The 121,896-nt window shown below is 40.4% G+C and overlaps 2 protein-coding genes and 1 long non-coding RNA gene across 10 annotated transcripts; 1 reads left to right on the top strand and 2 right to left on the bottom strand.

Annotated features, from left to right (window-relative positions):
* Nucleotides 1-22,784: 22,784 nt before the first annotated feature.
* On the bottom strand, nt 22,785-38,512 carry LOC311433060. The gene is made up of 2 exons (XR_014690534.1): nt 38,463-38,512; nt 22,785-23,633 (listed from the first exon to the last, which is right to left on the bottom strand). It is a non-coding gene; the product is annotated as an uncharacterized lncRNA (long non-coding RNA).
* Nucleotides 38,513-43,068: 4,556 nt separating this feature from the next.
* LOC311430684 (uncharacterized protein) lies at nt 43,069-79,172 on the top strand. 7 transcript variants are annotated; one of them, XM_084507502.1, is made up of 8 exons: nt 43,093-43,196; nt 43,912-44,011; nt 44,354-44,407; nt 58,260-59,399; nt 63,421-63,557; nt 66,312-66,469; nt 70,768-70,880; nt 75,592-79,172. In XM_084507502.1, exons 4-8 carry the CDS (start codon nt 58,350-58,352, stop codon nt 76,162-76,164), a joined length of 2,031 nt encoding a protein of 676 aa, XP_084363628.1. In that variant the 5' UTR covers nt 43,093-43,196; nt 43,912-44,011; nt 44,354-44,407; nt 58,260-58,349; the 3' UTR covers nt 76,165-79,172. The 7 variants fall into 7 exon arrangements, with proteins under 7 accessions (XP_084363627.1, XP_084363632.1, XP_084363628.1 ...); XM_084507501.1 differs by lacking the exon at nt 43,912-44,011 and having other exon boundaries at nt 43,069-43,196; XM_084507505.1 differs by lacking the exon at nt 44,354-44,407.
* A 10,956-nt stretch (nt 79,173-90,128) lies between these two features.
* Nucleotides 90,129-95,004, bottom strand: TMEM200C (transmembrane protein 200C). Of its 2 annotated transcripts, none has more exons than XM_084507507.1 (2): nt 94,615-95,004; nt 90,129-92,506 (listed from the first exon to the last, which is right to left on the bottom strand). In XM_084507507.1, the coding sequence occupies exon 2, from the start codon at nt 92,461-92,463 to the stop codon at nt 90,814-90,816; it is 1,650 nt and encodes a 549-aa protein (XP_084363633.1). In that variant the 5' UTR covers nt 92,464-92,506; nt 94,615-95,004; the 3' UTR covers nt 90,129-90,813. The 2 variants fall into 2 exon arrangements, with proteins under 2 accessions (XP_084363633.1, XP_084363634.1); XM_084507508.1 differs by lacking the exon at nt 94,615-95,004 and adding an exon at nt 93,169-93,232.
* Nucleotides 95,005-121,896: the final 26,892 nt, after the last annotated feature.

Here is a 121,896-nt window from a genome sequence, read left to right as displayed (position 1 = left end):
GCAGCAGCCACGCAACGCCGCCACTTAACACTGAGCAAATCTCCCTGCCCACCTGGCCCCGCTGCCTGAAGCTTGCCCACAGTGCAAGCTATTGCTGCAATCCACGTGTAGCCGTGGAGTTCAAAGGATACCCGTGGCGGAGATGTCCTCACAAAGAGGACATGGGGTGCCAGCTGCTGGTGGCAAAGGTTGAAGTTCCCACGAGGAAATTTTGCTTCGACGTACAAGATAATTTTTCAAGATAAGCTGTGCTTAGGTCGGCTGAGTGAGATGAGCCTGCTATCGAATGGAGTTGTGTGGCAAGCAAATTTCCTGGTTGTCTGCATTATTATTATTATTTATTTATTTTTTAATGGGGAGCTAGGTACATCTATTGACTTTTGCAGCTTTGCCAGCTGATACGCAAGGTGCAACGGGCTCAAAGAGCCAGAGGTGGGATCTGGCTACGTAGCCTGATTGAGTTTTTCTGCTACTTTGGCAATTTGTAGAGGGCAGATGAAGTCAGGAGCTCTAAGCAGGCCTACAATGGCCTTCGCAGGAGCCTTATGGGTACAGTCAGTGCCATAACAGGTTTCTAACCTCTGCTCAGGCTGAGGGGGCTCTGATAAAATACAGAATGTGTAAAAAATATGCTATAAAATGAATGCTAAGAGAAGGAAGGGGCAAACCACTGCTCTGCCACACATGGTGGCAGGTGCTGGGGGCTTTGGGGGATTCGGAAGCAATCGCCCAGCCCTGTTTCATCGGACGAAATGGCTGAAGCATGTTGTGTTTCTCTTCGGTCCCTGTTGGGGAGGCTTTAATTAAACAAAGGAACTAATGGCGAGTTCCTAAAATATCCATCAGAATGATCAGGATGTCTGCCGGGAGAAATCTGACTTTTGGGGCTTCAAGTTGTGCCAAGTCATTGTGTTCGCCAGGAAACGAGGGTGTTCTAGGGCAGGTGAAAGATAAATAAATCACACTCACCCTCTTCCAGTACTTCATGCTTTTATTTCCAAAGCAATGTTCCAGTGTCTTGCATACGTTCGTTAGGTATTTACTTAATAGAGTGTAACAGCTTTGAGGCTTTTTTTTTCCTTTCTTCCATTGTGGTTAATGCTTTTAGTACATTGTACAGGAGTCTCTCCTTACTAAAATTACCATCCTAAGCACCCCTCTCTGAAATTACTGTGCTAAGGATCCCTAGCAGAGGCTGCATTAGACGGATGTTAATCTGATTTATGCTAACCTGGTGCGACAACTCACGGTAATAGGTGATATAAAGTTGAAACCTTGTGACGGGGAGGACATTCGTTCCTGCCCACGACGTGAACACGGGAGCCTCACGGGGCCAGCTCCTGCGAGTGCAGAGCGTGCGAGTGCGGGGTGATGAACGAGGGGAAGTATTTACTACATAACTCTGCAGAGTCATTTACACCGGAGAGCATCATTATTTCCACACGTATCAGTACTTCCTAGCACGGGCTGGCCTCATATATCCCAACTTTTATGGGCTCTCCGTATTATTTGTGGGACAGTGGATTTTTTTTTTATTTTTTTTTTTGCTTTAAACGAAGCTAATTAATAATGCTTCATCTGCCACTGCTTATTAATGTACTGCTGGGGAGACCAAGTCATGGGAGAGGAGTGCCTGGCAGTAGAAGCATCCCCATCCCTCCTTGGGCTGCATACTCTGAGGACAAGCCCAGAGGCTCAGATTTACAGTTGAATGTGGGTTCCCAACAAAAGGAGTAATAAATATGCCATGCAGACATTTTCTCTGCCCAAAGATGTTTCCGAGTTGTCTCAGCACAATGGCTGGCAGCGCCGGCTCCTGGCACCGTCCGCCCCGCCGTGTGTCCCGCAGACCTTCCGCTGCGGCACCACCCCTCACTCCCCTGCTACCCTGTTCCTGAAAAGTTTTCCAATCTGATAGCCCACACGCTTACAGCTAAATCAAACAGAGCTTGTTTAAATGCTCTGTTTCCAGTAAATGAAACTATACACCACCAAAACGGCTTTGCTCATAGCTCATCATTTTGAATCGATGTTTTTTATTTTTTTTTTTTACAAGGACCAAAGCATTGTTATATATTGTTATAATTTCTCAGTCACTGGGGATGGCTTTGGAATCAGAACCCATTATTATCTGAGATTAGAGCTATGCACAGCCTTATTTTTGTACTGTCATCAGCACACGTGATGTTTAAGAAAAGACAAAAAGATGGAAAAAAGACAGTGTCCCTTCCCCAGAAAATACATGGTTTCTGGACTGAAACTGATTTATTGAAATCAATGAGCACTTTATCATTGATTCCTTTGTGTGGTGAGGCCTCATGCAATGTTTTAAAGCTTGACAGCTTTTTCTTGTAAAGCTGAAATGAGACTAACCTAAAGTATTATAACACTGGGTAGTTTGATATGATACTTCTCTACACAGATTTCTGAAACACTGCAGAACTACTGTTATTTAAGAGCAGGCTTATCACATTAACTGAACATGCACAGGCTGCTTAAAACAATACAAAATGCATGCAAATTCAATTTAGCATTGACAATGGATTTGGCCAGGTGATCCAACTGGTCATTTATAACTAGCTGTGACTGCAATTATATGTTCATGTCATTCCATCTAATATTTTAAATTCATCCTACACCACTTTTTTGTTCAGTGGCAGGAATTTACTTTAGCATCATTCTTTCACCATGTCACAGGAACAATTTTTCACCTTTGATAAGAAAATGTCATTTTTTGTTAAAAAATGCTATGCCGCCTAAGATTTCCTTATTTCTTGACTCTCCTTGGTGAATAATTTCAATGAATTTCAGAATAATTGCAGTCTGTAGTGTGTATCTATCAAATAGTACAGGAAAGACTTTAAATAAATATCTGAGAACTAGGATTTCATATTAAGAAATGCTGATTTTGTAACCACCATAGCTTGGCCCCCAAAGGAGAATTGCAAGAAATATATTTTCTGATGTTTTGTGTAGCAAGAAATATATTATTAGATGTTTTGAGTGGACTGATGGCCTTCTACAATGAGGTGACTATCTTGATGGATGAGGGGAGAGTGGTGTATGTTATTTACTTTGACTTTAGTAAGGCTTTTTTATGCTGTTTCCCATAACATCCTCATAGATAAAGGGATGAAATATGTGTTAGATAAGTGGACAGTGGGGTGGGCTGAAAAGTGGCTGAACAACCAGGCTCAGAAAGCTAAGATCAATGTCACAGGGTCCAGATGGAGGCAAGTTGGTAGTGAGGTACCCCTAGGCTCAGTGCTGGGATCAGTAATGCTCATGATCTTCATTAATGACCTGGATGATGAAGCAGAGTGCTCCCACAACACATTTGCAGATGACTCCCTCCTGACTGGAGGGAGTGACTGATTCATTAGAGGGTTGTGTTACCATCCCCAGGGGACTTAGTAGGCTGGAGAAATGGACAGAGAAGGCTTTATCTCCTCATGAAGTTCAATGTGGAGAAATGCAAAGCCCTGCAGCTGAGGAGGAACAACACCATGCACCAGTACAGGGTGGTGGCTCATCAATTGGAAATCTGCTCTGCACAGAACGACACGGAGATCCTGGTGGACAACAAGCTGACCTTCAGCCAGCAATGTGCCCCCTTGGCAAAGAAGGCCAGCAATATCCTAAGTTGCATTTAGAGGATTACAGCAGGATGAGGGAGGTGACCCTTCCCTCTACTCAGCTCTGGTGAGGCCTCTGAAGTGCTTGGTCCATTTCTGGTCTCCCCAGCACAAAAGAGGCCTGGATACACTGGAATGAGTCCCTGGAAGAGCCCTGAAGATCATTAATGTGAGCTTCTGAGGTATAAAGAGGGGCTGCGAGAGATTGGACTGTTCCGCCTGGAAAAGAGGAGTGTCAAGTGGATCTTATCAGTGTGTATAAACACCTGAAGGGAGAGCATGAAGATGAAAGACTCAGGCTCCTTTCAGGAGTGGCCAGTGCCAGGACAAGAGGCAGTGGACACAAATTAAAACATGAAATTCATGAGAACACACACACACACACACCAAAAAACAAAACAAAACAAAACAAAAAAAACCAACAACAACAAAAAAATCACTGTCGCCCAGAGAGGCTGTGGAGTTTCCTCCTTGGATATCTTCAAAAGCCACCTGGATGTGGTCCTGGGCACCCTGCTCTGGGTGGCCCTGCTGGAGCAGGGAGTTAGAACAATTGACCTCCAGAGGTCCTTCCCCACCTCATTCTGGGATTCTGTGCCTAATTCAGATGCCCCAGGGAGCAGCAGTCTTCTCCCCTTCTCAAGGAGAAACAAGCAAAATACTCCACTGAAATGCTGTTTTCTGACTTTGATGAAAGAAAATATGTTACAAATCGTTAACAACATACCAGCATATTAAAACCATATTATGCTTGTAAAATAAAGAACGTTTTGTCATCCGTTGCCATCAAATTTATATCTGTTAATCTTAAAAATTAAATAAACCCACATGGATCTCCCAATTAGTGACGTAAAGTACGTATATTGTTTAGTATAAAATAAAGTATTTCTGTTCAAATTTGTGGATGGAACACATACTCTACCATTAAAACAAATCAGACAATTTCAAATCAGAAAGCTATGTCAAGGTGAAGAAGATGGCAGTAGTACAGATTGGCTATTCAGCCCCATAATGGCTCATCAGTCCCAACAAAAAGTGCAGTAAAACCAGAGAAACATCTGTCCTTGGTCTAGTTGACCTGAATATGCAAGAGGCGTGTGCTGTAGCTTGTCCTGTTGGACAATACTGGTTGCTGTTAGCACGTGTGAAGTCTGGACAATCACAGACCACACTGAAGTGGAAGGGTATGCTGATCATCTTTCTTTCAAACTAAATGAAAGAGAAATTAAAGATGCATTTGTTTAGTGGTAATTGAAACAATACGAGTCACCGCCCAAGGTACAAAACAAAATATGAAGGCTGGATTGGAAGCTCAGCTATGTGGCTAGAGGGGTTTCACTGGAAATTGGTTGCAAAAACAGGAAATAGAGCACTGATTGGGTTGAAGCTCTGCATTAGATTTTGGGTGGAAAGAAGCACCAACTGAGCAGGCAGTCAGACAGTATAAGTGTGTGTGTGGCCCCAGAAAGGTAGCCAAGAATAAATGTCCCTTTTCCTTCCAACCCTGAAAAGCCAGGGAAAGATCTCACAAACAAAAAGGGAGCTTCTAAATGTATGGTCCTCCTGTGTTTTGAGGGGAACAATATTTATATTTTAACAAACAGATTTTATCTGACTCATAAGAACAATTTCTACTTGAAGCAGTCCTAAAACTCTGTGAACTTTGGCTTCCTGCAAGGAGCAGCCTCATCCAACTGCAGCATCATACTACCTACAGCTCTTTTGTCTGTAAAGCAGTGTGGAGTCTCATCCCACAATCAGTTACTCTCCTATTAAAACTCTTCTAGCAAAACAGTATAAACAAGATGTGTATTACAGCCTTGGAGCTATACAGCTTCTCCCACAAAGTTATGAAACCTTTTTTCCTTAAGGGATAAACATTAAAGTAACATTGAATTTATATGAATAAGTCTTTCAGCTGCTTAAACACTTCCAGCCTGATGAATTCTTTAAGCTGCTCTGATTTCTTTGAATGTATTAATCTTCCACACCTGTTATTTCAGTGAAAACAGTATATCATGCCACATTACTATTGTTTCTAATTTCCTGCTATGTTTTTTGAAGATTCCTGATGTGATAGCTCTTTCATGTAAGAGCACAGTAAAATGCTCTTTTAAAATGGTACGTCCTTTACACTGTCCTCCAGGTGAGGTTTTATGTCTGGACACTTTGTAATGTGAGAAAAAAATAAATTATGACAAGAAAACCTTCTTACCTGACTTAACTGTTCAATCTACTCATGATTCTTGTTGAACTGAGAATTTGTAGCAGTGAGTAATCTTGCACGGACTGCTGCTCTTTTCTTGCCAACTCTTCATCTTTAAACGCGATGCCATTTGTGTAAAGAGCTATCCAGATGTGTGTCACAGTTTGATTTCCTGGGGCCGTCTGAAGAAATGCTTTAAGAGAAGCTTCAGTGCGTTCTACGTCCATGACATGATAAATCCCTTCTGGATGCTAAGTTGTACTCTAACAGCAAAGCTAGCTATTAAATGTCCCTTTTCAGTCTGATGAAAAGCTAATGTCTCTTATGAACATGTTCATGAAGCCCACAGAAAATGCTATTTGTCATGTTTAATTGAACATTTTTTAATTTGATCATGTAAATTGTGATTCTGTCATCTGAGCCATTTGTTGGTAATCTGTGTTTTTCCACGGATACAACAAAAATAGCTCCAACTTGAAGGTGAAAATACTAGTGCGCATTTCTGTGCCAATACTCGTAAAAGAAGTCTAGCAGTGCAGGGGAACTGCAATGTACTCTGTAATCTCTGAATGAACAGGTGCCTCACAGTTAAACACAGATGAATATTTATTGAGAATATTTATTGGGCGTACTCCCTATCGCTACCCCATTGCAATGGTACGGACTCAGATATCCAAAGTGGGGCATTGAAATTCTCCCATTTCTGTCTTCTCAAGCACCCAATGTGAGGAAGCAATGGGGAAGCCTGCAGCAAGAGTCAAGGTAGGAGGCATGCCTAGGCCTCAGAGGTGGGAGGTAAGCCTTGATAGGTAGGGAGAGGGGAGGAGAGAAGGATTCACATAGGACTAAATTTGGGATGAGACTCCAGATTGCAATATTATAAATATTTGCAAGTTGCAAACTCCTTTTCTTTTGACTTTCTCTCTCTCTCTTTAATCAATATGCAGTAGTGGAGGCTTACAACTGCACCTTCCTATAGCAACTGTGTTTTAGCCCTTATGCAGCAGGAGCAGCAGCTCAAACCACTGTGGAGAACTCACATCTCCCCTTGAATCGGGGTGGACCTCCCACAGACAAGCTGGGCTTGGGGGTTGTGATCAGGGTTAGTGCAGTGTCATGAGGGCTTGTGTTCTCCTCTGCTCTGGGAAACATCCACTGCCAGGGCTGTTTTGGGACTTCCTTATTCCAGTTAGGGTAAATTGGAATCAGAGCGGGTGCCATGATAGGCCCTGTAGTTTATGGGCTTGCTATGCTTTGCCCAGCCTCTTCTCTTGCTTCTGTGGAGGTTTTACTCAGGTGGGCAGCTGAGTTCCACCACAGCCACTCTCTCACTCCCCCTCCTCAAAGGGAAAGGGGAGAGAAAATGTGATGGGAAGGGCTCAAGGGTTGAGATAAGGATGCGGAGATCACTCAGCAATTACCGTGAGGGTCAAAACAGACTAGGGAGACAGTAAGATTTACTATTACTAACAAGCTACAGAAGTGAGAAACAAAGGAAAGAAATAAAAAATGCCTTCCTTCCAGCCACCCTCATCCACTACCTCCCCCTGAGAGGTGAAGGGCAACAGGGAGTGGGGGCTGTGGTCAGTCCCTGATGCTTTGCCTCCACCGCTTCTTCACGGTCACTCTCTGCCCCTGCTACCAATGGGGTCCCTCTCATGGGATGCCGTCCTTGCCCAGCTGAGCCTGCAGGCACTGCCCACAGGCAGCAGCTTTTCAAGAACTGCTCCCACATGGCTCCGTACCACGGGGTCCATCCCTCAGGAGCAAACTGCTCCAGCACAGGTCCCCCACGGGTGGGCGGCAGCTCCCCACAGACCCCCTGCTCCTGCATGGGCTCCTCTCCACGGGCTGCAGCTCTGGCCCGGGGCCTGCTCCTGTGGGGGCTCTCCATGGGCTGCAACCTCCTCCAGGCCACATCCACCTGCTCCATGGGGACTCCTCTAAGGGGGGGCTGCAGCATGGAGATCTGCTCCATGTGGGACCCATGGGCTGCAGGGGGACAGCCTGCTCCACCAGGGGCCTCTTCACAGGCTGCAGGGGAACTGCTGCTGCATGCCTGGAGCACCTCCTGCCCTCCTGCTGCAGGGCTGCTTCTCACTCCTCTCTCCCAGCTGCTGTTGCATAGCATTCTTCGCCCCCCCTCCCCCCCCCCCATCTTAAATACGCTCTCACAGAGGCGCAAACAACATTGCTTATTGGCTCAGCTCTGGCCAGCAGCGAGGCCCTTATCTAACATGGGGAAGCTTCTAGATTCTTTTTACAGAAGCCACCCCCATGCCACACTTCTACCTTGCCACGTAAACCCACTACAGCTTTTCCAGCCAGCTGGTCTTGAGAGAATAGCCCTGTCCTGCCTCTGTCCTGTGACACCAACACACAGGGCAGGCACCATCTCTGCTGACATCAGCTGGGCTGTGGGATTGACATGCAAATACCCAGAGAGCCACCTCTAGCTGCAGGTGAGGCTGATTTTATTTCGGAGTGAGCTGCCATGAGCCTGAGGTGTTTAGGAAAGCAGGCTCATGTAGCTGCCTATTTTCTTTTAAAGCTTAGGCTTTTATAGTGTAGAAAATAAAGATGACAAGTGAGCTGAAAACATTCTGAGGATCAGAAATTTTGTAAAGGAGCTTCCTGACAGCCATTATATTGTGACTATGTCATTCTGCTATGGCACTTACTGTTACAGCTACTGTAACAACTCTTCAGGCTGACGTATGTATTTTTATAGCATGGATCATGGATCAGTTACAAAAGGACCATGACATATAATGAAGATTGATCGTCTGCAGAACATGCTATAATACAAAAATAAAAAGCTTGAAGCACAGGTGTTATCTCCTGTCTAATGGACTTACACATGCTTTTAGATCATACCATTCGTGATTGCCCCACAGCTTTCAGATTCTGGACAGGAAGGGTTAAACCTCCTGACAGCTGCAAGCATTTTTACAAAAGCAAGTGGTTTGTGTATCATTGAAAAAAAAATACAGAAAATGAGTCCAGCCCCTTCACATTAATGACTGAAAGATAGAAGGTAATAATTCCTTAGTGAGGTAATGTTTGCCTTGGGTGAGCATCACTGTGGAATACATATATTTTTAATTAATTTTCAATTTTAACTAAAGGGATCAAAACTAATGATTAAAACAGGTCCATGAATAGGCTTCTTACTTTATGAAAAGAAAGAGACATTCACGAGGATTCAGCTTAAAAAACAAAAGACTTTAAATGAACTGAAGGATGAAGTAGATTCTGTAAACAGTAGGCAACTCACTGGGAAATAAAGAATAGTATCAGTTAGGCTCAATGACTGCAAATATGTTGACATATTTAACTACTTTTATATGTTTTACTAGCTCCACATAGTAAAATCAAATGTATGCAATGACAGAAGCAGTGAACTAGATAGATCTTAGTTCTGTTCTTTTTTTTTCTTTTTTTTTTTTTTTTTTTTTTTGACACCTGTAGTATCTTTATTAGTCATCTGAGTGGTTGAAAAAAAACTTTTCCATAACTGAAGCCTTAAATCAAATGTTTCTGTAAAGATGGTGAATCCATAAGCAGAGAACACAACTTGTTCACTTTTGAAATTTGGCCCCACAGGAGACTAGCATTTGCTTTATTAATGATTTCTAACCTGAGTATTAATATAGAGACTAGGTGTAAATAAAAACCAAGCACACAGCAAAACCCTACCTGTAACCAATGTACTTTTTATGGCTAAGACTGAAAGACCTTCACTTATGGCCATCCATGTAACAACTAGTAGGATTATTTCCTAGGATATAGGAATACAGGAAGTATCATATGTCTTCTGAGTTTAGAGTGGTACTTGTATAAGGACTACAGAATATATGAAATCCTTAAAATAAAAATTAACATACATTTTTACATGTTTTATTTTAGTAAAAATTGTAACCTTGATATTTATGGTATTTTTTCCTACCACACCTTGGCCCATGGTACATGTAATCTAGCAAACTGTCATTTGCGGTGGTTAAGACCTGTTTTGTCAGTCTTTTTGTCAGTTTTTCACAGAAAAATTTATGTGCCGAAGATCATTCGGAGCTGCTTTCCACCACACCTGACTGTGCCGTACCATACACACCATAAGCCAGCGTCTTGGATAGGGTAAAGCAATTCACTGTAAGAGTTGCCCTTGCAGAGAACAGAACCTAAGATCCGTGTGGGAAAATAGATTAAAAGTCTTAAAAGTGTGATCAGCATTTTTAGAAGAAGGTCAACCGTGTTTTATGTGTTACCATTTCTTTGATAAGTCTGTGGCTGTGCCAGTTCAGAGGACATGCTGTGCCTTCAAAATTGATATTGCTGTTGGATTTGTCAGTTAGCATTTATGCTTTGTCCTTTTAGCTTGATAAGAGAATATTTCAAGTTTTTGTTATATGCAAAACTGTTTATTACGTTTTACATTATTTTGACAAAATCATGCAGTTTTAGTCCTTGAGCACCTTGCCCAGTAAAGCACTTAAAAGAACAAAATCCCTTTTACACATAATCATTAAGTTCTTCCCTGAATTAGAACTGTATTGACTAAATAGCATGCCTATAACAAAGCTCATGAAGGAGGTTACTGAGTAGGATTTGTGATTTTCATTCAGATTTAGACAGAAGGAAAATAGCTAATGGATATTGACTACCAAAGGTTACCATGCTGAAAGACAATGGCTGAGAGATATTTCAATCAGTGTGATGGTGCTGAGGAACTCTTTCTGACACTGAATATGAATTTGCAATAATATGGTTTGCTCTATCTTAGAAAGGATAACTTTGCCCAAGTCTTGTGTAGAAACTTTCAATTTATACTATATTAAAACATTCTTCATCTATTCCAGAAGCTTGTAGGAATTGCATCCTTTTTAGTCATTATCCTTTATAAATTAAATCACTATACAGAGAATAAATCTTATGGAACAACTTTACCATGAATCAACAGGGACTTTATAGTAGAAGCAACAGTAAAAGTTCAGCTTACAAGCAAGTTTTGTTGTTGCAGAAATGCTTTGTCTGACAAATGAAAATACTTTTGCCTGAACTCCATAATGGAAAGAAAAAATCAATAACATTCATTGGCAAAACCATTTCATCTATTAACAGGGAAGAAACGACTCAGAATTAAAGATTTGACAGTATAAACTCAATATTCCTAACTTCAGAATTCTATAATTAAAATCCTAAATTTATAACCTCAGTCCTACAAACATTTCTATATCAAATGTTATCAAAGGACAGTAAGATAAACCTAGATAGTTTACAATCCATTTTTGTCTACTTTTTGGTTTAAAACTGTGTTCTGACCTAGAAAGTATTACCATTCGAGAATGAAAAAAGTGCCCTGGGACTGTAGATATAATCTATTTCATCTTGCTTACAGGCAGGAAGCCATCAGCTATCACTTCTAAAACATATTTCAAATTTTGTTCCAGTTGTGACTGGCTGATGTAGCTGATACAGATGCTAACGGCCCAGCTCAGACTTGAAAGAGGTGGACATAACCCTGTCAAACTCAAATGCAATTTCACCCCCTGTACCCTTAGCCCATGCATGGTCCTACTGAATATTAACCCTGCTGAGAACTCTAAAACCTCCAGGCTGTCACACATGGGCATTCATTTTTGGACAAGGATATGATTTGGTTTGCACAACATATTATGACCTTTTAGGATTGCTCTAAGAGATGCAGGAACTGCTTGGCAGAACCAAATGTATCCTTCAGACCATCTTCCATATGTGCATAACAGGAGAGAAAGTTTCTAGGTTCCCGCATAAACATTTTGGACATCCAGAGATAAGCAATGTTTTCAAACACTGTGCACTTCCAGCAAAATTGAAAACTCTATCTTCCCTAGTTAATAAGCAAACAGTGTATCTGGGTAACTCTTACCAGAATGGCTATGACTCCAATGTTTGGTTCTTATCTAAATATAGTTTCTGAATAGAAATAGAATTGGGATCATTCTCAGTAGCCTAGATTAATTCCACCTTGCAAAAATAATAATAAAATAGCATTTGATATGAAATAAAACTGAATGAGTAATATGAAGAAAATACATCTGAATTCTTATTGCTAGCTGTTTAGGCAAATACCATGATAGATTTCTGTTAGGTACATGATAGGTTTCTCTTCCTTAGCTGCTACAAATGTACTGTTTATTTTTTATTTTTTCAAATGGCTTTCTATGAATATTGGGCAATAGTTATTAAAGAATGATGTTTCCATAAAAATTTCCACCAGTGAAATTTTTTATTGTCTGGAAACAAACGCAAGGTTTTTGAAAATCAAATTTATTTAAAAGTTTAACAAATAGCCATTGAAATTCTTCATCTTTCCATCTAAAGATAGACTTCAGCCTTTCATTTTGCTAAAGTCTATCTCAATCAATTGAAGTCTTGTAAATGGACCTTTTGCACTGCACTGCAAAGCCCTTTTGGCCTCAGGGTAACTTCAGAGCCTGCAATTATCTCCAAGTGGCTTCAGTTATCAGGTTGGCACCTAAGAGAGGTAAACATGACTCAGCTACTATCTGGCCAGCATTTTTGGCTCCTTGCAAAATAAATGATGCAGTTGCCACCCTAATTTCTCTAATTTCTACTACTAAGCAATAAAAACAAAACAAACAAACAAACAAACAAACAAACAAACCATTTTAAACAGTTCTGCAAATTTTTTTTTTTATAATTTGTATCTATTTTGTATGTTTATTCTCTTGGAAAGAAAGGAAATTTGGCAACTGAAGAAATCCCTTCTTAAGTTGCTGAACAAAGTCAATTTAAAATAATGTATATAGATAGGAGAAGAAGAAAACACTCATTAACCGTATGTTTTAATTAATTAACCATTTGCAAGAAGAAATACTTTATTAGAACAAAAGCTACACCAGATAACATACTTTCTTGGTTTAAAAACTTCTCATACTTTCAATGAAAATAGTTTTCAAAGTGTAAAAATCCTCGTATTGCTTATGCAAACTCTTTGAGCTTAGTGAAGGACTTCTCAAAGTTTTCAAACCCTTTTTACTTTAGCAAAGACCTCTACCATTGATTTCATACTCTTTTTATGGAGGAAAGCATTATTCAAGAATGAGAAATGTTTCCATGGACATCACTTATCAAATTCTAAGCCATTAGCTTGTTTTCTTTGTGGGGGGAGAACGATGGCAAATAAATTACCTTTAATTTAGGTCAAATATACCAGTAACGAGAAACTTGGATGTAGTTTTTAATTGCTCTGATAGATCTACAGCACTGCACTTTCCACTGCTGAGGACTTCTGAGGTCCAAGCTCATTAAAATGCAGTTATTCAACTCAGCTCACTGAGTTGAACACAGCTCCAGTTCATGCCTCTTCTTCACAGGAGGACAACTTCACTGAAGAGTCAGAGGATGCAGGAACAAAGAGAGGGAGGTTATTTGTTTGTTTATAATTCTCCTTTGTGAGATCCCCCAGGAGTAAAAAAAAAAAAAAAAAAAAAAAAAAAATAGTTTACAGTCTGGTAAGATCAGAACAACAAAACTATTTGCAGCATGGCACACAATAAAGTATTACTGACTTGGAAAACTAGGAATACTGTACTCCCAGACAGCACCATCCTGTGAGAGCCACAGATCAGCTCCAGACCCCACTGCAGACTGGCTCCGGGAGCTAACATTCCCCTCACCTCTGGAGACTTTTCTTCCCTGGAGAGCTCTAGTAGGCTGATGCAAAACAGATCCGGCCCTCTGCAGGATATCTGGTTATTTTTTCTAATTTCTCCCTCTATGGCTTGGTAGACTTTTAAATACTAGTTTAAAATTCAAGATTCGTTTTCCATCCCATTGACAATATTCACATCCCAGTCAATTTGTATTTATTTTACAAGCATGTTTTCTTTAATCATGCCAAGGAACAGGCCACTTATTCTCCCTTTCTGGATGTCTGTGGTGAGACCACACATGCTGTCAGCTCTGAGCACTGGCAGACTGGAGAGAGATCAGAAGAAAAAGCAAGAACAAAGTATCATTAGAAACCTAAAGCAGTTCTGATTTGAATTGTTCTTACATGGTTACTCACCAAGCCTGTGAACTTTGCGATCTTCAGGCCCTGTGGCCTGTCTATTAATCCTTATTTTCACTAGTTTGTTGTTCCAAAAGTCACGGCAAAGCTGCATCCAAAGAGCTCTCAATTAGCCCTTGGAGGTAGTCCAAAGTAACCAGTAGCCCACGCTATACTTCTTGCTTAGGAGTCACTAACATCAGAAAAAGACATCTTGAGCTGATAAGCCTAAGTGAATAAAGGGCCTCTATGGAGGATGTAACAAGAGAAGTTTTGAAATGCAGTATGCCATTTTTATAGAGGGATGACACTGATGGGAAATACAGTCTCTCTATTAAAGTGCTTATTGATTACTTATTTCCAAAAGCACAAATAGCATCTATTTTGAGCACAGTGTGGGTACTCGTCCAAACTATGCTTTCCCCATCTCAAGCAAATTGGCAAGCTGGTAAACTCTGGCACGACTACACAGACTGTGTTGGCCTCCATTTTAAAGGGTATCCCGATTTGAATTGTAATCTCACCTAGAGACGATTCTGAGAAGAAACTTGTGTTTTCTGAATTGAAACTACAAAGCATTCAATTTGATTTTGACCGCAGTGATATTGTTTAAAGGAGAAAGAGATTGTGGCATGTACTCCTGCCTGGACACAAAAAGCTCTTTTATTTCCCTGTCCAAGATGATGTCATCTTTAAGGCATACATTTCACTAACATGGGCCTGAACATATGGAAGTAAACCAGGTTGGATGTTGGATGTTCACTTTTCATCACCCATGTGGTTCCTGGGGCAGGTGTTTATACCTCTACTAATGCAAGAAACACCGGAGTATCAGTCTGGAAATGTCACTGACTACCCACTTCTCTGCAGACTGCCTAGTGAAATTTACATGAAATTTATTTTGCAGTCAGGAATTCAGATACAGCCTTTCTGTTCAGGATTGTAACTCCCGCTCCTCGTTTTAAGCTCAAATTGTAACTATTAAAGATAAATCTCATAAAATACTTTATTGTTTCATGGTCCTTCCAAATGCTCCGAGAAGTGATGGCTCACCAAGTGTGCTCCCCACAGTGGCTGCTGGTGGCCTTGTGGGAATGGACACCCGGTTATGGATTCTTTGGGTTGCAGTTCATAACATGGGCACCTTCCTCTGCCAGCACCTGAAGTTAGGTGTCCATGCCCTTCCTTGATTAGCCTTGATTAGCCTTGTCTGCTCCCTCCCAGGGCCATGCACTACAGACCTCAGTGTTTGCAGGGGAATCCAGCTATTCAGCATCTGGAAGCTATGTTATGGCCCTTTTACATAAACCTGTCTCTTGTACTTAATGTCTCCAAACTTCTGTCATGTATACAGTGGGCACATTTTGATCAGTAGTTTTGTCCATGCATCAGGCACCAACTCCAGGAGTTCTATTTATGCCATGTGTCTTTACTGTATATGGGCATTTCTTGCTTTTCCTATCCCCCTTCCCACAATACTTCTGGTGGCATTTCTAGTCATATTTTAACTTCTGCTAGCCTTTTGATGGACCTCAGGCCTCCTGCTTGTAAAGCCTATTCTCCAGCTGCCCATCTGTCATGCTCTCAAGCTTTCCTTTACTTCGGTTGCATAATCATAGTAATACAAGTTCTTATTCTTTAGGGCTCTGTAACTTCGCTTTAGCCTATGGATAACAACTGTCATCAAGGATAAAAATAGATACTAAGTCTTTTCTTACTAGCCCTCCATGTAGTATTGCCTTCAAGGAGATTGTTTAATGCAATTTTCAGCTTGTGTATCTGTAGCTGAAAGTACGTAAGTTTTTTGTTCCTGTTGATCAAAAGTCTGAAAGTTCAATCTTTATTTTAAAGAACCAATTGATTCAGATGTTTCAATGAGAGCTTCTTAGCCTCAACTTAAAAAAAGCTTTGAGTGGATGGTGAAATAAATCACAAGGTTATTTGCTGTTTTTTAACAGGCCATTTGCTCCAGGTGGAATATGGCCTCTGACACGGCATACGTTACAGTCAGGGAAAAGTGCTTACACTGAGGAACTGACAGCTACTGCCTACTATTTTTCTGGCAAATATTTACCTTTATGTCTTGCATTATATTTGTAGCCAACATCTTTGTTAACAGCCCCTCCATAAACTGGAATGAAACTGTCTGAAATGCCATGGCAGATCCGGATAAATTCTATCAGCAACATCTTATTTTATTAAACTGAATATAAAAAAGAATATTAAGATCGGTATTATATTGAATGAAACTAATGTTAGTGTCTGCAACGTATTCCTTGTGCTACTTATTTCAGCACTAAATTTAATCTACCTTTTCCTGAACTGTTCCTTTTCAAGATATGTCCCAGGTTGTTGGACTGAGACTTATCAGAGTAACCTTATAACTTAGGAATTTTGGGGAGGAATCTGTAGGTTTTGGTGTCTGAGCAGAGACACCAGGTGGTACATCTGGCACACAGAGAAAATTGTGGGAGGTGGTTTGGAAATATAGTAAGAGCATATTAGCTGGATGTTTCTGCCGGAGTATTCAGTAACAAAATATTTAATGATGCTGACATTTAAATTGTGATAATTAGATTTCCTAGTTAGTGCCACATTGAGAAGAATGGGAACAATTTATATATTGCTCAGAGCTATTATTTCAGACTGTCTGCAAACTCTGATTGGCAACAATGACCTGGTTCATATTCTATTTATATATGCGTTTTATTTTGTTTTTAATAACAGCTTAGCTTCTGGATTGCAGTTCTGTAGCATTATGTGGCTCTGTGAGGATGGGAATCACAAAAGGCCTGCTTTCAGCCAAGTTCAAAGCTCCGCTACCGAGATAGCATCAGAACTTACTATCTCTGCAAATACTGGTCTGCAAATACGGCTGTGAAACCTACCATAGGTTTAGAAGGAAGGGTCATCCAAACATCGCAGAAGATACGCTGGAGATTTGAGCAGAAGACATTTTATTTGCTAAAAGGTTGCAGGAAGAGCCAAGAAAACTCGTGCCTTTACTCTACCTCTCCAGGACTTTTGTCCTCTACTCATACGAGGTTCACTACAGCAGGCAGAGCAGACAGCAGCACCCACGATGGCGCAGACTGACTGTCTCCAGCCAGTTTTGCTGACTGTTTAAGTAAGGGCAGGGAAGTTATCCATGTGAGTGTCTTCTGTCAGCTGAGTTCCCCCCTGTTGTTCTTGTAACAGAACAGCTATTTGTGGAGGGGATTAGGAAAGAATCTTTTGCCCCATTCATTCTCAGAAATATTGTCATCATTCTCTCCTTTTCTCCTTTTGGCAGGGAAACTGACTGTGACATTAGTGGTTCCTTTGGCCCACAATATAAATGGATGATTTCAGTATGGCCATCTTCAGCAGGACTTTGGGGAAGGCAGCTCATCCTCTGAAATGCTGCCTGTGGCTGGCCTACCCATTGCTGCACTTGGCAAGTGCAGGCTGTAGGAGGAGGGATCCCATTGCCCTGGAACGTATGGGAGAAAGGGTGGGATGCAGGGATCGGTAAAGGAGGAGGGTAGAGGTAAAAGACCGAATAATAAAGACCTATAATAAAATTTATTAATAAAGACCTACAATAAAATTTCCTTTAAAGCAAAGGGAAGTTGAAAGAGAGCACAGAGACAACTGTTCTGTAATCACTGCTGCCCTCCAGAAGCTCAGCTGATCTCAGGAGCATCTCTACCCTTCTGCTGTTAGTCAATATCTAAGAAATCCAATACCAATGTGTGAATCTCACCTTCCCTCATTGCCAAACAGCTGGCTTACAGTCTAGCACTACCCCCAACTGCTCCAGTAGCAAAAGACATCAGAAAGCAAAGATGCATGTTGTACTTGCGGGGATAAACAATAATGTTGTCTTAATATTGAAGTTCATCTTTTAAAGAAATAATTAAGTCCTCCAAAACAACCCCAAATAAGAAGGGAAGGGAAGGAAAGGGGAGGGGAGGGGAGGCTGCAGAACAAAGCACTAAAAATTTAAGGAATACATCCAGAATTGACAGGGACTCAGCACACTCCCTCTGTTTGTGCTCACTGTGAGACAATCTTTAATTAAATGACCATGTGATATTTTATCCACAAGACCTTTGCCTGATTCCACACATAAGGTGGGTATAGCTCAGGCAATGTCGCTTAATGATTTCTGCAGTTTTTGTAAAGCAAATTTCTCTAGCAGACATTTTTTTTTTTCTGCTTTACAGCAATTAAATGTATTTATTGAGCTGTAGTAGGTTAACTGAAGAACTATGTGTGGAGGAGCAGAAGGGAGGAATGAATTGACTAGTAACCAATCATTCATAAAATTCTTGTAGTGACAGTTCCTACAGAGATTTCTGAATTTCTGAACAACTTCATCTCTGCTTTATTTTTGCTGTGTATTTCAGACATTATTTATTCTATGTGGATTATCTGGCCTGTAAGGGGTGAGCAGTACACAAGCCAAGAGAAAGACTCATCCAGCTCACACACTCACACTCACACTTGGTCAGTCACCTGTGTGTGAGCGCCCAAGCCCTGTTTCCACCACCCAAACAGATTCACTTCACATGTGGGTGCTTGACAAGATCCCGGACAGAGGTTTTTTTCCAGCATCTACAGCACTGGACTGTACAGAAAGGTTTATCTCCTACATTTACGAAGCTTTTTCCTCAGTACTTGGTCAGGCAGCACCTCCCCAGATGGAAAGCACCCAGCCAGGTCTGTAAGGGAGGGAGGCACCAGAAGGCAGCCTGGGAATCTGTGATGTATGAGCTTCATCAGCTAGCCAGTCCTTAAAACCAATGCAGTCTTTCACCAAAAAAAGGATACCTCTGACCATGCACATACCCTCGAACATAAAGTATCTGCAAACAGTCAATTTGTTCACAGTATGGAAGCTTATCATCAGGCAACTAATTCAGCTTTCCTCCACTGGGAGAATAAATTCTATTTACTTACCTGTTATCAGCAACAATAGTTGCTTAAAAGAATGAAACAGAGCATGATTGATTAGTTCTTTCTACAGCTCTTAGAGGATCCAAGGTTATTTTTGTCATTCATCATGCCACATTCACACAAGCATGATTTCTTTCAAGGTACCAGCAGCTATCATGGCAACGGAGTGGATTATTCAGTGACGTGTTAGGCATTAGTAGCTGTTTTTCTCCCATCTTCACTGTAACATGCGTATAAGATTTCTAAGGCTACCGTATGCCTTGCAGTTTTTCTCCCATTCTTTATTTAGACAGAAAAACCTGTTGGTTTCTGTGTAAATTTCAATGCCTAGAAATAAACTGCAGTCCTCTGGACTGAAAGCGGAGTTCAGTTATGTTTCTTTGCTAGCCAGAAAGATGGAAAGTATTTATTTATTTAGCTATGTATTTCTTTATTGTTTACCTGTATTGGTAAGCAGTGAATTTTCTCTTCACTTTTGCTGAAGAGTCTCTTGCCACATTTTAGGTACTTTCTCCTCCCATGGGCATTATTTATATATATATTTTTTTGGAGCCACAGTTGGTCAAAACAGAGCCGACAGAACTGCAACCATTCCCTTGCTTATTTGTTTGCTATTAAAATCTGTCTGTGGTTCTGCAACAGGCAATATAATTTCACATTTGCAACAGGTGGCAGAGCAAATGCAATCCAGACAGGCTCGCACCCGACACAGCAGCTGTGGCTCTACCTCCCGTGGGACACTCCATGAAAACATCAATACACTCCCAAGCTGGTTTTTTTTTTTTTTTTTTTTTTTTTTTTTTTTTTTTTCCTAATAACCGTCTGTGTACTTGAACAGGGACAGCATACATCTCTCTTGCCCTGACCCCAACCTTTCTTCTCCACTTGGCATTTTCACACTCTCCCATGAGATTTGAAGCCAAGTCTCCACCCTCAGGATTTGGGAGTGTGCATGTCAATGCTGAAGATAACAGTAACCTTTGCTTTGGCAAGGTGGAAAGACTGAGGTTGTTTTTTTGATTGTTTGTTTGTTTGTTTTGTTTGTTTGTTTTTTTGTTTTGTTTGTTTGTTTGTTTGTTTGTTTTCCTAGGCAAGGCTTAAAAGGGGTGGGAGGGGGTGGGGGGCAGATGGTGCCCATGCCTGCACAGCTGGGAGCTGGGCTCCCCAGCACTGCCCTCAGCATTGCAAGTGACATCAAACCTGCATCCTTAGTTGGTCTTCCCTATTGAAATCATTAGCTCCTTGCAGCACCAACAGTCTCTGTGCCCAGGAAAACCTCTGTTTTGAAGGGACTCTAGGGTATTTCTCTGACATAATAAAATAATTGTTTGTAGCAGGAAATGTTGAAGGAGACCATGCCTAAAGGACTGTCAAGAGCACAGAACAAATCCTTTGATGGAAAATATAAAATACTCCTTTAATGACTTTTCATAGTCAGAATTGCAGGCATTTCTGTTTAAAGTTGTAAATATACATTTTCTAAAAGAAGCTTTTGTTATGTTATTTTTATTTATTTATTTATTAAAATATAAAAAAGAACATTATTTTAAACCTATAAAAACAAAGAAAAATGTGTTAGGTTGTGTAAATAAAATAAAAATAATTTGACCTGCTAGTTCTTGACTGGAAAGAAAATGCAAGAAGAAATCTCAATGTGGAAATGCTGTCTCAGCCCCATACTTCCTGAGCAGCTCATACTGGAGAAATAGCATGCTGTTGTTTTGAGCAACAGAAGACCAGGGGCACTGTCATGCCAGCGAACCTTTTCTGAGGAAAAATTAGCCCTTAGGATTTAGTAACAATCTACATTTTGTGTTTTGTTGCTGTTTGTTTATTTGTTTGTTAGCAATGTCTCTAGTTTTGAGTCACACATGCTGAGAAACATGAATGAAATTGTCAGTGCTTTTTGGTTTTATATTTTTGGTTCTTTAATGTAAACAGAAGTGACCTGGGACCTCTTGTACAAATGGTGCTGCACATGTTTCTGAGTCTGTGTCTTTTGTATCATGGTGATTAAGGAAGTTACAAAAACAAGGCTATATCTACAAAGTAAAGAGCTGTCCCAACTAATTTTCAAAGATTTTAGACATTCATTTTCAAAAGGCGGGATTTTTGTTGCGATGGAATGAGAGCATATACCAGAATAAATCGAGCAACAAACAGGACTTAGATTATACCACTTTCATGGTGGTAAGTAACAGAGACCCCCTACCTATATTTACATTTCACCCTAGCTGCCAAAGTATTTGGGTATATTGGGAGATTTCACCTTTTGGCAGTTGTAAACATTTTCTGCCAATTTATGCTGTACTGCTCCGTTTTTAATGAGGTCATTTACTGGAGGGTTTTGGACCAAAATCCAGAGCATTCCCAGATTAGTGTGGATTGCCAAGAACAATTGGAGATAAAAATAGACTGGGTGACCCTTTCATGCAGGAAAAACTGAAATCTGTAAACTCATTTTTAATCATGAGGTTCTTGATATCGGAGATGAGTGATATATTCCAAATCTAATTAATGCTTAGCTTTTTTGTTTGCTTTATTCACTCTTGAACAAATTTCTAATATTCACCTGTGCTGTTAAATATAATGCACGTGGTTCTCATGAGTAGCTGTCCCCTTCTGACAGTTCAAGAAGCCCTGACTGTGAGCAAAATTGGCAAGAGAAGGTTACTCTCCATTTTCATACTCCTTCTAAACTTTTGGATCAAGGCCTGAGTCCATTACATATGGACTCCATTACATAAGAATAAGAGTAGCTTTGCTTTTTAAAAGGGAACAGACATATTCCTTGTACAGAAGCACCTATATGTCCAATAGCACAGCTTTGGCTCTTGCACCAGTTTAGCTACAGTGAGCTAGACAGATAAATAGTGTCTATGAAGAGGACCATGGGAAGACTATGTTTATCTTTCCGGCTTAGTTAACATCTGCCAGCAGTCAGTGCATCCTAAAACATTTCCAAGTCTCCCAAGAGAAGATCTGTATCCTTGTTCTATTATTTTATTTCTGTGCTAGTAGCAATGGTCTGAAATATGAAGGTCACTGACTCTCCAAATATTCTCACTTCAGTGTGACTGTTCACATTAGGCTGGTTTGAGTGTATATCCACAACCTCATAGATGAGGGTCACGTTTGAGACAAAATTAGACCATCTTGACTACTTCTTAAATGACCCTCTAGATTCTCAATTAATTTACATGGAGTAAAGGAAGCTTATGCTTGGGCTTTGAGGTTAATGATGTATTCCCTAGATTAAGTTCAGGCCAGTCACTATCAGTGTCATCAGCTATAGCAACAGACTTTGAGGCTTTGTCTTATTGAGTCATATATTCTCAGATTTTCTTGCAGGGGAGCTTGAATTCAGGTAGCAGATTTAAGCTGGCATCTAATTTGGTGCCAAGATGTGTCTCTGCATATCATTGAGACAGGGAGCTGGATACCACTGAACCAATTCTTCAGAGACATGCACAAGCTCAGATGTTAATCAGTTAATTCGATGCCTAATAAACTTTCTCAACTTGATTGAATTAGCATGTTTCCAAACTTAAATAACTGTTTTGTTTTCTGCCTTGCTTATTAACCAGCTCCACTCCATTGTTGTCTGCTAATAATCATCAGTAAGGGAAATAATTTTGGAGGATGAAGAAAACTATGAAGAAAAATAATGAAGAAAGCTGTATGCTGTTCTCTGTCAGCAAAGTTCATTGATGGGCCATCAAAGCTGTTCAAATAGACAGTGTCAATAGAAGGATTGTCTCTGCTGCCTGTGAATCTCTTACTGGTAGAGTATACTTCCTTACTGTTGCTTACAGAGCAACACATAAGACAAAATGTTGTATCATAACAAGGGATGGGAGCCAAACCATGAAAAGGTTTGTTGCCTGAAGGATAACAGTATTTAAAAAACTGATAAATACTACCTGAACAGAGGAAAAAAATTGCAATGTTGGAGAAGGAAAAGCATGTTTTTTCTTCAGCTGTGGTATATATATCTCACATATACAATACAGTGGCTGTCATAATCATATTCAGTACAGCATGTGATTGTTTTATGTGTTTGATTTACTGTTATCTTTAATTAGCAGCAATTCTTTCTTTTTGTACATTAAATGAGTTTGGTTTAAGAATTCTAATTCTGAAAGTCTCTCTAAAATTAACAGAAAGGAAAAAATACATTCATAATTAACTAATTTTTGAGATTACAATAAGCTATTATGCTGAACAGAACAAATGTGTGAAGGCAAGCAATTAAACTGCACGGCATTCCCCACACTGTACCACATTACTCTGCCTCTTCCGTTTCAGACAGACACATTTCTAGGCTCTTTCATGTGAGTGGCTTTGCTTTCCTACAGCCACAGTCATTTTGTTTCAGATGAAGATGCTTCCTGAGCTTCAGCCACCCAATCAAAGAAAGAACCGGAGCACAATCACTCAGCCTTCAGATCATCATTTGCAAAGGCTACAATGACTGGAAGATTTTCTGCCACTTAATATAGCAATGGGTGTAATCTTCCAGAAGAAATTTCACTCTCCCACAGCCTCGCCTGGAATCCTTCGTGAAAGAAAACGGGCTTATATATTGCTAAAATATCTCGAGCAGCTTATGACACTTCAAAGCATTGGTCTACTCAGTGCAGCGTGGATGAGCTAACACTTCGAAAGCTACTGTACACTGAGGATCACACTGGTTCAGAGACAGGCACAATTCCTCCAAAACAGATGTCAAAACTGACACGGCAACTGGTCTCTCAGACACTTCTGCTATGTTCTTTGACTGCCGAGTTTCTTCAACCTGCCACAGGGCAATGACAATCAGAATACTTGCAATTCAATACGTGTATTTGCAGCTCTTTCATGATATATTACAAAACTACTGCTGTGAAGCCAAAAGGACACGTGAATGTAATTTCTTTTTCCACAAAGCATTTGCTGTGCTCTTAGAAAGGTTAACCTGCTTTAGTAAACTGTACAAACATTATTTCACTTTTATTGACACTCTTTTCAGACCATGAAATGACTTGAGTTTTAATCTATTTTTTTTATATACCAAAAGGAGCAGATTAATTTAATAAGCTCCTCACACATAGGCAGCTTGAAAACATGTTTTCCAAAGCTCTTTCTTGAAGGAGCAAGGAGGGAATGGAAAATGGTGCATCACAAAGAAGAGGATATTGTTAAGATAAATGCAGTTATATTTACTGGGCTGATTTTTTTTTTTTTTTTTTTTGAAGGTATGCCTACATATTGTGACACAGCTCTGATGCAGGAAATGCTCCATTCTACCTGGAATGTGAATGGTAGGGTCACATGTCTTGGTTAGCTTATCTTGGGGAAAAAATTGTGTTTGGTGGTGGTAAGTCCCATGTGAAGGTTTCCCAATAGATGAGTCCTCCCATGGGAAGGTTATCTCCACCCACTGCAACCTCATGATGGCCAACATTCTTGTGCCAAACCAGTGCAGCGAACTGGGTACTCCTCCCATAGGTGACCATGAACCTGTTGGCATGGATCCAGACCAGGTTGCTCCTATTAAATACTCCAAACTCTTACAAGAGCAAAAATATTGCAGAATTGTGGGGCATCATGATCCTGCTGGTAGCAATTCATACCTACCGATGATTTCACCTTGTATTTTCCTGGTAAGGGAATAACTCAGAGATTAAAGGCCACAAATACTGCTTCCAAATTATATAAACTATTTGAACACAATTGTAAGTAACACTATTTTGCCTTGCAGAATTGGATTTTACTGTGTATTCAGGCTCTTGGGTTCCACAGTTAATGAAATTGGTTCACAGGGCAAAATGTTAAAGACTATATCATGCAGACTATATAGGCCATGTACATTAGGAAAATAATGGCACACAGCATTATCTAGCTGATGCCTGGAACTTAAAAGGAAAAAAAAAAAAAAAAAAAAAAGGAAAAAAAAAAAAAAAGCCAGCAGTTCAGACCTTTCTACTGTGAGCCAATAGAGACTCCAGATGGCAAAAATGGCTGAAAAATCTCTTAAACATCAGACTGAACAGACTGACCAGAACAATAACTTCAATCTGTATTAAAAAACCTTCTAGTACCACTAAGGAAACAAGGTTTTGTTCTTGACAGAATGGTCCTGTCGATACTGAAACCTGCAATCCCTTTACTTTCTCCTCCCACCATTTGGGCTAAACATCTGGGGATTACTAATCCTTGTCTTGAGAGCAGCAAATGAACTTTCTGATAGGAAGAAAGACTGCACTGGGGATGCTGCCTATCAAAAGTTTCTGCTATGAAATCTGCTATGAAATGATCAGCACTGGTGAGGTCTTCCCTGGAGTGCTGTGCCCACTTCTGAGTTCCCCAGCATGAGAGAGACCTAGACACACTGGAAAGAGTCCTGTGAAGGGTCCTGAAGATCATTAAAGAATGTGAGCTTCTGAGTTATAGAGAGAGGCTAAGAGAGCTGGAACTGCTCAGCCTGGAGAAGAGAAGACTTCAGGGAGACCGCATCAATGTCTATAAATACCTGAAGGGAGGGTGCAACAGAGACAGAGCCAGGCTCTTGCCAGTGGTGCCCAGTGCCAGGACAAGAGGCAATGGACAGACTGGAGCACAGAAGAGCATCAGGAAGCACATTTGTGCTGTGCAGCTGATGGAGCATTGGCACAGGTTGCCCAGAGAAGCTGTGGAGTCTCCAAATTCAAAAGCCATCTGAACACGGTCCTGAGAAAGTGGGGACTTGGACCAGATAACCTTCAGACATCACACCCAAAGTTTCTAGGCTGGTTTTGGTTTTTGGTCCTGTGAAAGTTTTCACATGCTTCTTAAATTTTATATGAAAATTCAGTAATTGACCACGGGCTTACTGTACTTCTGAGTGCCTTACGAGTACAAATACCTTACAACTGAGGTACCAGTTGTAAGAACCATTCCCCAGATCAGCATTCAGCATTTAGTATTCAGCTTGGGTTTACAGGAAAGAAATTTTGTGTCTTTCAGTCAGGATAACTTTAATTGAATTATAACTAATAATAATAAAAAAAAAAAAAAAAAGGAAAAAGGAAAAAAATATCAAAAGCTCATTTTCATGCATTCAGTAAGTTGGTTGATCCTTGGTGTTTCATTAACAGACATAGCTTCAAGTATCATTATGGAAGATCAAAGAAAGTATACATTTCCTAGTTCTGTTTGTTACCTGAAATAAGTTAATGGCTAGTCCAGTCAGAGCATACCATTCACAAGGTCTGTCCTGTCAGATGGTAGGAAACACTTCACGTCACAGAAGAGAAACGGAGCCCTATGCTTAGTGCATGCATCCAAATGAACACTGTATTTAATATGAGCAAAATAGTATTTTTTAACAACATTTTATGGACTTATTATATTTTTAGGACCAGACTCTTTTAAAGAGAATAGCTATAACTAAAATTACCCCATAAAGTTCATATGAGGCATTTCTGGAACTGGAGACAAAGATAAGACTTTCCCATTCTGTTGTAAAAAAACAAAACAAAACAAACAAACAAACAACAACAAAAACACTTTTTTAACAGAAAAAAAAAAAAAAAGGAAAGTTTCTTCTCCAGCTGTTGAAGGGTATTTTGTATATAATTTCTTTCTACAGCTAATTAAGAATTCTGTTTAAAATTCACTGCCTATATTTTCTAATATCCTATTGGCACCCTACTTTTTCCTCATTTGGGATCTCTCATAATCCCAAGCACAGACATTAGACAACGTAGTCAACTTTTTTTCTTTCATTACTTTAAACCAGCTGTGTATGGCTTGGTATTCCATTTTTTACCCCACATAGTATCTTCTCAGCACTTTCTGAAAGCTAGATCCATACATGAAATGTCAAAATCCCAACACACTGAAACATCTGGTTTACAGCACCAAACCATAATACTCCATAAAATCAGCTTCCTAAGCATTATATAAACTTATATTTCTTCACAAGTGGGACAGCAATGCAAATACCCTGAAAAATATATGCAGATATAATGTATAATGTACTCAAACATAAAAATATAATGACGGTTTTAACTCTTCTGTTGATGAGTGTTGATAACATCTGGTTATGAGCGTATAACTCAGGCGATACATATTAGGTTCTTGCAGTAAATCCTGTTGTCTTTCCAATTAGGGTAGGAATACCTGCTGTAAACCACAGTAGCTGAAAGAACTATGACATGGACAAGAGGTGAAGGGCTAGCAGTTCTGAGGTCACATCAAGCAACGAAGTATAATTTATTTTGGACTCTGTGACAGAAATCAGAGTGAACCTGTGTGATACTAAAACTGAAACCTCTTTCTATGCTGTTTTTCAGCAGCATAAAAATAATAAAATTATACCAAATTTATGTAATGTAGATTAATTTTTCCACAGTAACAACAAGGACATTTTGCTAAACCTGAATTTTGAAACTACTTTGAAAAAAAAATAATAATGAAGAAATGAACATTTATAATCTCATGAAAAATCCCTTTATGATGTACAGTATCACATTTCTAGAAAGTCAAAAATTATAACATTATACAAGCTCTGCATGTCATATTAGTTCTAGTTTTACAGAATCTGCAGATTTTTTTTTTTCTAAGGGCTTTTTTTTCATTAGTTCCTGACGCCCAAAGACTAAGCAAAGACTTTCATAAGTAGCAAATAAAACAATTTAGGGATTTAATGGACTGTCACTTGGAAGGAAAATTATCTAAACTCAGGCAGTAGTTGGGTTTCACTGTAACCATTCTGCTTTCAGTGCTTCCCATTACCCTAACCTTTTGCACCATGGTTAAAATACATTAACAAGAACGTGAGTGTTGCTGAAGTGATAATTTAACCTGGCAAGATTCAGGTCCATGTAAAGTCAATTTTATTGAAAAGTCCTGTTAAGATGGACAGAAGTAATTTGGTGCCATCCTTCCCTGTTTTATTCAGCTGTATCTGAACAGCAGCAGTTGAATTTGCGTAGGAGCTTACATTCCCACCAATAAAGAGAACAAAATTGGCCCAAACTGCAGTCAGGAATTTGACTTCCTTTCCTGTAAAGGGAATGGCCATTTGCTTTCTACTTAAAATACATAGTCACAATATGAGAAATATTCCTATTTTATTGTTGCAAACACTGCATGAGAGCTAGTGAAGGAACTTTCTGTGTTTACCTTTTCTCTTTAGAAATCAAATGAGATGTGTGAAATTTAGCAAGAGAATGTTAAAGCTTCATTGTAAATTCAGTATATTTTTAGAGATGTGCTATCTGCTTTAAATACTTTCTAATTTGGATCTGAGCAAACAAAATCTGCTAGCTGAGATAAATACCTATGTAGGATGGAGAAGATTTTGGCTGGGATATATGCAATCATCCATATTAAAAACCTTTAATAAAGCACTGAACATTTTCATGGTGCTTTCTCAACACATAATAAAATATAATCTTTAAGATCCTCATTTTCATAAATCAAAACAGAAATATTTCTCACTTGGGAAATTGTGAATTTGGACACAGATTCTCACCACTACTTTAGTGACCATCTTCCCCCGCAAAACACAGTGTGATACGGAAGTCCCCAGCAAAGGCTGAGGCAGGATGCTCAGTGCAACATTTGCGTAGACCCAGTGTGGGCATCTCTGGATCTGCAGCAAGTTCTGCCTCCCAGAAGATAAAAAGTGATTCAGGTGCCTTGACACAAGCACCTGGAGCCATTGTATTGACCATAAGGTGTGCTGCTCAGCTGCCTCCCCATAAGAGCACAAGACCCCTGCAGGTCCTATGTCATGTCTGCCTGCCTTGTGCAGATATTTTGGGTACTACTGGGCATCTGAAAAGGCACAGCCCACCTCTGGTTGGGCACCTGAATCTCACCTCAAGCCCCTGCTGCATTCATAGCAGTGAGTATCTAAATACCTTCAGATATCTAGGATCTGGTGTCGAAAACAATTTGGTGGCACCAAAATCATTATAGAATGTTATACAGCAAATGGTAAAAGTATTCTGATAGCTATTTTTAAATCTATTGTGAAAAAAGGTCTCTCCACATTTGCATATTCTTCACCTCTAAAATTCCCTTCTTAGCTAACTGTAACCATTTTAGTTCATGTTAAAGGTGGTATATTTGTCTACAGAATAGCTTTTTTAAGATTCATACAGCATCTGAAACAACACACTCTAACAGTGCTCACTTTCCCTTAGGCTAGGCAAGCTGTAAGCATTTTTGGGAGTCCTATCACACTACTGCAGGAGGAAGTCTGTAAGGCTTCCAGACTTGTGTCACAGGTAGGGGAGAGAAAAAGAGACAACAATATGTGCTCCAATCCATTCACACACCTCAATCTGATGTGCAAAGGGGTGAGCGATGAGACTCCACTTCCCCTCTCCTCCCGACACAGCCTGCCTTCCCCAGGCAGCAACCCACCTTCCAAATTGCAGCCCTTGTTGGGGTGGGGACTCCTAAGTTCTGGTCTCTGATCTGAGGGTCTTTCCCACTCTTATATTCTGTGACTGACCCAGAGAAAACAGCCCTACACAAGCAAATAACTTGCCTGCTCTAAACTGTGTACATTAGCTGAGAAAAGCGGAGTCAGCTTTGTCAAGCTATTCCTTCTGGTTCATTGAATCTTGCCCAGCTGCAAGACACCTCATATGCCTCCCTCAGGCACCTAGCCTCTAAAAAGGTCAAAGTCCAGACTTCACTGATCTGCTTATTTTTCCTTTGAGCTGGCTGGAAGGAGCTCTTTGCTCAGTGAACAGCTTTGAATCATCTCCCTCAGTCCTTGGATTTCATTGTGGTCAGCATGTGTCTAGAATGAGGAATTGCAGCATCCTAGTTATAAGCACCTGAGGCTTTTATTAGTTATGGTCCTAAGAGACTAATTCCATGGCTTAATCATTAGATAGGTCTTCATGCTAGAGATCAAACTTCAAAGTCAGTCTTAGTTCAAGTTAACATTGTTTAATAAACATTCCCCCATACCAAAGCCTGCACTGTCAAAAGGTTAGTGTTCACCACCACACCACTTGCCTTTTGCACATCTGGAGTCAATTGGCTTCAGATAAAATCACAGCTGAGAAATGATTTTTTTTTTCTTCCTTAATTTAAGAAAAAACTCACCTGCTGGAAGTTGCAAGTCAGCAGTAAGACGTAACAAATAACTGAATGAACCTTGTCTCAGTTGTGAATGAGACTCTTTTCATTCATCTCTGTGACAACACTGAGGCTATGAGACTTATAAAAGCAGTTAAGGAAAAGGTATTCACTACATAAATAAAATAGTCTTCCCTTCATACTTCTGGGAGGAATACCAGAGCTTGACAATAGTAACTTCTAATGCAAACCCTTAATTTTATGCACATTTAGGTTCTACGTATTGGGTACAAATCCACTTAGAAATTGAGCATTTCTCTCATTTTCTCAAATGCCCAAGTTAAAGGAATGCTACCGCAGGACAATAAAAAGAGGAAAGCTTTAGCCACCTGATAGACAAAGCTCAGATTTTCAAGAGATGTTTGAAGTGACCAAAGAGTGTTGGAAAAACTCCATCTTTACAAAGTTCAGTCTTGGACTCTTGGCAACCAGTGTTCCTCACAATAGGAGGGAGATTTGCCAAGGAATTTTGGATCACGTCTCTACATTTATTCTAGGCTTTGAAATGTGTTTTTGCAACCCAAGGAGGAAAAAATAGGGAGAAATTAAAACTGTGAGTCAGAACCGTCCCTAGAAGGTGTAAATTAAAGGGTTAGAAGACATCTCACTTTTAAATATTATTCACATTCAATAGAGAAAAGCAGCCCCTTGATGTTGCAGTGACTTTCTGATTTGGAGCTCAGTAATTAAAAGCAGCTATTTTTAAAATTGATGTTTGTTAATCCAAGATGCTGTTACTTTGCATTTCATTCCAGGCAGCACTTTTATAAGTTTGCTTAAAAAAAGCACCCCAAAAGGAGCAGTTTTAAACTGAAAATCCTGTGAATATTTATCTACTGGATTTAAGCTGTAATGAATTTAAGAAGCTTAGGAAAATGCCAGCAAAAGTCCACCAACTTTCTAGCACCGCAACTGATGCGATATAAATTGGAAATGAATTTCTTCCAGAAGAGAGGAGTTGCACTTGAAAATGTACACTCTTATTTGGGCTCCAAAGGGAAAGAGGAAAATGTAGTTCTGCCTTGTTGGATCCCTCCATGGCTGATCATTTCATTGGAGGGAAATGGACATTCTGCATTGACCACAGGTGGAAAATCCCAAATTGTTACCTGATTAGATAAATATAAATTGGTCATCCAGGTCAGATTTGAAACTCAAATATGTTGAGTCACTCAGAGAAAGGAGTCACAGCTAGGTATTTCAGTGCAGCTGTGGTGATAAGCAGTCTGAATAACATTAGGGTAGATTTTAATTAGCTAGGCAGAAGGTATCCAGAAAGAGATCCTGGATTTGTAAGATTTTGAGTGCCTTATTATGGGATTTTAAAAGGACACTTGTTCCCTGTCTGCTGACAATATGCTAAACTTATTTGCTATTAATTTCCTTTTTTCTATTTTACACCACTTATTTGTAGATTCCACATTTTTATTCCTGTAGATCAGAGCTCATATTTTCAATCCTTCTTCTAAAGTACTAGAGAGAAGACTTAAAATGAGAAAGTAGGCAGCATTTGCTATTGCTTCTAGAAATATACAAGTCACTAGGTACACAGTTAATGGGTTTTACCCAAATGTTCACGGTTACACCTATCACCAGATCTGGAGTCAGATAGAAATTTTCATCTCCTCTGAACAGATCAACAAGGGGGTGCTGGAGATATCCTGTTTTCACTGAGTTTGGACCAGCATCTAGTTTCTAACCAAAACCCTTTGGAGACCAGCAAATTTCCTGCCATGAAGGAAAGAGGCTGTGGTGCACGATAAGCTGAGAGGGGACGCAGCTAGGAAGGACAGTTGACCCAAAACGACCAAAGGGACATCCCATAACATATGGCACCATGCTCAGCAATAAATTTGAGGGGTAAGAAGGAGAAATGGAGGAGGTTCAGGGTGATAGCTTTCGTCTGCCCAAAAATCATTACATGTGATAAGCCCTACTTTCCTGGAAGTGGCTGAACATCCAGGGAAGTAGTAAATGAATTGCTTGTTTTGTTTTGCTGGCACTTAAATATTTTGCTCTACCTTATAAACTGTCTTTATTGCAACCCACAAGTTCTCACTTTTTGCTTTCTCATTCTCTTTCCCATCACACTTAGATGGGAGTGAGGAAGCAGCTGTATGGTGCAGGCTGCCTACTGGGGTTAAACCACAACACTAGGATACAGACATAGCCCTGGATTTTTCTTGACCTTATTTTTCTTAACCTTATTTATAGACTTTTTTCCTCCGTTTATTATAGACAACCAAGAAGTTTTGGAGTGTCAGATGTCGAGGGCTGCATTGCCCTCCCTCATCTGCACTACAGACTGCACATACAATGGCTTGGGACAGACCCCAGTAGCAGCTCCCTGAACCCCATTTAATTTGCCAACGCAGAACCCAAACACAGGTGTTTTGCAAAGTCAGAGTTTCCCGGGGAGATACCTCAGTGACAAGAGGATGCCAGGCTGGATCTTAAGTGATGTTACCTCTGCAGGTATGTTTGCCAAATTAAACATGAAAGTAGGAGCATCACTACATTTGATCTGAGAACTTTAATAGGCAAGCAGGACTCCATCCAGATAAATTATTATACTTTGAATATTTCCCTTCTTGTGAGTTTGCATTTTGTCAGTTTTTGACAAATATCTTAGCTCATTTGTCAATAAAAATGAGAGAAAAGTAAGTTCAGAAGCATGTCAACACCTTCTGTTTTGTCATCAACTGTGATAAGGTTAACCTTGAATATTTTTGAATTTATTTGGTAAAGAAGAAAAATGACATCTGTTTTGTAACCTCACATCTTCCTACACTTTCTGACAGCATGCAGCATTTTCACTGAACTGTAAGATTTGCTTGTGAAAGCTGAGCTAATCAGAGGTGGCTATGCAAAGTTTAGTCAATAAATAGCTTGGTTTTCTAGCTTGCGATGATATAAAGGGAGATCAATAAGAGCTATGAAGATTGTTTCTCTGCTGTTTTTTTTTTTTTTTTCTTTCTTTTTTCTTTTTTTTTTTTCCTCTTCATGTTAATTTACCTGTGAAGGACAGACTACTTCCCTTCTATCAGTTTTTCTCCTTAACTATTATGCTGCACCTGTTCAGTGGAAAGAGGGAAGTGCAGATTGTACATGCATACTAGCCTCAGAATATTCACATTTAAGTAATACATTCCTAAGCAATACCTATTCATAGACTTTGAATATTTACTATCAAAACAGAATGTTTAATAGCAAAATGTTGTAAGTAAGCACTAGAACATCCATGGATTTTTCTTATTGTTCCTACAGAACAGGCTCAGTAATGAATATTTAGACCAAATCCCTGTCCTGTTGTAATGAAAAATTCCTATCAATACTAAGAGCAACGGTTTGTTCTGAAAATAAGTGCATAATTTCTATCTTAACAACAGAGAGCATAGCCTCCATCATGTCAGCCCACACGAAACTTGTAAAATATCCGTTATGCCAGATTACTTTCTAGAGAAGGTTGTAGCAAATGGCTGTACTAAAATAATGAGGAAGCATCCAATTTGAATTGAATATCAATGTGGAGATTAAACATTGATCAATGTGCAGTGAAGAATACTTCTGAGACAAAAACTGAAGCTAAAGCCAGTAAAACCACACATAGTTACATGTCTAATATAGGCTGTAGAGAGAAAAAGCAAGCAGAAGAATCCAAGAAAAACAACTTAGTTTTACATGTTTACCTAAAGGCCAATTATCATCAAAAACAGTGGCTCTTAATGTTGGGATATTTTTAAGCATTATTTGTTTAAGTGAGTCTATGCTTTAGATCTGTATCTAATCTGCAATTGGATTTATTTGTGACCAGACATTTAATACAATTTTAGACACAGGGTAAGGATACAAACTAGAATCTGGAAGAAAACTCTTAATATTCACAAAGAGTTAAAGGTATTCTAATTGTCAGAATATATAAAATTCGAGGAAAGAGTCTAGGGAAATAAGCCAAAATAATCTTGGAACAAGTCTCCTTGAATATTCATTGAGGACAAAGAAGGTCTGAGAACAGGAAAAGTTCAAAAAATATCTCTTAAAATTCAGTGAACAAAACAGAAAGCTTAACTTAATACTCAGGAAGAACAAGTTATAAACTAGCAATTATTTAAAGATAAAAAATATCAAAAGTATCGTGATATCAAATACTTCTTTTCTTTGTTGGTTACCTGCCCTAGTGAAGAAGTAGAAGATAATCATTGTAGTTAAACTTGATGTTAGCTAAAAGCTTGGCAGTGTGTAACACAGTGCCATGATCCAACATTTCTGTTAATAACGTTCACCATGGAATAGGATTAGATGTCAATTTGGAGAGAGCACTGTGAAAAGAGCATCACAAACTCAGCACCTTTGAAAACAGGGACAACTCCTGAAATCAATACAATGAAATTCAACACATGAAGCTGCAGAGGAGTGAGACAGAAAACAAAGCAAACACTGAGTAGGAACCAAGCAGCTGAATGGCACTGCAACAGAAGTTGAACTAGCTTGTTTAGTTGATCATGAACTGTGTACATGGCAATGTGATACTATTTCAGCAAAAGCAAACTGACTTTCTATATGTTATGACCTGAGTATAATATGCATATGGGAAACAGTTTTTTTCACATGTTGTGACCAAGTGTCCAGTTCTGGATATGACCAGATGCAGACAGACTTACAAGGAGGAAAAAAATGACAGGGAGCATTAGCTTAAAATGCATTTGATTTGAAGTGGAAAGGATAAAGGAAGTAGACTTTGCTGAGAAAGGAGAAAAGACTATCCAAGCATATGAACTATTTGTTATAAAGATGATAGTCAGGAAATGTTCTGCATGCTCTTTAGGACTATGACATGAAATAATCAGCCCTGGTGTTCAGCAGAGATTTAAAGCAGATGTCAAAAGACCGATCTGGTTTTGGTCAGTGGAAATTTAACACCTTCCAAGGATGATGAATGTTCAGCTGCTCCAGACAGTGTGTTCCAGAGCTGAGCCATTGGGATTTACCTGGGCTGCAGCACTGCCTCTTGCCCTGTCACTACACTCTGCTGAGTCTGTCCCCATCCTCTCTGTAATTACTCCCTGAGGAAGTTGTAGGCAGCAACTGAGTCTCCTTTAACCTTTGCTTTTTGAAGATGAACAAGCCTGTGCTCCAGGTCCCAGTCATCTTTGTGACATGCTCCAGCATGTGTGTTTATTTCTTGTGCTGGGGAGCCCAAAACTGGACACAGTTCTCCAGATGTGGTCAACAGGTGCCAAGAAATGCTTTGCTCAACCTCTTTTCTATGCTGTAAGGCACTTATGCAGATAGCTACTGCTGCCATAAAAACATATTGTGGACATGTTAAACTCATCCATCAGGTTTCCCGGATCCTGTCCTGCAGAGCTGCTCCACAGCCAGTGAGTCCTAATGCACCCATCAGATTATCCCACCCTAAATGCAGGACTTTACAATTTATTTTTTTTTGCTGAGTATAATGAGGTTGTTGGTCAACCCACTGCTGCAATGTCCTGAGGATCCTTGGTGTAATACTCCTGTCCTTCAGTCTCTCAGATGCTTCTCCAAAAATTTTGTGTTTCCCACCAGCTTGCTGAAGTTTCATTCCATCTCTTCATCCAGAGGATCATTAAAGACATGACATGGTACAATGCCTGAAGAATACTGCTTTATACGGCTGTCAGGACTTCTAGCTACTGACTACTACTCTTTCAATCCAACAATCCAGACAGTTCTTCATCCACTTTGCAGTATATTCACAGTCAGTACTTTCTCAGTTTGTCTACAAGTTGACTACATGAGATCCTGTTAAGGCAAAAGCTTAAATACAGGTATTACAACACCCACTGCTCTGCCCTTATCCACAAAGCCCATCATTTTTGTTGCAGAATGCATTCAGGTAGGTCAGTCTCCATTTGCTCATGGTAAAACTATCTAGCTGTTTCCAAACTCTTTCTTGTCCTTCATGTACCTGAAAATGGTTTCAGAAAGGACTTGTTCCATGATGTTTCCACTTACTGAGGTGAGGCTGACTAGGCTACAGTTTTTCCTTAGTTACTTTTTTGAAAGTGGACACTACATTTGCATACTATCTGTCATAGCAAACCTTACCTGATCACCACAACCCTGATTGAAGTCAGTTCTGTTTGACATTTGCCAGTTTCCTTAGCTCTCTTCTTGAACTCCAATCTTCTATATCATGGTATATGCCTCTGCCTCCTCTACCTCACTCTTCTAAATGCTGCTACTACTGACTTGGAGGTCTGAGGTAAACCTTTCCAATAAAGGCTGAAGCAAAGGAGGCCTGGAGAGTCTCAGCCTCTTTGATGTCCTTTGTCATTAGGTTGCCTGCTCCTATAAAACAGTAAGCCATCATTTTCCTTGGTATTTCTTTTGCTGTCAAAGTACAAACAGAACCTCTTCTTGCCTTTCACATCTCCCCAGAATCAAATCCAGCTGTCCCTTGGCTTTCCAAGCTCTGTTCCTGGACTAATTATGGGTGGTAATTCTGCATTGATTCTGGATAGCTTTTCCCTGCTTCCACCTTTCTTCATATTTGAGCTCAGTATGGAGTTATCTGCTCGACCCTGCTGGCATCCTGACACACACTCGTTTTCTTGAGCACTCAAAGCATCCTTATTACCCTTTGATAAGGCTGCATAGGAATATCCACCAGCTCTTCTGAGCTGCTGATCCACTGCCTCTCAGTGCAATATCCCCCAGGATTCCAGCTGCTGTTTCTGTGGTCAAGCTAAGTCTGCTCAAGTCCATGGTCTGTGTTTTGCTACTTGTTTTCCTCCCTGCCCAAAAGATCTTAAGCACTGCAGCTTCAATGCTGTGGCGACCAAGGCTGTCAAATCCCTCACTGATTCTTCATTACTTATTAATAGCCAGTTGTACATCAGTCATCTTCATCACATAAGCGTCTCTGACACACTCGAGAAACCTTCCTGAACTGCTTGCTCTTTGCTGTGTTGGTCTTCCAGCAGATATCAAAATGGTTAAAGTATAGTATGAAAACAAGGGCTTATGACTCCGAGGCTTCTTCCACATATTAAGCTTTGCCCAATTGTTCTTGATGAAAGTCTGATGCAGACATCCACCACCACAGTGTCCTCTCTGTTCCCTACCCATAAGCTCTAGACAGGCCTGTTACCTTTTTCATAGCAGTCCTACACATTTGAGACATTCTTCTGCAGAGGGTACAATTTCTCCTCCTTGTCTTCCTAGGCTCTACTTCTTAAAGATCTTTCAGTCATCTATTAGTGTTCCAGTCATACAAATCACCCCACCTCTCCAATCACAGTGGCAATATTTTTGGAGCTGCTTTTGGGCTCCTAGTGTCTCCTTCCCCATTCTATGCATGTTTACGTTCCTCTTTGCCCTTTGTTGTCCCTTTCAATTTCAGTATATAAAAGATACTCCATAAAACCTGAGTGTAGACTCAGAAATGAAATTCTTCATAAGAGGCTATCTCAGAGCAGGCATGCATCCAGGTACAAAATTCTACACACTCATCCCAAGCCAGATCAGGCTTAGATGTAGTACGTGTTAATCAAACTCTAAGCTACTAAATCTTACCCTGTCAACACTGATGCAGCACTGTGGACCAACGTGGCCATGTCTGCACATCCATCCATTCAGAGTGCTGTTTGTCAAGCATAGGATGAACAACCTTCTGAGACCTATAGTTAATTTCACCATTTAGTTTAAATGTAGTTAATTGTACATTTTCTTGGGCAATGGTTCCACCAGCAATGGGCAAGCCCATATTCAGTTTGGTGGCTGCAGCCTCTTTGGATGGAAACCACTGTTGGCACTTATTTGGAAGTTTTTTGTCTGTTTATTTTTTACAATTAATCATTTTTACACAGGCCCATCTTTGGCTATGCTGAGACAGAAAACACAATTCAAGCTTCAGCAAAAAATATAAAAATGACACTGCAGAAACTCTGTAACATCTACTTTAAGATAGCCAGGGAAATATTTTCTAAGCTTCTCTCTGTTAGTCTTCACTTTTATGTGATAGCTCCAAACCAACCCTTCTCAAATATTCATCCCCACCACTTCAACATCTACAATGAGTTTGACTTGTTCCTGTCTGCAGCGGGAAGTGTTGCAATCTTCACAATATGATACACAGCTTGATGAATGACTTTCAATGCTCCTTTTTATATGGTATAGCCGACCTGTTAAAAATAGAAACAGACCAAAGCCTTCCTTAGGAGGGATTTCTTTTTCTCCCACCATCAGATGAAGCAGTTCAGACCCATAATTTAACTGTTTGTCTCACTGTAGAGGTGCTCAAAATTTTTTGAAAGGACTTCAGTTACTAAGTCTGCAATTTAGCTTGAAAAGTTTGTTTCTTCCCATTCTTCCTAGTTTTTGAATAAAGAGATAAGGGATAACGCCTGCTTGCCATGGTAGGTACATGAGCTATAATTTGCAATGAAATATCATGAACTGTGCCATACTACAGAAGCTTTAATTAGAGTAATTTAAACACATTGTAACTTACCAGTGATTTTGCATTCAGTATATTTTAAACAGCTGAGCCCTGAAAAAAATGCAGTGATTTGCTCACCACCACATATCAATGGGCTTCTGCAGCTGTGGAATCACACTCAAATCAAGCTTGCACAGGCAGCCAAATTATCCTTCAGGAACCGAAGAAAATCAGAGAATGATATCCCTAGAGACAGCTAAAGAAAAATTAACTGTTAGGTCTCCTATGTGATTTTTGGCTGTTCATACCTGGATGGCAGACTTGAAGGATTCTTAAAAAAAAGCTATTTAGTAAAGTAGTTCCTGGGTACCTCACCTGTAGCCTTGCACACTTGCTCTTCTCTACTGTGGCAGAAGGTAGCTGGCCAGTCAGCACATATAGTCATCCAGGTTTCCTTCTACTAGCCAAAGAAGAACCACTCTCCAAGAGAATATCATATTGTCTCAAGAGTACTGTGAGCATGGATTAAGACCCCAGTCAGTTAGAAAGATACCAAGTACTGGCTGACAGTTTTAAAACAACTGTTTGTTGAAAGATAATCTCACAAGATACTATTTAAGAAAAGAACAAGCTTGAGGGCTAGAAATCTTTTTCTTTCTTCCTTTCTTCCTTTCCTCCTAGCTCTTTCTTGGCAATTACTTTTGCATTGTGTATATCCCAAGTTTGTTCTATTATGAAGGCCCTTGCCACTTCCAGAAGCTAGAAAATATAAAAGACTCTCATTCCTCATGCAGCTGCTTAAATCACTACCAGCTATGGGTAGGAGACATCTAACTTGATTGCACCTTCATGCTGCACAAGCACTTAGTGGGAAAATATGTAGGGGATTCAGCATCACAGAATGGCTGAGATAGGAAGAGACCTCTGGAGTTCACGTGGTCCAACCACCCTGTTCAAGCAGGGCCACCCAGAGCAGATTGTCCAGGACCACTTCCAGGTAGCTTTTCTGAAGATCTCCAAGGAGGAGACCCAACAACCCCTCTGGGGAGCCTGTGCTTCCTGATGTTCAGAGGGAGCCTCTTGTGCTCCAGTCTGTGCCTCTGCCTCTTGTCCTGGTGCTGGGCACCATTGAAAAGAGCCTGGCTCCATCTTCATTGCACTCTCCCTTTACATATTTATAGACATCGGTGAGATCTGCCAAGCCTCCTCTTCTCCAGGCTGAACAGTCCCAGCTCTCTCAACCTCTCCTCAAGGAAAAATTAACTGTTAATCCTCTTTCTCAGCATCAACATCACAATCTCTCGATCATGTCTCTTAAGGCACCTCACAAAAACTACTTCACATTGTACATCTGGTGCAGGGCTATGTCCAGGCTCACATCCAAAATTGCATAGACTTCACACACAATCCCTAAGCATAGACCACTGAGCATACCCTGCCCTGCGTCTGCTAGGAAAGAAGCAATTATATGCAACTCCAATATACAGCAAAAGCAGGAACTAGTGGATCGCAACTATTTGCCCATCAGCCATTAGTTATTTTTGCATGCCTGACATGAGGACCCAGATGGGGCCCACCTAAGTTAAGGCACTGTCTTCATCCTGGCTGGGGCCCACAAGAGACTTCTCTGGACAGAAAAACAGCAGCTCAAGCACCAGACGTGCAAAAACCTGAAGATTTCCTTATGGGGAGCTCAGCCTGTAAACTGAAGATTTTTATACTTTAAAGTTTAGAAAGGTTAACATCCCTGAGATTAAATGTTCACCACAGCATCTATAAATGGTAGAGAAAGGTATCAAATCTGTACAGGGCATGCAATTTCCACACAAAAGTGTGGGATTCTTCTGAAAACACTCCATTCGGGAAAGGATTGCTCTGATAACATTTTTAAAAGGCAGCACAATAAAAGAGCTAATCATTATCGGCTCCTGGAGGACACCCTACATAGTTAATTCAAACCTAAAACAGGGAAGAGTAGCAGCACTTTATTGGAACACCACTGCTTTTTTTTCAAGACTACCTTTCTGAAAATGTAACTGAGCCAGCTGTTCGAGTGACAGCATTCACAACAAAAAGGATAAGTCTTCAGCAAGTGATTAAATTCTGGAGCAACCCATTTAGATGACCATAAAAATATCTTATTGCTGATCTAGTCCAAAGACAAAAATATGTTTGTGTTGTAGGACAAAAGAAGTAAATATATTTATTTATTTCCTTCTGTGGAAACATTTGAAAATTCTAAACTGTTTTGGAGATGAAGATTTGTCATAGGGCAGCCACTCACTGCCCACCAGACTGTTCCTTCACGACCAAAAGTGCCTCCTGCCCACACAGGACGCACCAAATTTCATTAGTGTGCTCTGACAGGAGATGATTTAGCAAGGCTGTGACTGCACTAAGGATAGGTTCATAGATGAATCTTTGCTTGATTCAAATACTCACTTTATCTACTAAATTCATAGAAAAATAATAACATGCATAAAGCAATAATACTAAGGGAAAGGGAAAAGTAAAGGGAAAGGGAAACTAATATCTGCTGGTATCTCTTATAGCCTACCACATGGACATATGCAACTCAAACACACGCCATTACAGCTACAACCCATGCACGTGCCCAGGGAGGTGTCAGGATCCCATGAACTGCCCTGACAGGAAGGAGGTCAGTGGAGGTCATCCTGTTTGGCTCAGGTTACTAGTGGGGATGAGATCCGACTAACCACAGTGCAAATCACAGTTCCGTGCAGTTGGCTTCAGTGAGAAGCAGCCCTGCAGACCCCCAGGTCCGTGCAGCAGAAGGTGCTCCAGGCCCCAGAGCAGAAGTTCCCCTGCAGCCTATGGAGAGGCCCCTGGTGGAGCAGGCTGTCCCCCTGCAGCCCATGGGTCCCACATGGAGCAGATCTCCATGCTGCAGCCCCCCCATGGGTGGAGGAGCCCCCCGTGGAGCAGGTGGAGGTGGCCTGGAGGAGGCTGCGACCCATGGAGAGCCCCCGCAGGAGCAGGCCCCGGGCCAGAGCTGCAGCCCGTGGAGAGGAGCCCACACAGGAGCAGGAGGTCTGGGGGGAACTGCCGCCCACCCGTTGGGGACCCGTGCTGGAGCAGTTTGCTCCTGGAGGATGGACCCCATGGTACGGAGCCATGTGGGAGCAGTGCTTGGAGAGCTGCTGCCTGTGGGCAGTGCCTGCAGGCTCAGCTGGGGAAGGACGGCATCCCATGAGAGGGACCCCACGTGGAGCAGGGACAGAGAGGGACCCTGAAGGAGCAGTGGAAACCTAGGGCATTAGGGACTGACCACAGCCCCCATTCCCCTACATCGCTCAGGGGGAGAGTGAGGTTAAAAGAGGTGGATGAGGGGAAGGCGCTTTTAGTTTGCTTTTAGTCTCATACTGCTCTAGTCTGTTAGTAGTAGGCAATAAATTATATTAATCTCCCTATGCTGAGTCTGTTTTTCCCATGATGATAATTGGTGAGTGATCTCCCTGTCCTTATTGCAACCCTCGAACCCTTTTCATCATATTTTCTCCTCTTTTTTAATTTGAGGAGGGAGAGTGAGAGAGCAGTTGTGGTGGAGTTCAACTGGTTCCACCCCAATGGGATAAAGAGAAAACCTAGCTCTGGTCTCCCCAAGTCATCTGGGTCCACCACTACAGATGAACACCTCACTAACTGTATTTACTTAGGAAAAGATAGCCTTGGCTTCAGGGTATATTGTGCAGGAAGATTTCAGGATTTTCCTGTTTTACTAGTCAATCCATCTTTCAGTTTACCTTTAGCAAAGCTCAAATAAAATGTTTTCTATATAATATTTACCAGTACTGTATAAAAACTGTATTAGTTATTGTGACCTAGTGTGTTGTAATTTATTTTTATTTATTAAAAATATGCAGAATCCTAATATATTAGAGAGAGAGTTTGCAACAAGGATTATTATACAAGATTTGATAGTTCCTGAAAATTAATCTATATTATTCCTTTGAAGCACAATTAGAAAAAGCAACATCTGGTAGTAACAGCAAGTTGTGCAAAGCCGTTATTTATTGCTCCGGCTTTTTTGTCTGCTCAGAAAGAATCATTGCCCAAACACTTATTATTCTGCCTCATCACATAGGTTTCTCAGGGGCACGTATTTAATATTAGTAACTTTATTAGTGACAGAATGCTGGAAAAACCTCAAATCAAATCACTTTTGTTTCCTCCCCTTAAAATACATTAAAGAACTCACTCTCTCTGTATAGCCTTATCACACACATTTTCTTAGCTTGACTTCATTTCTAAATGCCACCAAGAGTCACTTTCCAGTAAATTTCAAAGCACATACAGGACAAAAGGAAAAAAAAGAGAGCATGCTGAAAGAGAAGCTCTTACACAAGTAGGTCGTAACCAGCCGTAGGCATTTATTCATTAACACTTGCCTGAGAGTATCCCAGAGCCTCAGGTGTTCTGAGTAAGAAAACAGGCTAAAGCAGTCAATCTTTTGAGGAAATATTTGGTGTTTCACCTCTATCAGTGTTTGTCCTGCTGCCTCACCAGTTTATCTGATAAGCTTTAACCTGCAGTAGCTCAACCTCATTTTTTTTTTTCTTCTCCTGAATGACCACTTTATTCACCACAGGTGCAGATAGTTCACATTCATGTGAAAGGCTCAGCCACGTGAACTTGCCTTCATATAAAAATCTGTGTCAGGAAATTAGTTTTCTCTATAGGTAGCATAAGTTTTATTTAAAGAGCTGAAAAAAGGGTACCTTGTAGGTGTTGCAAGCTGTTTCCTCTATAGGATTCATGTGTAAGGGTCTAGTAACAAGCAGATAAGTAAGCAGCTGGTTAATTTTTACTTTATAAGTTGGCTAAAGACTTCTTTAAAGATCTGTAGCTGGTTATGCAAACTTGCTTCCCCCAGAGAAACAGCAAGCTTCTTTCTAATTTATTTGAGAAATGGTTAAGGGCAATAGGACATTGTAGATTATGAAAGAGGAGAATGAGAATGGTGTGGTCTGAACTAATATGATATTAGTGAGAGTAAAATGAATCAATTATTGGCAGAAACCCTAATTGCTCAGCATATTTGCATTATGGCTTTTTATTATTGTTCTTTGTTATGCCTTATGATAATGTTTTCATTTTAAGGGAATCGCCCTGAGAGATGCCTTCTTTGAGGTATAAAATGTATTGTAGTGCTGTCCATTAGTACTGTCATACATAGCAGGAGCTGCAGTCCGCAATGACTCTAGATCATGAATTGTTTATACCTTTTCTTTTTTAAATCCTGTTCTCAGTATTTTGACTGTCTTTTGCTAAAGTGATTAGGGAACTTAAGAGGAGCAGAACCTATTTGAGGTGAACGTTTTCCCAATGGGGAGGGAGAGGTGATCATAGAAAATATTTTTCTTCTCTTTTACTGATGTCTGTTCTTGTAGTAAATTGACTTTAAACACCAAGTTACAGGTTAATGAACATTTGTAGAAACTTGACTGTCCAAGATAGTGCTACTTAATATGCTGGAGTATCTTGATGTTGTCTTTAACAGGCCTTCAAAGACTTAGAGCTTGACTTATATAACCTAAATCTAAGGCTGTCACCAACTGGCTATAGAACTAATATACAACCATCACTGGGAATAGGTAATGGTAAAAGCCTCATTGTTTGTAACTTGTGTGTGTTATTTTTATTTATGCTTTAGCATTTGCTCTCATAATACTTTCCATGGGGGGGGGGGGGGAATAAAGCTTTTTCTCAGCCTTAAGGTTGTTCTTCAGGGTTAACATCTAATCTTGATAACAACTTCTAGTTGAATTTGGTATTTATTGGAGAAATGCCAGATCAGTAGCTTTGAAGTGTAAATCTTCTGTCTTGTTTGCCCAAGAAGTGTAATGAGTACTGGTAATGCAGGTCTACCTTGCCCCCAGAGTACTTTATAGCATGTCTCAGGGGAAGGTAGCCTGTAGCTGAGAGCATTTCATCACCTCCAGAGTGAAGTCCTGTGGATTAACAGTATTGCTGCTGGATGGAGGAGTGCTGTTTGGGTAAGATATAACAAGAAGATAAAATCTCTTTGCCTTTGTCCCTCACTGATCTTTAGCTGCCTGTTTTGCCATGCTGCCCCAAGAGTGTCTGGATCTGTCTCCTTTTTACCTATGGAATAAGTCTTTCATCCAATCTGCCTCTTTCTCTCTTGACTATGCAATAAGTCTGCTGTGACTTTCCTTAGGTTTAATGACTGTTTAAATAAGAGCATCGTCCTGGGAGATGTCTTAATCTGGGAAGCCAAAAAGGGGATATTAAGAGTGGTAAAACATTCTAAAGTTGCTTGTTCTGATCCGGTCCTGCAGAGTGGAGTGGTGGGACCTCTGCAGACTGCTAACAGGAATAAGTGTTTGCTGGTCTCTGCAAGGGTGTCTTTAATTTATTTTGGGGTCCTTTTATTTCTGAAAGAAACATATGAATATGGGATGTAAAGGACCTCCACAGTATAGATGAGCCAGTTTATACTGTAGATACATATCAACAGCCTGTATGAGTAAAATTAATGTTTAGGTTATATAAATATGTGTATACATATGTATCCAAAATAGTGTGTATGTATGTGCATACAATCTGTAACTTAAAACTCTTGTTGCCATGTCTCAGTTCTGGAAAATGACAATCTCCCAATCCATAACACTTTTTAGGGCTCCTTCATCCTAACCTTTTTAGGTTTGTAATTTATGTATTTCTCATACTGATGTTGCACATAATGGTGCTAGACTGTTGAGATGTTGAACAGACTCTGAAAAGATAAGTTTTATGTAAGACTTAATTCAAACAGATTTATATTCCTGCAACTCTCTTCTGTTTTTCCAAATGTGTTCTCATGAATTTAAATAGATCGAGTACAGTTGATGTCTTGATCTATTTGAATTGCTTCTGAAGCTACTGATCACATGCTTTTGTCTTCTCTATTCTGGTGATGCAGCTCCTTGTTCATTCAGAGCTTGACTTCTGAGGTTCTGGGATTATTCCATGTTTCTAAAGCAGCTCTATAACTGTAGTTCTTAGAAGTAATCAGTGTTAGTTCTTTTTTAGTAAAGACTTAATCCACTCCAGGATTTTGATGGAAGGGTTCAATTACCCTTTCTCTTAAACTTGATTGTCAGAAACAAAAGGAATAAAGAAGATGGGACAGTTTCTGTAACTTCTAATGATATACCTCACTCTGCAATTAATAGTATTTATAGCATTATGTGGTCTCTCTCTTCTTCATATAGAAAGGTGAATTACTGCCTCTTAAAAATCCATAATAAAGACAAACTAACTTCTGTAAGTAACATTTTTATGGTTCTTTTGAGTAGTCAATTAAGAATATAGAGTCATTTCTCTTTTCAGTGACTGAGCAAAACTCAAAGTACTCTCTGAAGAAAGTATGAATCTATACACATGCTGAACATATATTCTATAAATATGTAGTAATTGCTCATGTTGTAGCATTAATATTTTCTTTTCATGTGAATGCTTCTGAGTAATATCCTTGTTAGAATTTCTACAGAAATATGCTTGCCACTTCAAAAGTACGTATTTTTTGTTCCCTAGAGTGTCTTATCTAGTTTGTAAATTTCCTTTTCTGCAACGCTTCCACTATCCTTTTGTGCATTGAACTTCATATATGTAGCATCATATGTTGAGGTAGAGATGGCTGACCTATGAAAAAAGCCTCCTCCCATCTGACCTGCTATTTGAGTGCACCTGAGAATTCAGTTAAAGAAAACAAGTATTTCCAAGGTGTTTGTGCCATGGCAGGTTTTTTTTTTTTTTTTTTTTTTTTTTTTTTTTTTTTTTAGGGCAATAAGTATCCACAATAATTCTGTCATGCTGCATGAGCCACAGCATGTATGATTTTTTTTTTTTTCTCGCATAATATGTAATAAACTATTAATCCTCCCCAGGAGGACTCAATCAAAGCAAGATTTCCTTCATAGATAAGATGTACTATCTTTCAGAATTTTCTTTGAAGACTAACTGCACTGAGATATTGTGATCCCTGTTCAATCTGTCCATGTTTTACTCAAGTATTGGCAGTAATATGCTTTAATACCTGCCTGATGAGTACTTTAGTTATGCTTATGTCTAGAACTGTAGCAGGCTCTCAACACATTGTAGGTGATAATTTGACACCAGTTCAGGTAACAGGATCATATTTGGTTTGGGTTTGAAGGAACCTTACAGCTCACATAGTTTCAGCCCTGCTGCCATGGGCAGGGACACCTTCCACCAGACCAGGTTGCTCGAAGCCCCCACCCAACCTGGCCTTGAGCACTTCCAGGGATGGGGCATCCACAGCTTCTCTGTGCAACCTGTACCAGTGCCTCACAACTCTCAGAGGAGAGAACTTCCTCCTAATATCTAAGCTAAATCTCCTCTCTTTTAGTTTGAAGCTGTTACCCTTTGTTCTACCACTACACTTCCTGACAAAGTTCCTATTCATCTTTCCTGTAGGCACCCTTTAGGTACTGGAAAGCTTCTACTAGGTCTCCCCAGAGCCTTCTTTACTCCATGCTGAATGACCTGAGCTCTCTCAGCATGCCTTAATAAGAGGGCTGTTCCATTTGATCATCCTTGTGGCATTCCTCTGGACTTGTTCCAATACATCCATGTCCTCCTTATGTTGAGGGTCCCAGAGGTGAATGCAATGCTCCAGGTGGGGCCTCACAAGAGCAAAGCAGAGGTGGAGAATCAGATCCCTTGACATGCTGGCCACAATTCTTTTGATGTATCCCAGGATACAGGTTGGCTTTCTGGGCTGCAAATGCATACTGCCAGCTCAGGTTGAGCTTGTCATCAGCCAACACCCCCAGGTCCTTCTCATGGCTGCTTGCAATCCATTCTTTGCTCAGCCTGTATTTGTGCTTGGGATAGCAGGACCTTGCCCTTAGTAAGTTGCAGTTAGGGGACACTTGTTAGATGTCTCATTTGGGAATTGATTGTCATTGATATCCATCATGTGAGATGTTCCAGTGCAATGTATTTATAAATATTGGGGAGCAAGGAGGAGAAATGCCTTGCATTCAATGACATCTGCTACTTCTGAATGTTGGTGAATGGGTGTCTAAATACAGAAATGAGATGTCCAAAATTACAATTGCAATTTGGATGTGTTCTATAATCTATAACTCTGTATTAAGTGCTTTAATAAAATGTTGGATGGTACCATACTGAACTTATGTAGCAAGCTTTAACTTCCTTGTGACAACTTGCCAGGAGGTGATTAGAAGGTAACCTTCCCCCCCATCCTGTCACAAGATCCCTTACTAACCCATGTCAAAGTTGTTGCAGATGCTTTGTTTGCTTCTCCCCTGTGTACACTGAGGGACTATTCCCCACCCCACTCCAATGCATCCTGCTAACAGTTAAAACAAAAGAAGGCAATACTGCTGTCTTATTTTTGTGAAACTTGCAGTTTAAGTAACAGCTTTAGTCATGATAACTGGAAGTAGATTTTTCTTAACCCTTTTGTTTTTGGTGAAGGAAATAGCTTTTTCTTTGTTTCCCCTCAGACAAAAGGATACAAGCATCATAATAAGGAGAGTATGACACAAATGTGTTACAACGTGCACTCAGCGGGATAAGAGCAGTAGTTCTTGACTCTCTCTGTTGGGCATACTGCAGTAATGCAGGTGGAAATATGTCCTAAAGAAAAATGAAACGGGGGGGGGGAAGCATAAGGGAAAATTAATGGGCTTCATCTGCAGTGAACAGAGAAAGGTGCTTAAGGGTAACTTAATTTTATTTATAACCAATAACTATTCTTCAATTTGGGAAGCAAATTACTTTCAACTCAAGAATCATGAACACTTTTTGCTCTGTTTATTTTCCCCTACTATATATTCACAGGACAGAAAGGTAATGTATAAATTGGACAGCAGTTGCCAGTTCATACCTGCATGATTGTATAATAGTAAAGTATTAAAATTTCACGATAGTCCAGTGTATAGTCACTATTTCTGACTTTAATCCAAAATGCAGATTACCAATGCAGCATTATTATTTACGAAGGAAGACTTGTCGTGCTGCACTAGGATGGTGTATAATAGCATGTGTCCTTCTGGAGAGTTGAGGGGGTGCACAGGAAATCCACCCTCTTCTGGTGTTTGAGTGTTAGATACAGTATTTCTGTCTAAATGTGGTGAGCATACAAATATGAAATGTAAGAGGAGATTTGCCAAGTACTGATATATTTCTTATTTCTATACCTCCATATGTCTTTCCACTAGCTGCCTCTTACATCATAGTTTCCATCCCCCTGCTCAGATGCTTTTATATCCTCTTTGGAAGGAGGACTGGTGTTGCTCTAACAGAAGGCATGCATAATGTGAGCTGCTTATTGAACCAGCAGCATTTTCTTGCACCATACATATGCATTCATTTCATTGGGCTCTCCTTTGGGTTGTACAGGTAGGGAGGCTGGGAAGAAAAGCATTAGCTTTCCTATCTGAATAGAACTGCAGTCACTCAGTGCAGGATGAGCTGCAACAGGAGTGTGACTCTCCAGAAGCTTTTGTTTACATGGCAGAAGAATCATCCAAGTTGCAACTCAATGGTTCATTTTATTTACATACACCAATATTCAAGATTGTTTTTATTATTCATGGCTAATATCCTTCCAAGGAGGTATGTAAAATAGAGATTATTAAACATTATTGAAAACTATTCAGGCTCACTGTGTTAGGTACAGACTGTTATATTACTTCAACTGAAGAATAGAAAATACTGTTTCTAATGCCCCAATACAGAACAAAAGCATGTACAATAGGATTCTCTTTGCAAAGAAATACTTAACCTGCTGACTTAAAACTATTGTGTAAATACAAAAAGTATAATTTCCTTACATAACCACTTAAATTTTTCATAATTAAAGCAACTTTCCAATTCCTTTCTTCATGGTGGTACAGTAAGTGCGAAATAGACTTTGTATAAAGTATGATGTCAAAAATAGTGACTGTTACTGTGTCTTTCAGGCAATTAGTATAACAACTGAGCTTAAAAAAAGTTTTTTTTTGTTTTGTTTTTTTTTTTTAAAAAGTCTTTTTAAAGTGTACCTTGCAAAGTAGGTGCAGTTTGATTTCCATAAAATCAACTCCAGTTCCCAGGTAAGTGAAAGAGTGAAATGAGTGTGCTTGAGAGTTGCCTTCTAGTCCATGTTCTGCCATCTGCACTTTGAGCTTAAAGAACATGGTAGCCTGAGTACTTTCACTCTTATTACCCAAACTGTGTTTGTCTAATTAGCTGATTAGTAAGGCTACAGGCATGAGCTCGGGACGTGACAGCAAGTGGCCTGGATGTTTATGCTGAGTTTGGAAGTATGCATGTTAAAACTTGTAGTGGAAGCTTAGTTGTTCAGATATATTGCTGTGTTCTTGGAAAATATTTTTTTAAAGGAACAAATAATCTATATTCCCTTTTCTGGTGGATATGAGGTATTAAAAGCCATTAGTTTACTGAATACATCTTTTAGATTGCAGATGATCACTATGGCTGGTTACTGCTAGAGACCATCATAAGCAGAAGTGGTATATTTCTGATTAAAGATTACCTCCTTAATTGACAGCTGGAAAGAAAACATGTAGGGTAGTATTCTGGCTTGTGAAATACTGCTGAGATGACTGCATTTGATGAAGTGCAATGAGAAATTTTCAGTAATAAGGTAACAGGGCAGTGTCTGGACTGCTGTCTCAAATCCATAGGTACAGGTTATGGTGTAAAGCTGGCAGTGTTATGCCTGAATTTTGCATGGCTTTGTAATAAAGAAAGAAGCACTTGAGGAGGTACCCATCCCCACAGAGCTGGCTTCATGGTGGGAAAGCTGTTTCATGGATGATGAAGTTCTGGTGCCAAATGGAGATGCACACAGTAACACTGGGTCTTTCTGAGCTGGTGGCAGGTGGTGTCCCGGCATAAAAGAAATTTTATTTATCAGCATGGGAGGGCTCTCAAATTAGCTGTGTGCTTAGAGGTCCTACCTGCCTGTTTAGTGAGTGCTCAGGGGCCTTCCTTGTGAAGGGGTAAAGTAGTCAGGGCATCTCTGCAAGGCTTTCTGCTGAGTAACTAATTTTGTGTAACTGCATCCCTTTTTAATTATTACTTTGATCCTGATATTTTAGCTTTTCATGTATCAGAATTGATTGAATCTTACCTTTCTAAAGAATGATTTTTGTTTGCATAAATGATATGCCTACTAAAATCAAAGTAATCTCAAGCGTGTGCTAACTGATTATTTTATGCAAATAACATTAAATTAATCTTGGGTAAGACCCTTGTTTCATTCTAGGGAGTATAGAGATGCAGTCAGAAATGCAGAATAACATGGCAAAATGAATTACACCTTAACCAAATTTTACTTCACTTGGGGCATGGGGAATTACAATTTAAACCTGTTGAGATGGTGTAGAATTTCTGCTTCTGTTATACATTAAAAATCAGTACAGCATCAAAGATAATCACTGTTTTAATGGCTGCTCAGATCTCTTGATAGAGAAAAGCAATGACTGGGACACTGTTTTTATGAGTGTATCAGTTTTGCTGGAATGGGAATATGGCACAATTGTTATATGACTTCAGTCAGTGTAAAAAACCTCCTACAAAAACCTTTTTAATACAGTGTGTAATCATTACAATTCACAGGGGAGTGTGTATTATACAAGGGAGAATGGTTTATCTTGCATATTTAACTTTTTTTTTTCTAATTAAAGTGGCTAAGCAATGGATAATAAAGCAATCTACATACCAGTGTTTAAAAGCTAGAAAATACCATTTCTCTGAAGTGGAGTGGTTATTTTCCTTCACAGCTACACAGTGGTAGTCATTGAGACACTGGTCACTAGTATACACATACTACATGCTAAAGGCTGAAATTTTACCCACATACATGCATGTTAATGGTGGTTCACTAAATACAAGTGAAGCCTTTCTTATCTTTCATCTGTACTCTGGGAACAATTCATTCAGTGTGGTCTGACAGTATGTTGAATTGTAATGAGCCACTAAGGAAAAAGCGTCTTTGTAAGATGCATATTGCCTCCATCAATGGTGGGTGTATCACTCAAATGTTTTTCCAGCAAGTATAAATATTGTTCAGTTCATAGTTGCTGCTCATCTTATTTTCACCTCTACCTTGTGTATGCATCTTCCTTGTTTTCACCTTTGTAGGTGACCAAACCCTGTAATTTATTTTCTTGGAACAAAATTAGTGGCCTTCTGTTAAATGAACTTGGAATGTCCTATTTCTCTTGTCTGACAAGTAGTCCAAGTAACAAATGAGATGTCTCTCAAAACTGATACTGTGTTTGGGGTCATGTAAGTTGCCTGACTTTGCCACTTTCATATGGGGGAAATGAAGCTAATAAATTAAAATATCAAGAGGGACTGATGTTCTTGATTAACAGGTTAATGCTATGCACAAAGAAGACGACAAAAACATTCCATACTCTGGATGAGTTGGGTTTAGAGCACAAAGAAACCCTATGTGCAGACCTGGGATCATGGATTTTTTTGCTCACTCAATCTACTCTGTGTGGTGTTGTTTACCTGGGTCCCCTATTTCCCATTGCCCTTTCACCTTTCCTCCTCCCTTTGTATGATATCTACTGAAAAGTAAGATGAGATGGGATAAAATATGCTTCAGTGAGAACTAGCTCTATAGATAAAGTTATATTGTACAGACTACTTGTTTATTGTATTTATACTTGCTTTCTTAGTTCCTCTTGCTACTATTTGTCAACTGTGACAATTTCACACTTAAAGTGCAGTAACTGGTAAGGATGAGAAACTCAGTCCCAATGAACTCTGCTTCTTCTCTTTAATTTAATTTAGATTTAATTGGTATGGAGTAAAATTAACAGATTCTGTGGCATAGTGTGGTGGCACAATGTGATGCAACTTCATAAGAAATACTTTCTAAGAGTTTTTATGGAAAGTTTCTTGACCAGCTGCTTCTTCCTCTCCTACTTAATAATGGGAGGGATAAGAACTGAAATGGCATCTTAAGTAAATTTTACAGGCATATGTCTGAAGTTTCCACTTAGCACAGCATGCAGTTACTTGTGGGGGAAATAAGGCCCCATGACCACACATACATCATACATCGGGGAAAGTCACTCATATAACTACTGTCTTCTGTCAAGGCTGGCTGAGTTAGATGTTTTAAGTACATGTAGCCAGCAACAAATTTAGACGCTGGCTTTCTTGCTGTACCTGAGTCTTGTTGCTCAAGATGCATTCTGCCTTATGGACATTAGATTATTTCAGTAAACAGACAGCTTTATAGGGAAGAGCAATGTGGGTAGTGCCCCGAGGCCTCAGGCAGTCATTTGGATTATGGGTAGCATGTGAGAGGTTGGCAAATCTGCCCTTTACCGCAAGCAGCCTCTTATGACATGGGTTACAATCTTTGCCCCTCACTGTTGTGCTGTATCTTCATCCTGCTCTGCTGTGATTGAGGAACAAGGGGAAGGACTTGGAGCTGAAAGCAAGTTCCCAAGAAATGTTTCTCTGTGTGGTGGGGGGGAAGAAGGTACACACTCAGCAGTTTCCAGGGGCATTTCCCTGGAGCGTAGAAACTTTGTTTCAGAGTAGAAGAAAACATTTCCTGGCTTCTAGGATTTCTGTATTGTATGGTAGTTTAACACTGGCAATGCAATTTGCTGTGCCAAGGGGAATTGTTTCACACTGGATGAATTAAAGCTTAGAGCAGTGGAGTTTAATTATGTATTGTCAACTACATTGAGCATTGGATTCCTCTAAACTTGAAAAGGCAAGAAACAACAGAGGATAGGCTGAAATGTCTGAGATATTGTCTACAGCTGTGTGGGACAGGTCAGTTTTTCTTCTGGATGTTTCTGGATTACTGTGATCAAGGGTGGCACCAGTTAAGAACACAGTAATTGTTTCCAGACTTTGGGCATGGGACTAGGTTGTGGAGGGAGCTTCTTTTGGGGCTTGCACATTTGCTGTTTCAGGGCTTCTTGTTGGGATGCAGATGTATGTTCAATGCTGACGGCTGGTGGTGGAGGGAGTATTTAAAAGAGCTGTCCTCAGTTGAAATACTTTGTGATTGGGTGGTCTTCCAGCTTTACTTAGGTGTTTCTACAGCATATATCAAAGCTTTGGAGTACTACAGGGGCAGGATTTTATTTTTTTTTTTTTTTATAGACTGCAGAGTTTTCAGCACTTGGCTCACAACCACCTGTCTCACTGGAGCTAGTTAGAGGGGAGGGAAACTATTTGGTGTTGTCACTTGGGCTAAATGTGTCTGCAGGGGATGCTCAGAGACCTTGGGGATGTTGCTAGCACTCCAGATCTACAGTAATATTTTTTTTTTTTTTTTTTTTTTAGACAGATGCTGAAGTGCTTGAAGGACCAAGATGTCCTTGAATGTCCTCCTTCATCAGATTCTGAGGAGTTCAGACTTTACTTAGAATCTGAGAAATCCTCTTGAAAGATGTTTGAAGATGTTAGGGGATGTGCATGATGCACATTTGCCACTATCTTCTCCACTTCTTCCCCTATACTTTTTGCATAATGTGGGGTGGCGTGGCACGCTGTCTGATGCTAATATAAGGGCTTAATTTCCCTGACACCTTCATGAGCCCTTAATTCTAGGCTTGATGACAGCCACACAATGTCTGTAAGGACTCTGTGAACATGTAAATAATGCAGGGATGGCTGGGTAGATATCGCTGCTCTAATTCTTCTTAGGTGGTGAGGATGTCTACAGAAAATTCTGCAGATGTGTGCATGTGAAACATGGAGGTTTAAGAGCAAAATAGTATAGAACAAAATGGTAGTGTTGACAAGGCTATTCTGATACTATGTATTGGCAAACATAAAAGATGTCCTTTACACTGTAAAGGATGCTGAAGCTTCTGCTTAGTCACTCCTTTTATATTTGTCCTGGGTGTTTTTGTTCCATTTGTGGTGATCTGCAGAGCTAATATGCTTGTTCAGTGTTGGCATGGCAGGGGGAGGGAAACCAGGAGGAAATAAAGTAGCACAATAAAAATCCACCACTATGCTAGCTTGTAACCTGTTTTAATAAGTTGGTATGTTTTAACAAATTTTCGCATACAAACTTAGGCTGAGTACAAATAAGAGCTGATATAAACCTCTGTTGTATTATGCCTCAACTGCATTTATCAGAGAAGGGAAAGACTTCCACAGAATCACAGAACTGTAGGGGTTGGAAGGGACCCTGAAAAATCATCGGGTCCAACTCCCCTGCCAAAGCAGGTTCCTCAGAGCAGGCTGCCCAAGTAGGTGTCCAGACAGGCCTTGAATATCTCCAGAGAAGGAGACTCCACAACATCCCTAGGCAGCCTGTTCCAATGCTCTATCACCCTCACCATGAAGAAGTTCTTTCTCATGCCAGTGCGGAATTTCCTGTGCTCTAACTTGCAGCCGTTGCCTGTTGTCCTATCCCCATAAACCACTGAGAAGAGGTTGGCTACATCCTCCTGTCCCCCACCCCTATATATACTTATATACACTGAGGAGATCCCCTCTCAGTCTTCTCTTCTCCAAGCTGAACAGACCCAGGACTCTCAGCCTTTCCTCATAAGGAAGATGCTCCAGGCCCCGTATCATCTTTGTGGCCCTCTGCTGGACTCTTTCCAAGAGATCCCTGTCTTTCTTGTACCAGGGAGCCCAGAACTGGACACCGTACTCCAGTGAGGCCTGACCAGGGCAGAGTAGAGAGGGAGGATCACCTCCCTTGACCTGCTGGCCACGCTCCTTTTAATGCACGCCAGGATCCCATTAGCCCTCTTGGCCACAAGGGCACAGTGCTGGCTCATGGTCAACCTGTCGTCCACCAGGACCCCCAGGTCCTTCTCCTCAGAGCTCCTCTCCCACAGGTCATTCCCCAGCCTATGCTGATACATGTGGTTGTTCCTTCCCAGGTGCGGGACCCTGCACTTCCTCTTATTAAACCTCATTTGGTTTCTTCCTGCCCATCTCTCCAGACAGTCCAGGTCTTGCTGAATGGCAGCACAGCCTTCTGGTGTGTCAGCCACTCCTCCCAGCTTTGTGTCATTGGCATACTTGCTGAGGGCAGACACTAATCCCTCATCAAGGTTGTCAACGAAGATGTTGAACAAGACCGGACCTAGCACCGACCCCTGGGGAACACCGCTAGTCACAGGCCTCCAGCCAGACTCTGCTCCGCTGATCACCACCCTCTGAGCTCGGCCAGTCAGCCCACCTTACTGTCCACTCCTCTATCCCACACTTTCTCAGCTTTGCTAGTAGGATGTCATGGGACACACTATTGAAAGCCTTGCTAAAGTCAAGGTAGATGACATCCACTGCTCTCCCCCAATCTACCTGGCTGGTGATACCATCATAGAAGGCAACAAGGCTGGTCGAGCACAACTTCCCCTTGGTGAATCCATGCTGACTACCCGTCATAACCTTCTTCTCTTCCAAGTGCTTGGAGATGGCATCCAGAACAAGCTGCTCCAATACCTTTCCAGGGACAGAGGTGAGACTGAGTGGCCTGTAATTTCCTGGATCCTCCTTCCTGCCCTTCTTGAAGACTGGAGTAACATTGGAGGATAGCCAGTCTTGAGGTACCTCACCTGTTCTCCAGGACCTTTCAAAGATGATAGAGAGTGGTTCAGCAATCACATCTGCCAGCTCCCTTAGCACATGCAGATGCATCCCATTGGGACCTATGGATTTGTGTGCGTTGAGCCCACTCAGATGCTCCTGAGCCACTCCCACGTCCACCGGGGGGAGCCCTCCATTTCCCAGACCCTTTGTCCTATTGCCAGGGGCGAGGAATCCTGGGGGAGTGTCCTTGAAGCAAAGACTGAAGCAAAGAAAGCATTCAGTATCTCTGCCTTCTCAGCATCTCCTGTGAGGACACCCCCCTCATTCAGCAAGGGACCCATGTTATCCCTAGTCTTCCTCTTGCTGTTTACATACTTGAAAAAATCCTTCTTATTATCCTTTATCTCTTTAAATACACGGTACTTACGAAGTTCTAGGGGCATTAATTCCATTGTTAATATATGTTAAACACTATTTGATTGTTCTGCGTGCATCTAAATGTTTATTTGGGAAGGGATTAGATGGTACATTCTCTGATCTGACTGAACTATTGTAATATATACATACTGAGATTTTGCATAGCTTTGAGGTTTATTTTTTGTGGTGACTTCTGAAAGAAAAAGTGGTTTGGCTTCTCAAGAAGCTTTTACTGAAGGCAGGGGAGTGTAACAATGTCTCAGCAGCTGCTATCCTATTGCAAGTACTCTAAATATATACATATGTTCTACAGCAGTCTAGTGGTTGGAAGGGACTGTCTGGAAGACTTCAATATTATTCTATTCTTCCAGTTTCTCACTTGGACAGTGAAAACATGACAGCAATGGCAGAGCTTCTCTTTATCAAAGCTGATGTCAGGGAGGTATTTAAAAGTAAGTTTAATGTTATTTCATGATGAAGTGCTATGCTAGTTTGTCTTTCATTAAGAATCATCTACTCGTTGATCAGGGACTTGACATATCCTTGATTAAACACTCTTCCAGAAGGACAAAATCTTCTATTGAAGCACAGGCAGAAATATCATGGGTAATAGCTGATTTTATAATCAGTTTATGACCACAGTGTTTCATCTCCAGAGGTAGGATCCTTCTATTTCCATAATCATTTTCTCTTGCATTAAAAAAAAAAAAAATAAATAAATCATTAGTCTCTTAAGGCATGGGATTTGACATACAGTCAACAAACTTCTTAAAGCATAAATGAACACAAGAAATGGAGATACTTGATTAGTGAAATTGCACATGAAATATATGCAAGCATTCAGATTTATTTTCTAAAACTAGTCATTTCTGTAGAACAGCTCCCCCACATCTGGATTCTTGAGAGGAATTGTAATAGTATTCATAAGGATTCAGGGTCAGCTTGTTTATCTTTCCACTTCTAGCATGCCATAATGCCTTCTATTTTGTTTTGTTTTCTTTTTCTTCAAATAGGGAGAGTCATAATACCTGTGGTTTGGGTTGCCTAATATTTAAATACTTAGCTAGTGTGTGGATTTTTTCAGATATTGCTTATTTAATTTTTAGTTTTTCATGGATGTGGGTTTTGTGGGTGTAGGGTTTCTGGTAAACTTTGAACAAAAGCTTTGGTTATCTTGGAGAGTGGATTTGTGAAAAATATCTGCCTAAGTTTTTATAGCTTTGGGGAAAACCACAGCATTGCTGTGACTTGTAAAGATTTGAAGTTGAGGAAGATTGTAATTTATTTGCCTAAGGTGGCACTTAGAAGGTTGGGTACTAACAATGCTAATGTGCACTTGGAAGGAGAAAAAAAGCAGCGTGTACTGGTCTGACTAGATTTGATAACATTGCACTTACAGGAGACCAAAACTTCTTGGGCAAACTTGATTTGGGATACTCAATTTCTGAGGATTTTGCTCAGGTTATTCTCGAAATCTGGATTTCTGTAGGTAACTTCTTTCAGATAAACTATTTGCAATCCCTTGACAAGGCTTATGTTTCTATACCACTGTACACTATGAAATAGCTTACTCCTACCTTAGTCTGTGAAACCTAAACAGGGCAGAAGTCAAGACAGCAATACAGTAGCTACTCAGAGAACACAGAACACTATTCTAGAGATAGCAGCTCAATACAGAAATGGGTTCTTCAGTTTAATTTCTTTTTCTTTTTTTTTTTTTTTTTGGGGGGGGAGGGGGAGTAGGGGAGGCTGTGCTGTTTGTCATAGTTGGAGTTCCTTGTAGTCAGTCTCAGGTTCTGCAGACCTGAATCCAGACTAGAAAACTCTAAGCCACTTTTTCTTTTGTTAGCTGCTGGACTATGTTTTTGTTTGTTTGTTTTCCAGTTCCTTTAAGAAAACAACTGCAAGACACAAAGAAAGAGGAAGATCTTGGTGAAGCCCCAGCTTGGGAGGATAAAGCTCTGGCTTTGTGGGATGAAGGTGGTAAAAAGAGAGTTGAGTAGGCATAGACATCAAGAGATGGTCCAGGAGCAGGCTCAGGTGTGTGACAGTCCAGATGGATCTCAGCAAGTGTGCTTACCTGTACAGCTTGGCCAAGGAGAAGGTCATTTCCCAGCAGCACATCTACAGAGGTTGGTCCATGACCAGCAACCCCAGGGGCTGGACCCTGTGTGTGTCCAGCCACAGAGGCAGACAGCCCAAGGAGGTATAGTCCCAAACATGGAACCACGGCAAATAAATGAGAGGTGGGATGCCCCAGAGGTGACAGTGCAGGTGCGGCCTCAGAAGCTGAGCCAGGGGTGGGAGGCTCCAGAGGTGACAGTGCAGGTGTGGCCTCAGAAGCTGAGCCCAAGGTGGGAGATGCCAGAGGTTACTGTGCAAATGCAGTTACAGCAGAGGGGCCAAGGACCAGCTCTCCCACACATAACTGTGCAGGTACAGCCACAGGTCTGGGGACAACAAGTGGCTGGCGTCAAGGTCACTGTGCAGACGCACTCAGGCTGTGAGCCAGAAGAAGTGACCCAGGTCCAGGACCAAGGTGATGAAGCGTTAGGGAACGGAGAACAGCTGACACGAAAACAAAACCAGGGAGATCTGATGGCAAGATATGAAAGTGAGAGAGAAGTGAATGAAGTGGAGCTGGTGCCACAGGGGGCTTGGAATCAAAAACAGGATCAAGAAGGAGAGGTGATGAAATTCCAGCAGGAACAGAACCAAAAAGGGGAAAGAGTAGAAGTGACAGAACTGCAGGTTGAAGACCAAGCAGGCCTGGATAGGATGGTGACAGAAGAGCAGCTGCAGGACCAGAGCCAAGAGCGAGAAAATTTAAAAGCAGACCTGTCACCACAACAGGAAGGTCAAAGAGATACAGAGATGAGGCAGGACCAAAGTGATGTCCACATCCAAGAAGAACCCAAGGGACTGGTTGAAGAGCAACAGGAAGATCTGGAGCAAGAAGTGCCTAAGAAACGCCCCCGAGAAACTCCAAATTACTTTGTCTCTATACCAATCACGGATGATCAGGTATTTTAAAATAGTTCTGTCTAGAACAAAGCCTTAAGGGGGAAAAAATAAAATAAAAAGTTTCCTTAGTTTCCAATAGTTTCCAAGTTTGTTAATAACCTAGAGTTATCAAATTTTGCTCCCCTACCTGAACTAGTTAAATATTACTTTGAGAATTGCCGTTTTTCTTTTCATAAGGTCTGATTGGATGTGTCTCTGCAATAGTATCTTTTAGTCTATAATAGTTTTCTAAAAGAAAGCAGTGGCTTTTACCACCTTGTATTGTCCATTCCTGAATGTTTAAATTTATACTTAGTGCAGTAGAAACTAGAACTTGTTTATCTCCTTCTCCACTGAGGTTCACAATGGCGGATGAGAACTTTCTTCTGTCCTACAGAAGAGAAAAAGGGGTGTTGATCTATTCTCTTCTACCCACAAACTTATCCTGACATTTTAAGTAGACAGTTAATTCCAGGAATCCCTGTGTGGAGTCTGCATGCTCATTCTTCACCCAGGTATGCTACATTCTGTGACTTCCGTGGGAAAGCAACAGATTTTCACCTCTAAACAGCAGCAAATGGCAGAAATCCAGATAGAAACATTTTTCTCTAGAGGCTTTGTGAGTGCCCTAAAGCATTCCAGTTACCACAGAAGACATTTCTGAAATGTGTCAAGCTAGCCTTGTAGGACTTGGATACTTCAGCCACAATTTTATGATCCATGGAAGTAAATTCTGAAGATGATGTGAAAGCTGGAGACAGATTGTACACCTCGCTTTTTAACTAGTTATGTATGACAGGTTTGAAGCCTCTAATTTCTGCAAAATTCCATGCATATTTTTATTGTAATATAATGGAGAAGACTTTGCCTCACCTTGAGCTACCTATTCCCATTCAGCTGGTACAAGTCTTGAAACTCACTTTATCTTCTGAAAGACAAAAAGTACTTCATTCCTGAAGCAGTACTGTTGGTACTTTTACTGGGAATTCTTCTGCCATTCAGCCTTCTGTAGAGAGATGTGACTTGTTGATGGCAATGTCACATTATTTGTTTAGTGTACAAAATCAGACGGCTCTCATGCTCTGTACCAGCATCCACTGCACTCTCTGCAGCCCTGCCTAGGCTAAGCCTTCTTGACCCCACAGCATACACACAGGAAATTAAGAGAAGCTTTGGGATGGAGATACAAGAAAGAGGCTATTCCACCTGGCAGAAGCAGGCAGAGGGAAGTCTTGATTTGTATCATTAACTATTGCACCCCAGCTAGCATGAGCAGAACTGAGACATAGGATAATTAGCGTGAATTATTAATATTTATAACATATATGCACCTTGGGAACTTTTCCTACAAAATATATTTTCACCACATCCATACAAGTTAACATTCATATATATATATATATATATATATATGTATTTTACATATCTCTTGGCTACCAGCTTCTCTTAGTTTATGCTTCTTTTTCCAGTGAACCAAACTGATGTTATTTCTAGTAGCATATAAATTGATTGCTTTTTTTCCTAGCTTAGGCTTCCATGCAGTATTTGGGACAACTGTATTTGCAATACTGAAAGGCAATAATTAAGTAGAATGACTCTGTCTGTTGTACATCTTTTTTCCTTTTTTTTTTTTTTCCCCAGTGTGGGAAGAAGCTGTAGTATGGTAGCTTGGTTTGGCAGGCTTTGAAATTTTTGTTTTTTCCTTAAGTAAGATTAGGAACCTTTACGTATGTGTTAGAGGGAGATGTCAAAGGTGCCTTCCTCTTGGTAGGCAATTATTTGCTCTGGCTTTGTCTTGAGTGGAATAATCGCTGAAGGTTATCTGGAGGATGGCCCCATATAACTTTCAGTGATTCCTACATATGACTGGCTTTTGAGAGGTGAACAAAAGTGCAGAGCACATCAGGAAGATAAATGCCAGGAAGGGAAAATAACTGTGTAAGCTGGAAGACAATGCTGGCAGAGGAACAAATGGGTATGCAGTGGGCAAAGAATAAATCTAGGCTGGAAACTGGAAAATTTCCTGCCATCTGAGGAATGAGATCATGGAACAGCTCGAGGGGACACAAGTGCCTAACTTATTCTGCTATTTTAATGAGATTTGTGTCCTAATATATGGCCTGTGACCACATCTTATAGAACTCTGTGAATATTCTTCCCTTCTGCTTTTCTTCTCTCAATTCTGCTCTTCCAGATTTCTTTGGTCTTGCACCAGCTGTAGTAATCTGGCAGCTCTGTCTCTGGCTGGCTGCTCTGCCCAAGATATTCCTGTTTCATGCTTCTTTCAGAGTCTCGTGCTTTACTGTTAATGGTAGCAGTGATTGATGGCCTTGGGTAAGAGTCTGTATGAGGGGAAACATTGAAGTTACCCACTGCTCCCAGAACTGCAGGCCTGGTATATGTGGAGTGTGCATAAAATAAATGTATATGTGCATATGTAATACTTGTCAATAATTTCAGATGCTTTCCTCTATGAAGAAGAGGGATTTGACCCTACAAAGGGAACGTATCATATGCTTCACTGATGTACTGAGTTGCTCCACCTGTTGAAAGGATTTAAAGATGTTACAACTCTTCTGGGTAGAACTAGTTTCCCTTAAATAATTTTTTTTAAGAGATTGGTTCTGCAACAGTCAGGTTGGAGGAATTTGAGTCAAACTTGGCTTCCCAGTTGTCTAAGCCTCAAACCGAGTCTCAGATGATCTTTCAAGAGTATTCTCAGAGTGGGGTACTTATGAGTGTAAGGCTCTCTTTATGGAATTGGGTCAATACTCAATGTATTCTGTTGAAGCAAAGATTTTTAGGTTGTGCGATCAGAAAACTTGATATCTTGATTCCTGGTCTCTTTTCATGATCTAGGCAGAAGTGCAGGCCATACTAGATTGCAAGAAGCAGGCCTTAATCAATTATATCTGTCACAGTAAGAAATGCTTTAATTTAAGAGTCATTTCAATGTTGATTTTAACATAGTGAGAAATGTACTGTAAGCATCTGAATTCAAGGAGTTCACTGTTTTAATCTTCAAATGGATTCTCTTAATTGTATCTGTCTTTATCCTGGCATTTACCAGAAACTTGTTATACTAATCTCTTCTGCCATCTAGGTTGTGGTTCTGTTAGCTGGACTGCACAGTGACTGCCAAGGCTTTATGTAGAAAAATTGCAAAACAAAAATATATTGACCCAGCTGTTTCAACCTATGTAAGAATAAAGTAGAGCTCTAATGTGTGTAAGCATCTAGGCATGTAAGTCAGTATTGGCTCACTGAAATAATGTGAAAAATCTATAAACACCTCGGCTGTAACAACGGCTTCCACCAAGTGCTTAGTCCTGAAGTGTTTGAATTTTTCTCCATCCCAGCTTCTTCCTGTGACTTGTTTCTCAGCCTTAACAGATTGTTTTAAAAGTTCTTTTTCTTTGTAACCAGCCATTGGAGCTAACTGAGAAAAGACACAATAGACCCAGAAGAACTAAAAATTGGCTGTGCAGCTCTAGAAAATATCTACTTGGACAACAGCATCTTTACTGAGTTGATCTTTGTTGCTAGTTTTCTTTTGGGAAGAAATCAGTTTAATCTGTGATCAAACTTGTAATCAGAAAATGGTATAAGATTAATTATGGAAATGCTATTCAATTTCCACAGTCTATTAACAACTGACTACTGCATGAAGATCACATTAATATTTACAGTATTATGAGCTTTATTCAAACATGCTTAGGGTCAGATTCAGACCTAGTTTAAGATCTAGGATGCTGACTCACATGAGAGCAATGAATTTAGCCTGTAGGCTTTGAAAGGGAAAACAGATCAATCAATTTTTATTTTTTATTTTTTTTAAACAACAAACACTAATTTGAAACAGAAACATAGAAATAATATTATGTGATAGATTGGGAGGGAGGGGGTGTTGCTTGTTGATATTTGATTCAGACTGGAACTGCATTTTTGTGTAGGAGGCTGTAGCTTTCTGAATTTTTCCTGCAACACCTGGACACCCCACAATGAAGCTTTATTTCCCTGTCTCCTGTTTACTGCATTGCAGATTTTGGACAGAATTGAAGACGTCCAAGAGCTTGTATTCACAAAAGAGCCTGACTTACTGAGAGCTTTTCTTCCTGTTCAAACTATGCACCTTACTATAATAGTGGCTCACCTGGCAACAGAAGAAGACGTAAAAAAGTAAGAATTCTGCAAGATTTAAGTGCAGCTAACTTTACTGTAAAATTGGGAGCCTTATTTCTGTGATGAATAACAACTTTTAGTAGGGCTTACCCACAGTTTTCCTCTTATAATTTTCTGATCAGTTTCTGTGTTGCTCCTGATACATAGTAAGGAAAACTCTTTACAAGAGCTAAATGGGATTTTTCAGAGGTTGAAATTCTGCCCATCTGTCATGGGGTGTGGGGAGAAGGCAGCATGTCTGTTAAAGTTATAATTACTGTTCTTATCATAAATTAACTCAATGAATGTAGCTTTTTGAGAAACTACAGCTTTTCAGATCAGCCATGCTTGTATCAGCTGGAAAACATTAACTGATAGGACATGTTGCATTAAGGAAAACAAAAGTCTCACTAGTTCCTTTCCAAGCTGTTCTCTTGTCTAATTACAGCTGGGGGCTGTCAGTAGGGTCCTGTGAGTTATGATGGGGATAGTGAGAGATGATTTAGGAAAGCAGCCCTGTGGTGAGGAGGGCTAAAGCTGTTGGAGTGGATGCACAAGCAGAACCAAGAGCCAATATGTTAGAGTTTTTCTTCTCTGAGCCTTTTTCTTCTCTAAGCCTTCTATGGTACTACACAGGGGAAACAAGTCTCTGGCATAGGGAGGTTTTTAGACACCTGGGAAGGTATTGCAAGGTAGAGGTGAGAATCTGTTCAGAGTAATCCTTTTTCCAGAGGTCTTGGCAAGGGAATGGCAAAATAGAATAAGGACTCAGCATTGTGCAGGTAAGACAAAGGATCTGCCTGGACATAAAGCAATGTCTTGCTGGAATGAACTTGTTTGTTTTTGTTTTTTCTGTACAAGTATTTTTTTTAAAATCTCTGCTCATACAGGTGGAGTTGGCTAAACAGGACTAAGATGCAAATGCACGTGACAGATTTGTATGTGCCTTATAAAAATGACCTGTATTAGTGTTCATTCAAGGCTTTTTTTGGAAGGCCTGAGGGAAGAGGTAGGAGAACCTTTACATGGGCTGAAGAACCTGTGTGTGGAAGTCACTATGTACAGTAATTTGGCAATAAAAATCCCTGTCAGTGTTGCTGACTGGGCAGGCTGTCATCCAAGAGGATAGGAAGCTAGTGGAGAGCAGCAGTGAAAATAGGAATCAATCAGTTGGAGAGGTGAGTGGAGCTAAGTAGTGTTAATGAACTTAAGAGTGGATGTGTCTGTAATATAAAAAATAATGGGCATACCTAATGAAAAGAAGATCTTACTTGCCAAAAGCTTTTCATCCTTTATCTTCTATGTAACTGCAAAACTCTACTAAACAGGCTCTAGTTTAGTGGCTGCTGCTCGGTGCTGTGATATGAGAGACCACCTTAGTTGTTAAGCCAAGCACTTCTGAAGCTTATAGCACTGCTGCAACAGCATGCTTAGCCCCTTGAAATGAGAGGAAGGCAACTTGAAGAACTTGTGCTATGAAATATCTAGCAGTGATTAATGGTAGTCTAGACATAATGGTCTTAAATGGAGGGCTAAGTTATCCCTGCTTGTTATTAAGGTGGAAGGAGCAAGATCCTCTGCAGAAAACTCATCCCCCTTCCATCTTCAGTGCTATCCTCATCAAAACTTCATCTACACAGTCCCTAGGAGGTTCAAGAAGCAGCAGGTCTCAAGTTAGAATTAACAAATGACAATTCTTCACTACTGCATTCAAGTTATAATGTTGACTTTTGTAGGTTAAGATATGCCTTTACGCATGAAATATTTTCCTAAGAGGATAAGGGCACAGAATTTGTGCCACGTGGATGGTAGTGCTAGTTTTCTTTTTGGATAATGTAAAAATAAAGACTTTATTTCAAATAATGAAGCAAGGTAGTCAAAACTTTTTAAGTATTATGCTAAAGAAAATGTAAATCTAGCTATGGGAACCACAGCAACTATTGGGCAGGTGTTCTTGTGGTCCTTAGTTGTGCAGTGTTTTGTTAGAGGTGTGAGGCATTATTAGAAGGCTTCTGCTCAGGCTCTGGGCTTGAAGTCTGACAATTCCTTTTCCATTTTCCAGTGACACCAAGGTAAAAAGGTGTCCTTGTAACACTTTAGTGAGTATTCAGTTACTCAAGGAGGTATTTGTTTTTAGAAGTCTAATAGTTATATTTTGTTTGAATCTAAACAAAATAGTTGAACTACTATATCATGGATAACTTCTTGGTGATGCTTCTGTGCACAGCAAGGTGCGCATCTTAATTCTGTTGAAATGGGACCTAGAGCTTTCAACACAAGAAACAGTTTGCTATTTTGTTAACTGTACTTGAATAATAAAATGGAGACAAATGTTTGATGTACTTCAGCTGAGAGAATAGATTTACTTAGGTTTAAGAATAAAGTTAGTGAACCAGATGAAAATTACAATGATAAAGGTTTAAATTTCATGATGAATATAAGTTCAGCATTTATCCCTTTGACTGCTTAGCAACACTATAGTCACATAGCCATTTCTGGAATGTTAATGACTTAAACATTCACTTTTCTAGCAAAACTCACTTCTAATGTATAAACTAAAGTTGAAGTTAAAAGACACAATTTACTTTAAATGTCTGCACATCTGCTAATTGTTACAAAAACATTAGCACTGGAATATAGTGTGCTTGGTAGACCTTCTATAGTGTTGCAGAATGGCCAAAATCTTTTTAATCTGATATTTGAAAAGTAACGATATTTTTAGGTGTAATAGTGAAATAACCTTATTTCAGACTTTATTTTGTATTTTTGAAGGGCTGTTCTGGCACTGAAGCAAAGCAAGGCTAAAGTTGAAGCCATTTTGCAAGGTAAAGACCTTATTATGACATTTCATGGGATTGGACAGTTTAACAATCAAGTGATATATGTGAAAATGTCAGAGGAAAACCAGAAGATGCTTAGCAGAATTGCAAGTAAGTACCTAACCTAAATCTTTACTGCTTGCAGTAAACAAGTTTGCAGTCTGTCAGCTCTTCAACATACTGGCCTGAGCTGTTGTGCATGCCTATAAAGTGCTGCCTTTCCTCTCACTGTCTTGTTTTTCCTCTCACTGTGTTGTTTTCTTAATTGTTAAATATGAAGCTGAAAGTGAGATCCTGCAGAGCTTGAGAGCTAGAATAAGTTCTGTGCACTAAATTGGAAGGGGTGAGGTGCACAGGTGTTTGGCTTGTCAGGATCACACAGCAAGTCTACTCTAGCAGGCCCTGCAGTCAGGATCTTGCAGACTTATGGTGTACATAGTTTTTGAAAGAGACCTCTCATAATTGGTGCCCTATCCATTCTAATAAACTGGAAACATTGCAAGTGTTGACTTTAGTTGAGTTGAGTTACCTTCTGTAAATTAGAGCATGCATGAAATTATTATCCATGGGACAGGAGATGACAAATAATAGTGGCTGCATATATAATCTGCAGATAATTTTTTACTTCCATTATAGAAGATGGAACAAAAGTACAAGAATAGCTTCTATCCTCAGTTCTAACTTCCCAAAGCAATGATGGGTTCATGAAGATATTCCAGGTGTGACCAGCTTACCTCCATCTGAACATAGTCTCTGAAGGATTTGTTGTTCTCCCCTTCCCTTCACCCTGTTCTGTTTTTAGAAGCTGGTTTAGCCTGCAATGCAGAACCTAATCTGTGTCCTGGGCTTCAACTTACAACAGAGCAGAATTAATCAATATATGCTTTTTGCTTGCTATTTTCATACTAAGCAAAAAAGAAGCATCGTTCTACTAATGCTTCTCAAAAAGGCATGCAGCACAACCACTATGTAATCTTCAAATGATTTTTTTTTTCAGAATAGTCTGTTTTCTTTTTTGTAAAGGCTGCTTCACCCTTCCTCCAGTTCTTAGCTTTGACTGCACTCTTGCACTCTTCTCCTTTTATTTTTCTCTTAAATAACTAGTGATGCAACTAGACAAAAAATACCTCATAATATGACCAGCTTCTTAGGCATTTCACTGTCTGTTACCTTTTGCTTGACTCTAGCCTTCATTTCCCTTATCGTTCCATTGATGACGGAGACAATTTTGACTCAAACTAGCTGTGCTTTTGTTGAAAGTAGTCTGACATTATCCCTGCTTATTAGGATTTGTGCCTCAAAAAAACTTCCCCATGCCCAAACTGTTTTTTCTAAAATCTGTTCAACACAAAATAATCTGGACTGAATATGACTAAGTACAAGACACATGATGCAGTTTCTTTTGAAATCAGTTTTCCTACATGCCAGCCCACGAGGTATATGCTTCAATACCACTGAAAAAAGAGACCGCTTAACTGTTTTTGATGCCCCTCACCTTAACACTCTCCTCCATCACTTCTGAAAGATGCAGAAGTGAATACCTGCTCCTCTCCCTTGGTTATTGCTGTTTTCCCCCTACTCTGTTTTTGCTTTATGGAGGATTTTATTCCCAGTGAATCATAGCATGATAAAGGTTGATCTTGCGTGCTATTTTAGCATCTGCAGAAATGTTTAAATTTGGTTCTGCAGAATGTATGCTATGATGATCTTTTTACTTTATTTTTTAAAGGGTATTGGAGCTGCATTAACTCTGAAAGCCATTACAATAGTGGGTGGCAGATTCCTTCTTGTTCCCTGCCTGGATCACCTGCATCTTTGGGGTTCTACAAACCTGGCGTCTACTTTCTGATCTGAACCTCTTTCCAGATAAGCTGGAAAAGAATCGTTTTGATTGCAAACCCCAGGAATATTCTGTCAGTATTTGCATTTATTTCATGCAATATGATTGTTCATTGATTGCCTAAAATACTTCCTTGACTGTGAGACAAGCTGCCAGTATTCAAGCTGTTAGCTCTGTTACCAATGGCTTTGCTATTCAGAGAGAAACAACTTTCATTGTTCTCATTTCTGAATAATTTCTGACCATTCCTAGCACTTAAGTCTGTGGATTATGCAAATATATCTATCTTTTTAATAACATCTGTGAAGGAATGTTTTTTCCCCGTTTTCTTCCTCCCCTCTCCCCCAGCTTAGAATCAATTATTATGTAATGGATAGCAAATGTTTTCCTCAAATTCTAATCAATACTTGGTTGGTCATGGAGTAGATGTGGCTTTCCAAATGTTGCCTTGTAAAGCAGCTTGATGGGCAAATGATTTGACTGGCAAAGATCAAGCCACTCCTGCCATCTGCCTCTACCTCAGTGTCCTTATTTGATAATTTGTCAGAAACAGTTTAACAGTTCAGCCTGTTCTAATGAAGGTTTTGAACCTCTGAGGTGTGCCTGGAAAATTAAGTGCCATCCTGACATGTGCAAAACCTCAGCTATAAGACTTATACCTAAACTGACTTCTTGAAGAGACTTCCTAGCCTTGACCTTCCTCCCATTATCAGCCTTCCTGGTGAAACTCTGCTCGTGGCAGTAAGGCCTTCACCTTGCAACAATGACAGCTCACGGATGTCTGGTAGGAGTGGAGCTGGGTGAGCATGAGGAGACTCTGATCCATTGTTTTGATATGTTAACCTCTGGCTTACTTTTTTTGAGCACCCTCAGGATATCATTTGCCCAGGTGAATGTGTGGGAGCAGCTCTTTACTAGAAGGAGTTCAAATATGTTGCTGCTGCATGTGTATTTTGGGGATTGCTGTGCTTTCACCTAGTGGCGTGGGCACAAGAAGACTTTATCATAGTGTTTCTTCATGTTATATTTTTTTCCATGAAGTGCCTGAGACTCTTTAGGGGTGGTTTGATACATAACCATAACAGCCTAGTATAGTTTTTAGATAGCCTAAAGTACCTGCTATGCCCATGCTGGACCTATAGTGAGACTACTCTTCTGCAGAGCTGTGGCAGGTGGGCATCCTGTGGGGCATCTGAAATGGCATCAGGAGCTTATTCAGGCAACTGGGGCCTATTCTTCATATATTTTCCAGATGGAAAGCATAAAGCAGTTGCCTTGGCAAAGTGACCAGGCAGTCACAGCTGCTGTTCCCTCACAAATACGGAGATGAAACATTTTAATGTATTAATTAGCTAAACTACAAGCCAGAGACTTGGACTTGATACAAATGCTTATGACAAACTGGTAAACACAGTAGTTAAACTTCCTGATGGTAACATAAAATGAAAGTAGGGTGACTTCAAGCAAGCCACTTTTCAAATGTGATAGCTTTTCTTTAAACACCCATTTCCACGTGGAACCTGCTTCTCCCAGTGCCTGGGTAATGTAGGAGTAACATATTAGTGTGAAGGAGTGGGGTCTGGCAAGAAGCAACATATAAATGTTGCAGGATCTTGGGGCAGGTGTTGATCTTCATATTTATAATCATCTTTATAGATCCAAGGTATAAAGACCTCTGTCAATAGGAAAAAAAAGAAAGCCAGATACATCCTAAATGTATCCTTTAGCTAAGGATTTCAGTGTTATTTTTGAACTATTCTTCACTGTTGAAGTGTTTCTTGTTCTGCAACAGTTGTTTAACTTCCTGTATCTGCCAAATTTGTGGGGGTCTATTTGCTGCAGGCTTCACCTTGCTATCCTTGTGAGACTCTGCATCCCCCATTTCAAAGTTCATGACAACCAAGAATAGATCAACTTGATTTAATATTTCTGGGCATTGCAGTCCTAAGCTGAAAGACCTTGAATATAAATTCTGGAGTTGCTCACAGTCACTTCATTCAAAGGAGAATAAAACCTTATTGCTTTAAAATTGTAATCAACCTTTTTAAACAGTCACCAGTGTAAATGCTTCCCATCTTATCTTCTGGGAAAGAAATATGTCTGTGTGACTTTTCCTTCTGAATTGGTCTTTGCAGATATGTACTTATTTTGTGGATCTTGCCACTATTTTTCTTTCTGAAAGCATTTTGCCCCTCATATTGCTTTTTGCAAAACTGTCCCATTGTGGCCACAGCTTGTTGTGTTCTGCTCCTGTCAGGGCTGCCCTGGCACGTATTTTCCTGAACTTGCCATTGTGATAGGAGGCTTTGTGAATGCAGACAACAGCACTGCAAACACAAAAGTTTAGATCTATTTACAGGTTTGCAACATAAGGCTGTATTGTCATGCCCAACTTTGTTTTCGCTAATTTTGTCTGTTTCCCCTGATGGTATGACAATTACTTATCTCATACTGTATTTCAACTGTTGTCTTCAAGAACAGAATGGTGGGATTGTTGTCTAACCTTCTTATAAGTATGTTCCCACATCTCCCAGTTATTACTTTATCCCTTATTTTATCTTTTTACCAGAAGCTGTGGAAGAATGCTTTAATGAAATGAATCTCGACATTTCAGGGAGCAAGGATTTCAAACCCCATCTTACTTTTCTAAAGCTCTCCAAAGCACCGAGATTAAAAAGAAGGGTGAGTAGGCTTTAAATTCTTTTTACTGGTATCAGTTCTAGAGATTATTTTTATTTTAATGATTTTTTTTGGGGGGGAGGGGTGGGCTATATGCTTCAATCTTCATTTCAACTACAGAAAAAAAATCTATTTAACAGAGCTTCTATTTCAACTGGCCAAAATACTTATTTCTTCATATTCAACTAGAAGAGATGAATATTCTTGTCCATATTGTGTATGGCTCTAATGGTAGAATACAGAGTGCTTTCCTTCTGCTGTGGGCAGTTGAATCTGCATGAAAATACAATGTCAAGCTGCTTCCATAGGGCAGGATGGCTTCAAGCAATATTTATCCGAGAACAAGATTAATGTCACTTTGGAAGCTAGGCTGGTGCTTTGATTTATGCTAGAAATGTGTGATGTGCTTTCTTAACCTTTACTGCAGCATTGTATGGTTTATCACATACAATTAAAGTTAAAAAAAAAAAAAAAAAAAAAAAAAAAAAAACACTGATTAGATTACTCATTTCCCAGTGGAATATTGTCCTGCTTGTTTCCAGGAATAGTTCTTGTATTTATGAGGTCAATATATTGCAAACCTGAAACACGAAAGGAGCATGCATGAAGAAAACAGAAAATGTTATAATAGCTGAGGAAAATGACCTTGTATTTGTGCACATCAAGTACTTCAAATTGACTTGATACTTGCCTTCTGTACAATCAAAGTTGGATAGTACCAGTAGTTCTGTGCTGGAGTTTTTTTTCTTTTATATTGCCTACAGAGAATTTCATCAGTACAGGCATCAGCAATGTCTAATGCAAAAAAAAAAAAAAGTATAGTATGAATGTAGGAATTGCTGTTGATTTCTGTCTAGAATAATTCAGAATAATTCAGAAATTCCTTCTACCATTGAACATACAGTTTTGGGCATCACTGAAAAAAGCATGATTACATCCTCTCTGCACTCTCCTTTTAGATATTTAATATACATTGACAAGATTCCCCTGAGCCTTCTCAAGGCTTAAGTCCCACCTCTCCTAGCCTTTCCTTGTAGGAGTGATGTTCCAGTCACTTCATCTTCATGGCCCTTCACTAGACTCCCTCTAGTAGCTCCATACAGGGAAGCCCAGAAATAAATGTGTACTCAGGCATGGCCTCACCAGTGCTGAGTAGTGGGGAAGGACCACTTCACCTGCTGGCAATATATTGCCTGAGGAAGCCAAGAATACAGTTATCCTTCTTTGTGACAAGGTTACACATTTATTTTCAACTTTGTGTCCACCAGGACCTCCAAGCCACTTCCTGCAAAGGTGCCTTCTAGCTGGGCAGCCCCCAGTATGTCCTGGTGCATGGGACTGTTCTTCCCCAGTTGCAGGACTTGATGCTTCCCCTTGTAGAACTGGATGTACTTCCTCTTGACCCATTTCTCCAGCCTGTCCAGGTTCCTCCGGATGGCAGCACAACCATCTGGTGTATCAGCCACTCCTACCAGTTTTGCCCTCTGCAAGCTTTCTGAGGGTGTGCCTTGCCCCATCACCCAGATAACTAATGAAGGTGTTAAATAGGACTGTACCCAGTATTGATCTCTGGGGTACTCTGCTATTTACTAGTCTCCAGCTAGATCTGGATCCTCTGAATCCAACCATGCACACAGTTTTTAATCCACCTTGCTGTCTGCTCATCCAGCCCATATATGTCAACAGCTTCTCTGTGAGGTTCTTACAGGAGCCAGTGACAAAAGAATTACTGAAGTCTAGGCTACTAAAGATAGTCTATGAATATCTCCTGCTTTCCTCATCTATAGGGTATTGTTCATTCCTGTCTCCAGATTTGTATGCACCTTAACCCTGTTGCTTCTAAATACTATTCTACACATCATGACCATGAAATTTAGGTAGAATGGGGTTGCATGTTAAGTTAGTTATCAGGGCACATGTGGATGCTGTATGTCCATGTACAATCTCACCATAGTTAATGTTCAGCCCCAGACACAGGATTTAACCTCAAAGATCAGACCAGAATATTAATGTATGAGTTTGAAATCTGACATACCAAATTGAAAATACTTAGTATTTGCTTTGTCTTTTCCAGAGTCAAAATGTAATGGGTTAAAGAAGGAAAACTCTATAAATCTATAATACCCTGTTCTTAAAGACAGCAGGAGAGAAACCAAAATTCCTAAATACTAGAAGATGCCAAGTGTGAGAAAAATATTGTTTTAGTTATTATGATGCCATCTACTGGCTGTAATTACTTGCTGTATATCATAAATAAGTGTTTCCATGTAATATGAATGCAATTCAGGTACTTCATGCAACTTCACTGCTTCCACAGTGAAGCTCAAGAAACAATTACTAGCATTGCCTGCTTACATTTTACTTCTCACGAACGTTTTAATAAAAGATATATGATGCATATGAAGTTGTTGTAAACCTTGTTTGTATTGAGGATTCATTCTTCTTTAAAACTGCTACATGTTTTAAGTTTGAGCTCAGGAAATTATGCACACTGGACTTTGTGTCTAGAGACCCCAAAAGGTTGGAGGGGGCTTTATTTGTGTACTATTTAGCTTGACAAGCTGCTGAAGGAATGGTATATTCTGTTTATTGTTGAGGTTCAAATTGTGTAGGACACCTCTGGCATAAATATTAAAATATGGGCTTTTCAAATTGTTCTGACCTGTGTTTCCAGAGAGCCAAGAGGGAACAGCTCACCTTAAGAGTATCCACTTCAATGTGTACCCAATATTGTGGAGCCTTTTCCAGCACGCAGACTGCTGTTGTCAGTGCAGGTTGTTGGTCTCCAGTGATGGGCACTGCCCACGCTCACCTATGACAAAGCAAAGCTGGGTTTTAAGTGCTACCACTTGAAAGGGGAAAGCATTTGTTCTTGCTTTTATGCTGCTCAAAGTAGATTCACTTGGTGCAGGTCTGCAAATAGCTGCTATCCATCCTGGGTGTTGAGAGCAGCAATCCTATGAAAATCACTTGTATTAAAATATTCTGGCTCTTTAATGGAAAGGGCAGTCCTAAACCTGGCCTCTTGGAGCTACTTGATAAGTTATCTTAAATGACATGGCCTTACTTGAATTTCCATTGTCCTCCTGAATTACCCAGAAAGCAGCCAATGCACAATGTACCTCTGCATTTAAACAGAACTTATTGCGGGTGTAGAAGTGATGTATGTCTCTTGTGTAACCAATGGCCTGGCTCTAGCTGCCACCAGGGTACCTCTGGGGCACAGTAGAAGATGTACAGTTTGTTCAATTAAACTTTGAAGTGACTTGGCCATTAGGTCTGCTCTGAGGGGCAGCAGTGTCTAAGTGGTTTGAAAGTTTTATTTTTTTTTTTGAAGCTATTTACATGTGTTTCTGTTCAAGTGACAACAGTTATCTTTTGCAATTCCCCTATGGTGCATGCCTACTCATGCAGAGACCTGCCAAAAAGGCTGTTACAAGGAAGGAAGCTTGTAAAGAGACCTCTCATTGTTTTTAAACATGCACTCCTGAGCATCTGGGGGCAAGGCTGAAAATAATTGAGATTCCCTTAAAGAACTGTGCTGCAAGGGGCTCCTCAGGGTCTTGTTAGTGTGCTCTCCTTAAGGGAAGGTGGAGACTGTTACTTGTTGCTTAATGATTTATCTGTCCTTCACTTCTGTGTGTGCCCCTCAGATGTGAGCTTTGTTACAGGCTAAATGCTTTGTGGGAGCCCCTAGTTCAAATTGGCAGCCTGTTGTGGCTGGTGGAAACATGTAGGGATTGTTCAGCCATCCCTGGTGGTCTCTGTACAGCTGAGTCAGTGCTGCTGTACTTGAACTTGTCTTGTGGGGAAACACCAATTTGGAAATGATTTCCATGTTGACAGTCCTAAATTACAATGCTTTCTGATATGCCTTGATTTTGGCAGTGGAAGTTTGTGTTTTTTTTTTTTTTTTAATTTTCAATCTGAAAAGATCATGTAAGCAGTTCAAAATGCATCTATAGGAGTAAAAACTTCCATTTATATATTGTGACTGTTGTAGTGTTTGGCTGTTGAGATATTAGCAGTGTTTAGTTATGATTTAAGAGCTGCTCTGGCTTTTTTTTTGTCTAGCTTGCTTTCACAATAAGCCACTGTTAAATTTCTTTTGAATACTTTACTGATGTATGTCAGCTGTACAGCTTTTTCAGCTATATTTCTAACCTGTCTCTAGCATGCAATTTAATTACTATTGTGACATGTGCACACCAAGGAAAAAGATGCATTTTTCAGGCTGTAGAAGTAACAACAGGATGAGAAACTGAGCAAAGAAAACTTTAGGAAGTTTTCCACCTAAAGGCAATTCAGAAAACTAAGGAATAGTTTCTGAGTTAATGTTGTGACTGCTAAATTGCTTGAAATATCTAAAAATTACATGAATGCTTTTCAATAATACGATTAAATTGAACTGTTGCTTTATCTCTAGTTCTTTTTTTGTGTTTGTGGCTTGTTGAGGGAAGAAGGGTAGGTGAGGGATTCAGAAAAAAGACAAACTTAAAAATAATCAGCTGTCAATACTGTGTTATCAGTATTAACTTAGGTACTACAAAATGCAGTAGATATTGCTATCCTAATGGAGTTGGTGGGTATTTTTCCTAAGTTTTCTTAAGAAAATAATTCATAAGATACTAGTTGATATGTCATGTACTCTTCTGAAGTGTGTATAATTTGTGTATATATACACATACTATAAATTGCTCTTTCAATATTTTAGGGCTTCAGGAAAATTTGTTCGGATCTGTATAAAGAATATGAAGACAGTTTTTTTGGCACAGAGGTTTTCAGTCAAATTGATCTCTGTGCCATGCGTAAGAAGAAACAGGAATCTGGTTACTACTATTGTGAGTGTTCTATTAATGTGGGCTCCAGAGGTACAGAAGAGAGCAAAGAGCAAGAAATGCAGACAGAAGATAAGGGAGAAACAAGCAGTGAAGACCCTCCAGGTAGTGCTGCAGGGACTGAAACAGAGGGAGCTGCTGCAAGTTGTTACCTTGCCTCACATCCAGTAGCAGCTGATGACAAACCATCTGAAAATATTGCTGAGGTTTTAATTGCAAGTAAAGAGGAAGAAATCAATGAGGTGAATGGACAGCCTGAAGCTACAGACGAGACTTTTCTTGCTGCTGGAGAGATCTGCTCAGAGTCAGCGCCTGCTCTGCTGCCAGTAAGATCAGACGCATTGTTGAGTGTGGAAGAGAATCAAGAAAAAGCAAAGGTAACGGACAATGGACTGCAGAAAACTGAAGCAACAGTGTGTGCACCTGATCTGCCAACAAGTTCAGAGTAAAGCTGTTGTAGTCCTTGGTGAACAGATCCCACCCTTGGTGATGGAAGGAAGGCAGCCACTGCAGTGCTTAGCTGCATTGGGCTTGGATAGTGGGTATGGATGGTGGATTAATCTTTGGCAGAAAATGGTCTTTCTAAGAGACTAATAAAACTGAAAGTAGAACAAACTCTGAGGGAAAATGTTTGGACGCAGCATTCAGTAACAAGAACCTAAACTGCAGGTGTGTGAGAGCCAGTGTACTAGAAAGGTAAATGTTTGGGCTTACAGGATCAGGCAGAAGCTCTGCTCTGGCACCAAAGTTGTTGTCAGACACTTCTGTTGCCCAGATATACACTTCTACCATAGTCCTTTCTCTTTTTCCTACTCTACCTTGCCTCTTCCCCTAATTCTGCTCCTTCCTATGCCTGCCTGCCTTCTCTCTCCCAGGACTGCCTACAGACCACCGCTCTCCTGATCCCCACAGTTGCTCTGACCTTAAGGCTCCAAGCCATTTCTGTGACAAAGACACAAGAAATCAATCATTTTGTGTTGTAAGTGGTATGACTTTTGTTGTTAACATGTGTCTGTGAAATATGTGCTTCAGTTCAAATAGTAGCTACTTAATTATTTTGTCTGACTTATGGAAATAGCTCGATTTATCCCTCCAGAAATATTGTAATACAAAGTATTTTTCTTCAGCTAAACTGCTAAGTTATGGCAGCAGAGGAAGAGGAATCCATAATGAACTGTTTTTGTAAAACGCCTTAGAGGAAATGAGGCACAGCAGCTTTTTTCTTCTAAATTGAAGTAATGTTGTAATCTTGAATATATACATGAGTTAGCTCTGTTTTGTCCTGTCCTTCACTGTATTCACTTCTGTCAAGAAGAAATGAAGGGCTTTGTACCACTGCTGGTGCTGAAACCTCCTTGCTATGCATATTGTTCACTGAAGCCATGCAGACAGCTTGTGGCTCCCAAGCAGAGCCTGCCCTACCTGCTGCACGGGAAATAATCTCTCTGCGGAGCCTCATGGCAGGGCGAAGCCAGTAGATGGCACTACTGGAAAAACAGCTGCAGCTGGGACGAGGGAATGAGCTGCTTCGAGGCCCCTGCGGCTCACTCCAGGTTTGGGCGGCTGCAAAGGGGGCAGTGAGCATGGGTAAAGGCAGTAGGATGCCTAGAAAATCCTGCACATCCCTGATTTGCTTTAGCCGATCACTGAAAAGAGGTGTATTTGACCTTTTCTGAGGAAAGATGAAGCTTTTAAAAATGCACGCCTATATGGGGAGAGAAGTGTCCTCAAGTAGTTTTTCCCAAAAGAAGCATTAAGCATGTGGTGTTTGGCTTCCATACGTGATGTGTGGGAATACGGCTTTGGGCAGAGTGTTTAGGGTACACTTTATTAAATTAACACCAGGTTGTTGCAAAGCTGTCCAGCTTGTTACTGGCCTTATAAACCTGGATTTGTGCCCCTTTGGTGGGGAGTGGAGGGAGAGACAAACCTACCAGGCTGCCACTGAGCAGGAGGAAAGGGAAGGTTCTGCATTTAATGAACCCGCTTTGTGCTCTGTGCTGAGGTTTGGGTCAGGCGCCTTGTGTTGCAGCACTTGGCAGAGCATTTATTTTTTTGTCGGTCCACGGAAGGTTGTGGACTTTCAAAAGCCTGTCCCCAAATGGTCTTCTAAATGCAAATTTGAGAGCAGTTATTCACAGCTGCTCTGGGGTCTTAAAATGCAGCTAAATTGCTCAATGCTAGAGGAAGGCTTCAAGGTTAATTTTGAAGAGTAGTTAGAGTGAGGCTTCAGTACTGCATCTCTATATCAGCACATTTTGGATGAATCGGTTTTCCAGAAAACTTTGCCTTAAATACACTGAGGAAACAGTGTTTCTTAATGATTTCCTAATTCAGAAGAGGATCAGTAGAGTCATTCATCTTATGAATTTAAGTGGATTCAATGGCCTAGGACCAAGTACACTTTACAATAAACTGCATTTGTTCTTATTGAAAATGTTAATTATCTTTTTATAGACAGATGGCACTGGAGTGTAGCAAATGTGTGGTGAACCTGTGCTCAAAAACGTTTGGGTGTTTAATGCCTACAGGTTCCAATTTAAGTTTATTTCTGTTTTAGGATTATTGTGATGATTGCAGGGTAATTAATTTCACTTATCTTAAGAGTATAGTAGTCTTGTTTTGGTACATTAAATTAAAATAAATACTTAAGCTATGCCACTACAATTTATCTTGATAATTTAAAATAACACTTAAACCAAAAAGCCTACCAAATATTCAGTTCTTTAGTCCTTAATGACAGCCAGTTCAAAATGAGTTCCTATAATGCTGTTCAAGTCATAACATTTTCAGCCTTGTGATGGAGAACAAGTCCTAAATTTCGTTAGTACTCTGCTTAGGACATGGGGATCCATGTGTTTGTTACTTAATGTTTTTTTTTTATTGAAAGTAATTGAAATACGGTTGATTATTAGGTATTTTTGAGGATAGGGCAGGTGGGAAAAAGCTTCTAAAATGAAATAACTGAACTGAGGAAACAGATTAATTGCCCTTTGACTTCTGTGGGGAAACAACACTAAAATCTAGGTTCAGAAGTGAATTTGAGTCATTCTTTATGATTCCTGCATTTACTGTTCTTTTCATGACATTTTTTTTTCCTTTATAGCTGCTAACTTGCTTATTTTTTTTCACTTTAAGTAATTTGCTTTACAAGCACCAGTAGTTTATGTAGAAGATAAATGCAATCTGCTAATTTGTTCTAATTGAGTTTAGCTTAATGTAACTTGAGTTTTTGAAACAATGGTACAACTTCAGAGTGAGAGAGAACTTGTATTAAATATTACCCACTGGTTGTGTGATCTTTTTTTTGAAAGAACTGTTTTAATGTTTTCCAAGTAAGTTGAAAGGAGGCCTTAACAGTAGCTTCTCCTCATTTCTTGGCTGATTTTTTTTTTTTTTTTTTTAATTGGATATGTATTAAACTAGCAGTTCTAATAAACAGGATGTAAAAACTGAAGGTGTCCTGTAAATACCTTATTCTGGTATTTATTCTATCTGTTCTGCTGTGCTACTGGGTGCTGTTAGACAATTAATCAGATGGGCACTTACTGTCTGAACAGCTAGGGTAGTTTGGTTCTGGATGTTGCATTTTTGGGGGCTAAATGCAACTAAGCAAGAGTCCTGTATATGTTCTAAATTAAAATAAAGATTTTAGCTGTTCCAGCTGGCTTTTTCTTCCCATAGTCCTGTACGTGCTCTATACACAACAGCAGAAACACATCCTTCACCTATATCTCATATCAGGAGGATGCCATGCTCCACTTTGTGAAGTCCTGTGATCTTCTTGTTGTGGTACCCTAAATGCCTGATCCTGTGACTAGGAGCAGGTAGCTTTAGGAGAGGGGGGTGAGAAGCAATCTGCCTTTCTTCTTCCTTGTTCTTCTTGGAGTTCATATTAATGCATATATTCTGCTGTTATTAGTCAAAGCTTCTGCTTGTAGTATGCCATACAATTAAAAAAAAACCTTCATTTTTTTTTGTTTGTTTTGTGTTTTACTGGTGCAGGTAGGATGGAATAACCCCTCAATTCAGTGAGTGTGTGTAAACATACTTAAGTTATTATTCTTGATTTTTTTTATCTTCATGAGACATTCTGAATTTAGCCTTGAAATAATTTCTTCACCTGATCCATTCTTGCGTATTTATCCTAAACCCAACTCAATGGCTGCAGTTGCATAGCCAAGAATAGCTCACCTGTGGTACTTGAGTCTCGAGATGGATGAAGACTGTTAAACTCTGGTAAATATTCTCTTTGTGGAAGTGGTTATTCAGGATTATAGCCAGGAAAGCACATATCTTCAGGCCCATAAATCCTAAGTGACTTTGTATAATTGTATTGGGCAGTTTCCTTCTCAAAATCAGTCCTAGATGGGCTCAAGTCCAAGCATTGTGTAGGCTTAACACCTCTGAAGCTGGCTTCCTACCATGGATTTCAGTCACTGACCTGTGCAGCAGAAATACAGGATAAGTCTCGTAAAGAGACTCTAAAAAACCTATGTATTTAGATTAGAGCATATTTTCTATGTCTGCAGGAGGGGAACAAAATGCTTTCTGGAAAAAAAAAAGGTATTAAACACATCTTAGCTCTTGGCTTGTACACCACCCCAATACTACTGCTCCCCTCATTGTTTGCAGGACTTGAAGTGGCACTGTGCTGGTTTTTAAGAGCTGCAAGTGAGAGCCATTGCTTAACCGACCAATTTTTCTGCATATAAAGCAGTTAGCAGTGCTTGTGAAGGTGGTTCTTAAAATCAGCTCAAATCAGCACTTCTTAGGTCCTTTATACCCAGGAGATATACTTAAATCTACCTCCCTTCTTCCACTGTCCATCTAGAAAAATAAAAACACATCTTCGCCCATTGTAGAGTCTCCAAAGTTGCTTTGTTACCCTGCTATTGGACCTTCCTTTAATGCTTTTTCTGTTTGTTTTCTATGCTGCTCCTGTTTTACTTTCCCTCCACAGCATTTATCTAGCTTGGCTTGGGTTCCTGCACTTGTGCCTCTTCCATGATGCTTCTTGACATTGCCAGCTTGTATCCCTTTGTTCCTTGTTCTGGGTGGTGAATACTGCTGAGTAAGAATAGCTCTGTTCTCTTTATCCCTAGGAGTCTTTAATGAAAGCCTCTTGCTCTAGGGGAGGATACCAATCATCATCCCTTTGAGCTCATGGGGGCTCTGAGCTCATTTTGGCAACTGTTAAACTGCTGCTTGTAAGCCCATTTTGCTCTGGTTTGCATAGCCCCTATTGTAATGGGAGTACTGGGTTGTCACAAGGTCTCAGAGTTCCTGTAATCCTACTCAGAGAACAACTGAGCATACCCCTGCCTTACTGTGGCTGGGAAGGGGAGCCAGTGCAAAATGGATGGAGGAGGAGGAAATGTTTCTGCCATGTTCTTCTGCCTGAGGTTGTTGGGCTCTGTTACAGGGATGCTGTACTTAGGCTGCTGCCGCCAGCATCCCAGCTCCTTGCTGAAAGTTGGTGTCTGCTGCAGTCTGTGAGGGCAGGCGATGCTCCACCAGTCTCTGAAGGAGGGAGTAATGCCCACTGGGGACACAATGATGCAAGAGCCATGGTAGTGCAATGTCTAAAAGCAGCGACTTGGCACCAGGGATGTCACTGCTTGTGGTAATTGCTGCTTCCTTACAGGAACCTGTGTGCCTGAGATAGGGTGGGGGGGGTATGCTGGACCAGAAACACTTCTGGTAGGGAACCCCCCTTAGGGTGTCACTGCTTTCATGGCCTGTGGGTAAGCTCCTTGGCTATGCCTTCAGTTGCTGCACTTTTATTTTTTTTGGGTATCTTCTGGCAGGTTCAGTCTAACCTCTCTTTTCAAACAGCTCTGATTACCATGCTTATGCCTTTAAATCACTGCTATGATGAGATCAGCTATTTCCTTGTTACCTTCTCTGTCTGGGACACCTGTTTTACACTGTGTGCATATGTTACTCCATGTGTTGCACCAGAATTTCAGTTTTTCATCATTTGGCTCAGTTCTCAGGGCTGTGTAGAAGTAATGTATTTTAGTTGTGCATAAACACGATGATTTATATACACTGTGTTGCTGCAGTATGCAGATTCACGCACCTGTAATGTAATTGCTTACACTCTGTGCTGTAAAAGAATTACTCATTTAAACAAAGGCTGATTAGGTTGTAGCCCTTGTCAGAGGAGAAATGGCTGAGTATTCTAAGGGCCTCTCCTTGACAGAACAAGACCTGCTACCACTTCCGTACTTTAATACAGAAAATGTGCATTAATGGCTATTTCAGAGTCATGAAGACCAAGTACTGTCTATGTTTATCAACCATAGACTCTCAAAGAGAAGGCTGCATATTGGATAGTGTGCCCATTTACTGTGTATAATACAAATAATTTATCATCACATGTGGTAGGAAACAAAAGAGATTAAGCAATCCCATGTCAGGACATGGAGTACTTAACAGCATATTTTCAAAATGGGCATACTACTTACTGATACCACCAGGACACTTGAAACTCCTGCTGATAAAACCTGCCTCATCCCCAATGTTGTTAGTTGTATTCCATTTTTGTGTTAAAGAAAAAATGTTTTAGAAATATCTAAAATATTCCTAACATTACCCTCTAAATAGGTAGAGGTAATCCTTGTTTTCCCTTCAGCTGATAACCATTCCAGTTGCGTAGAGGAATATGCAATTCATTTAAAAAATAATTTGAATAACTTATGCCTTAATTTCCTAATGTTGTGACATCTCAAATTTACCGAAGTACCTGGGGATTTCTGAACTCCACTGTGCTGGAAATGCCACTTCTATCTCAGTAAGAGACACAGTTGTAAAATGGTATTGATGAATATGGAAATCATGGTTGATCCAAATCAGATCTTTGTCTCCTACCCAACCATTTCTCGAAGAGGGAATTGAAAAAAGTATGTGTTCAGGTTTGCTGGAAAGCATAATTCTATCCTATTCTTGTGGTGGCAGAGTTACTTAAACTATGATTGTCTAAATCATCAATGAGATTGTCTGCAATTGCAAAATAAACATGCCTTATAAATAAAGATATTCTACTGTACACTTTGGGTGTTTACCTACTGCACCTTTCAGGAATACATTGCTGTTGAAATATCTGCTGCCCATATAAGAATTGGTTCATCCTGCTGGTGAATTATCAGGTAGCATGCAATATTTATTTGAGCAGAGGACTGAATCAATTTGCTTGTGAAATGAAAGATAGGGTAAACACTACTATAATATTGCCTTACATGTGTAATTACTTGAAATGTGTGAGCTTCCTTTGACTTCAGGCCCCTCAGCTCCACTAGCTTCATTAGGCAAACAGCTACGTGGGAAGGATTGGTGACAAAATTACTGCTGCAACCCTGGTGGCAGTGGGGTCATCCAGCTTCTCCCAGAGAGTAATGATGGATGGAAAGGGAGAAGGGAAGTGGCTTCTTTTAGGTGTTGCACCAAATTCTCCCATTTGAGGGACAGAATGCCTTTTGAACTGGTGAGGGCTAGAAGCTGCAGACCTTTCCACAGTTCATTACCTGCCCCTTTCCCTTTCACCCCAGAATACCAGTGAATAGCTCACCTATGTCAAGTGTGGACAAGCCAGAGTGCTACGAAGGGACAGCACTGCTACAGCTGATGGATCCCAGACTCGTTCTGTGGCATTCATTTGGGGTTGTATTCCTCTGTATCAGAGGCAAGGCACTAGGTCCTTACAAAGACCATTGCTAAGAAGGTGTGCTCACAGTTCCTGCATATTAGTCCTGAATACTTAAAAAGCTGGATTGCTTCATTAAGGTGATGATGGACCAAAATTCTAGGTCAAGGGTCTAAAAGAGGCAACTTTCTTCTACAGCTTGTACCTGTTAGTCTCTGATGGCTTGGGAGATGCAGCCCTAGCTTGTGCCCTTGTTCCAGTGCTGCTGCTCCAGATGCTGTACAAGTTGTAAGGACAGACACGAGGACATGAACTGTCCTGCTGCATTTTCAAGCACCAAGGTCACTTCTAGTGTGGTTGGCAATGCCAGCAGGCAGATCTAAGTTTTCCAACCCCAAAGAGCTGCTACTATCATCACCTTTTCCTGTTACCACAGCAAACTAATAATCAGCACTGGACTTGTTCCCCTTTTAAGTTACCCATTTGAAACAAAATGGTATCAGCTGTCCAGCATTGCCTCTGTTCTTAAATATTCTGCAGGGATGTTTTAGGACAATCTTATTCTTTTGTTGTCTCCTATAATATTGTGCGCAACATATCTGAAAGATAATGAAATAGATTAACACTTCAGTGCCTTGCATGCAGAAAGAGGCTATGTTAAAGATGAGGGACGGCTCTCCTCTTTGAAGAAAAGCACTCAACAGCTCTCTGTTCCTCAGCAGGCTACTTTCACGGTTTGGAAAAGTCACTTAGAGGCAGGTATTTGCATGCTGTCATCATTGCATACTGGTGCCTATATTCTTCTCCCTTTAAAAAACATAATTTTTGTCTTTGCACACTTTGTCTGTGGCTGTGTCTCTGTGACTTGTTTTTAAAAAGGAAGATAATCACTCTCTGTTCCCAAGGCATGTTAGACAGAAATGCATTAAGGACTGTGAGGTGATCTGATGCTACTTTAATGGGGACTCTATAAGCATTTTAAATAGGTTCTATTAGGCCCTGAGACCAAATTGTGTTTCTTTAAAGTGCTTTTTTGTTGTAAAGTCAGTGAAGTAAAGAACATATGCTACAGCCCTCAGAGGGAGACCTAAAGTACACTTCAGGATGGAGAGAGGCAATTTTATGGTGTTGTGGAAGTACCACATTAGCTCATTGGGTGTTTATCCTGACGTAGCCACCTCTGGTGACTTTTATGTGCCATATCTCAGAAAGGTTAGTTTGCCAGGTAGTCCCTTGTGAGACCCTTACAGAAGGTTTCTGTGTTGCTCTGAGGTGTGGAGCGAGCTGCACTGCACACCCTGTAGTGTGCCACCTCCGTCTGCAAAGTCATTACCAGCTCTAATTCTTACCAGCACTTGTGCTCAAGCTGTGAAGTTCTGCTCCCTTGAAAACAGCTGATGAGGCTTGTACCAGCTTGGAAACTCTGCACGAAGGAAAAAAAAAAAAAAGCTGTGTGGCTTGGCCTCACTTTGCTCCCAGACAGGCCAGGGAGGATGTGTCAGCGCTGTGCCAAATCTTACTAAGGGTGATGAGCAAACAGCACTCCTAGGTTCTGTGATGGCTGTCACTTCAAAGACTTGTAAGCCGAAGACTTGCCAGAGTGGAATAAAAACTAAAATCTCCGGTATGTGCAGTAAGAGAGTTTTGGCTACAGAAATAGGCCTATGAACTTTATACTTAGGCACAGAATATACAAGTACAGCACATTCCACCATCATGCATATACTTATTCCAGTAAGTGATAGGCCTAGGTTCTAACTTTTTTTTCCCCTCAAGTATGTATTTTACTGATTTTTATCTGCCATTTAAATTCCCTGTCCATGTGTACCCATTAAAATATTAAAAATAATCTATATATAATGAAATATTTCAGTAAATAATGTGATGTTACTTCCATTTGCTTGGCAGTAATTATACTCTGGTCTTGTATGTTGTCTTCTTCAAAACTGGAGTTTATTGAAACCATTATGAAAACAAGGCATTAGACAAAAATGCTAAATTATCGCTTTTTTTCTTGTAATTTTGATGTAAGCTGTAAAGCTTAGCTTGGAATTGACCACTTTTGGAAAAGTCTTCAAACTACTTTTCCAAACTTCTTCCTTGGTAACTCGAACATGAGGAATCATTGGCAGATCTTGACTTGATAATTTAAATACTATGGAGAGGGCCCTGCCTCGGGAGTGCCTAGTTGCCAGTCTGGTAGAAGAAAGCACTGATGTTTGCATCTCTTTTGATACCTGCTTTCCTAAAACTCTTTTACCAAACAAGCTTTCTGTCTCATTGTGAAATAATTTAAAAAGAAAAACTGTAGAGATAAAAACTTTAAAAGTAGGCATGATGGCACCCACATGCCACAGTCTATAATTAAAATGTAAATAAAAGACCAGTGGACAAATAGAGGCCGTGCTCTTCCAGTGCCTGATCCAGTCAGCTCATTTCTGGTAACCTAGAAACTTCAGTGCCATCTCACCCGATCATTTCTGCTTCTGTTGGGCTTCCAGGGCCTGCCTCTACCTCTGCTCTTACAGTGAGAGCTAAATGGTAGGAGACATTTTCTCGTGCACTTAGGTATTTCTGCTTTGGCAATTTAAAAACTGGTAAACAGAAAGGGTAGCGTCTGAACTAAAATAGATAACAGCATACCCTTCCATGGCAGATTTTTTTCCTGTGGCTGAGACCCTATTTATCCTCTCAGATTGTGCCTGCACATGCTGTGCTTCTGTTCACTGTTTGCAGGCCCAAACTGAATTCTTGACTCATCCTTTGTAGAGAAAAATAATAATTAAGCAGAATAGATAAAGCATTCCATTATTGCTTGTGACAGTCATGGAGAAGAGAGAAAGAAGGTAGATTTATTTATTTATTTACTTTCCTGAGGGAAATTTGATGCACTTTTTCTAAAAGAAGAAAAAAAAAAAAGGCACTACCTAAATACTTTAAGATTTTAATTGTCAGCTTCCACTGAGAACTTGTATTTTTTGTACCTCTTGTGTAATAAAGTCTGACTTCTGGCTTGGTTACAGCCAGAGATTGGGTGTTTCTTTCTTTCTCCCTCTTTTCACAGGGAAAGAAAAATGCAGGACTGAAATATGTTAATGATGCAAAGCATTAACTGGTGATCTACTTACATGATGAGCAATTTTCATTTCTCACTATAAATAGTCCTTTTTTTATTGCATCCACATGAATGTATTCTTGTTTAGAAAGAAAAAATGGTAAATTTTATCAAAGACTATTCATCACATTGGAATCCAATAACTTTTATCAGTTACTATGTCATCTCCATTATTTTTAATAAAATTATTGTTTAATTGAAGTCATGTTCTGTGTACATTTTGAAACTGTTTTGGCTATTACGGAAGTACTCTATCACAGCCTGCAGACTTACAACTAGGTTAATAGTTATCTAATTAGATGTTTGTACATGCACTATTACTCACTGTTGGACAACATGGTTTCTTGAAAAGGCTGTTAAAAATGTATCTAAATAATACAGTGCAATAAATCTGGGCTATTGTCTTTTGTACTAGAACAGCTGATATGGCAACTGTTGGATACAAGGGTTAGAGTTTACAAATACAGTTCCTAATAGATTTAAGTGTATCAAAACTTGCATTAAACACCTTTTACGAACCTCAGGTGCTTCCCTAAATGCATCTGTATTTCCTGAACATATCCCACCCAAGACAAACATTTGCTTTTCCTTTTATGTGTGGTTGATAACCACTGTGTCACCCCTCACAATACAACATTCAAACTCCTTTCCTCTGATTTAGGAAACAGAAACCATTTTGCCACTTGGCTGAAAGTGTGAGCCACTTTTGCACGGGGGGGTGATGTCTCCCCCTCCTTCCTCTCTCTTGCTACTCCTGCCCTTTTTGCTGCCTGCTGAGGTCTGTCAGCTGAGCTGCTTCTGGAAGTGTTCAGCAGATCAGCTGAGTCGAGTGAGCCAGGTTAAGACAAGGATTTTAAATATTTTGTTAGACACTGAAAACTGAGCCAGAACTGGGTTACAATATGATCACGTGAGCAGCTTCTCTAGAGTCCTGAGGATTTTGTAATAAACAGCAGCACAACTGAAGTATATTGAGGGCATTGGCCTATGTCCTCAGACTTGTCCAAGCATCTACACTCATAATGCACAGATGCAGCCTTGTACCTAGTGATGGGAATACTCTGAGAGATCAGGCAGAAATAATCTTTTGCTCTGGAAGTTTTATATAAGCATCATAGCACTTCTTCTGTGCTAAAGGAAACACCTCTGTACCAAAATCTGTTTTCTTCCATTGTAAGAATTTATGCCTGGGTATTCCAGCTTAGCAATTCCATCTTAAAAAGTATTTTGCGTGCAAGCATCTCTCTTTCTGCAACACGTAGGCAGGTAGATACCAGTAAGCAGAAGCAACATCTCAACTCTTGACAAGGCGTGTGGAGGAAGCACTTGGTGGCAGAGGGAAGGTTAAAAGAAAGAGACTAGAGTGGAGGAAAATGCATAAGCAAGAGTAAAAAGAGCAAATGATAGCAACAGGCAGTCTGGCAGTCCTGAGAAGCAGTCAGGGTCAATTGGGAGAGGATCAAGAAGAGGTTAATGCACAAAACTGAGCACTCGTCTCCTGCTGGTGTCATCAGGAAAGGTTCAGATGCTGACCATTCTCTATTTCTCTCCAAAGCTGATGGTACTCTGAGCAGTCACATGTCATGCACAAGGGTTGAATTCCTCACCCATTTTCCAATATTGGTGTGCTAAACTAATTTGCCCATCTTGAATTTTAAACAAAATTTTCTGATTTCAAATCCACCACTGCATATGTTGTTCAACAAATACATTTGAATAATACATTCATAAAACTAAGGAGAGAGTTTTTTTTATTACTTGCAGAGGCTTTATCTGCTTATTAATGCATATGTTACAAATCACTTCTAGCTGCTGTTCTAAAATCCAGCTTGAGTGATGAAAGTTCATGTTTCAAATCTCCTTTTTCTTGGCAACACAGGAAAAAGCAAAAATGTCCTTATTAAAAACAAAGTTTGCTGTAATTTTGTTATTCAGAAAGCTTTGCGGAAAACTAATCAGCAAAAGAATTACTGGACTGCGTTATTTTAAATTAGTCTAAGGAGTTCCCAGAGGCTTTTTAAAGTTGTGGTGTTTTTTTTTTTTTTCAGAGCACACTGTAAATTCAGATGACTGAATAAATATTTACTGAGAATACATATATACATATAAAATACTTGTCTGCCCTTCAGAATAAAAATAACCTGCCACACTTTCAAGAGGACCTCATCCTCCAGGAAGCAGCCTCCACGACTAGCCTCTTTCCCTGCACCTCTATGAAGTTTTCATGTGGAAGATAACAGGGTGTCTTCATCTGTGTAAATAACGCTGCCATCAGCATCTCTGTCAGCACCAGGTAACACTGCTCAGATACATCTCATACATCTTGCTGGGAATCACAGGAGAAACACTGAGCAGAAGCGCAGGTCCGTTGCTGATTTGGAACTGAAATGAAAGAACTGTGTGAACGTCAGTTCCAGCTGAGCTCCCTTCTCACAGGGAAGGCCAACCACTTCATGTGGGGCTTCATCAATCCCCTTCCAGTCCCTGCAGCTTTAAAACATACTTTTTGCCAGCTGTGTGCTAGCAGTTTGATAGCAAAAAATGTCGTACTGATGTTCATGTTGTCATTATACTGGTTGCCACCGACAGGAGAAAAGATATTGCCATCTGGATGTCTCTGTTGCTCAAGAGAACAAGCGCTTTCTGCTTCCTCACTTTCGGAATTCTGACATGGCAAGTCATTTATTATTATATATATATATATTTTAACTAGCCTTATTTAATAAATAATTTTGCTGGATTACTCTTTGCATTGTATTTTGTGACAGTTATATTCAATTTTGCAACGTGCTGTAATAGAAGTATTTGAATATAAAACTAAACATTTTAAAACATGAAACCATTACATAAATTTTAATTGCAACAGAAAAACTATTTCCTGCCTACACATTGTATTTGTTTAATGTCAGTTTCTCTTATTGTACCAATGAAATGCCATATTCGTATTCAGAATCTGAAATAGTGACAAAATCTTCTGAGGATCTAAAGCTAGCTAGCTGCTTTAGCAAAATAAAAGAATGCCTGTTGTGTTGCAGGTATGACAATGAAACAGCTCACCAATTTACTAAAAATCTGCCCACAGACAATATTGCATAGCTCAGCCTTAAGGAAACTTGCTTTTCTCACTCATGAAGAAATTGTCACCGCATCAAAGTCAGTGAGAAACATACACTGACTTCAATCGAGTGCACGGCTAAGAGATTTTCAGGACTTCCATTATGCTTTAAAATTAAGGTTATTCACATGCATTCATAAATTGGAAACCCTTAGCAGCAGGAAGGCTTAAAGCAACAGTTGTAAGTGAAAAATCCAAAAAGAACATGCTGCAGTTTGAGATTAATACATTACTCACAAAAAATATAATTTTGATTTAAACGTTTGTTTTTTTCCCTAGCACGTCTAAATCTCAGATTTCTTCCACTGTCACAAAGCACTCCTAGAAATGCAGACAGAATCTGCGGACTGAACTAAAGGACAGCTTCTCAGAGTCAGAACCACTACTTGTTTTGAAACTACTCCTAAATGATTATTATCCACTTAAAAACATAAACTTTAGCCTTGTAGCATCTCTACAATCATTCACAGTACAAAAACAGAGGTTTCTAGTTTCTGTGTGTACTTACCAAAATAAAGGATTGTTTGTCTCTCAGTTTTGTTTGTAAATGTTTTATTAAAAAAAAGCTTTTAATGCTATTAGTCAATACATGTGTAATAATACTTAATAAAGTATCACGTCGTAGTAGGTATTTTGGATTCAGGAATGTCATGGTTTTAACTAATTTTTCAGAGCTCTGTTCTGCTCCAGTCTCTTCTAAAATGTCATTTTTCCAGAATTTAAACAAACTCATTCTTTGTCAAGGTACGTCATCCTTAAGGCCTTGCAAACTTTTTAGAGTGATTGAACCAAAACAAAGAGAGAGCTCGGCTTTCTTGATCTGAAGACCACGTTGCTCTTGAGCTTAAAAAGGTGCCTGCGGTTTTCAAGCAGTTAGTGGCAAATCAGCAAGAAAGAAATCAGAGGAGAAGAAGGGGCACTTGGAAATCAAGACAAGTAAAGTGCACAGTTATACTGTCCGAAATTGTATTAATCTGATCCAAAGAACCTATTGGACTGTGGATATTTAATACAATTTGGCTTGCATGGAACATACAATCACAATCGGACAGAAGGATTTTCTTTTTCTTCCTGAAGTCATCTACAGGATTTATTGAATTCAATTTTCAAGGGTGGCATACTGCAGCTCTTTGGATATAGATTGGTTTCTTAAGTCCACAAAAACATTGGAGAAGTGGGGAAAGGTGTGGAGGGTTGCAAGGTGTCCTTCTCTGTTTCATTTAGATGCCAGTACTCTCCAGTTCCCCATCCTCCAGCCCTAATGCAGCGTGCGACCTAGAAATCATAAAGAGTTTCTCTTTATTTGTGTACTGTCTTTGCGTTTGCTGAGATTGCTCCCCCGTTTGTTCTCTGCTGGTAGCCTTGAGGGGGTCTGTCTTCTCAACTGGTTCCTTCTCACAGTCCTGGATTTTACTGGCTGGGATGTTGGCAACTGACTCCAAGGAGGTGCCAGCCTCCTCCAGGTGGCTGTAGCCCTTATTGCTGCTGGAAGGATCAGACTGGGAGCTCTGAGAGTCTGTCCTGGTGACGGCAGGGGGAGTGGAGGGGGGTGAACCCCCCAGATCCAGAGATTTGGAGTAGCTAGAAGATGCCTTTGCCAAGAGGCTGGTGTCCATGCCCCTGCTGACAGCTGGAGACCGAGGTGGCTCAGGGGAAAGGGGACGCCTAGCATCAGGCAAGCAGCTGGTGCTCTGCCGCCTCAGAACCAGCTTGTGCCTCCTTGTCCCGTAGCCTCCCCCGACGTGGCTGCTGCTAAGGTCAGTCAGGCTCAGCTCAAACTCCCCCCGTGGGATCTCCCGGGCCCCTCGCTCACCAGGGGGCCTCCGCCAACCTCCCCCTCCGCCACTCTGCGCCAAGGGCAGAAGGGTGAAAGCACTCAGTGAAGAGCCAACGATGGAGCTGGCCGTGCTGCGCTGGCCCCAGCTCTCCGGTGGGCTGCAGGGTGGGCTGGTGAAGGCGCGGCCAGCAAGGGCTGCACGCTCCCGGTAGATGCTGTACACGGCCTCGGCCAGGCTGGGAGGCTGCGGTGGGGTGCAGAAGGAGGAACGCCGTGGCGAGGATGCCAGGTCAGGGGGAGAAAGGGAGGCACCCAGCCCTGGTGGCCAGGAGCTCTTGGCCAGCATGGCCGTGGCACCCAGGCCTTCACCACCAGGCTTTAGCTCCAGGCCCCGGGACTGCACGTAGTTGACAAAGCCGTTGAGAGGGGCTGAGGCCGGGGTACCTCCGTCCTTTGCCCGCAGGCTGTGGGCATCGATAACAGTGGAGTAGAGGTCACGCAGGTTGATGATCTTGGTCTTCTTGTCACGGTTCTCGTGCAACACTGCATTGGCACAGATGAAGAGGAAGATGCCGATACCCATGATGAGGGGGCCCAGCACCTTCAGCTTGTCTGAATGCAGGTAGCTCGAGAAAAGACGGAAAAGGAAACCCACGGAGGCCTGGGGGGATGAGGAAGTGGGACGGGACTGCGGGAACCCCCGGGTGGCAGCGGTGGTGGAGGAGTTGGCTCTGGGGGGTGACTCCAGAGGGATGTCTGCTTGTGCCCCTTCCTGGCTGCGGGAGCGGTTCCTGGGGGTGCCACCCTGTGGTGCCAGGTGTCTGCCCCCGCTGACGCCACCTTCTCTGTATACCTGGCTGGGCTTGGGCCAGTAGCCCACCACCGCCAAGGCGATGCCCACTAGCAGTACCAGGATGCCACAGAGGGCGATGAGCCCCGAGAGGGAGCACAGCTTGAGCTTGCCTTTCACCACCACCACATCGTTCTTGCGTTTCTTCTTGGTCTTACGTTTGCGTTTGGGGGCTTGGCTTTGGGGTCGCAAGGGGTCCTGCTTCCTAGCTGAGATCCTCAGGAGGCCTCCAGTGGCGATCATGGCTGGCTACCCAGAGCACTGCTCCCTACAGCCGCTCCAGCTCCTGCAATAAAAAAAAAAAAGAGAAAAGGGTGATGACTGAGGAAAGACCCACAGCACAACAGCTGCTACTGTTTCCTGTTTATCTTTCAACCTCCTGATAGTTAAAATCCCCAACAAATGGGACAGGGGATGGCACCAGCAGGCTGATCTCCCTTGTCCATACAGCTCCTGTGTGTGATAGAGACTGGCAGACCCATGAGACAGACAGTTAAGCAACTCTGGGAAGGGATGCAACCATGTGCCCCACTAGACCCTTGGCAAACAGCTAATTAATTTATTTATACTTCAGGAAAATGATAGATGGGGTGGTACCTGCCGGTGTAAACAAAAAAATGATCCTGCTGCTCTCAGAAGAAGCTTGCAAAGCACCAGGATTCAGAGGCGGCTACCAGCTTCCCTACCCTCGAGCCCCATTCCCATGGGGTCAGGTTGTGCTACACGGCGACTGTGGTTAGTGATGTCATGCAGGGACTGGATTCGAGGGGAGGAGGGAAATAAAAGCAGGAAGGCAATATATTTGATCTACGGATACCACTTATTTTATTACACTACTTGCATGTTGCTGTGGGGAAAGGGGAGGGTTAAACATATTGCTTTGCTTGCCTTTCCTAAATAAGTGGCAAAGGAATTACTGTGAAATGCACAAGGGAAACATTTGAATACCAGAAAGCGGTGCCCTGTCAAACTTTCTTCCTAGCCATTTCCTTTGCATTCGATCTGCAACATTACAGAGATCCATCTCCTGCCTGTGGTCGGGGAGCATCAGGACGGCCGCCTGGTTTGGGAACATGTGCGATGCTCAAGGTAAGTGTTATGTAACCCTGGCCAGCTCCCTCCGCCTCCAGAAAGGGGAGATGGGGGCTGGCAGGTACGAGATGGCATGTCACGTCTTATTAAAGGAGGAGCGAACCCCTGTGAATCACCTGGGGGAAACAGCAAGGGTTGCTTGTAGAGAAACTGGCAGGGGACTAAACAGCTAGCATTTATGGCTTTCATTTCCCTGGACCATCAGGAGTCGTCTGCATGTCCCAGTGATCTGAGCTACAAAATTCACCATGGAGGAACAATTCCTGCACCGTGGCAATTCTTTTTCCAGAGAATCCTCCTTCATGCTACCGAGAAGGTTCCCCTCCCCCCTTTCTCTTTTTAGCTATTTTTTTTTTTTTTTTTTTTTTTTAGGGAGCAAAAGATAACAGCACCAAATATAATCTGGTTTATAAACTTCTATTCATTGCATTGAAAGATGATTAAGTAAGCACTTAAAAAAAAGTACCGTGTCCCTTTTCAGCTTTTAAATCTCATTTATTTTCCATTCCCAGATTTGCCACGTATGCAATAATGTTGTGTCCCATTTACTCTGTTCGTATTTTCCCTGGAAAAGAAGGGTGTTGTTGGCGAGGACATTGTTAAATTACTCTCTGAGGCATTACATACTCAAAACAAAGAGCAGAGACTTGCCTTCTCGTTCCTATCACTGAACTATTCACTTAAAAAAAAAAAAAAAAAAAAAAAGGGGGAAAAAAGGCATTACTTATTGGAGAGGAGTGTGATTACCGGGGCATGATTTGCTTTAATTGCCGGTTCGTTGATCCTATTCTTCCTAGTGCCCCACTAGACAGGCGCTTTTCTCCTCTACGACGACAAAACCAGATGGCAAGCGTTTCAGAGCAGCTTTTGCAAACCGGCAGCGCTCGGCACTTAGTTTTTTTCCGATTTACAGAAAGAGCGTAGAGCATCCTACGACCCCCGGCCATTACCAGCGGTCGCAACACAGCGGAATAACCCAGGGCTCGGGGAGACATCCCGGAGCTACAGACCGCATCGCTACGAACCAGCTGCGAGCTCCGGGCACCGGCAAAGCGCTGCCGGCTCCTCGCACGAGTCCCCGAGGACCGCTCGGTGCTTGGGCTGGGCGCTGCAGGGCTACCCCAGAGACAGTTTTAACGCCGAGCGAGGCGCTGCGTTGGCCGGGGACCGCTTTCAGTCCGGCCGAGGGGCAGAAAGGGGAGGCTCTGCGGCGTTAAAGGGCTCCTGCTGCCAAACCACCTGCGCCCGGGGGGCTCCGGCGGAGAACCGGCAGGAGGAGGAGGGGGGGACGCGCTCACTTACCGAGGAAGACCGGCGAGGAGTCCGCGGCCAGGCGGCCACCGCGGGGAAGAAACTTTCCGGCCCGAGCGGGCATCCCCGCGCGGCGCCCGCCCCGCCGCCGCCGCCGCCTCACGGCCCCGGACGGGCGGGCGGCGGGGCCGAGGGGGAGCCCAGCGCTCGGCCCAGCCCCGCCGCCGCCGCCACCACCACCACCGGCACCGCCGCCGGCCGCCTCAGGGAGCTCGGCGGGAGCGCTGCCCCCTCGCCATGCCGCATCCTTCCCGCCGCGGGGCCGGCCCGGCCGAGCCGCCGCCTCCTCCTGCGCCGCCGCGGGGCTGCCGGCCGGCCTCGGGGCCGTTGCTAGGCGACGGAGCCGTGACACAGGGAAATGGCCGCACTCCGGCCGCCGCCGCCGCCCCCCCACCTGCGCACCTGCGCCCGCCCGCCGCGGCCCTGCCCTCGCACGCCACGCCCCTAACGGGCACGCCACGCCCCTAACGGCCGCGCCCCTAACGGCCGCGCCCCGCCCCTAACGGCCGCGCCCCGCCCCAACGGCCCCGCCTCGCCCCCCCCCCCCCCCCGCCATGTCGTGCGTGCCCGGGCGAGGCGCGCCCGCCGGATTAGATGGGCTCAGAGGGGTGTGATTATCCCAGTCCAACAGCCCAGGGCTCTGCCTCGCCTCATAGCCTTCATAGAGTCAGAGTCACAGAATATCCCCAGTTGGAAGGGACCCACAAGGACCATTGAGTCCAACTCCTGGCTCCACACAGGTCTGCCCAAACATTCAGACCATGGTTAAGAGCACGGTTCAAACACTTCACAGAATCACAGAATCACAGAATTTCTAGGTTGGAAGAGACCTCAAGATCATCGAGTCCAACCTCTGACCTAATGCTAACAGTCCCCACTAAACCATATCCCTAAGCTCTACATCTAAACGTCTTTTAAAGACTTCCACTTCTTAAACTCCGTCAGGCTTGGTGTCCTGACTACGTCCTGGGGAGCCTGTTCCAGTGGATGACCACCCTCTCACTGAAGAACCTGTTCCTCAAATACAGCCTGACCCTCCGTTGTTGCAGCTTGACACCATTCCCTTGGTTCACATCACTAAAGAGAATAAACTGGCGCCTGCCCCTCCACTCCTCCTCATGAGGAAGCTGTAGACAGAGGTGTCTCCCCTCGGCCTCCTCTTTTCCAGGCTGAACAGGCCAAGTGACCTCAGCTGCTCCTCATACATCTTCCCCTCTAGTCCCTTCATCCTTCTGGGCTTTGCCATGTCTCCGTTTCAGAACATCATAGTGGGGTGGAAGTGGGAAGACTGCACTGGTGACGTCCCAGTGACCTCGTGGCATGCTGTCCCGCCTTTGGTTGCAAAATACTTACCCTGAACAGGAGGGAGAGTGTGCATCTCAAGTGACAATACAGTGGTTTTGAAAGGAGAAGTGGCAAATACAGTAATATCACAACTTCTTTTTCCCCTCAAGTTTGCAGGAATGACTAGGAAGTCAGCCAAGAAGCAGATGAGATGATGAGGAGAGTAATAAAGGAAGAAAGATGAAAGTCACAGCTAAGATGTGTCAGTGGTGTTACACTGGATCTCGCATTTTCAGTAGAGACCAGGAAACAATATTCTCTTCTGAGCACCTTCTTGGAAATTCTGATTAAATCGAAGCCACATTAAGCTGTCGCATAAGTGAGATATAATCTCGCATGTCCCGTCACACTGCTTCTCATATTTATAAGAAAAGACTGCTGTTGATTGCTTTAGTAGAGTCTTGTTAGAGGTCCACTGTGAGACTGAAAGGCAAATCTCAGGCAGGTATCTCAATAAGTTAGAAAACTCCTCCTGTAAAACTTGTGTTTGCTCCCAACATTAATTGCCTGTTTTGCAGCGGTGAATAGGCCAAACCCACTTTTTTTTGTAAGTGGTCTGGGATTACTATTGAAGTTGGAGTGTGATCTAGCCCAGGCCAGAACAGCCCTCTTCTACCTCTGCTTGACCTCTTGCATGGGAAGACTATGCTGTGTGTAAAAACCTGCCAGAAACTGAGACAATTTTTATGGTTTAAAATAGTGCTGCTTTAAAAAAAAATAGTTCTAACTGAGGGTGGAAAAAATGTAGGAGAGATTATGAATATTCAATTAAATTGTATATATTCCAGCCTCAACAATTCTGTGATTCTGTGAATTTTAATCCAGACTGTGCTATTGCATGTCTTTCACCCCAACCATCAACGCCTATTTTGAGAACAAACAAATCCTAAAGCTGCACATATGCATTTTAATCTCAGTTGAAGTCTGTCTCAGCAGAACCACTTGGGGCACATTTCTTTTAGTACATATATAACTTTTGTTTATGCAACAGGCTTGAAATTTAAGATTTATTATTTAAGAACTTCTTATAAAACTGTGCTTCGAACACTCTCGTTGAACCTGAGCCTTCTGACGTTCGGTAATTTGCTTTGTGTTCAGCCCAGACTATCAGAGAAATCCAAACATATCACATCTGTTTCCACTGGAGACCTGTATCCTATCAATAATGCAGCATCATCAGACTCTCCCTGAAAAGCTCCTGTGTTAGAGAAAGAGGGAGAATGAGAGCGAGTTTTTAAAGGGCAAAGAGCTCTTTTCCCTATCTGAGTCATATTTTCTATTTCTGTCAAACTAAACCATTCTATTTAGCTATCTTTTTTATACAATGGCCTTTCCATATTTTCATTGCTAACGTTTTGAGTGATTAGGCTATCATCACGTTCACGGTTTTCAAATTACTCCTAGCAAAATTTGCTGTAGGTGAGTCCAAATCCTGGGGGGAAAAAAAAAAAAAAAAAAAAAGAAGAAAAAAAAACCATATATATGTTCTTGGATGAAAAGCTGCTGAAAATGTTGTTAGGCAGCAGCTAGCAATGCAGACTTAATTTGCTCTACATCATAAGGATCAGTTCTACAACGTCAGAGTGAATCCCTTAGAGCAAGTTACCATGCTGTGTTACATATCCTTATGTATCCTGCAGATTCTTCTTGTTGTTTTAACAAACACATTGGGAGCTTTAATGAAACATTTATTTTATTTTTAATTGACATGGATTGTGTGCTCCCAGGAGCAGAATGGTTGCAAAAGACAGCTTTCCTATCGGTCTGATTTACTAGTTGCCTGAGTTAATTTGTAACTCTCTCTGCAGTATTTGGATTGACTACTGAGCACTTCTGGCAGGCTCAGCCCATGCCTTACCCTTATATAACTTTCTACGTGATGCTACTTACCATTAAACTGTGATGTACCTACATAATTATTAGGAATTTTAAAGAGGTTATTAGAACAGGATTTCCTTTCTCCATTCACCCCTCTTCCTCTCCTTGCCTTGCCTTTTTGTCTTTTTTTCCTCTCCTCTCCTCTCCTCTCCTCTCCTCTCCTCTCCTCTCCTCTCCTCTCCTCTCCTCTCCTCTCCTCTCCTCTCCTCTCCTCTCCTCTCCTCTCCTCTCCTCTCCTCTCCTCTCCTCTCCTCTCCTCTCCTCTCCTCTCCTCTCCTCTCCTCTCCTCTCCTCTCCTCTCCTCTCCTCTCCTCTCCTCTCCTCTCCTCTCCTCTCCTCTCCCTGTTTAAATATATAAAATCACTATTTTTTAAGCATACACTTGTTTTTATTAGGTTGATTGAGCATAAGATGGTAACCTTCATGTGGTCCTTCTTGGAAAGTGCTTCAGTACAACCATGCCATCAATTTTAGTGTATCCACTTGAATAAGTTCCACTCCAGGCTGGCTGGATATGTCAGCTCTAATGCAGGAGATTTGTAGCCAAGTTAATATATCTCAGCATTCAGCAGGCCTAAGGTCCAAAAATGATTCAAAGGACAACCTAAAGTACTTGGTGTACTTACATGAAATACTGTAGCATCTATGGGTTCTAGCCATGGTCCAGGAGTTCCCGGTGCAGAGAGCTTACAAAACCAAAACAGAGAGCAGGCCCTTACATGATATACGTGCAGTTTGGGCACCAGATGAAAAGGATTCTTTGAGGAGTGCTATTAAAAGCACAAGAGAGAGACATATTGCACAGACTTCAGGTTTTCCTCAGTGATTTATCTTCACAATTTCTCAGACACAGAGAAGTCTTGAAAGGTCATTTCCACCTCAACTTCCATCCAGCTACCAAGCGGAATGGTTTCCAGTCATAACAGTGGCTCTAACCTGAAAGCACATTTTAATTTTAAATTGCCTTAGCTAATTTATTACGTTAATAAAAATAAAAACTGATGTACATTTCGTACATGTGCTTCAAAGTATTTTGTGCTACATGGCAAGGTTTCCTGAGTCTGTGTTGCTGGAGTTCATAGCCTTGTCTTATGCAATAGGTAGGAAGGTTCCAATAGCATCACTCCCAGCCTGGGCACTGCTCTCAAAGTATGTTCCATCCTATGTTAGCCCAAATTTTTTATTTTTTATTTTTTTCTATTAGTTTGTTTCCCATGTCAGTGGAGATTCTGATTTGATTAATGGTGCAGATTCTGGTATAATTAGTGATGATTTGATAACTGGATAACTGATGCAGAGGAGAAGAGCAGCACAGTGAAGGAATTACGAGAAATCATCCTCACTGAGAAAATACATGCTTGAAATCCTTACAGACCTGCATCAAACATAGTGCATCCCCATTGTTTATTAGATTCATCTGGCTTATTTGATACACGGTAGAATCAGAGGCAACTTTTCTTTTCATTGTGCAGCAAGCCTGAGTCTAGATAATCCACTGAGAGTGAACGGCAATTTGCATGTCTGCTCTTCTTTCAGAATTAATTATAGCAGAGATACACATTACTGGGAACATTCATCAGGGTGAAGGAGATACACAGACATGAGATCTGGTGATTGAAAGGTAAAGGGAATTAATATTTTAAGATGAACAAGTGTTTTTCAAAAAAAAAAAAAAAAAAAAAGAATTACTAGTTTATCTCAATTCAGTTTTTATTGACAAATGAAATGTCTGTGAGTAGATTTTTATTTTTGAGACATTAATGACACTTGCCACTTTATAAATATGTATATTTTTAATTGACATCTTGCAGAAAGCTTGAAAATAGAGGAGACAATGTTAAATTCTCCTGGGTATGTTGTGACATGTTGCAGGAAATCTGTGATAGTCGCACCCTTGGGTTATGAACCATGCTCAGGGGCATATGCCACTCAATTGCTTTTAAATGTTCTGTGCATGACTTCTCAGCCAGCTTAAAAAGAAGTAGGAACCATTCAACCATAGTATTTGCTTTCACTTTTGATTTGTTGATGTGAGACAACTGCAAACACATACACCTTTGTGCTATTATCCGTGGACACAAAAACACATCATAAAGGCTAGTCATGAATACTTCCCAAAGGAAAGACCAGTGTAATATTTCCTCCAAATCACTGAAATATATATATATATTTATTTGGTGTTGTTCCCCCTTTGCTTACCCCATTGCTCTACAACATAAGCTCTTTGAGATGAGGTCCATTCCAAAATAACTTGACCCTAGTTGCAGTAAGATATCTGTCTACAACCATTTCATGATTAGCAGCTCCTTATTGTTTAAACATTTTGGTGACAAGTTGAGGGTTTATAGCAAATGCTCTGGCAGACATGAACATCTGTTTTATAAGACAAGTTTATAAAATAGCTTATTTCATCTTCAAACATCAGAAATAGTATTTTGAATCAGTGGGACAGCACTTGTCCATGAGACAGATAATAAAAGTATAATGGACAGAGCGTTGGAAAATGTTTTTATTGTCAGTGATATTAAAAATAAATTACTTGCATAGCAAAGCACTTGTTGTAGGAGGTGAACAGTAGAATATACCAGTAACATATGGGTCCCACTGTTTTTTTTTTTCTTTTTGTTTGTTTGTTTTTTCCCTTCCAGGCCAGTAGATGCTAGAGAGATTTTTACCCTTGGTAACTTAAAATTGTAGGTGTTCAAAAATAAACTTGATACCAGCATCTTTGCAGCTTCGTGTGGGGATTTTTCAACAAGGAAAGGGTGCTTGTTCCTTTTGTCTGCGTTGCTCATTGCAAGTCCTGACATCAGAGAGTTCTGGCAATGGGATGGTCTCAGGGAGGAATTTTGGGCAGTTTGCCTCCTCCACACAGGGACAGGACATCCATGCAGTGCTGAAAGACCTGAACTAGTCAGCCACCATGAGCAGTCACAACAAGCAGGACTAGCTAGCAGATTTCTACATTTGTAATCATTTCACTGTTTCTCCATCTGTTTCTTGTACGCACCTGCTGCTTCTCAGCATATCTTCAGACTGCCGGGGAGCAGGGCTGTCTTTTCATTACACAGAATGCACAATGACTATGTTAGTTGGGGGAATTCCTGACTGGTCTGGTGAGACACTAGAACAATGCAATCAAGCATAATCACACTTGTAATTAATAATAAGATGATTTGAGGCAATCTGCATGAAAGCACAGTCTATCAGTCAGGAGAAAAAGACTGATTGTGTCTTTCCTATTAAAAGAAAGATTGTCACAGACCGGCACTTACTAAATACTTACATGCTTGTGCAGCTTGATAGGTGTCTTTGCCCTACATTATTAAGGGATTAACTTGGCATTTTATACATGGAAACTATTGCAGTATCCTTTTATGTGCTGTCGAGAGATTAACCCAGTTTTTGAACCTGTCTGTTTTCTGTTTGTTTTGTTGATTTATTTATTTTTTTCCTTTCCCCCATGACCAGTCACATTTTTTTTTACTGTACACTGGACATCTAATCATCACTGTGAAAGGGCCACAAGCTAATTGAGATTATTCATCCAGTAGCAATAGGTTTTATGGACTGTTAACACTATTTGTCACAACACTGATGAATTGTGAAGGTCCTTAAAACTCCATGCTTCACTGCAATCACCTTCAGAGTGATGCAAGATCTGCTTAGAATCGAGGGTGAGATTTGCCCAAGATTTAATGACACATTTTGGCAACATAAAGGAAGCCAGAAAACATATGGAGACTCTGATGGAGGAACCCTTGGGTTGCCAGAAGACAACAGTCATCTTGTTTCTGACAGCTCTTCACAGTTTCTCCCTGGGGAAAGGAAGTTGGGGTAAAGTCAAGAGCATATCTTGAATACTCTAGATACTGTTGCTAACCAGCGTAGGTGTGAACAGCCTACTTTCTTACTTCTGAGAGGAACTAAACCCTTTTCAGGCTGTGAGCAGCACCAAAGTGAAATGTAGAATTATTTGAGCTCTGCCACACTCCAGATCCAAGTGTCAGAGTCAACGTGCTGATATTTTCTCTTCAGTCACACTTAAATTGTGTTTTAAATTATCTGGAATGAGAAACATAGCAAAGAATATTTTCATAGCAATATTAAAACAATGAAAATTGCCTTAAGTTGTAGAATGGTGATTTAATGGTGATCAGTAGGTACTAAATCTTAAAAATAGCCAGAAAAAAAAAAAAATCAAAATATGAACTTGAACTCTTCAGTTAAATGACACTTAGGCACTCAGACCACAGGTCATTGTTTACTGAATACAATTAATAACATTTTACAAGGAGGACTTGATCGTTATTCCTTTGATTTCATGGCATATTGTACCTCTATTTTGATTTTGAATGTTAATGTTACAACATTCAGCTATGTTAGTCAAATGCCTCATATTACACTCATATTACACTAATCATTCTTAATCTGTTTTGTAACTTCAAGGGTATCAAGCTGTATAATAATAATAATTTAAAAAAAGAAAAAAAAAAAAAAGTACAGCTTGCTAAATTGCTTTTCTACATTGATAAAAGTAAACTGAATTTGAAGAATGAGGTAGATCTATGGAAACATCCTGGTTTTGCCCAAGTCAGTATATTCTCAGCAGAAAGCCAATAGGTACAGTCTTTTCTCTACTGTAGAAAATGTTTCCCTGAAGAGTGAAACAGAATAAATGAAAAGGGATTCACAACATTATGTTTGCTTGCTGTTCCTTTGCTTTCATTACCAAATAATTATGTCTCCTTAAATTTAAGCAGGAAAAAAAAATAAGGGAGCCATTTAATTATGCATCTATAAGGATGTTGCTTGCTCTAATCTTTTCAACACTCCCACTGGGGTAGGCTATGACCTGGTTAATCTGTACATCTGAACCAAAGTCAATTAACTTGCTATGAAATTTCACCAGAGACAATGAAACTAAAATCTGCCCTGCAGTTGCAGTGGGATTGGACATGTGAATAAAACAACTAGGCTTTGGCCCCAAATATCAAGCACTAACTCTACTGTTCATGGAGCAAAGTAAGAGCTTTGGGAATCTCTGTAAGCTTAGGCACTCCTAAAAAAGCACAGATATCTTAAGCAGGAAGAAAATGCACACCTCATCTTGTGATGCAGAACATTGCTGATTTGCAGCCTACGTTTATATCTGTAGTTATTTTTAGGCAGTCATTTTGCTGAGTTTTATTTGTAGATGCTAATACATAATAAGGCAATTGTGCTCTAAAGCAATCAAAAAAAGCATAACCTGATTTTTTTTATTTTTATTTTTATATTTTTCCTGAAATTTATTAGTGAGTAGATTGGCCTATTCACCGGGAGGATGGGAAGGACCTTTTCATGTTCTTCTTTGTCCTTGCTTATTGGAGTATTTTGGGAATGAAATGATACTTGTTAGGTACAATGGTTACAAAGCCTCAACTCCTCCCTTTATTACACATTTTTTCCTTTGAATGCTTATTACTTGTGCATAGCCAGGAGTATGAGGATCACAGATGCATTAAATGCTATTTATTTAGCTTTAAATAGAGCCAATCAGAGCTTATGAAAATATTAAACATATTTCCAAATAAAATTTGAACGTATAAGTCAGGCAATGGCTAAATCTGTAACTGTCTCTATCACAGCTTCTGATAAGGACTCTACTACAGTCAGAGCATGCTCTTAAGCTCTTGGTTACCTTTACTGTTCCTAGGTGTCCCCACCACAAAAGGCTGGGTCAGTTCCTGAGGATATATTGCACCACAAGTGGGTGGAATTTATTTCACCTAACTTTGGAAGGCTAAAACCTGCCTGCATCACTTCCAGAGTGTGACAGATCTGGTGTGCTGTAGGAGTGGCAGTTTGAATTATTTTCTGCAATTACCTGTTTCCTCCTATTGATTATAACAGTACCTTAAACACTAGATTTCTATGTTGATGTTTTTCACATTGCAGACTTTTCCATCTGTTTTCCTTCTGCTGCAGTATGAGACTTTCCATTAAGCATTTTTCTTAGCATCATCAGAGTTCAACAAAGTGCCAGATCTCAGATTCATGTTCCCCAGATTTCCATTCTGCATTCCATAATGCTTTCTACCTCACAATATCTAGCTATGTACATACATCAGTGTCTTCATACATCTCTTTTTACTTCTAGTATCATCATAGATCAAGTGTAGACAAAATTTTTTGAGGGAGATGAATGGATAGGATAAACCCTTCAGAAGAATTGTATTTCAGAAGTAGTTGCATTCCACTGAGCAACATTTTTGAGAACAGCAAATAACTTCTGAGTGGAGGGATCACATTTTAATGGTTACTTAAATAACAAGAAACAGCTGTAGAACTTTTGAGTGTTGAAAGACATTGATGAAGATGTACAATGAATTTGCTCCAGCCTTTCAGAACAGATAAGAGAATAAGAGGTGCTTTGATAATGAAAAATGCATTGACTCCCTTCTGAAAGACTGCTAACCTGATAACCCATTCTGCTCTTGATCTGTAGATGCTATGTTTGAAGTTGGGAAATCCATGAAGGAGGTCATAGATAACTACATATGTAAGCATATCCTTATTTGCAAGGCTGTAATCCTGGAAAGTGTGTATGTCATAATTTTGGGTCAATGATTATTCTGAACTGTGGTAGGAGCAATACATAACAGTTCGTGTGGCCTACAGACACTTACTCCAGTTCTGGTACTCCTTACCTTATCTCATGTATAATTCATCCACTCAGAGTCCTCATTCCATCATTAGGCACATGCTGCTGAATCACTGGAAACAGTTTTCTGTTTCCAAAATTACAAAAAACAAGGTGCGTAAAGTTCATTTTAGTAATAAAGTTGCAGACAGAGTTATTCTTTCCTAATTGGCATAACCACATATTGAAGACTCAAATATTTAGAGAGATTCTGAAATATTTACAGTATTATGGTTAACAGAGGAAGTAAAAAAAAAAAACAAAAAAAAACCAAAAAAACTGATATATCAGATATGATCAGCTGAAGAGCATAATATAGGAGTTATCAAAACAGGAGAGAGGCCACACTTCCCTCACCTGAAGGGCAGCATAATACCATGACCATGAACTCTAGACAACTAAACTTTATGTCATTAATAAATTGGATATAAACCCAAAAGACTGTTGAATGTGGACTTAAATCTTAGCTGTTTTACCATTAGTTGTTTTTCATGACTTTGTATATGCCCTTTTTCAGTATGAAGGTAGACAACATCACCTTGTATCTTGAAAAAGAAAGAATCTGTTGCTTTGGTTAAAAGAATGTGCATCACTTGGGACCTTATGGAGACAGGATCTCTGCCTTCCCACCACTATACATCTCCCAAAGCCAGGTTGGCTCCTGAGGCTCTCATGGCTGCTCTTTCACAAAAGTGGTTCCCCATGGTACACAGGGCCATGCTGGCCTGTAGCAAGTACAAGTATTTTACCTCTGTATACTAAGGAAACCATGCTCTTCCTCATTCTGCATGCAGAGATAAAACCCTATCCCCTTTTTATGGTCCCTTCTGGTTCCATCTCAGATACAGTGTAGCAGAGAGGATGTGTTTCTTCCAATTTCATTTTTTAAAAATGTTTCTCAGTTCTAATGGTGGGGAGAAGTCGTACTAAGAATATCAGATGTGCCATGTAGAATCAGATAGAGCAGTGATCCATTGAATTCAGTGCTGTTTCTCTTGTAATAGCCTGAAGAAAATGGAAAAAAAAAAAAACTCACAGTAAAACTATGCTGTCTTGTCTTCTCCTCAACCCAAATATTTAAAAGGCAGAAAAATCAACAATCTGAAAATGTGAATTAATAAATGTCTCAAATAAAATTATTTTGTTGTTGTTGTTGTTGTTAGAGCACTAATAAATAAATATTTATTTTTTGCAACGGAAGATCAGTTTTTTCTTCAAATTGTCAAAAGGACATTCTTTATTAAAATAGATTTGTGTTTTTTTTTGTTTGGTTGGTTGGTTGGTTTTGAACCATTTAGTTTTGAAACGGATAGTTTTGATTCTGGAGAATTTATTGCTTTTGAGAATAACCATCTCTCCCCCATCCTCAAAATGCTGATGCAGCTGATAAGGACCAAAACTTAAGCCATCTCTCAGAAAGGCCTGTGAGCAACTGAGCCAAAGATGCAAAGGAATTGTTTGAGGAAAGAGAAGGGTCATGAAAGGGACAAACACCCTAATTTGAAGTCTAGGTAGAGGCCCCATTTAATTGAAATAAAGCAAGGCTGATTTGGATAGATTTTACTGATGGCTTCTGGAAATGGAATTGCACTACTTCATTAAATTTAGATATGTTACAAGCAAATCAGTGGGAGTAAAGACAAATGTCTTTCTTGTGTGTTCTTTGAGACAAAAGGGATGCAAAAATATTATCTGAGCAAGGAAAACACATCACAGAGTATAAAACTTTGTGGTGACAAGATACTGTGATGGATTTCTATCCTCCAGAGCTTTGTGTAGATATTTTATAGTTAGTGATAAAATAAATGGGAAGCTTGACATTTTCAGAAAAGTGATCTGGAAACGAGTGGAATAGGTAAGAAATTTCATCTATTGACTTTTCACTAATTGATGTGAAAAATCGGGGGACAGATTTTGTTCCTAGTTGTACCTGTATAAATCATCACTAATGCTTATCTCAATGAATGATGAAATTGATGCAACAGAAGGTGGCCTTTGCGTTTCAGATAAGTGAATCTTAAAATCTGTATGCTATTAGTTTTACTCCTCATAACACCTGCTTTTGTAGTTTATTTTACCTAGAGGACAGCTTAAAATGCTGCATGTAAATTAACACACCACTCTAAACTCACACTTGGGATGAACAAAGTTTAAATGTGAAACAAACTGAACAGAGGTTATTTTCAGTGCACTCTTGTCATATTAATGAATATAAATGAAATGAACCCCTCTTTGGACTGTAATCACCCAACAGATTAGAAACTTTGGGATCCAATTCCAAGAAGATCTATCTGAAATTTATGGCTTCCATATAACCAACCCTGGGGATTTGCTACATTGGTTTTATTTTGGCAAGGGCTTGGTAGCCGGGGGATGTGCAGAGGTGGCCTCTGTGAGCAGAGCCCAGCAGCTGCCCCATGTCAGATTTGAACCAGCTCCAGCTGGCTCCAAACGGGACCCACTGCTGTCCAGAGCTGAGCCAAGGTTAATGTTGGGGGGGCCTCTGGGACAGCAGACTGAAAAAAAGAGAAAAAAAAAAAAAAAAAAAAAAAAAAAAAAAAGAAAGAGAGAAAAGAAGTAAAAAAAAATGTGCTGGGGAACAGCAGCTGGAAGAGAGGAGTGAGAAGCAGCCCTGCAGACCCCCAGGTCAGTGCAGCAGAAAGTGCTCCAGGCCCCAGAGCAGAAGTTCCCCTGCAGCCTATGGAGAGGCCCCTGGTGGAGCAGGCTGTCCCCCTGCAGCCCACGGGTCCCACATGGAGCAGATCTCCATGCTGCAGCCCATGGAGGAGCCCCCGGTGGAGCAGGTGGATGTGGCCTGGAGGAGGCTGCGGCCCATGGAGAGCCCCTGCAGGAGCAGGCCCCTGGCCGGAGCTGAAGCCCGTGGAGAGAAGCCCACGCAGGAGCAGGGAGTCTGGGGGGAGCTGCCACCCACCCATGGGGGACCCGTGTTGGAGCACTTTGCTCCTGGGGGATGGACCCTATGGTACGGAGCCGTGTGGGAACAGTTCTTGAGGAGCTGCTGGGCAGCGCCTGCAGGCTCAGCTGGGGAAGGATGGCATCCTGTGGGAGGGACCCCACATGGAACAGGGGAAGAGACTGACCATGAAGGAGTGGCGGAGACCTAGGGCATTAGAGACTGACTGCAGCCCCCATTCCCCCTGTGCTGCTTGGGGGAAGTAGGTAGATGAGAGTGGATGGGGCAAAGGCGTTTGTTGTTTGCTTTTAGTTTCTCACTGTTTTAGATCGTTAGTAATAGCCAATAAATTATATTAACCAACCTATATGGAGTCTGTTTTGCCCGTGATTATAATTGTTGAGTGATCTCCCTGTCCTCATCTCAGCCCCTGAGTCCTTTCTCATCATATTTTCCTCCTCTCTTCCTTTGAGGAGGGGGAGTGAGGGCACAGAGTTCAGCTGCCCAGAAGGGTAAAAGCACCACAATTTCAGAAAGCCTATTCTCCCCTTAATGTTCACAGACATTGGCAGGACAAGTCTATTCCATGGTGTTATGAGACCCTCGGTATTGTGTGATCCTAAGATGCTGTTATAACCTAAACCTATCACCCTAAACCTTCAGCCATTGCAGTGTGAGGTAAAATTCATGTTAACATAAGCAGTGAGGCTCTGTTAAAGTGTTGTCAGGAAAGTCACAGGCAATTCATGACATGGGAAGTGACCAATTTCTAGCTTGTTCTTCCACAGCCAATCCACTCATTTCAGAGCATCAGCCATGAAGAATGTCATATATAGATATGAGGATATCCTGGAGCTGGCAATTTCTAATTCCATTCTCACACTTGTCTAGAGCTGTTGCTGTTAGTTCCTACTCAGAGACGAATGTCCAACACTTCATATGTATCTGACACAAAAAGAACTGCAAACATGCAGCAGAAACCTGGCTGGGCTTGCAACTTAATTTACAGCAATTTCTCAGCCACACCAACTACAAAGAGTGAGAAACAGGGCTAGAAAACCAGTAGAAATCTGATGTTGAGGTGTTCTGCAACACTAAGACATAGCTGTTATTTATCTAACAAACCAATGGGTAACAAAAAAATTTGTTTAATCCCTCATAAGAATTACAAAATGCTTTCTTAAACCACTGTCTTGAAAAAGTGTCCATAATTTTTCCAGTGCTTTTCCCTAAACCTTTAATTTAAATACAATACCATTGTACATTTTGTCATTATATATTTTTGCTTCTGTAGCACATGGTTTTACAAAATGATTGGCAGGCCAATTGTCAATTAGACAGAAAAAAAAGTGAGAATTAGGAATGGACTAAAGTCATCGGTTTGGAAAGTGGTCAGAGCTACCACTGTGGAAATGCACATATTTTGATAACATATTCTGTGTATGAGAAGCACTTACCAGTTTAGCTAGCCTTCACCCTAGGAAAAGTAACTGCTCTCTACATTGCTGATAAACATATGAATCCTCAAGCTTCTTTTGAATATATTAGCCAAAAGAGTTTCAACCTCCAACTTCAACATAAGTATCCATAACCACTTAAGTCAATGGGATTTGTCTGGGTATTCAGTATTTTTACGCATATTTGTGTGGGACAAGCGGAAGAAACACAACATGCCACAGAGAAGCAGAAAATGAGCAACCAAAGCCAAGGGACACAGTCTGAATAAACACTGAGAATATGACTCTGAGATGAATGCAAGCCCACAGCAAAACCTTAGAATTAATGTTGGCTGGAAAATAAGGTCAAAGTGCTAGTTTCCTTCTTTCAAATTGCTTTCCAATGTAATGGCGTGAGGTTAGAGAAGGGTCTGTTGCTTTTAAAATAGAGGCTCTTCTTTTATGATGAAAAGAAAACCTAAGTGATATAGACTCTTTAAGCAAATGTAGTATACTGCTGTAGATATTGTAATAATGTGAGATTTTGTTATTGAATTTGGACTGTCTACAATTATGAGCTTGGTTTTCCTTATATATTTTTAGTGGTTTATTTGTATCAAGAGAACTGTGCAAACATCATTTGTCTTCAGAAGGTGTCTGGAAGGTAATTACTGCCCCTGCTCTGAAATTATCCTTTCAGCTTTTGCCTTGCTGTGTGCTTGAATAGGCACACTCAAAACACAACACAGAAATGAATACAAGATATTATTGCCAACAATTGCTGCACCCATTTCTTAAAAGCATGGGTGAGTCAAAATTAGGTAACCCACAACAGAGCTAAATATAATTCAGTCTTTGAAAAGGAATGCATGGCATAATCTTTCAAGGTCAGAGATTGAATAAAAGTTTAACTGCCAAGGCAAGACTTTTAAAATCCTAACTCGTATTGACACAGGTATTTTAATAAGAGAATCTTACTTATGGAAACTAATAAACATGTGGGCAGCAACGACCCTGCTGTCACTATATCAGCTATATATCAGGTATGATATATTGATATGTGTGGGTGATAGGTGAATGGACAATATGCCAGTCTGAAAACCTATTTGCCTTTCAATTTATATTATTCTGTTTGGCTGATGCCTTGAGTGATGACACACATATTCTTTTAGCAGCTGAATAAGTATTCTACGGCACTATTCCTTTATAACAAATTATGACTCAAATTCTGTGCTTGGCTGAAAATGAGCAATTAATCGTGGTGGTCATTTGTCAAAGACTAATTCTGGAGAAACAAACTCCATATTCAAAGGTGTATGTAGTGTACTCACATACATGTTAACTTCTTTTTGCTTAGTTTTTGACAATTTTTTTTTTTGTTTTGTTTTGTTTTTTTCTTTTAGTTGAAGAGCACTGAGAATTCAGGGACTATGTAAGGTAAATTGTGAACTCTGCTTTCAATACTTACTGTGACAATGAGATAAACCCTATTCTCACTCTCTATAGCATTAAAAAGTGCTTGAAAATATGGTGAGAAAGAGCCATGAAAGTGGGCAGTTGCACTTAAAAGAACAACACTTTAAATGTGCTATGTTCGATTTACTATAAAAAATTGTTCCAGTATAAACCTGTATTTGAAGATCTGAATCAAATGGTATTCCCTGTTTGGTAAATAATTTCAGGAGCTTGTTACTTTCAGTCAGAACAGAATTGAAAATAAGGAGGAAAAAAGGATGGGAATCTTGTGAGAAATCTTGACAATGCCTTTCTTTTGTCATCCTGCAGAAGCGCTTTTCAAAAGTACATAGGGGAATGTCGGGGTTTAGACTTAAGTGGGATTCAGCTGCATTTGATGCAGTTCTCATATACTTTTGTTGCACTCATATCTCCAGTGTATTGAATAGAAGTTTACCTTGGTGTAAATGAGAGAAGGTGTAGGCACAAGCTTGGATGTTTTGGAAGCCAAAAGTGGACCGAAGCTGCTTTAAAAAAACAGATGCCAAAGCACCAAGAGTTCAGAGCCTGTTTTGTTGGACTAGACCAGTTAACTGACAAAGCAAATCTGCTCAAAGCCTGGTCTTTAGTTGTTCTCTTGCTTCAGGCTCAGTTTTGTCACCTTAAATAATACCTTAGTTTCTAAGTAATGCACTTGAGGAGAGCCGCATGTGAGGTTGGCCCTGTTTTGAGTGGGGCTGGATGAGGTGACCTCCAGAGGTACTGTACAGCGTTCCAGAATCCTGTGGGCTTGGGGCACTGATTTACGTAAGGAAAATGGTGCAGTTTGATGTCAATTGTGATGTAATTGGTGGAATTATTTTTGCTGCATTTGGGAAGGGAAAAAACTCGTGTTTGTTTTCCTTTATTTTAATTATTGCACATTGTAGTGTGGAAGGTTTTGTGTGTCTTTTGCACTTTTTGGTTGCTATATTTTAAAACTTTCAAATATTCTTTTGGTTAGCAGTGATATCACTATTGTCAGCCCAGAAGAAACCATACCTAAATTATTATTTTTACTGCTTCAGTACTAAATTTGGCCTAACCCATTTAAGTCATTTTTAGAGACAGATTTGCATTTGAGCTGGTTATGTGAATGCCAAGTTTCAGCCTACAATGGCTGAAAACAGCTGAATAGTGAAATCGAGAGTGACAATGTTTATAAAGGAAACAGCTCCTGACCCTTGATGACAGCTCTGTGAATTTGATGATACAATTGTTTGAGGATGTTCAATCTTGCTCAGAGTTATTACTACATGGATTCCTAATTTTTTGCCTTTCTTCATCCTCGGAACATGTTCTGCCCCTCACATGTTTACATTACTAAATTTTACTTCTGCCTGTTTCCCCTGAGTGATATCTTGTGAGGGACCACAATATGTACAATATCACTTGCCTTTATTTTCACAGGTCTACACTCTGCCTTTAGGCATAGCCTTCAGTCAGATTTGTTGCAATATGTTGTGCCATAGCAAGGGTAGCCCCAGGAAATAATGTGTTGCAGACATTATTAAGGCACAATTTTTCCTAAATTTTGCCTTCATCTATCTAGAAAATTGCTATCAATTTCTGTAGCAAGAAACTTAACTAGTCCTTAAACCAGCCCATCTGTGCTGATCAGTGCATTTATGTTTCTAAATATATTGTGTGATGTACACCAATGCTTCACAGTGGGTACAATATTAGAGTTTTTTCATTTCCCCCCACCTCCATTTCCCCCTTTTTTTATATTCATTTATTGCTCTCTCTCCAGTTCTACATATTCTCATTTACACCTGTGGAAGTGAGTTTGAGCTCTGGAGAAGGCAGGCTCAGGTGCAGGTTCAGAGTCCCTATGACCCTTTCTGAGTGTCCATCCCACACTGGAGCTCTAATTTACAGGGAACAGTGGAATCAGATTCAGGATATCTGATGAAAAGCTCTAATTCCTGATATAATTAGTCCAAAAGACAAAGTGTGAATGTTACCAATGTGTTGCATAAACTAAACAGTCTAAATTTTCATGAAATATATTAGTAAGGTTGGTTTTTTTTTGGAGCATTTCTATTCTCTACTTAAAAAAAAAAAACAAAAAAAAAAGAAAAAGCAAAGAGGTATAACTGAAGCTCTAGATGCCCACCTGCCCATATTCACATATGCATTGGTGAAAAGACTTAAAGCACAAAATATCTAAAGGCTTCACATAAAATATGCATCTATGGATGTGCAGCATTTTATTCATGCTTGTCAGTGGAATGAATAAGGAACTGAAGAGAAGGAAGGGCCTCTGTTCTCTGTCCAGTGTTGAGTAAACTTCTAGTACTCAATATATTAAAATTATGTGGGGGGAGAAGCTTTGGAGAAAACAACTATCTTTATTCTCAGTCAATGTCTCTAACACGTATATATTTATGTGATTCAATTAATTGTTCTAAATGTTGCTTTCTCCCTTCACACTTCATGCTGGGAAGGGGGTGCTACTTTTGTAGTTTCCTTTTGATAACCCTTAAAGATTTTTATTGGTCAGGAACCTTTTGAAAACCAAAAAGATGAGTGATGTGATAAGTAATGGTGTTGGAAGTAGAGAAATTATCTTCAGTCAGGGAAAAAAGGCAGAGAAAGTAAACAAACTCAAACTTTCTCATTCTAAGAGCTTTGTGCATCTCTGGAATTTTACCCATCAATTTATGTCCCCCTTGGTATTGGGGTTATACTTAAGTCCCCAACATAACATAGATTATTTTTTTTGAGGAAAAGAATGTATAGTTTATTGTATAATATCCTTGTACGTCTGAATAAATAGATATTTATTTTTGTCTAAATTCACAGTCTTTGATCTTCTGATTTACCAGAGTAATATAACTTTTTAGCAAAGAAATCCTGACCTGTCTGTTACTGTCATCTGTAGTTGAATGAAATGGGACAGCCTTAAGAGCACTTGACCAATTGGTTCTGCTATAGCTTTTACAGAGCCTTTGGTTTAGCCTTGTTAGACATTTTGTGCCTCAGAATTTATACACTGTTTGAAGTGTCTCTTTATACATTATTCATGTTCCCATCAGCACAATATTGAATTTTGGCTTCCTTCCAAAGTTCAGTAACGCTCAGTTCCAAAATGAGACTGAAAAGGAAAGGGGGAAGAAAAAGATGAAATTTCTCATTTTTTACTCAAATTTATCTGACCATTGACCTACTTTATTTTCTTAAATAACATGAGAGATGAAAGTGGATTGATGAAATCATTTCTACAGATACTGAGTACAAATGAAATTAAAATGGAAAGAATACAATCTTAGAGAGACTTGGACAAATTGGCATTATGCCAGCTAGAGGTAGTATAGACTGTATTGGGGTATTATTATGGCAGAAACTGAATGAGTACATTTGTGTTAGTAAAAAGCTGCTATGATCTTTCAAACACTAAGGCTTGGACAGTGCTTCAAGGAGATGAAGAAATTTCAAATAATAATTCTTTGGCAATGGCACAGGCCTTGTAAACATGGCTTTAGTACACGCCTTCAGGGGCTTCTTCACAAAGCCACGAATGCAGTAAATTCTAATGTTAATAGAACATATTCAACATTTCTCCTTTCAAGGAGAAACCTTGAAGGAATATAAATACCAATGCCTTCCTTCCACGAGGATAATACTCCCATGGCTCAGACTTTGCCTTCTTTACCTCCTCATGCATTGCTTTCTTCTACCTTCTGTTAACTTTTAAACAAGTGCCTCTCCACTGATTTTACAATATTCATTGAAATATTCACTTTGATTTAAGTTCTTGATATACATATATATATTTATTTATTATCAAGTCAGGGAATTGTAACTGATCGTGTTAAAGCAGACAGAAAGTACTGTCACGCTATTGCCTTGCCTGTTTGTATTACCTTCTATGGAGAAGATTCCTGTGATTCATGACATTTAGCAAAACAGAAAAATGAACTATTTGCTTGTAACTTGGTGGAACGAGAAGCCATTAGTAAGCAGGAGGAGGGAAGGTGGCGAGGAACTAACTGTGTACACTCAGAGTAAGAACTGTATGAGCTGAAGCAAAATTATATGCCATGTTGATGAATGCTGTGCTTGATTTCTAAACCTTCCTTTTGCTCAGTGGGACAGCCAGCCACTGCTCACAGCAACAAAAGTGCATGATCTGGGTTCACTTCCACCTGAAAGTGACAACACTGTCGAGAAACCACCAAAACTTGTACTAAAGAGCAATAGGGAACTGGTTACATTTTCCAGTTGCTTGGCAGGTTTTCCTGAAATTTGAGATGTAGATAACAGTAATGAATGGAAACATCCATAATTATATTAGGATATAAATACACTTGTCACACCCTGGAATCCAAGCCAAACTGGGAAATATATCGTGGAATGTTTTTGTTGTTGTTGTTGTTGTTTGTTTGTTTTTTTCCATATACATTTCACATTATTAAAATTATAGCTCCCCCAAGTCACCCAAGAATGCCAATCTCAAAAAAAGACTGCTCAATAAGATGAGCATGACCAGATGACCTAGTACTGTTTTCCAATGCATATTTCTTCTATTTGTCCACTAGCACCAAGAATTTGTAGAGAAAAGTCATTGTCAGTTGTAATCAGAACTGATAGTTGTTACCTTTATGTTGATAAAATAGAATTGCTCACATTTTGGCTACTCAGAATTACAATTGGAATGGATTGCAGGAAGAAGCAACAAAATCATAAATATTCTTTTCTCAGCGATGCTGACTTGAGATCAGAAGCAAGCTGTGCTTTTTATTTACTTCTAAGGTATGAAATTCTTAGCAGTTATATTTCCACACACCTTCTCTTATGTCTACAAGACCATGTAGAAACACAAAGGATGAAAACTTATCTGGCTGATCCCCATTAAGAATCACCTTCTCCCTTGCACCGAGTTTGCCAAGAGAAGAGAGGCATGGCTTAAAATCACATTCCTCTCTGTGGCCAAACATGCATTCAGGAGCATCATGTTGGTCATTTAGGTGAATGACCCTTTGATTACTCTTTGTGATCATTCTCTCACTCACTACTGAACATATACATATTTGCCATGCTGAAAAGGCCTTTTGAATGCCGCTCTTTACATGGTATCCTTGACTTTTGTGCTGTTACCACCATTTTATAGAGACTTTTGATTAGTTTTAACTTCAAAACTCTGCTTTTCTCCAAGCTCTTAGGGAGGACTGGGCTGAGAGATGAACGACTTTAAGCTTTTTTTTTTTTTATTTCGACATAACTGTTGAATATTTATAGATTGAACTGTGATGAGTTGTCCTTCCTATATTGCATATTACTGGGTATTTTAATCCATGAGATGGGATTCAGAGCTGAGAGGTGTTTCTGGAAGTTTTTATAGCTCTGAATAAATAAATGAAAGTTATTGTCCTTTTGCCTCTTCAGCAAGTGTGTTTCTTCATCTACTCTTTATTTTGTTATTCTTCTTTGGGGTCTAGCTACCTCAATGTGAAGCACTATGTGAATCAAAATAGATAATCACAGCATTAATATTCTCTCTTTTGAGAGAAGAATAAAACAGAATTGAAATTTTTTTTTTTTTTTTTTTTTTTTCCTTTGTGAGTCTGCAACACAAATAGCTTTACCAGGATTATTTGGACAATATTTCTCATCTGTCCAGCTAAAGAAGTTCTCCCTCTTTGGATTCTGCACATCCTGTATCATGTGAATGAGAGACAGACTCTTAAAAATGTGTCACAGCAACAGGATTTTTGCCTTTTGTTTTTTATCTCCCCCCATTCCCAAGCTGTTATGGTTTTCACTGATCTCAGAAATTTGCTTATTGTGAAAACAAGGAAAATCTCAGAGATGTTCAGAAAATATGGTCAGTTTAAACTTTCCATTACAAATGCAATGTGCAATAAAGATTTTAAATATCAGCTTAATAATCATGGACTTTTCAGCTTTGTTTCATGTTTGAGGGTTTGATTCTGCAAAGATATGTCAACCTGACACAGAATTAGACATTGTATGCTTGAGAGTATGATGAAAAATGTATGACATTGGCTTACTTAGCATTTCTGGTGATTGTGTATTGCAGTCTCTCCCTTTGACTTTTCCATCTTTTTTTTTTAACTATTATTATTATTTTTATTTTTCTTCTGAAAAGGGTTATTTTTTCTTTATTAAAATATGTTTTTAATAAAAACACAGTATTTTGAACCATTACTGCTACAGACACTTGTCAGGATTCACCTTTATGTATATATATAGAGAGAATAAAGGAAAAAATAGCTTGTGACCAAGGTATAGGTCTATCTAAGCTCAAGAAAGTCACACTGTTTGCTTGATGCCTACGGGTAAGGGATACTGGCACTTCTCAGAACCACAGGGGTTGTGTGATGTGCAGTGTATTTGTGTTTGAAAAACTCTTCTGAGCTCCTCAGATGGAAAGATCTATAGCAGTGGGAAACAGTATACATTTCTTGAGGTTATGTGCAAATAAACCCAGGGGACAAATCTTCTGGTAGATTAGAAAACAACTAGAAATTAAGGTCAGTTCCCTGAGTTATTTATCCATGGATTTGCCTGCCTCCCTCTCTTTCTCTCTCTCTCTACAGTTACAAAACAATATAAAGCTAATTCTACCTCAGGGAACTTTCAGCTTTCATAACGAAGGATTTTTATTCATGTAAGTAGACTGTCAGTGAATACTATGTGTTAAGAGCACAGAGTCACTGTGCCTAGCGCTGGCAAAAAAATCTGCTGCTGAAACTACAACCTTTTATGTCATGGGTAGGCTCAATTTAGCAGAGCATTTATTGGAGAATAACAGACCATGGGAATTACTATATATGATCTTCTTTAGATATGATGCTGATCCGGCGCCTGTTCTTTAGATATTCTGATTCCACCACAAACACTAATATTCACCAATATCTGCATTTTGAGAGATTCTGGTTACTCACCTTAGACCCTCTTCAAGAAACTATTGTGTTTTTTTTTTTTTTTTTTTTTTTTTTTTTCCAAAATTTTCTGTAGTTTTGTTATCTATAGAAGGAGAAGTACAACATAGTTTCAAAACTTGTCTGTCAATGCATTGGGAAACCCTCAAAATTTCTTACTTCAGTTTCTTGACTAAGCGTAAGGAGTGGGATCCAATACAGTAGCTAAATGGTTTCTCTTATGTAGAATTAGATATCTAAGTAGAGATACTGCATCCTGGAGTTTATTGGACAAGGCACTGTTTCATCAAGAGCTGTATCTAGAAAAGAAATGAGTACTATCTGATGTCAAAATTTTAGGCACTTAGAGGAAGATTTTATAGCCAGAGTCATTTGATATAGGTAGTAAAAAACACTATTATTTAAATATTTGGAGATATCTTACTTAAAACAACATACAATAGTATCAAAGAGACAAGTCATTTTGGAAGTCCTAGGAAAGTGGATGAATCAAGTGAGGCTAGGAAGGCAGAGTAAGATAATATGATGCCTCCAGATATCTTAGTGCTTCTTTCTTTAACAGTCTTTAGTTTTGCCTGAGAATAATAATGTTTAATAAGCTCCTGTGTATATGGTAAAACATTAAGTCATGGATTTCTTCAACAAAGTTGGCTGAGGAGCTAAAGGTATATTGTATGTAGGATTAACTCATCATGGTTTTGTGTCAGTCTGGTTTTGTTGAGCATGAAAACATTTCAATTAGAAATACCAATGTACTTTCGTTGTCACAATGAGGGAAAGATTTTTAATGAGTTAAAACATTGCTTGGAGCTGAGACACTGCAGACTTAGTTTTTTATAGGACTCTGTCACAGACGTATGTAAAATACTGCAGCAAATGAAGAGAAACAGAATGACCATTTTCTCTGCTTCATCCCCTGGGAAGAATGAGAAGCTGTATGGCTCTTTCTTCTCGTTCCTATCCTTTGCCAGCATTTATTTTTTGGGAGGATGTTCTGTGTTTTACCCTTACTTTGAACATTTTATAGTCAGTCTAAATTAAATAAAAATGCAATGGGTTTCATAACAGCATCATTTAGTAGAAGCTGGAAGCAAAACAGGACTGTGAAATACAGATCTTTCAAGACCAAAATATGAGAAGAAAGTCAAGTGAATATTAACATTTGAGGTATCTGAGAAGGAGAGAAAGGCATACTTTTGGTATCAGTTCTGAGCAACGTGGCCACCCTGAACAGGTATGGATCCAAGAAACATTAAAGAAATTGATTCAAAGAGCTTATGTGCCAAATTTATTATGCCATTAAGAACCATCTAAAGTGTAGGGGAACATCTATGTTTTAGCTACAGAAACAAAGGATGGAAAAGGACTATGTCAGCCCACTGGTTGCCGAACATGGTGCGAAGAGAATCTGAGCTCTGTATTATAATCATCACCGATGATTCAGTAACATAAAATAAAATACATAAGTACTGGAGAGAAAAATATACTCCTGAGAAACCTTTAATTGATTTACATATGAAGGTTATGTTTCTTAATTACTACCTGATGCCATTAGGACATGAATATGTTTGTGTGCATATATGTGTGTATATATATATGTATATGTATGCCTGCAGAATTTATTTAGGAACTGTTTGTATAATCATTTAAATCTAACTGCTCTTGCCTTTCAGCAAGTAATAATTATAAATATGTTTGCTTCTTAAGATCATTATATTGTGTTGAAGCTGAAAGTCGGAAAATGGAGTGAGGGCGGTGTCAACTCCCTGCTCTGGTGAATTCATTCTCAGGTCTGAGGAGAAGCTCACAGTTTCATGACTCAAACTTGTCACCTGAAGACCATGTGAGCTCTTTTCTTTTGGATTTTGTCTGTGTGCAGTATCTATTTGTAGTTTGCATTGAAATTTGTACTTTGGGCTCAGTGTTCTGCCCTTTTGACACACAATATATGTTAAATGACAACCGCAAATAGATCTGTTGGTAAAACCTGCATTTTTCTGATCAGAAGGTGCAAGCAGAGGTAGTCTATTTATTTATCTATTTATTGCATTTGCTCTTCTTAAATCTTGGTTGTTTCCATATTTATCTTCAGTGAAAAAAATGACAGATCTCTGTTGGGTCTGTTTGAACACCCAGACTGACTACTGACAACTACTTAATAAAAAAAAATAAAAAAATCCTTACGTTTCTGAGAGAAGACAGCGCAGCATGGTCCCTATCTTAAGTTACCTGCAGTTCACATTATAAATATGTTAAACCAAGACAGAGCAGAAAAACAAAACAAAGCAAAACAAAAAGAAAACAGACAAACAAACAAGAAAGCATACAATTCAGAAATTCAAAGTCTTCAGCAATGTGGCTGATTTTGACCCATGCAGTTCACTTCATTCCCCTCAGGTGCATGCTCCAAGGTTCATTGTGTTTAGAAGTCCCTCAGCCTCTGCACCTCCCCCTGTGCTTTGTCACGGGCTGCCTCTGTGAGGGCTTTGCTTTTCCTGGGGGGCACCGGGGTACAGATGCAGGCTTAGCAGTGTAATGGCATCCCATGTTGGGGACAGTGTCCCTAACCAAACCCCTCAATGGTGCAATAGGCGCAAAGGCAGGTCATTTAAGCATTGTTTAGGCTCCCCATGTTCAAACAAACATAGAATGCATTTGCAGCAGAGGCTTGTGAGGGTGAGCATATGGAAAATTCAGACTGTGAACCTGCTCATGCTGCAGGTTGTCCCGGATGCGGCTGCACATTGTTTGTGCTCCTATTTCAGGTGCTGTGCTTATGGCTGAGCTCTCTATAGAGAAAGGAGGGGAGGAAGGGCTAGGGAATGAATCAGATGCCTGAAATTAGATGCTGTGAAACCTCTTCTTTCTTAATACCTACCTCAAAGGATATCTCAAAGGCCAGGCTACAGTCACAAGAAAGGCAATAATAGCCAGTGTTATACTCTTATATAGGCTCTCTGGGCTTTACATCTACAAGAAAATGCTCCACACTGCTCACACGCTGCCTCCTATCTCCCCAGAGCAGCTGGCACCAAGTGTTTGCAGCACTGTATCCTTAGTCATCAGGGGGAACAAGGCTGTCAGCAGAGGTTGATGCCTGCAGAGAGAAAACAGTTACCAGCTGATGCTTCAAACAGCAGCTGCAGCATCCTCGGATTCACCAACTCCCACTCAAAGACCTTGCCTGAATCCATTCCACGTGCAGCAGACAGGGCATGTGCATCCATGAGGAAGCCTCCCTCCTCTAGACAAAGAAACAGCTGGCCATGGGTATGAGAAGGTCTTTACCCCACTGATACCAACAAGGACAGAGGTGAGAGATCTCTGTGGGGGTGGAGAGGGAACAGAGTTATTGGAGTATGAATAATGTCCATGGATGCAGGGAGGGCACAAACAGTGAGAAATGCTGCTCTTGGGAGTGGGAGAAGCTAAAGCACAAAACAGTGCTAATACAGTGGAAAATCAAGGACTGTACTCCAAGGCCTGCAGCCTGGCCACTCAGGAGGCAAGGATCCCAGATTTATATCAGGGTGGGAGGGGCAAACTGAGCTGGGACCCCTTTATTGGATTGTCATATCTTTGGCTTTGCTGTGTGTATGCAGTAGAAGACTATTGACATTGGCCTTCTTATCTACAGAATTTCAAACCTCTACAAAACATGTGGTAACAAAATACAGTGTGTGCTCCACTTTGCAGTGTTTGTGTTCATAAGTAGATATGTCTGTTTCTTTGCATTTATATGTTATACTAATATGTATAGACAGAGGGAGAAAAAGAGGGAATATATAACATATGCATAAGGTACGGGACTGTGGTCAAGTATTTGTAAAGCACAGCAGGGAGGTTAAGCATAGAAAAGGGCAATATTTTTAGTGACTGAGATGCACCATTATCATTTTAAAAGCCTCTTTAACATTATGTTGTTTAGCTGTTACTTTTGAGAAGGGCATACCTGATATATGACCAAATACCGCAAGCAACTTCTAGGAAGGAAGTATTTTCTAGCTGTCAGTAGGCAGGCAGTGTAACTGAGAGGAGAATTTCATCCCGCTTCCTCCAGATTGCCTGGCTGGCAGCCTCGGCTCACCTCCCGGTGGCCCTCTGCTCTGCCGCTCTGGCAGTGTTTAATGTTCAGCCTGAGAGACAAGGGAGGATTGTCCTTTCAAAATGAACGTACATCAGCATTGCCTAAAAGAGAAATACAGCAGGAAACACTGATTCCAAATTGCTGTTTAAAGTGCCGGCCTTCTTCTGAAATGCAGACAAAACAGAAATAAAAAAGAAGCTAAAAGCAGTGATTTTTGTTCAAGCAGAGAAAGGAGTCCCTTTTGGCACCTTTTCTAAAGCATTAACTGTACCCAAAGAGCAGTTGAAATGGGGTGAGAAAAAAATGGTACTTCTGATGTAAGCAGTGAGGCACTGGTAAAGCAGCAGCTACTCCTTTAGATACAGGTTTCTGCTGAACTGGAAATTTGGGAGGTAAAAAAAACTGATTACCATTCCTGGTGGTAAATCTGCCAGGCTAAATCTGAAAATAAAAGGTCCACAATCTCCAGGCAAAGCTTGCCAAGTCTAAAGAATCTTTCTAAACACATCAGCTGGTGACTAATA

The sequence above is a fragment of the Aythya ferina genome (assembly GCF_964211825.1).
Source record: "Aythya ferina genome assembly, chromosome: 2".
Taxonomy (NCBI): Eukaryota; Metazoa; Chordata; class Aves; order Anseriformes; family Anatidae; genus Aythya; species Aythya ferina.
Note: the sequence above shows the minus strand (reverse complement) of the source record. Positions and strands in the feature narration are given on the sequence as shown.

Coding starts and splice junctions, on each gene's coding strand:
- TMEM200C (XM_084507507.1), bottom strand. CDS start 92,463: ATGATCGCCACTGGAGGCCTCCTGAGGATCTCAGCTAGGAAGCAGGAC.
- LOC311430684 (XM_084507501.1), top strand. CDS start 58,350: ATGAAGGTGGTAAAAAGAGAGTTGAGTAGGCATAGACATCAAGAGATG. Junction 66,470..70,767: donor GATGCTTAGCAGAATTGCAA/GTAAGTACCTAA, acceptor TCTTTTTACCAG/AAGCTGTGGAAGAATGCTTT. Junction 70,881..75,591: donor CACCGAGATTAAAAAGAAGG/GTGAGTAGGCTT, acceptor TCAATATTTTAG/GGCTTCAGGAAAATTTGTTC.